This window comes from Poecilia mexicana, unplaced genomic scaffold, assembly GCF_051168715.1.
Source record: "Poecilia mexicana isolate PSO_F unplaced genomic scaffold, ASM5116871v1 scaffold_18, whole genome shotgun sequence".
In the NCBI taxonomy this organism is placed as follows: Eukaryota; Metazoa; Chordata; class Actinopteri; order Cyprinodontiformes; family Poeciliidae; genus Poecilia; species Poecilia mexicana.
In genome coordinates, this window is record NW_028263387.1 from 3,297,701 (window position 1) to 3,435,601 (window position 137,901).

At 38.0% G+C, this 137,901-nt stretch overlaps 17 protein-coding genes and 4 long non-coding RNA genes across 26 annotated transcripts; 10 read left to right on the plus strand and 11 right to left on the minus strand.

Annotated features, from left to right (window-relative positions):
- The first annotated feature begins 4,889 nt into the window (after nucleotides 1–4,889).
- Nucleotides 4,890–23,266, plus strand: mtm1 (myotubularin 1). Of its 3 annotated transcripts, XM_014986071.2 has the most exons (16): nucleotides 4,966–5,057; nucleotides 8,936–9,016; nucleotides 10,142–10,214; nucleotides 10,934–11,028; nucleotides 11,456–11,566; nucleotides 12,136–12,237; nucleotides 12,519–12,602; nucleotides 12,726–12,875; nucleotides 13,066–13,254; nucleotides 14,776–14,958; nucleotides 15,027–15,182; nucleotides 15,255–15,302; nucleotides 15,551–15,643; nucleotides 16,559–16,672; nucleotides 17,710–17,886; nucleotides 19,519–23,266. In XM_014986071.2, exons 2-16 carry the CDS (start codon nucleotides 8,960–8,962, stop codon nucleotides 19,711–19,713), a joined length of 1,827 nt encoding a protein of 608 aa, XP_014841557.2. In that variant the 5' UTR covers nucleotides 4,966–5,057; nucleotides 8,936–8,959; the 3' UTR covers nucleotides 19,714–23,266. The 3 variants fall into 3 exon arrangements, with proteins under 3 accessions (XP_014841556.2, XP_014841555.2, XP_014841557.2); XM_014986070.2 differs by lacking the exon at nucleotides 8,936–9,016 and having other exon boundaries at nucleotides 4,890–5,057; nucleotides 19,522–23,266; XM_014986069.2 differs by lacking the exon at nucleotides 8,936–9,016 and having other exon boundaries at nucleotides 4,891–5,057.
- A 1,922-nt stretch (nucleotides 23,267–25,188) lies between these two features.
- Nucleotides 25,189–36,138, plus strand: mtmr1a (myotubularin related protein 1a). The gene is made up of 18 exons (XM_014986068.2): nucleotides 25,189–25,289; nucleotides 26,127–26,232; nucleotides 27,667–27,690; nucleotides 28,354–28,441; nucleotides 28,596–28,690; nucleotides 28,787–28,894; nucleotides 29,432–29,530; nucleotides 30,188–30,271; nucleotides 31,813–31,962; nucleotides 32,700–32,888; nucleotides 33,705–33,890; nucleotides 34,029–34,187; nucleotides 34,796–34,843; nucleotides 34,965–35,057; nucleotides 35,169–35,282; nucleotides 35,445–35,488; nucleotides 35,567–35,699; nucleotides 35,876–36,138. The coding sequence occupies exons 1-18, from the start codon at nucleotides 25,204–25,206 to the stop codon at nucleotides 36,011–36,013; spliced, it is 1,944 nt and encodes a 647-aa protein (XP_014841554.2). The 5' UTR covers nucleotides 25,189–25,203; the 3' UTR covers nucleotides 36,014–36,138.
- A 284-nt stretch (nucleotides 36,139–36,422) lies between these two features.
- On the minus strand, nucleotides 36,423–46,429 carry cd99l2 (CD99 molecule-like 2). The gene is made up of 10 exons (XM_014986072.2): nucleotides 45,647–46,429; nucleotides 44,292–44,351; nucleotides 42,545–42,595; nucleotides 41,017–41,112; nucleotides 40,756–40,809; nucleotides 39,682–39,750; nucleotides 39,542–39,592; nucleotides 39,330–39,449; nucleotides 38,656–38,721; nucleotides 36,423–38,136 (listed from the first exon to the last, which is right to left on the minus strand). The coding sequence occupies exons 1-10, from the start codon at nucleotides 45,705–45,707 to the stop codon at nucleotides 38,075–38,077; spliced, it is 690 nt and encodes a 229-aa protein (XP_014841558.2). The 5' UTR covers nucleotides 45,708–46,429; the 3' UTR covers nucleotides 36,423–38,074.
- LOC148153865 (uncharacterized) lies at nucleotides 43,068–44,285 on the minus strand. Its single transcript, XR_015766046.1, has 2 exons — nucleotides 43,656–44,285; nucleotides 43,068–43,553 (listed from the first exon to the last, which is right to left on the minus strand). It is a non-coding gene; the product is annotated as an uncharacterized LOC148153865 (long non-coding RNA).
- A 1,581-nt stretch (nucleotides 46,430–48,010) lies between the features above and the next one.
- On the minus strand, nucleotides 48,011–49,762 carry LOC148153866 (uncharacterized). The gene is made up of 2 exons (XM_088015977.1): nucleotides 48,810–49,762; nucleotides 48,011–48,035 (listed from the first exon to the last, which is right to left on the minus strand). The coding sequence occupies exons 1-2, from the start codon at nucleotides 49,760–49,762 to the stop codon at nucleotides 48,011–48,013; spliced, it is 978 nt and encodes a 325-aa protein (XP_087872103.1).
- A 4,362-nt stretch (nucleotides 49,763–54,124) lies between these two features.
- Nucleotides 54,125–56,668, plus strand: LOC106917246 (secretory phospholipase A2 receptor-like). Its single transcript, XM_014986058.2, has 5 exons — nucleotides 54,125–54,416; nucleotides 54,497–54,877; nucleotides 54,969–55,325; nucleotides 55,557–55,645; nucleotides 55,774–56,668. Exons 1-5 carry the CDS (start codon nucleotides 54,383–54,385, stop codon nucleotides 55,885–55,887), a joined length of 975 nt encoding a protein of 324 aa, XP_014841544.2. The 5' UTR covers nucleotides 54,125–54,382; the 3' UTR covers nucleotides 55,888–56,668.
- A 4,359-nt stretch (nucleotides 56,669–61,027) lies between these two features.
- LOC106917245 (uncharacterized) lies at nucleotides 61,028–63,895 on the plus strand. The gene is made up of 3 exons (XM_014986057.2): nucleotides 61,028–61,700; nucleotides 61,784–62,149; nucleotides 63,383–63,895. The coding sequence occupies exons 1-3, from the start codon at nucleotides 61,670–61,672 to the stop codon at nucleotides 63,817–63,819; spliced, it is 834 nt and encodes a 277-aa protein (XP_014841543.2). The 5' UTR covers nucleotides 61,028–61,669; the 3' UTR covers nucleotides 63,820–63,895.
- Nucleotides 63,896–64,777: 882 nt separating this feature from the next.
- Nucleotides 64,778–67,041, minus strand: LOC106917244 (immunoglobulin kappa light chain-like). 3 transcript variants are annotated; one of them, XM_014986056.2, is made up of 5 exons: nucleotides 66,940–67,041; nucleotides 66,174–66,842; nucleotides 65,210–65,332; nucleotides 65,092–65,135; nucleotides 64,778–65,009 (listed from the first exon to the last, which is right to left on the minus strand). In XM_014986056.2, exons 1-5 carry the CDS (start codon nucleotides 66,992–66,994, stop codon nucleotides 64,896–64,898), a joined length of 1,005 nt encoding a protein of 334 aa, XP_014841542.2. In that variant the 5' UTR covers nucleotides 66,995–67,041; the 3' UTR covers nucleotides 64,778–64,895. The 3 variants fall into 3 exon arrangements, with proteins under 3 accessions (XP_014841542.2, XP_014841541.2, XP_014841540.2); XM_014986055.2 differs by having other exon boundaries at nucleotides 64,778–65,012; XM_014986054.2 differs by having other exon boundaries at nucleotides 64,778–65,135.
- A 917-nt stretch (nucleotides 67,042–67,958) lies between these two features.
- Nucleotides 67,959–70,488, minus strand: LOC148153867 (uncharacterized). The gene is made up of 2 exons (XR_015766158.1): nucleotides 69,205–70,488; nucleotides 67,959–68,342 (listed from the first exon to the last, which is right to left on the minus strand). It is a non-coding gene; the product is annotated as an uncharacterized LOC148153867 (long non-coding RNA).
- A 145-nt stretch (nucleotides 70,489–70,633) lies between these two features.
- Nucleotides 70,634–72,093, minus strand: LOC148153868 (uncharacterized). Its single transcript, XR_015766159.1, has 3 exons — nucleotides 71,985–72,093; nucleotides 71,734–71,884; nucleotides 70,634–70,748 (listed from the first exon to the last, which is right to left on the minus strand). It is a non-coding gene; the product is annotated as an uncharacterized LOC148153868 (long non-coding RNA).
- A 6,115-nt stretch (nucleotides 72,094–78,208) lies between these two features.
- Nucleotides 78,209–79,587, plus strand: LOC148153869 (uncharacterized). Its single transcript, XR_015766202.1, has 2 exons — nucleotides 78,209–78,341; nucleotides 79,204–79,587. It is a non-coding gene; the product is annotated as an uncharacterized LOC148153869 (long non-coding RNA).
- A 3,080-nt stretch (nucleotides 79,588–82,667) lies between these two features.
- Nucleotides 82,668–83,728, minus strand: LOC106917243 (uncharacterized; the record flags this gene model as incomplete). The annotated part of the gene is made up of 1 exon (XM_014986053.2): nucleotides 82,668–83,728. A coding segment is annotated over one exon (741 nt), but the record flags the coding sequence as incomplete, so codon positions are not given.
- Nucleotides 83,729–86,121: 2,393 nt separating this feature from the next.
- On the minus strand, nucleotides 86,122–88,873 carry LOC106920501 (uncharacterized). Its single transcript, XM_088015871.1, has 5 exons — nucleotides 88,705–88,873; nucleotides 87,889–88,596; nucleotides 87,701–87,811; nucleotides 87,591–87,616; nucleotides 86,122–87,083 (listed from the first exon to the last, which is right to left on the minus strand). Exons 1-5 carry the CDS (start codon nucleotides 88,754–88,756, stop codon nucleotides 86,955–86,957), a joined length of 1,026 nt encoding a protein of 341 aa, XP_087871997.1. The 5' UTR covers nucleotides 88,757–88,873; the 3' UTR covers nucleotides 86,122–86,954.
- Nucleotides 88,874–98,892: 10,019 nt separating this feature from the next.
- LOC106920502 (immunoglobulin kappa light chain-like) lies at nucleotides 98,893–101,565 on the plus strand. Its single transcript, XM_014991535.2, has 5 exons — nucleotides 98,893–99,062; nucleotides 99,170–99,868; nucleotides 100,923–101,039; nucleotides 101,115–101,158; nucleotides 101,266–101,565. The coding sequence occupies exons 1-5, from the start codon at nucleotides 99,008–99,010 to the stop codon at nucleotides 101,389–101,391; spliced, it is 1,041 nt and encodes a 346-aa protein (XP_014847021.2). The 5' UTR covers nucleotides 98,893–99,007; the 3' UTR covers nucleotides 101,392–101,565.
- A 6,166-nt stretch (nucleotides 101,566–107,731) lies between these two features.
- Nucleotides 107,732–111,980, plus strand: LOC106920512 (uncharacterized). Its single transcript, XM_014991547.2, has 6 exons — nucleotides 107,732–107,872; nucleotides 108,006–108,338; nucleotides 108,455–108,496; nucleotides 108,581–108,691; nucleotides 108,802–108,836; nucleotides 111,372–111,980. The coding sequence occupies exons 1-6, from the start codon at nucleotides 107,827–107,829 to the stop codon at nucleotides 111,492–111,494; spliced, it is 690 nt and encodes a 229-aa protein (XP_014847033.2). The 5' UTR covers nucleotides 107,732–107,826; the 3' UTR covers nucleotides 111,495–111,980.
- A 2,127-nt stretch (nucleotides 111,981–114,107) lies between these two features.
- LOC106920514 (uncharacterized) lies at nucleotides 114,108–116,985 on the plus strand. 2 transcript variants are annotated; one of them, XM_088015901.1, is made up of 5 exons: nucleotides 114,108–114,647; nucleotides 114,751–115,080; nucleotides 115,225–115,335; nucleotides 115,417–115,451; nucleotides 115,777–116,985. In XM_088015901.1, exons 1-5 carry the CDS (start codon nucleotides 114,605–114,607, stop codon nucleotides 115,897–115,899), a joined length of 642 nt encoding a protein of 213 aa, XP_087872027.1. In that variant the 5' UTR covers nucleotides 114,108–114,604; the 3' UTR covers nucleotides 115,900–116,985. The 2 variants fall into 2 exon arrangements, with proteins under 2 accessions (XP_087872027.1, XP_087872026.1); XM_088015900.1 differs by having other exon boundaries at nucleotides 114,110–114,647; nucleotides 115,222–115,335.
- A 133-nt stretch (nucleotides 116,986–117,118) lies between these two features.
- LOC148153870 (uncharacterized) lies at nucleotides 117,119–120,008 on the plus strand. The gene is made up of 5 exons (XM_088015902.1): nucleotides 117,119–117,349; nucleotides 117,452–117,775; nucleotides 117,913–118,026; nucleotides 118,119–118,153; nucleotides 118,668–120,008. The coding sequence occupies exons 1-5, from the start codon at nucleotides 117,307–117,309 to the stop codon at nucleotides 118,788–118,790; spliced, it is 639 nt and encodes a 212-aa protein (XP_087872028.1). The 5' UTR covers nucleotides 117,119–117,306; the 3' UTR covers nucleotides 118,791–120,008.
- A 3,419-nt stretch (nucleotides 120,009–123,427) lies between these two features.
- LOC106920510 (uncharacterized) lies at nucleotides 123,428–124,739 on the plus strand. The gene is made up of 5 exons (XM_014991546.2): nucleotides 123,428–123,576; nucleotides 123,730–124,074; nucleotides 124,171–124,272; nucleotides 124,366–124,400; nucleotides 124,473–124,739. Exons 1-5 carry the CDS (start codon nucleotides 123,534–123,536, stop codon nucleotides 124,596–124,598), a joined length of 651 nt encoding a protein of 216 aa, XP_014847032.2. The 5' UTR covers nucleotides 123,428–123,533; the 3' UTR covers nucleotides 124,599–124,739.
- Nucleotides 124,740–126,199: 1,460 nt separating this feature from the next.
- LOC106920503 (uncharacterized) lies at nucleotides 126,200–129,020 on the minus strand. The gene is made up of 5 exons (XM_014991536.2): nucleotides 128,916–129,020; nucleotides 128,440–128,799; nucleotides 128,240–128,344; nucleotides 128,118–128,152; nucleotides 126,200–128,037 (listed from the first exon to the last, which is right to left on the minus strand). The coding sequence occupies exons 1-5, from the start codon at nucleotides 128,950–128,952 to the stop codon at nucleotides 127,900–127,902; spliced, it is 675 nt and encodes a 224-aa protein (XP_014847022.2). The 5' UTR covers nucleotides 128,953–129,020; the 3' UTR covers nucleotides 126,200–127,899.
- A 707-nt stretch (nucleotides 129,021–129,727) lies between these two features.
- Nucleotides 129,728–133,111, minus strand: LOC106920504 (uncharacterized). The gene is made up of 5 exons (XM_014991537.2): nucleotides 133,031–133,111; nucleotides 132,555–132,914; nucleotides 132,349–132,459; nucleotides 132,227–132,261; nucleotides 129,728–132,138 (listed from the first exon to the last, which is right to left on the minus strand). Exons 1-5 carry the CDS (start codon nucleotides 133,065–133,067, stop codon nucleotides 132,016–132,018), a joined length of 666 nt encoding a protein of 221 aa, XP_014847023.2. The 5' UTR covers nucleotides 133,068–133,111; the 3' UTR covers nucleotides 129,728–132,015.
- Nucleotides 133,112–135,601: 2,490 nt separating this feature from the next.
- On the minus strand, nucleotides 135,602–137,732 carry LOC106920505 (uncharacterized). The gene is made up of 6 exons (XM_014991539.2): nucleotides 137,645–137,732; nucleotides 137,179–137,511; nucleotides 137,021–137,062; nucleotides 136,828–136,938; nucleotides 136,684–136,718; nucleotides 135,602–135,852 (listed from the first exon to the last, which is right to left on the minus strand). The coding sequence occupies exons 1-6, from the start codon at nucleotides 137,688–137,690 to the stop codon at nucleotides 135,730–135,732; spliced, it is 690 nt and encodes a 229-aa protein (XP_014847025.2). The 5' UTR covers nucleotides 137,691–137,732; the 3' UTR covers nucleotides 135,602–135,729.
- Nucleotides 137,733–137,901: the final 169 nt, after the last annotated feature.

Below are 137,901 nucleotides of genomic sequence, written 5' to 3' on the forward strand. Positions count from 1 at the left end.
TAAAACGATTCACATGTAATGTTAAGCGAACAAGAACAGATGAAGAAAAACCGTTTGGTGGCTGATGGTCTTCATGTTGAAACCATTTCTGTTATTTACTGCTGCTACAAGCTGCAGTTCCAGTAAAACTCCAGACCCCATTATGACTGAAGTACTGCACGAGGACATTCACACATGTGCAAAAACACATGTGTGAGAACCAAAATAAACAGAAGCAAGAGTTCTGATGGAAACTAAGAAGAGTGATCATATTTCTCCTATTTTAGCTTCACATCGCCGCCTCCTTAAGTGCAGAATAGAAGTTAGGATTCTCTTTCTCCCGAATGAAGCTCTAAATAATGACCTCCATCATACATGAGAGATCGGAATGTTCCATGTGTTCCTAATAGATCTCTTCATTCAGACTGCAGGTTAACTGCCGGTTTATAGAATTCGGAGACAGATTCCTTAGCTCCTCTCCAGTGGAACCAGATCCCAGTTCCAGTCCGTGAGGCAGACAGACACCCTGAATGCTTTTAAGGCTAAGCTTAAAACTTTCCTTTTTGATAAAGATTATAATTAGACTGGCTTAGTTTAACTATAACTATCACTAGTTATAGTTATACTGCCATAGACTTAGGGAGGACAAACTGACCCCACTTTCTTTGCTACTCTCCAACTTACATTTGCTGTTATTTAACCTGTTAACTTTTGGTTTTCTCCCAGCTTCGTTTCTCCAGAAGCTCCATCTGGTCTGGCATTTGGTTCTGCGATAACGCTGCTGTTGACTAATTGTTCTACTGCTATTAATTTTATACTTTCATGAATATAGATCATACTCCTACATCAGTTCATCTCTTTCTTTTTTGTGCATTCTGCTCTGTTTTCTCAAACTTCCAGATGGTCGTGGCAGATGGTTGATCATACTGAGCCAGGTTCTAGTTCTGCTGGAGGTTTCTTACTGTTAAAGGAGAGAATTCCCACTCCACTATCACTACATGCATGCTCAGCATGAGGCGTCGCTTAAAGTCAATAACTCAACACAAGTAATTTTCTCTGTTCTCATCCAGGAGGAGTGAACGCTGCAAGTCTATGACTCGATTCAGTATGCTGGGTTTCTTTAGATAGGAAGAGTGGAGATGCACAGAGCCATGTTGCTAGATGTCCACTGTGAAGTTTCCAGTCTGTGGTGGTTTGTGGTGCCACATCATCTGCTGGTTCTGGTCCGCCGTGTTTTCTGAAGAGCACAATTTTTCTGGAAATCCTACAGCATTTTATCCTTTGCTGATAAGTTGTGTGGAGATGCTGGTTTTATTTTCTAGCCCCTCTGTGCTCACGCTGCCAAAGGTACGAAAAGCTGCTTCAGTGACCAAGGTGTTCTTGTTGTTGACTGGCCAGCAAACTCCCCTGACCTGAACCCCATAGAAAATCAATAGGCTGCTGTCAAGAGGAAGATGAGAGACACCTGACCAAACATTGATGACCTGAAGGCAGGTATCAGAGCAACCTGGGCTTCCATTCCATCTATGCAGTGCCACAGGATGATCGCCTCAATAGAACAGTGTTTATATCTTTATTTTTTTTTTTTTCAATTTCAATTGGTATCCAGGTGTTTGTTGTTGCACACACCTTTCATGATCCATGAAAATCCCCACAGCTCTTGTGAAACCTCTCCTACTGTACATCATGATGTTTTAGCAGTGAGGTTTACAACAGCACACCAGAGTAAACGTATAGAACTATGATTTCACAGGTTCCTCCTGATTACGAAATTATGATCAACTATCTCTGGCCCCCATTTAGGGGGAGTCATACTAATATAAAAAGCCAGGCAGGAAGAGAGGCTGGAAACATTTTTAGAAAAGTGGGTGACTCACAGGGCAAAATATTGACATCCATCCATCCATCCATCCATCCATCCATCCATCCATCCATCCATCCATCCATCCATCCATCCATCCATCCATCCATCCATCCATCCATCCATCCATCCATCCATTCATCCATACATACCTTGTCGTACTCAAAGTGTGAACTAGAATATGAATTAGAAAGAAATACAAACAAAACAATAAACCAAAGGAAAGAGCCAAAAGGAAAATAACAAAAAAGTATAAACTAAATGTTGGTTCTCCATGTTTTATTCTATAAAATAGATTGATCTAATTGTTTGTCTAAGGTATGGGTGTCCAAAGTAGTGGTTTTAACACACCTGCATCAAATGATGGCTCATTAGAAGGCCTAAGGATAACATTGACTTGCTGAGGAGGTTGTTACCACCACCAGGGAGAGAACTAAAACATGCAGGTTGCCGGCCCTCAAGGACCGACTTTGGACACTCCTGGTCTAAGGTAATGAATAGTTCATCCAGATAAACTAATAGGAGTTTCTCTAGATTCTAAGTTTGTTCTAATTCCTGGTCTGGGTTGAGTGAAGCATCCTGTGGATCTTTTTGTTTTAACTAAAAGGTTTTAATAAGTTCGATTCCCGGCAAGGGGTCTTTCTGCATGGAGTTTGCATGTTCTCCTTGTGCATGTGTGGGTTCTCTCCAGGTACTCCGACTTCCTCCCACAGTCCAATAACATGACTTTCAGGTTAACTGGTGTCTCTAAATTCTCCCTAGGTGTGTGTGGATGGTTGTTTGTCCTGTCAGTCTCTGTGTTGCCCTGTGACAGACTGGCGACCTGTACAGAGTGACCCCGCCTCTCGCCTGAAACATTCGCTGGAGATAGGCACCAGCACCCCTCCTGACCCCACTGAGGGACAAGGGTCCCATCACTAGTGGAACAAGTCAGCGTCGGGCCGGGGGGCGGGGCCAATGACCGGGCCCCTAAAGAATGACCGGGCCCCAGACGTGTATCACCTGCGCTGCTGGAAACTGTTGAATGGGGGGGTGGGATTGGGCCGCGTTTGTCGTAAGATTTTTACCCAGGAAGCACATCGACTAAACCGTGAGTGTAACAGTCACTGGGACTGACTATATTCCATTGAGGGAAAGTAATTTTAATATTAAATACACCTTTCTCAACAGGCGAGGGTGCACTTTCTCCGTCTATAATCAGACATTAAAGTAACTTGAAACCATTCCTCCCTCCCTGACACCTCCAGACCCGAGCCCCCATGGGCAGCCGCCCCCCAGCCTTCCCTATAGGTCCGCGCTTGGGTCCCATCCATCCAAAAATTGATTTTGATTGATTGATTCCTGTTTTGGGTTGAGTGAAATAAACTAATTGTTCCTGTTGTGGGTTGCTAGGCAGAATAAGAATAGGCACACCAGGAGTTTTGCCTGTGTAATCTAATAGGAGTTCATCTGGATCTTTTTGTCCTAACTAGTAGTTTTGAAACCTGTTGTGGGTTGAGTGATGTATATAAACTAGTGAGAATATTTCTTTTTTTTTCTTTTCTTGAGTTACTGTTCGTATTATCCACAAAGTGGGGTGATCTAATCTGAGTTGGTTTAGTATATTTTAATGATTGTTTATGAGAATATGTTTGCATTTTGCAAAATCTCAATTTTTTTTAATTATTATTAAAGATAACATTGTAACAATGCTTACAATAAAGATATAAGTGTGACCCAATTTGTTGTATGTATTGAAATGATTTTCTACAATTCGAAAGTACAGAGTAAAATATGCAAATGTTAGCTGTCACTATTATGGCTGAAGATTAATGTTGATTCCAATACATAATATTTGCAGTCTATGATACTGATAAGTATAGATATCTATTTCTCAAAGATTTGTGATTCAATTTCAAAACAAAATATTGAGTAAATGTAAGAAAGGTATTTTGTGAGCTAGTTATTGGAGGTTTTCTGTTAAATAAATGCAGATAAAGTACCTTAATTTAAAACAAAAATATCTGTTAAATTAAAAAAAAAATTCAGTAAATGATCACTTATGTGATATTCAGAGATTTTATGAAGGTCATCTAGTTTATAGATATAATGACATTTATTAAGCCTCTGGAGAGTACATGAGGTAGTGTTCATATTAAGCGAACGTAATAATTATTTAACAGTGAATAAAAGTGAGAAAATACATTCTAAAAGCTGATGTTTCTTTACATATTTTGTAGAATTGCCTGTGGGTTTGCAAAAGGGTTCCTCGCTCTGACGCTAATCTTGTTTTGGGGTCATGACATGGAAATGCTTGGGGACCCCCTGTTTACATAAATAACAAAGAGTGAAACACGCACTCCCCCTGGTGGCTCCCTGTGAATAAAAGTTGGAATGCACAATACTACACAAATTAAATTGGATTATAATATGATTTGGTTGGATATTGGTATATATGAACTGGATGTGTTTTTTTCCTTGTAAAGTTCCTTGACATGTCACATTTTGTGAAATATCACGAATTAAATCTTATAGATTCCATAGAAAGCAGCTTGTGGGTCTGCTCCTTTTCCTGTCACTGCATTAACAGAATGAGAATTTATCTCCTAACAAGCAAAATAACATCGCAGGATAGAATTAAAGAAGATAGAACAGCTATGATTATGTCATCAGTAGCTTACAGTGAATAGGAATTACGCATTGGAGAAATAGAATAAAAACAATAATTGCAGTAATATAAAGGTTACGTTCTGAAATACATTAAGAGCACAATGTCATTATAACACTGAGATATCTATGGTGTTGAAAAAGTTTCTCTGTTTCTATCACACATACGGTGCCTTGCGGTGTCAAACTCCAGTCCTCAAGGGCCGGTGTCCTGCAGTTTTTAGATGTGCCACAGGTACAAAACGCTGGAATGAAATGGCTTAATTACCTCCTTCTTGTGGAGAGGCCTGCTGCTAATGACCTAATTATTCTATTCAGGTGTGGTGCAGCAGAGGCACATCTAAAAGTTGCAGGGCAGTGGCCCTCCAGGACTGGAGTTTGACACAAGGCGGGCGCGCGCCATCAGACACCGCTTGTGTGCGCCGGCAAGTGCGCCGGTGTTGTAATGGAGGAGACCCGAACTTAACCAATCTGAGCTATGACAGCTCGGCACGTGACGCAGAGTGAGTTGCTACTGTGGCTGGACGAGTACACATCGACATTTAGCAACAAAAACAATCGCACTTTTCAGGTACGTAAAGACGTTTGCTTGCCCCTGGGTCATGTCAGCCCAGATAAAGTTTTGCGAAGCGGGCTTTGATATGTGTTTCTCTGAACTGTGAGCTAAAAATTAGCTTCATTTGTAGAGCAACAAGCTGCCGTTTGGTCAGGGCCTTCACTATTTCCTGGTCCAGGTCCACAGCTGAGCGTGCAGCTGGGTGCTAACTTTAAAAGGGTTTTAAAAGGAGCTGTCTGGCCTTTTGCTTCTGTGCTCGCACCTCTGACGCGTTCACCGGCTCCACAACCTGTTCAGTAAATTCTGATGCAGCCGTTTGTATGCTGGTAGGAAACAGCTTTAATCTAGAGATTAAAGCTGTTACAATAGATTGTTGCAGCCTAGGTGCTCACATCCAACTTTTGAATATGCTCTGTATATTTTGGGGTGTTTGCTCTTCTTTGTGTAATCTTGCTGAATGTAGGAACTGCGAACCGACAAAGTGAGAAATGTTTGAGAAAATGAAGGTACTTATCGTAAGGTATCGTTTCACTGAATCACCTGTGGACTTTACCTACATTTTGATTGAAACCTGATCAAAAATAATTACTCGGCAGAGCAACTCAATTTATTTATTTTTAAAGAGATGATGCATTTCTGCTTTAATTTTCTTTTTAACATTAAATCTGAATACCAGTACTAGTGGAAAGGGCAGAAAAGGACATTTTCAATAAATTATTTGGAATTTTAAGATCGTTAAATCTTTTCAGGACAATGTGTACAATGAAAACGGTACCAACTCTGAGATTCACATGTATCTAAAATCAATGATGGTCTTGATTTTAAAAAGCAGACTATCATTGTAAAAGTTCAGTATTATCCACAAATTAGATGATAAAGGCATCAAAATCCCAAACACAGCGACTCAGAAAAAAACAACTTTATTTTGAATACTTAATAACTCAAAGAAATTATCGATGAGTCAAAAGTGCTGTGGGATATTGTCGAACCCCCCCCAACCCCCAAGTCTCTGTTGGCTCTAGCGACTGTTATTTGAAAGTGGTCAGACAGGAAAGTGAATAATGAGAGAGGGAAGACATGTGGCAAAGGTCATCGGGCCATGAAATGAACCTACAGTGGTCACATCGAGGACTAAGACCTCCTTATGTGGGTTGTGCTCTACCCCGTGCCACCACAGCACCCTGGTATTGTATTTTTTTTAACCTGTTCAACAATGAACCAAGCCTACAATATTCTGATTTAAAAAGAAAATTGGTAAAACTTTTTACGTCGGAAAGGAATGTGTTTGCCTCCGTCAATCTAACAAACTATATATTTTCTACGTTTGCTAGCAAACATAAGTATCCTGTTTCTAATTCTTTTTGGCTGGATTTCTCTTGTCGACAAGAGGAACCAGATTATAGTCAGTCTTCCTTGTATTTAGCATATAATTAATTAAAGGCATATTTGGGTGAACCAACATGGGCTTTGGAGTCAAAGTCAGTTGATGGATGTGGTCCTGTTTACCGGAAAATGAGCCCTCGAACAAAACACTAACGCACGTAATAAATGGCTGGAAAACTGAGGTAGGCTCCATCAAGTCAGATGTGTGTGTCACACTGAGGACACGTGCAGCGGAGATTTCTACCACAAGATTTCATCCTTAAATCAGAGTATCTAGGCCTCAATCTGGGATATAAAAACCGACTTGACCACCACTCTGACTGAACTAGGCCGCTGTGGACCACTTGTCTGCCGACTTAAACTGGATGAGAAATATAAATTTCTGGAGGGTCGCTCTGGGAGAAATATTGTTAGGTTTTCTGGCATTCTGGTCCGCATTTATTTCACGGATACTGGCTGAGGGACAGTTACTAATTTAAAATGTATGTGTATGCATACATGTGAGCATTGATTTATGACGATGTGTCAGACAGTTGAACAGTTGCTAGGTTAGCAGTAACGCTAAAGGGAAATATATTGGTGTCTTGTCAGTTTTGCCTCCTTTTGCTATTCACTGAGTACTTCCTGAAGTCTGTTTGCGCTGCAGCTCTGCAAAGTCCTTTCTCATCTTGTTGGCTGAAGTGGCCAAACATTTGTTTGTTAATGTAAAAATGTTCTATGAGAAACTTATTTGGGATTTCCCAGGGTGGGTCCCAGTCCCACCCTGTTGCTTTAAGTAATGAGAGCTATATAATGACATTTCTGCTTCTCTCTTGATGACTATCTGGAATAATGAAAACCTACAGAGTGGTAGCCTGGCCATTGCCTTCCTTACGTAGTCTGAGCTTTCTCCCATTCACTTGGATTACCTCTGGTGGGGTTTCTACTGATCCAATCAGCAAACAGGAGGAGACGTTGTGAACGGTGACGTTGATTTTCTGCTTTGTTTTAGAATTCTAGTCTGCCTGTAGTTTTAGCAATGGTGATGGAGGAGGAAGTGAAGGAATCCGTTCAGTCCATGTTTTTCATGCTTCCAAACAAAATTAACTTCAACAGTTGCCTCGTTCAGGTCGGTTCTTTGCAGTGGAGGATGGTTGTTTCTGGTAAGCATCATAGCGTCAAATGTCCGCCTTACGCATGTCGCAGACAAATGTTAGCGACTGGCTAAAATGTAAAACTTCAGCACAGTCCACACCTCCAGGAAGAAGTAGTTTCTCAACGACTCAGAGCCCACACCCTCTACATGAAGCGACGTGTTGAACAAAGGCCTGGTTCTTGCCAGCCTAGCAGAGTGGTAGAAAACTAACTTTTTTTATTAGCTCAAATGTCAGGTTTAAACTACCCAGTTCAACTCTGCAAAGTCCTTTTTCATCTTAAAACATTAACAGATATCACATTTTTGCAGAATATTTATTTGAAAGCTAAATGTTGTGTACAATTAAAATGTGGGTGGAGTTGCCTACGTTCCACCTTCCCAGAATGTAGGTGTAGGAATGTAGATTAACGTGCTTCCTGCTAAAACAAGACGATTGTTATGATTAGTCTGTTAAGGGATTTCTTGTCCAGTGATGGAAGACTGCTCTGATGTGGGATGCAGGCTGGCTCTTTGCTTGTGCTTTCATGATGGGTGGTCACAGCTTGACCAGCTTGGTCTCTTTTGCATATTGTAATAGATCTTCTGCAAAGTGAAGCTTATCTTCACTCAAAAGCAGGTCTTTGTAGCCGTTCAGATGGTTTCTGTCATTGAAATCATGTTTTAAAGGCAATCATTTGGGGAACATTCTGTTTTAAAGCCTCTAAACTACTAGTATGCTGTCAGGCTGCCGCTGTGGGCTTTCCATTTATTCATTTCTTGTGTAAAACTCTAACTTATCTAATGGTTTTGAAGTCTGCGCACTTCTATTTTTAATTACCCACTTCTTCTTTTGTTAAATGCAAAGTTCGTTGGTATTTTAACCCATTTGATCTGCATTGCCATCATTTTTTTAAATTCAGGAATTCTAGCATTTTTACCTGTAGGGGTTGGCGATTGACACACATCACAATTTTCATTGTAAAATCACAATTATGAGTGGATCACAATTCCTATACATACAACTGCCAAAAGATGTTTCTAAATTGGTTTGTCAAATGCAGAATTTTGCTAAATTGTCAAGCAAATTGCTGAGTCTTTTTTGTGGAGCTTTGAGTCAGAGCTATACAGTTATTGACATTTTTATAGTTACCACAGTAAATACCACAAAATATTTGGAGATCAGCTTTAACTTTGGTGTTGTGTCCAGTGTTTCTGCGTGGAAACGGAATATCCTCGTCAAAAAGCCTTCCGTTTGTTCTCGGTGTGAACAGCTCGGTTTGGCCTCCGCTAAAGTCTTCACTTTGATGGTGCAGAATAACCAGAATTACGACTATCGTATACATTATTCCACTTGATTTCTGCTCATGACGTCTAAGCCTGTGTTTTGATTTCTCAGACTGCGGAAGCCACTCACTGAACGATGGCCTCACCCGTCTCTGAGTACCACTCCAGCTCTCTGGACTCTCGCATCACTAGTGTAGGTCGAATTTGTTTGTTCCATTTGTATTTGGAATCAAAATGTTTTTGAATAGACTTTGGTCAGGTAATATTTGGCTTTGTAAAGCACATGCCTAAAAAGCAAGCAGGAACACTAAATAGTCAGTAGGAACACAACTGCCTGTAGTTGGTTTGGTGTTAAAATTACCCATGGTGCCTAGAGTTCAGGGACTGTGATCGTTGCTACCGTGACTAGCTGGGCAGCACGTTCTCTTGAGCTTGGGCAATTTGGAATCGGTATGCGAGAGTTCAGGGTGATAATTACTTTCGGGAAGAAGCTGTTTTTGAGTCTGTTTTTAGTTCGGCTGCACCTGTAGCGCCTCCCTAGGTGAAATGGAGAGAAGCCAGGATAGGAGCTGTCTTTGGTGATGGTTATGGTCCTAATAAGCCATAAACTTACTGGTATAAATGTCCATCAGACCAACGATCCTCTGATCCAGGGGTGTCAAACTCCAGTCCTCAAGGGCCGGTGTCCTGCAACTTTTAGATGAGCCTCTGCTGCACCACACCTGAATAGAATAATCAGGTCATTAAGGCTCTGGAGAACCAATCTACACAAGGAGGAGGTGATTAAACCATTTCATTCCAGAGTTTTGAACCTCTGGCACATCTAAAAACTGGAGGACAGCGGCCCTTGAGGACTGGAGTTTGACACCTGTGCTCTGATCTGTCGCTATGGCTCTGGAGCACAGCAGAGCAGCTGCCTACCACAGTGTGGTGCAGCCTGTCAGCAGGCTCTCCATGAATAGATAAGGTTGACGGCAGCTTGGAGTTTAGGTTGTACTTCTTGAGGAAGAAATCTTCCTAAATATCAGACCAGTTGAGGTCAGTTTTCTCTCCGGTGCAGCGGAGGGAAACTTTGGAATGAGCTTTTATACTTGGTAAAACGGACACAATATACTTCTATAAAACAGTGTAAACGTTATGTAAAAGTGTAGTCACATTTTTATTGTCCTATATTCTATTTAAATTCCCATTAATGCTTTGTAGATCTGTTTATGTAGTTTATTTAGCCTCTTTCTGCACTATTACTATTTTACCAATATCTTTAATCTGTATTTTAATTGTGCAGAATAAACTAAAGTAAAATGTTTCTTCCTTTTAGACTGGCAGAAATTCGCTAAAGATGGAGTTGTTGGCGGATGTCTCTCTACTTCCAGGAGAAGATCGAATTACAGGTAATGATAAAGCAACTGTCAGTGATTAATGCAAATAAAATGTCTTTGCTGCAGAAAATACACTCTAGAGCAAAAAGACAATTACCCATTGGATTTAACTAATCATACAGGCTTGAGCCTGGTATATTGACGAAACTGGTTATTTACTAGTAGAACAACCAGTCAATACTGAGTAATTCAGTTAATTTTGATATAGTGCCAATTCACTAGAGTCCCACTACAGAAATCCTCAGTGAGACTGACATTTATTATGAAGCTAAACTGATACAAATATCAAACGTCCATATTGTTAAATGCCTCTTATGTTGCAAGAGTGCATTGTATTTTTAAAATTTTTATTTTTATTTTTTTGAGTTTGGCAAAACATTTTGAGACACTGTAAGTTTTTAGTATTCCAACATCTTACACTCGACAAGTATACGTGAGAATAAAAATGATTTTTTTGAGTTCAGAATAGAAATGATCAAGATGTGAAACTGGAATGGGGTAAAATGACCTGGAAGTGTCGCATGTGGGTCCTTTTCATTATCAGTACAGTTCCTGTGGTTTATCACTTTTTACAATACTTTATTTTTACAAAATTAAGAACAAGCAACCATGGATTTTTTTGTTTTGTTTTTGCTACTAATTTGTTTCTTTTTTTGGTCTGTTTTTGTAACGGGCTCAAACATGACACAAAGTAAAAAATGTGACAGTAATTTGATATTGTCTGCTTTCAGATCAGGAGATCATTTACATGTGTCCATTCAATGGAGCTGTTAAAGGGAAAGTGTTGATCACCAACTACAGACTCTACTTCAAGAGCTCAGATACTGTAAGTTTTCTAAAGTGTTTGTATGTCGGTGCAGGCCGTCAACTGGTCAACACACAATTATTAACAGCAGGTTTGACATTCTTCAGCTTGACATGCTGCAGTTTAACATTAATAACCTCATAGCACAAATTTTAATATAAATACAAATAAAAAAACTTGTTGGTAAAGAAATATTTCTAATGGAAGTCTATAAATGTCCAGAATCTGTCAATAACAACTCGGAAAACTCCAGAACACAATTTGTACATTACATTTGTACCAGGAAAAAAAAAATCAATAATCGGTAATCATGTTCAATATTCGTCCTATATGCAGTGGATTTTTGATCAGGCGTGCATCTGAACTGTGGATTCTATCACCACCAAAAACCTCACCATTTCCATATTGTTAATCAATGAGAGCAGAGATAACTTCCTCTGTGCGGCAGGAAGTGCCGCTGGCCCTGGACGTTCCTCTGGGCGTCATAAGTCGAGTGGAGAAGATGGGTGGAGCGTCGAGCCGTGGAGAAAACTCGTATGGATTGGATATCACATGCAAGGTGTGTAACGTGCTTTCGCTGTTTTTATTTGAACATTCAAAAACTGAGGAGGAGTGCAGCTTGGAGCAGTAACATTTTCCCAAATTCCATTTCTGAGATTTTTTTTTTTTTTTAGCTCGGTGCTAATTACAACCCAAGCATGTGTTGGTGGTGAGTTAAGGATTTGTAGTGGGCCCGATTTGAGAAGTCTTTAATTCTGGGAAAGGTTAGCTAATTTTCCAGGGGACAAAAATGAGATGATGGGCAAGAAGTCCAGGTTCATGCAAGCTGAGTGAACAACCCGAGGCTGCTGTTACAGATGTAGCTTCTAATAGGCGTGTTCATGATGTCCTTGCCTGTTGCTGTGGCAACTGTAAGAGCCACTGCTGGACACCAGCGATGATGCGAGCTGTCGGGAAGGAGGTCGACTCTGTTGGTTCCCTGAGACAGTGGAAAATCTTATTAAAACATTAGTCTTTTAAACCACTCCAATTTATATACTGTGACCATTATTTAAAAATGTAAATATGAATACCCATCTGTAATGTTTTTTCCTGTGATGGTAAAGTGTCTGATCTTTGGCTCTTCAGGACATGAGGAATCTGAGGTTCGCTCTGAAGCAGGAAGGCCACAGCAGGAGAGGGATCTTTGAGATGATCTTCAGATACGCCTTCCCTCTTTCACATAGTTTGGTAAGTTCTACTGAGAATGAGCAGAAAAATGACAAATAAAACTCAATGAAGAATAAAGTACCAAGTGATGTATCTGTGTCCTCAAAAGCTGGTGTCCTGAAACTCCCCCCTCCCCCCAATGCAGCTCGCCTGAATCGAATCATTCATCAAGCTCAAACATCCTGCTAATTATGCAATTCAGATGCGACACGGAGACAAATCTAAAAGGACTAACTGGATCTCAGCTTTTGTGTTATGTAGATGTCAACTGAAAATGTATTTGCATGTCTCCTTTCTTGCAGCCTCTTTTTGCTTATGTGAATCAGGAAAAGTACACTGAGAACGGCTGGTTGGTCTATAAAGCTATGGAGGAGTTTAGGCGTCAGGTAAATATCTGGATCATTTGCTTCTTTTTCAGGCCAGAATTTGCATTTTTTATTTGTCAAATCTAAACTGCACTCAGTGCTGTACTGTGGTCAGTCTTTTCTAATTTATTGTTTTTCCTACAGGGCTTACCAAACAACAAATGGCGTATTACATTCATCAATAAGAGTTATGATCTGTGTGACACCTACCCGACTGTCCTCGCAGTCCCTTTTAAATCTAAAGAAGATGACCTGAGAAAAGTGGCCGCCTTCCGGTCAAGAGGACGCATACCGGTAAGAGCAAGCCTTTTAATCAGATAAACCAATGGGATTTCTTAACATCACAGAAGTCTGGTGTTTAAATACATTCTTAAGATGCATGCACATGAGTTGGGTTACATGAGTTGTGCCTGCATCTCGCCATGCAGAGTTACCACGGTATTTCTTTCACCTGAAATTGAACCATCTTTGATTTTTGGTCCAGGTTCTGTCTTGGATCCACCGGGAAAATCAGGCAGTGATTGTTCGCTGCAGTCAGCCCCTCGTTGGAATGTCTGGTAAAAGAAATAAAGACGACGAGCGATACCTGGACCTCATCAGAGAGGCAAACGACACCACCAAAAAACTCACCATTTACGACGCCCGGCCCAACGTCAACGCGGTCGCAAACAAGGTCAGAGGGAAAAAGAAATGCTTTTAAACAATGGCGACCAAACGGGTGTCATGTTTCAGCAATTCAAACTACTGTGGTGTAACTGTGTCCACCTTCTGACCGCATCAGTTAGGAACTAGAAAAGGGAAATAGACAGGAGGATAGATTAGTAAAAATGTGGAAGAGTGATTAAATGTATGCATCAGTGTTGGTGAGAGTGCAGTGGAACTTTTGACCAGCTTGTTTAGAAAAGTTCTGGAGAGAGAAGATGCCAGACGATTAGAGGAGTGTACTGGCACCAGTTCTCATGAAATGGGGATGTTCAGAGCAGTAGTAACAACAGAGCCACACAATGACATGTTGAGAAAGGGAGGCTGAGGCGAGCTCATGAAGAGATAAAATCAGTCCGCCACTGTCTGATTTCATGCACAGGAAGTTTTCACAAGCCATATTTTTGCTCTTAGAAGTCTTGTAGAGAAGCACAGATGTCAGAAAGAGCATCATTGTGTCTTTAAGGATCTAAAAGGAGTATTATGAGAGCGTACCAAAAGAGGAACTTTCACACTGCATGAGGAAGTCGAGAGTAGCAAAAAAGAGAGAGAATAGTGGAAGACATGCATAGAGAGAGACTGGTGGTCTGAGTAACTGACGGTTTCATGGTAAGGGTGTGGTTACAGCGAACAGAAAGGGTAGCTCAAAGTTAAGAGTTAATAAGAAAAAATCTACTGTGATATTTGGTTTGGATGCTCTGATGCTAAAATGAGTTGGAGCATTTTAAAATCAACTCCTTGGAGTTGATTTTTCCTTTGGACTCGGTGACTAAGATGACAGGATGAGAAATAAGGTTAGAGGAAAAGCTAAGGCTATTTTGTTGACTAAATGATGAACAAAACCACAATATTTCAGTTTTGCGGTGATGATTTTGTTTTTTGTATGAATATTGTCAGTAGAATGGCTGCATTAATGTTTTGCCCACACAGTTTGTAGAACATGAAGCAGGCATGTTTTGTTGACTGCAGGCCGTCGATACAAAACGATGAATTGATGGTGCGCTGGAAATATGAAGTACTCCTGCAGCTCTAAATTACCTTTGTTGTAGAGTATTTTTCATTTTTTTAATATATTTTTCAAATATTCCAAATATTTGACACAGTGTCTTGTCAATTGTATCTATTCCTTTTTTCCCACAGTTACTGTAGACGTTTCACTGTGCCAGTTTGCACCAGCTATTCAAACATGATAAAAATACACAAGATCATCACTGGCAATATGGTTCAGGTTTAATAAATGGCTTTGTGGGTGGTAAATCAATGCACATGCTCCTCCCAGTATTTTTTTTCTCTCTAATGATCAGCATGTTCTGCATATTTATGAAGATGTACACGATGAATAAATTGCACCTGTTAAGGAGTTTCTTTCCTTTAAATTTTGTTTAGGTCTGTCATAAATACTGTGAATGTTTAGTCCTGCCAATAAGAGTGTTACAGAAATGTTCTTGTCCACCATCGTAACTTTAGGTTCACATTGTGTTGGCAATTTCAGGCCACTGGAGGGGGCTATGAAGGGGACGAGTACCTAAACGCTGAGCTAGTCTTCCTGGACATCCATAATATTCACGTCATGAGGGAGTCCCTCAAAAAACTCAAAGATATCGTCTACCCAAACGTGGAGGAATCCCACTGGCTGTCCAGTCTAGAGTCTACACATTGGTTAGAACATATTAAGGTAAGCACAGAAGGATTCATTCTACTTTCAAAGGCTTCGTATGTGTACTGAAAGCTCTTTGTGTGTAGCTGGTGTTGTCAGGAGCCATCCAAGTGGCAGACAAGGTTTCCAGTGGGAATTCAGTTCTGGTTCATTGTAGTGACGGCTGGGACCGGACAGCGCAACTTACCTCACTGGCAATGCTGATGCTGGACAGCCACTATCGCACGCTAAGGGGCTTCCAGGTTGGTAACTTCACAGCAAATGGAGCCGGCTGGATTCGTCCCGATTTTAAACTGTCAAACTTTTCTTCGTAGGTCCTGATTGAAAAGGAATGGATCAGCTTTGGTCACAAATTTGCATCAGTAAGATTCTGATATGTTTTTTTTTTTTTTCAGAAAACTAAACAGTTGTGTAATTTTGTCGATTATAATTGCATCATACTTGCTATAAGATATGCCAATGATTTTACGCTGGTAAAAAGGTTAAATAAAAATAAAATGCAAATTTTGACATCTATAAAATGGCACTCTTTGGCTAGAAAACACATAATCCGACCCCCTTAAAAAAATAAGTTGTTTACTGTTAACCGTTTGTGTTTTCGTGTGTTTAGCGGATCGGCCACGGTGACAAAAACCACGCAGACCAGGACAGATCGCCAATATTTGTTCAGTTCATTGATTGTGTGTGGCAGATGACCAAACAGGTTAGTTAAGAACCAGTGATTGGTGAGATGCTCTTAAGACATTTATTTGCACCGTTTTTAATTAACTGTTTATATCTGATGAAACTGTTAAGTCTTCAAATATATTTTTCTGGAATAAGTTGTTTTGTAAGCTTGATTGAATTGCATACATTTAAATTATAGCAGAGGAAGTTATGGAGGGAGAATAGTTTTGTTTTTCTCGTACAGTTTTTCCATACGGGCTGCTGCTGTGCTCGGTGGCAAAATTAAAAAACACCCAATGAGAATATCGAATAAAACCAAGATGGTATGTAGCCTGACTACTGTAACAATAAATTGTCCTTCCACCGAAGCACGACCAATTTATAGTTAGTTTTTCTAAATTAACAGAATTTCTCAAACGTTCCTGAATATGAAAACCTGGAAAACTTAGAATCTTCTGGCATGTTTGTTTGGAGGCAATGAAATGGTTTCTTGCATAGTGATTAGTCGTGTTTAAACACAAAGCTAGAGTGTGGTTAACCTGATGAGATTGACTGATGGCACTAATAAAAATGTGTATACTTTTTACATATTTATTTTAACTTTGACCTGACAGTATAATATGAGACAAATTCAGTGAGCATACATTGAATTTAGCTTTTGATTTCTTCTGTAGGGCCTTCAGAAAGTTTTCTAAGCAGCTTATTTTTGTTCTTTAGAAAAATGTAAACTCAGGAATTGTTGCATTTTATTTCTGAAATCAGGTCAATTTAATGTAGAAAAATATTTAGCACAAACATGAACAGAGGTGAAATGTGGTTCATCTAAAAGTCTGTCAAGCTGTGGCTGTTTGGGTTAAGAAATGGCTCCCAAGGGTTAACGGAGAATTTGGGTGCAGAAGCATAAACACGATTGTTGGCGTCTTGGAAATGTAACCGGATTTTCTCCTCTCAGTTTCCCACAGCCTTTGAGTTCAATGAGCATCTCCTGCTCACAATCTTGGATCATCTGTACAGCTGTCGCTTTGGGACTTTCCTCTACAACTGTGAAAGTATACGAGACCAGCAGGTAAGTGACCATCAAGGGTTCCTCCTCTTATTTTATTTAATTTTTTTAACATGGCTGTTTAAGTCGGCAAACAACTAAACTTATTCGTTTTACTTTGATTAAAGGCGTCACATGTTGGTTCAAACCACTACAGCCATAATTAAACTTCTGAAAATCACTTTTGTTGGTGTGCTGTTGCAAAAGTTTTACACACACGCAGACACACACATCCTTGTACTTTAAATGTATACCTTTAGAAGTTTTCAGGTTTTGTTCCGTCTTCCTACAAACCTGAGCTTCTGTCTTCGTCAGTGAGTCATCTGTGAACCCTGAACTTTAGTGAAATTGAAACTTGCCCAAATTAATAATAGGAGAACATTAAATATGAGGTGTTGGATGAAGTCATGTATTTTGCGCAACTTTCACACTGAAAGGTGGCATAGGGCCGTTTTTTTCTTCCCGGAGGTGCAGAGTCAAATTTCAGTGTATTTAGGTGAGTTTTGTCATTTTGTAGTTTGCTGCTGTCCAGAGTTTGCGTTGCTGCTGCACATTTTGACAGCAGGTAAAAAGTTTGTGTATATTTAAGCAAACTTTCACAGTGTTTATTTTTTACATGTCAACTTGTGCTTAAAATATGGCACCGTATGTTTGAGGTTCCTAGTCTTAACCCACTTTTCCATTGTTATTTTTAAACACAATCCTTTGATAAGCTAGCAGTACACCTTGCACTTTGACCTCTTGTCAGGAAATAAACATGCAGTATTGAGAACGGTCTTTGGACCACAGGTTGAGACTGCTGTAAATCTGTCTAGTTCAGTAGAGCTGCAGGAAAAGGTTCTGATTTTTCACAAATGGCCTCCCTTTGTTGGTAAATACTGTGAAAGTGGTTCTCTATCTGTAGTATGTACAAGTACACCCATACAAAGATCAACAGTCATTTTTCTGCCACCGACTTGAAATGTTTGATTTGATTGCATTCACTTTCCTGTTAAGCGCCTTAAGACAACATGATGTGTATCAGTAACCTGATATTGAATCACTGTCTGTCTCTGACTCAGGAGCTGCGATCGAAGACGGTGTCTCTCTGGTCTCTGGTCAACAGCAAGATGGATATTTATTTGAACCCATTCTACACCCCAGAGTCTGGACAGGTTCTCTACCCCGTGGCAAGCATGCGCCACCTAGAGCTGTGGGTAACCTACTACATCCGTTGGAACCCACGTATACGACACCAGGTAGGATACCCAGTGTGTGTGTTTGAAGAATGTTTTGATGCTTTGTAGCATTTTATGATTCTGCAGTAAAATCGTAGACAAATTGTTCATAAATCAAAATCAACTTGGGCTGTTTTCATACTGTTTTCTACAGTAAAACAGCCCAAATTGATTTTGATTTCTAAACAACTTGTCTATGATTTTGAAGCCATGGTTGAGATGAATCCATCTCCTCTGAGCTTCAGTTTTTGGTAAAACCAGCAGAAGCTTGTTGGCTCTTTTAAGGACTTGTGTTGAAACATAGGACAGGTCAGAGTGTCGAGGTGTTTCATACATTAAAGCTGAAGTATGTAGTGTTTAAAAAAAAAAAAAAGTTTTTACATATTCATTGAAACTGTCACTATGTTGTGACAGTTTGGTACGAGACACATAATCCCTCCAAGTGCTGTGAGCGCTACCTAGAAATGACCAATCAGAGCCAGGAGGAGGGTCTTAGTGTTATCAATCTCATCCTAGCTAGCACAGCTTGTCATGAATGCTAAGGCTAGTTAGCATAGCCACCATTGACATCAGATTAACAGTTCTCATTGACAAATGTATTAAAGATTTTGAAATGAAATGAAATGAAATGAAATGAAATTTTATTCGAACATGATACAAATATAAAAATAAAATAGTGCACAGTAACAAGAAGTGCATAAGAAAGAAGAGAAAATACAGATTTTTTTGTTTCAGTTAACATATCATGCTCAAAATGGGGTAGGAAGAAGTGAGAACTTATAAACTCCTACCCCCTAAACACTTGAAACTTTAGAGTCCTACTGTCATTAAAAAAATCAAAATCAAAGTGGCAGTCAGAAGTAACAGTTACTAATATTTACCTATACATTTTCCCATTTTATGCTGGTTTGTCTTTCTAAACCCTTACACCAAGTTATCTGCAATACACACCTTATTGCTTTCTGTCACCCATATGTGTATCTATTGAAAATTACCTCTTTGTACTTTCTTTTGAATTGTGTTAAACTATTGCTTTGTTTTAAATCTTCATGTAACTTGTTCCATAACTTTACACCTTTAATTGAAATACAGAAGCTTTTTCTTGTTGTTCTAAAATTGCGGATCTTGAAGTTTGAGTGACCCCTTAAGTTATACCCCCCTTCTCTTTCAGAAAACGTGCTCTGTATGTGCTCAGGTAACAACTTTTTAGATACTTTGAACATAAACTGAGCCATTTTAAATTCTACAAGCTCGTCAAATTTGAGAATTCTGGATTTTATGAAGAGTGGGTTTGTATGCTCATAATAACCGACATTATGGATGATTCTAATGGCTCGTTTCTGTAGGACGGTTACCGGATGTAAAGAGCTCTTGTAATTAACTCCCCACACTTCACAGCAATATGATAGATATGGTAAAATCAGAGAGTTATATAGAATATGAAGTGATTTAGCATTCAATACATGTCTAGCTCTAGCCAATATGGATATACTTCTACTGAGTTTACTCTAGTTTAGATTAAACACCAACAATGTGAATAATGGGAAACTTCTAAAATAAATTCTGAAGGCTCAGTGTGTTAGAAGTTTGATAGACTTGTCTTTTTTGAAAATGATAACTTTCAGTAACACCTGTGTGTGTGTGCGCCTTCAGCAGCAGAGTCCAGTGGAGCAGCGCTACAAGGAGCTTTTGGCCCTCAGAGAAGAATACTTGAAGAAACTGGAGCAGCTTCAGTTATCCGATTCTTCCTCTCCCTACCAGCTGGCTAACAGCACCACGCCAAACACCACCTCGTCTACAGCCTCCACACCTTCACAGCAGTACACACACCTACAGACTCCGTTTTAAAGCTCATCCTTCACAGACGAGAGGCAGAACCTCTTTTGGATTGCACTGTTCATGTCCTCTTTTATCTGCGATCTTCTTTCTTTTTGGTCACACGCACACACTGCACAGGGAGGGGCTTGGTGTGGTTTTAAAAATGATCTTTCATTTGTACCTAATGGAAAAGTTGACGAGTTGAATTATGCAATAGCTCTCTAGTGTTTTACCTGAACATTTTAAATACACACAGTACACAGCAAAGCTTTGAAGAATTTCAATGCTTGAAGCTTAAGGGCTCAAGAGGACAGGATGCACACACAGCCACTGCAGGTCATGTTTGCTATAGTTTATTTAATATAAACCACCGTTTAACATTATTGAGTTCATCAGAAGTTTGAATAATATATTAACTGAGAGACTAAGGTGTTTTTTGTTTTTTATTATTTTGAAGAGGACAAGAGAATAGATGGTTTAGGAAAACGACTATTGGCACCTCAAGTGTTCTCAGGCCAGTTGCCAACAAAGAGAACTCAAACTCAGCCTGTCCAGAAAAATCACTTTCACTTCTCCACCTCAGGCGAACGCAGAATCAGAAATTACACTGACGTTAAGAGGCCCAATCACCTGGCAGCTGTTTGCTTCTACTGAAAGGGAACTGATTGATTGTGCTTTATCTTTAGGGATGTTTGAGCTTCCATTCGGTGAGTCAAACGTATCGCTGTGAGGTTTCCATGAACGGCTGCAGACACCTCGGCTGCAGACAGCTGCACAGGTGATGAGTTTTGTTTTAGTCTGAAAAGGACTCTGCCTGGCTCACTGTAGGGCTTGAGGTCGTGATTTCAGTCAAATATGCTTCGGAAAGTTTTTTTTTTTTTTTTTTTTTTAATTGAAACTGCAAAAGTTGTCTGTAGATTTCTGTAAAGTTAACTGAATATCTTTTCAATAAGGGTGTAATATTACCAAATGTGGATAAATTGTGCTGTAAAGACTTCAGGCGCTGCATCTATCCCTGCTCTGATCCTGCAGTGGAACGCATTAAAGCAGCTTAGTTTGCAAATTTTTCAGATGAAGACAATGAAAACTTGGCAAAATATTTATTATGAATTTAAATTCAGCTATTCCTCTGAGGTCGATGCACTCAGGAACTTTTTGCGATTCTTATACGATGTTGATCAGAGATGAGTAGTCATGGAGGAACTGTGTGCCTCTCTCCTCTCTGTAATAATGACAGCTCAGTGGAATGTACTGATATGTTGGATTAAAGGTAAAAACAGGTGTGGGGAAAATATGTATTTGCAGTTGATACCTACAACCAGTAAGCCACAAAAGTAACTATAAATGAGTACAAACCTGGAAGATGAGTTTCTGAAAAACGAATCATTTTGACCAACAGCAGTTTTAGTATAGTTGAATAAAAATAATAATAAAACTTTAGAATTGAAATGGAAAAAACAAAAACGAAGCGAAACCATACTTAGAATAATAAACACTACCCTACAACTTGTAAGCTAAGTTTAAGATTTTCTGCCATGAGTCCAGCTGCTGGTGCAGTCAATGTGTGTCCTTTGAAGAGTTGCTCCACTCATGTATCAGATCAAATTTAAAGCAGAAACTGGCAAAGAGTGTTTAAAATGACAATATTCAAAAAACTGTTGTGAATGTATTGCATACAGACAACATGGAGGGATTGAGTTTGAGGCTCTAGATGTCAAGTTTAAAGGCTGGATGGTGAAATGCAAATCTTATGTGGCAGTATAAAAACAGGTCAAGTGTTTTTAGTTAACTGTTTAGGTTGACTTCCTGGATAGCAATAGAACTGAGGCTGGCAGAGGGACTGGAGTGTGCATTAACTTTGGAAGAGGGGGAAAAAAAAAAGATATATGTTGAAACAATATTGCATTCAGATTTCTGTCTTGCATAGAAAAAAATTTGAGGGCAAGAAGTTGGATTATTGGACAGTCTCCAGTAAACTGGAGGTTCTATTAGAGCAAAATGAATCTCGTAGGGATGAAGTCAGAACTCTGGCTGTGGTGAAAAAAACTGTTCAGTTGACTTGATGTGTTTTTGTCAGCTACAGCATGTTGTTTACCTCAAGTTGAAACTCCCTTATACTTCTTTCACTTCCTGTGGTTTAAGTGTGACTGTCTAAAAATTCAAGGTATTTGAAATATTTAAAGTATTTCTGGATGTTTAAATTTATCAGACTTAAAATGAGTCCAGAAGGTTAAAATTTCTCTGATTTTAAAAACGGACCCCAGTGTTGGCATGTCAATCCGCTAATGCTAGTGCTAACAGTTTTTAAAATGTGCCTCAGATCAGGAGCCACATGGTGCCTTGTTCTTGCCACCGATTGAGACTGAAGGCATGCAGAGGAAAAGAAGCATTTAGTCATATGTTGGGAGTTGATATTGTGGGTACTAAACCGATGCTTTTTCCTTTAGGTTTATGAAAGTTTCTAAAAAATGTAATTTTCTAAAATTAGCTCTTGAGTGATATTTTAGACCATGTCATAAATTCAGTTATGTTCTTGACTCTTAAATTCAACGCTCTGATGGTCTTTAATTCTAAAATTTAGTGATGTCATTATGTCAGATTTATTTTGAGCCCTTCTGAGACCGCGCTTTTGCAAATAAGTAAAACGAAAAGTGCCTTGTTTTATTAGCGCTTCCTCTTTTTAATTTAAACCCAGCCACATTTCCTTTTCCTCTCAGAACCAGAAACCCTCTTCAGTCACCACGAGTGTTTACACCAACCATACAGCTGGTGTGTGTGGGATCTCTTATTTTGACTTCCTCAGTCGACTTTTCAATCCGCTTGTAGATTTGTTTGTCTACTTGTGCCTTTCAGTCTTGCACACACACGTTGAACTGACTGTCTGACTTCCATCGCCTGCTCAGAGTGCTATATTACCTTTGTCCATCTACATTCTACCTCTTCACCATACAAACAGCTGATTAACCAGAAAGGCTTTCTGCTGCCACCTTCTGGAGACATGGGGAAAAGCTCAGAGCAGCATTAGAGCTCCTGTATGTGGGTCAGTTTCAACTCAAATAATGAAATGAAACTCGTGAGCTCGATGGAAGCTACAGCAAACATTTATTTTGGCAGAATTGTTAGCTTTTTAGGAACAAACTATTTTCTCATTTATTTAATTTGCACTATAATGTCGTTAGCTCAATCAGAACCTGTTTTGTTGTCTAAAACCTATCTCTTTATTTACCTTTCTGTTGGATCTTTGAGTTCAGAGGGAAAACATTTTAACCAGTGTTGACTTAGAAGTTGTGGATATGAATTTTAACTTTGCTTTTTGGCTGAGGGGATCAGAAGGTGCTGATGTTCCTGATAAACGCTCTGCATGTTCGGCTCCTTGGCGAGTCTGACAGTATCCGTCTTCATCCACCTCAGAGTGACGGCTGTGGAGGTCGAACAACTGTAAACTGATGGGATTGTGGGGCATTGGGAAAATGGTTCCATTTGCTTTTGTTTCTAATTCTTTTTCAAGTTGTATTCAGTTTTTTTTCTGAATTATGTCTTCAGTGTAAATATTTTATTAAATTACAATTTTCTGAAATCTCAACTTTTCTCTGCATTGATTGGTGTCATTTGGACAGATTCAAGTTTTTCTGTTTCAGTTTGTCAGCTGCTGAATGTTTCACAGATTTGTAAACAAGATTTATCTAATTTCTGCTCATTTTACTTTTTTAAACACATGATGCAGTTCCAGTTATACTTTTCCCCATAAATTATTTTTATTTTTTAGTTAGTTTTCTCAATTCCAGTTTTTTATTTAGTTAGTCTTAACTGTGATAACTTTGGTTATTGGTAACGTTGAAATCCTCATTTTCATCACCAATATGTCCACCCTTTCCTACTTCCTGGTGGAAAGTTGTTACATATTTTCTTTGTTCATTTATGACATTATTGATTTTCCTACCAAAGAAATATTTAGTGTGATTTTCTCCCTGTTCAAACTATTTAAAAAAACTGATTAGTTCCCCTTGTTTGAATTTTTGTCTTGATACATTTTGTCCAATTATTATTGAATATCTTTTATATAGTTTTTCAGTTAATTTTGGGTTCATAGATCCTGCAGATAATGGAGATGTTTAGGTGTACAGAATATGACCGGACCAGAAAGAGAGACTGGCCGGTAATTGCACATCAATTTTATATTTAGTTCATTACCAGGGTATTCATCTTACCAAGAAGTTGGAAAGTAGAAAATTATACATTTTTTAAATTGTTTGGAAAAGATTTGATTTCCATTATAGTATGGTGGCAAAGACTGAGGGACAGCCATGAAAATGCTTATTGTGCTGGGTAGAGTAACAAGATAACTGAGGCCATCAGCTAAAAATGTCTTCAGAGAAACGAGTCCACTGCTCCTCCAGAGGTTACACTGACTGATGGAGGAAATAAAGGATTTCAATCACGAGTTAAGATTTTTTTACCTGAAACTCTAAATGTTGCTAAAAAATTTTAGCAAACTTTGAACTATGACATTATTTGAATGACATTAAAGATGAATTTAAGAAAAAAAAAGCTGAATCACACGAGGCCTTATTGTATGGAATCCCATTTCCGCCACTCTGTTTAAAAAATAATCTCAGTATATCAAAATGAGAATCTCAGAATGATAGCATCTCGTTATGAGATACTATTATGAGATACTATTAAATCTCATAATGATGGTAACGGAAATAAATCAATTTCCAAACAATTTCAAAAATGTATAATTTGATAGTATCTCATCAAGAGATACTATTATTTTGAGATACTATATCTTTGAGATACCATCTCGAAATAACGAGACACTATCTCGAAATACGAGATATGGTATCCCCAAATAACGAGCCACAGTATCTCGAAATAACGAGACAAATAATTTCTCATTATTTTGAGATACTTTCTCATAATGAGATTTTTTTTTTAACAGAGTGGCGGAAACGGGCTTCCATATTATTGTCATTAATACTGTACCAAAATAACACTGTGTGGATATTTACAGTAATATAAGAAATTTGGTAGAGTAAGACCTCCTGCAAGTGGAGGTTAGTATAAAATGTGTTTCAAAAACCTTTCAAAATGGAGTTTTAGCTGGTAAGGGAAAAAATTTCTATCAAACTAAATACAGCAAATCATTTCGTTATAGTGCACTGATCACATAGCAGGTTCTCTGTCCAGCTTCTGTTTATTTCTTTATTTTCTGATGCTTTGAATTCAGAAAATACACCGATGACATTTTCCATGAAACTTCCTGCAGCTGTGAAGAAGCTGAAGCTGAAGCTGACCTCAGTGGCCGCTCCTGGCCTGTCGTTTCCTGTTGCTGAATACAGAAAACATGAAGCAGATCAACGATGTGCTGCATAAAGGAGGCGGAGCTGCAGAGAGGAAGAGATGCTGCTGAGAGGAAACCGCAGAGCCGAAACCGAAGCAACACAGAGACCCGGAGTGGAACGGAACCGAGTCGAGCTGAAAGCGGCCCGAATCTCATCTGACTGAACTCTTCGGCAAATGGAGAAAAAAGATGGAGCCAGACCGATCCCTAGCGCCTGGAGTGTTCCGACCTCCAGTCCACCCAGCTCCGATACAGCGGACAGGTCAGCAGGTTTAGACCCAGCTTTACTGACTTACCCGGTTCAGTAAAGTTACATCAGTTTGGCAGCAGGATGTTTCCCTCGTTCGCAAATTTGTTGTTTTTGTTCCCGACTGAGTTAAAAAAACGATTAAAGTAGGTTATAATAAAAGTTATCGCATTTGTTAATAAACACAAGAGTATAATGGAGTTGTAGCAATAAAGGTATTTGGTTCGAATGTCTTCTATGGCTTTAAACAAGTGACAAAAAGGTATAAATAAAATAATTTTCAAATGAAATGAACATAATTTGAGGACACGACTGCAGCCTGCTCACTGCCTTCCTGTTTTATTCTGCTTGATTAAAATCTCGCTTCACAGACAGTCCGGGTTTTCTCCCGTTCACTTTGATTCCCTGTTTTATCAATGGCAGCCCAGACCCTCTGAAGCAGATGGTGTAGATTAAGGGCCTGGTTTCTACCAGGTTAGACTAATGGAGCTGTAGTTGTGATTTCCAGATGATTTAAACAAGATTGAGTAACATTATGACTGCTGCTGTTTATTTAACATCAGATTCAGTATCTTTGATGCTTGGTCTGTGACATAGAAACCCTTGTACTTGTTTTTGAATCCATATGTCTGTTTTTACATAGTTTTATAAATGAATGAAGCGTCGTTTATCGTCTATTCATAAACCCTCTTGGTATTCTCAGTTCTTTGGTCTACAGTTGCTTCTGAAATTGTTTTCAGAGTTGAACTGATGGTAGTTTAACTTTGAGAAGTTTACGGTTTGAATGGAAACCGAAATAGGAACAAACTAAGTCTGAGTTTTCCTGAGCTCCCTTTCCGGTCATTCCTTCAGTTCTGCAGGTTCCCATGTGGAGTGGTGTAAGCAGCTAATCGCAGCCACCTTATCCAATCAGGTCCCAAGAACAGCGCCACCAGATGTTTTGAACAGGGACACCAGGGTAACTATCGCACACCATCTAAAACTGACAAACTCCATGCTGATACTAAGAAAAAAAAAGACAACATGTCATCACATTTTGGATATCAGGGCATTATTGGAAAGTATTGAGCTATTTCTGAGAAAGATCAGAAAAAATCTGTACAGTTACAGTTTTTTCATTGCACCAGTTAGAGTATACCATTTAATACAGTCCTAAGTGCTCCGGTCCTTTGGCCCAAACAGGAACATTACTCAGTTCAAGTTCATTTTAAACTGTTACTGGATACAAAGTAATCTGATATAGTTCAGTGGTTCCCTTTGTTTATGTTTCTATGGGGAAAATTGAACTTAAGAGATCATTTGAAAGGCTGTGAAGAGGAGAGTTTTTTCTGATTGTAATTGATTTTTATTAGCTCAACATATTTTATACTTTGATGGTTTAAAACTAAATAAATGTCACTGCGCAAATGTAAATGTTAAATGGAAATGGAAGTGGTGTTTTGCCAGGTCCATTTTGAAAGAGAGGTTGTGGATCTCAACTTTTTTAGCTGGTAAAATAATAATAATAATAATAATAATAATAATAGTGTTTATTATTATTATTATCATTAAATGGAATGGAGCTCTGTTTAGATAGATCTGGGCGTCTCTGCTGCTCGGTGACTTTGGATGGATGAAAATAAAATAAACTGTCCCCCAAAATGCAGTTACTTGCCACCAGCACTGTCACTAAACATCCCATTCAAACATATTCATCAGTTCAAAAGGCTGCACAACCAAGTCACATGGAATAATAAGTTAGCCAGAACAAGGTTTGAAAATGTTCCAGCGACCAACAGAGTTGGGCGTCTGACACAACCTGCTGCTGAACCTCTGTGGGTCGGAGCGTCTGTAACAGTGAAGGTTGTGTGAAGTTTTGTAGCCAATTGGGGAATGAAAATTTATCAATTTTTATTGATCTTAACCAAACTCTATACCACAGCAATAGGTCCCTGATTTCTTCCCTAACCTAAACGTTGAACCTTCCCAGTAAAAGCTCTAAGAGAAACATCACAATGTGATGGGAGGAAGTTTGAATTGAATTTACAAAGTTCTGATTACAAGGCAGTCTACCCTCTGAGCCGCAGTCAGCCATGTTTATTCATATCTAAACACTGATTACTATTTGAAGCACAGCAAGTACAATAGTCTTTGTGATAAATTTGCCTTTTATAATAGCTGTCTGTCTGTCTGTCTGTCTGTCTGTCTGTCTGTCTGAATACAGTCATCACTTCCTGTCTCATGTTTTTCGACCTTTGTTCATGTTCATATTGTGTGTTTCTGCTGCCATTTTTTCAAGAAGCAACAACATTCAGAAAGCGAATCTGATTCGCTGCATTGTTGCTTGAGTTCATTTCCATCTGAATTCGAGCTTCTGGGTTAATGAATGTGTTCTGCTCTGTTTTACCTGCAGGTGTCCAGAAGGCTGAGTTCCTGGGTAATATTTATATTTGTCTCATATGTTTACAGTGCATCTCCTTCACCTGGTTTATCATATTTCATACATAGCGATGGGTTACAAAGAAATATTTTTTGGAAGTTGTCTGTTTTTTTCAACTGAATTAGGACTATTTTGCGACACTGAATCCAAAAATGACATGCATTTTTCTCAATCAGGTCAGGTTTTTATTCTAATTTGATTTAGAGAAATTCAATCTTCTGACTAAATCGATGACATTTTCCGTTCATTTCTGTTAATATTTGTCATCCAAAAAAGGTTTCAGGAGAAAAAAATTGTTTTCTAGCAGTGTATTAATTAAGTGTTACAAAATTGTATTTCTGTAAATTAAATAATAAACACTGATCAGGGTAACTACATGTGAATTGAACATTACGTCTTCATTGTGTAAAATTCTCCGTCTCTGTCCTGTCCTGATGGAATCTCTCCTCCTGCTCATCACTCATTGATCAGATTCTCCAGATGTGAGAACAAGTCCTGCATTTTGATGCTCATGTTGCTCCATAGTTCAGAAAGTTGACCTGATTGAGTAAAACCAATGTGATTTTAGGATTCAGTTCATCAACATGACCCTAAAACAGATGAAAAACCCCAGACTTTGGCTGTAGATCAGTGTGTAATCGTACTCTCTGCTCTCTTCAGAACCGTCCAGCTCTGGGATTCGGTGCGCTCGTCAAACTTTCACACAACCAAGTGCCTCTTTTACCAGGAGAAACTGTTCAGGTCACAGGTACTGTTCTCCTTTTTCATGTGTTTCACTTCCAGTCACAGTCTCACATCCAGTCTTTTTCATATTTGACCCTTAACCAGTTAACAGCCTTTTCTCTGTCTTCTCTCTCTTGTTGTTGTGTTTTGTGTGTGTTTGTGGATGTAATCATATTCAGTTAAAGATGTTATGTATATCTGTCCATTCAGTGGTCTTATCACTGGCACTCTGACCATCACTGACTACAAGCTCTACTTTACCAGTTCGATCAAGGTGCTCCTTCTCTTCCTTTTTATTTCCTGTGTTAAACATTCCAGGATTCTCCTCGGTGTCTCTGCAGCGAGCTAATGTCAGTCTGTTGTCTTTAAGGACTCTTCTTTTATTCTTGATGTTAACTTGGGAGCTATAAGCAGATTGGAGAGCATTAGTGTTCCTAACCAAGGAGATAACACCAAGGGAATCGAGTTGGTTTGTAAGGTAAAACCTTTTATTCTCCTCCAAATCACATCCACACAGGTTTTTTTTAGGATGCACAGTATCAGATCTTTGGTTGATATTTGATATGCTGATAAACTAAAACTCATACCGACACCAATATTTTTTTCCTATACCTACTTACTGAAACTCTATGGCTTTCTCTACTGTGGAATTAAAATATTGCATTATCTTTGTCAATTTATTCTGCCACCAAATGCAAATGCTAAAAATTAGGCTGAAAATGATGCAACACTTTCAACTTGCATTATGTTTAATGTCAAATTTATTCATGACATTTGCTCTCTAAGACAATGACAACACTCAAACAGTGCATCACTGTCACTGGTTAGTCACATAAAAACACCTTTTATATCGGTGAGATTTTTTTGACAGAATGTCCAATATTAAATTTTACAGCTAATATCGGCCAATGCCAATACCATGACAATAATATCGAGCATCCCTAGTTTTCTTTAAAGTTTTTTTTATTATTTAAATTTTTCAATTTGACCGTTTCCTTCTTCTCTTGTTTTCCAGGATATAAGGAGCGCCAGGTTTACCTACAAACCAGAAGAGAACCAGCCAGAGATTGAAGAGGTTTTGTCCAAACATGCTTTCCCTCTGTCCTGCAGTCTGGTTAGTCCGATTACAATGGTAACCTGGATGTTGCTAGGTAGCAAAGACCTGGCTGTTAGCTTACTGGTTATTAAAACTATTTAAAGATCAAATGGCCAAAAGTTAAGCATGCAGCAATTAGAAATTATCACAACACCTTTTACCTCTCAGAGAACGCTGAACGCCAACAGCTGCTCCCATCGAAATTATTCTAACACCATATATAAGAATATTAAAACATATTATTAATATGAAAACAAACACCTGATACAAGCAAAGCAGTATGCAGGAAGTCAGAGTGGTGTGCAATGATGGAGTGAGGATGCTGACATGAGCTGATGGATGTCAGTCATTTGTTTGTGTCTCCACATTTTATGTGATATTACGTAACCTTATGTACAGATTTATGTGGAGATTATAAGTCTAGGAATAACATCATCATTACTGCTGCATGAAGCTCCGGCAGATTTAAATCCAGAATGTGGAACCCCAGGCGTTTTTGTAAATTTGTAACTTATATTTGTAATTTCTTTATTTTATTTTATTTTTTTATATCTGAACCCATTTTTGTCTTTATCGATGGCGATGACGAAAACAGACATATTCTTGCCGTTGCTTCTTTTTTGAGTTTTGGAACTTCGTATCCAACAGACTGATTGTTGTCACTTTGTTCCTCAGCCGTTTTTCGCCTTCAAGTACAAGGAGCAGTTTCCTGTGGACGGATGGAAGGTCTACGATCCGACAGCAGAGTACAACCGACAGGTAACCACAACAAGCTGCCAGCTGCTTTTGTAGTAAAACGTCTCTGTTGGTGTGAATCACTTCTTTAGTTTGGTTTCCTTGGCAAATTATCAGTAAAACCGAAGACAAGTTTTTCACACGATCAAACAACAGAGATGTGACAGATGGAGGCTTTATGGGTTTATGTTGTAACTATGTTACAGTGAGAAAAGAACTTGGTGAGTCTTGAACTGGCAGAAACAACATAAACAAGCTGATTGGACATGTTTCTGTCAGTCTCAGTTATTTGGATTTAAAATGAGTAAACACAATGGTCCAAACTGTAATCTGTAACATTTGAGTTCCAAAAAATACTTAGTCAGAATTTGTGTTTACCTTGAGAAAATAGTCCTTACAGCAGCTTTTCCTCACTGCTCTACAGCAGCAGGATGTCAGGGGAAGTTCTCCAAATACAGTTAGGTCCTTCTGTATTTGGACTTTGACATTTATTTTATTTATATATTTATTTTTACTTGTTTACTGAAAGCTATTCAAGTTATATTCATGTAATGGACGTCATGTGGACATAAAGTCCAGACTTTCGGTTTTCATCCACAGGAACATTAGATGACAGGTATGGGTTCATCTCCTTAACGTGCCATCCTGTTTCACCCTGGAGGTGATTTCAGGTTTGTTGCTCGCATTTGGAATATTTCTCTGAGAAGAAAACATCCAGTCATCTCTCCCTGCAGATGAAACAAGCTACGAAAACAGAAAACAAAAAATCCAAGAAATCCCTACAATAGCTTGTACAGTTTGGTACATCCTGAGAAATAAAGAAAGAAAGTATCGGTGAAGTCGTCAATGCAAACAGACCTGGATGGCCGTGAAAGAGGCACTGGTCCTCACCCGGCTGTGAGCTGCTCCAGGGAAGACTGTAGATCAGGACCTGATGAAGCCAGTAGGACCACATCATCTACAGAAAGCAGACATGTGATCGTAAAGCCACCAAAATAGAATCCCCTGAACACCTTGGCTGTTCCTAGAAATTGTACATAGAAGTTATGAACAGAATCAGTGACAAAGGGCGGCCTTGGCAGAGTCCAACTCTCACCAGAAGTGAGCCAGACTTACTGTGCGGACGGAGCTGAGAGCCTGGCCACACAGGGACCCAACAGACCAGGTTCCCCAAACACAATCCTTCGCCTTTTTCCAAGTCAACAACGTTCATGTAGACGACTTGGGCAAACTCCCACACACCCTGCAGGATTTCACAATTATATTTTATCGTGTTGTGTGCACCCTGACATATTCAAAAATGAAGGTTCTTATTCATTTGATTTCCTGCTAATCAAATAGTAAAAACTGTTGAGAAATCTCCAGGCCAACAACCTCAACCACAAAGGTTCTGAGCTTTCACATTTCTTCTTGATCTGTTGGTGAACTCTGCTTGTCTTAAACTAATGAAAGTTTTGATTTAAACAAAGCTTGTGTTTTTGTTTTTCTTTTGTCCCATCACCTTTAAAGATGAAGATGATGCATCTTTCACTCTCTTATCTTTGTGTCTGAACATGCTGCACCAGGGTCTACCAAATGAGAGCTGGTGCATCAGTAAGCTGAACCTCCACTATGAGCTGTGTGACACCTACCCCTCCATCCTGGTTCTCCCCAATAACATGACAGAAGAAGACACAGAACGTGTGGCGTCATTCAGAGCCAAGCGCCGCCTACCGGTCAGTCGTTTTCACAGACACATGTCCATCTGCTCAGGAGTTGATGATGACCCAGCTAACAGCAGCTGAAGAAAAACAATGTTCCTGAAGAATTCGGCAGTTTCTGTTGAGTTTCCCTCCATTAGGACAGAGTCTTCCCAAAATCACATGGATTAAAGGTTAACCTACAAAATGCAAATCATCTTTCATATCCAACCAGAATCTTAAAAACAAAAGCTTACAGGGTTGAATCTAAACCTAAAATGAGAATACACACTTTATTGAAATAGAGCAATAATCATGACTGTTTGTGAAATGACTTTGACTATACTTTGTACCACATTTTTCATTATATTGCCAATAATCAATAAAAAGATTTTTTGGGGGAAAAAGAAAATAGCAACAGGCTAACTGTATGTTGTGCTCCTCCGGGGGCCGACTGGAGACAGAGCAGATACACAAAAACAAACAGATGAGCTGATGTAGAGCCTTTCAAAACACTGTATAGATCTATAGATCAATGAGCATAAGAATAAACACAAACGAAAAACAACACGTTACAAATAGCGAGGAATAGACAATAATGATGAATATGCAATCTTAGACAGATTGTGAGAGTCATAGAAAAGAGTAGCAAAACGAGGAAAAGTGGTCAGTTTGTCCTCTGGTAGCCTAAGCCTGTCACAGCCAGGGAGAAGCTCTGCTGATCTCTGCTCATGGTTCAGGTCACGTCTGAGACTTTCTGTCTGTTCCTGCAGGTCTTGTCCTGGATCCACCCAGAGTCTCAGGCCGCTGTGATGCGCTGCAGCCAGCCGCTAGTCGGCCCTCTGGACAGCCGCTGCAAGGAGGACGAGCGCTTCCTCCAGATCATCATGGATGCTAACGCGCAGTCCCACAAGCTCACCATCTTTGATTCCCGACAGACCAGTGAAGCCCTGTCCAGCAAGGTGCCACACACACACTAACACAGATGTGTTTTTTAAAATATTTTGCTTGATCTGCAGTCAGATAACAATATACATTGTATAAAAAGACAAAGCTATTTTTTCTCACCAGCTGCGTTTTTTTCTAAATGTGCACAAATCTTTGTCTATATTCTGCTAGTGTTAAAAAAAAAAAACCCCACAATTTCACAACTGCTGTGTTTCTATTTAATGAGAAATGACATTAAAAATCACATGTAAATAAGTTTGTTCATCCTTTAAGTTATTAAAAATTATGGGAGTGACGGATGTAAACAGTTAAATGATATATCCATAATTCAGCCATGGTGCTAAAGCTCATAGTCTGTCAGCCAATCAGAGGAGATGTTGGCGTTTTATTCAGGCATTGGAGCAACAAGCCCCGCCTACTTGCATGCTGCGTTTTAGGGAAACCACAAAACCACAAAGAAGACCACTTCCTGTCGTCTTCTTCGTGGTTTTGGCCATTAGTAACATCCTGCTGTTGATCACATGACTCATGTGATGCAAAAACAGTGCAGTTAAGTGAAATACATCAACTATATGGCAGATAAACAACCTGATCCCAGCACAAAAAAATGTAAATATATTTCCTCTTTTAAAGAAAGTAAACAATCCATAAAAAGTCTCAATTAATATTTTGTCATCGACTTGGTGTTGATGATCCTAAATGACCTAAAACAGAAACATTTCAGTTTGATTTAAAAATGACTGTCCTTATTTAGTCCATGTAAATATTTAATTTTAAATTTTTTCTGTCTCTTCTGATTTCCTCCATCTGTTCATCCAAACAACCTGAAGGCAAAAGACGGAGGATATGAAAATGAAAATTTCTATCCCAACATTGAGCTTATTTTCCTGGAAATTCCGAATATCCATGTGATCCGGGAGTCTCTCAGGAAGATGAGGGATGTGATTTATCCGACTATTGATGAGGCCCGCTGGCATTCTGCCATCGACCAGACTCACTGGCTGGACTATCTACGAGTAAGTCTCTTATAAATATTCACAAATATGATCGTGCTACAGTCTAAAAAACAACATAACCTTTTGTTTTATGCAATATGTTCCTGTATTGTATAAACAGGATATTGTAAATCCTGTATCTGTCCCTGTTGTTTGCAGCTGTTACTATCAGGAGCGGTGAAAATAGCCGACAAGGTGGAATCAGGGAAAACGTCGGTTGTGGTCCACTGCAGTGACGGCTGGGACAGAACGGCCCAGCTCACTTCCCTCTCAATGCTGATGCTGGACAGCTACTACCGGACGCTCCGAGGATTCCAGGTGACTCACTACAAGTCATTAATACGGTTTAAAGGGGCAGTGTCATGTAAAATGCTATTTCCTCATCAAAGACATATCTGGAGTGTTGCTTTGATTCTGTCATTCATGTTTGAGAAATTCTGTAATCTCAGTGGCAACCGTTCAGCTGTGCAAAATGCCTGGGTGGACCTAGCTCCGCCTTCGAGGCACAGTTCCTCCTCTGAGCTGCAGTTTTCAGGCCTCACAGAGCAGCCCCTCCCCCACTCAGCTCCTCAGACTAGCCAGCAGCAATTAGCAAAAACCTGGTGGAACTGCATGTCTGCTGAGCTCATTATAGGAGCCACTTCTCAGTGAAACATTGGTAAAAACATTGTTAATGGGTCAATAGAGGAGCCATGTTTTGATGACTTCCTGAAGGCGGAGTTTCAGAAAGAGGAGGAGTTCTTTAAAGAGACAGGCCCAATTTTGAGGTGTTAAGTTTCTTTTTATATCATATTTTATATGACTTGAGCATTTTTATAACTGAAGGTAACATTCAAAATGCACTGCACTTACAACAAAACTCAGTTAACAGTGTATTGCATGTTTAAGTCCATAATATTTAGTTTGATGTTTTTTTGTTTGTTCAGGTTCTGCTGGAAAAGGAGTGGATCAGCTTCGGACACAAGTTTGCTTCTGTGAGATTTGTTTAGCTTCATGAAACGTTTCTGCTGCGTATCTGTGTGCGTGTGTATGTGTGTGTGTGTGTGTGTGTGTGTGTGTGTGTGTGTGTACTCACTGTCTCACTGTTCCACACAGCGCATTGGACACGGTGATGAGAGCCGTACTAACACAGAGCGCTCACCTCTGTTTGTTCAGTTTATTGACTGTGTTTGGCAGATGACCCGACAGGTGAGAGCGCTTTATGTTCAGTTTCAGAGCTTGAGACTGTAAATATGAAAGGCGTATCCACCGGCATGTGACACTTCTTCTCACAATCATTCTCCTCTCAATTTTTATCAGTTTCCTTCTGCCTTTGAATTTAATGAGCTGTTCCTCATCACCATCCTGGATCATCTCTACAGCTGCCTCTTTGGCACCTTCCTCTGCAACAGTGAGCAGGAGAAGACAGCCAAAGTGTGTGCATGATGTCATACATGTCAACATATTGGGGTTTTTTTTATTATTATTGATTGTTTTCCTTTGTTTTAATCTGTAGATTTTATTCTTATTGACCAAGAATACAATTTCATTATGAGACTTTTTTTTTTTCTTAAATTGTTCTTATTTCTCATCCAGGAGGTTCAAACCAAGACAGTGTCCCTGTGGTCCTACATCAACAGGTGAAAATCCGTCCGTCTGACTGCAGGTAGCTAATAACCAAACGTTTGACCTGCTGTGACCCTGATGTCGTCCTCTAGCCAGCCCAGTGAATTCACCAACCCGTTCTACCTGGTCTATGAGGACTGCGTTCTGTTTCCGCTGCTTTCCTCCAGACACCTGGAGCTGTGGACCAGCTACTACGCCCGCTGGAACCCACGCATGAGGCCACAGGTAGCGAGGCTGTTTGCTTTATTTTAACAGAAAATATTCATACAGTGGCTTTAAAAATCATATTTTAAAAAATTCATGTGGCTTTAAGCATGTTAATTCCATACATTTTGTTATTTTTCGGATTCTGTCCCTTGTATTGGGGTAATTAAACTTTTTTGCTCTGTGATGTTTCCCAGGTGCCAGTGCATCAGACACTGAAGGACTTGCTGTTCCTCAGAGCGGAGCTGCAGAGGAGGGTGGAGGAGCTGAACACACACCCGACACCTGAACACCCGAGCCCTTACACAGGGACCTCGCTTCACTCTGCTGTTTGAGACACTCACATGTCCTATCCAAAGTTTTGACCCAGTAAATCAAATACTAGGGACAACAATGTTTTCAGTCGAAGAAAATCTTTTTTTTTTCCTCAAATAAAATGTGTAAAGTCAAATATCAGAAAGTCCTGAGTCTTTTGAGTAAAGCCAATTGGATCTAATATTTAGCATTAAAGGCTACCACAGTAAGTGTTGACATAAAAGTTAAAAGTCCAGCTCTATAATGATTGTATCAGTATTTACCACCACGTCACATAAAAAAAATCTGATGTGATCTAAAAATTGATGAACTGCTAGATTATTATGTATAGAACATGTTTCATCCGAACATTTTCCATATTTAAGCCACAAACGTTTGACATTTCAATATTTTCTTATATTCCCTTTAGAGATTACAGTGGAAGCTGAGTCTCTTTATTAATTCTTTATTTTACTAGTTCATGTTGGAGACAACTGGAGTACATATAATAATAATTCAAGTTAAGTCAGTTAACTGGCACATCTTAAGCAGAGTTCAATATTGTGAAAAAGTCATGGTAAAAAAAAGCACACGTCCTTTAAATTCTAGGGTTTTAGTACTGAGATATGCATTTTTTTAATTTAGAAAATTTGGTTTGGTTCCCCTAGGATTACCTTGAGTAATTGAAAACCTGGTAAAGTCCACATTATGTCAAAACCCTACAACCGACAAAGGATGTCTCTTTTGTTACAATGGCTAACAGTAAACACACAGAGAAAAACATGCAGCAGAGAGTACAAAGGAACAGTCTCAGTTAGATACAGCATTATAACAGCAGAAGTACAAAGCACACAATCAGATCTAACTACGGTTAAAATCTAACTCAAGCAGCAGCTTTTCACATTTCTGATCTGGACATAATGTTGACATTCAGAGAAGTGATACGTTTCAAATCATTTGATTTGCAGAAAGAAGCATTCATATCTAGAACAGGCACTGAAGAGGCATCACAAGTGAAGTGATTTTTTATTTTGAGTAACAATTAGTCAAAGCAGTAAGTGAAGGTCACTAAATGACATTTCCAGAATTAGAAATGAGTGGTGTGTGTGTTGACTTGAATCCAGGTGCGTGGAGTGAATAGAGGTCATCATGTGACCAGGAGTGACGGTCATATTATATCTTATAAAGAAAACATCTCATCCCATCTGGTCTGGGACTGTGGTAGTGCTGACAATTCCTAATATTCACATAACTGCAGTCAGAACAAAAATGTCTGAATCTCAAAGACAACAGTGTGTGAAGTAGTTTCAGATTTTAGTGTATAAGATAAAAGAGTAAACTCATATCTAAGCCTTTGTAAAACCTTTTCTTAATTCCTTCTGCACCACATTTTCAGATTAGAAGAGACGATTTTACAGCATGTCACAATATGTTCATATAATTGTAAATTGAGTTTAGGCCGGGATTCAAAACAAGGACCTTCTCTTGCTGCAAGGCAACATTGCTACCAACTACCCCTTGCAGCCAAGCCAGTAAATCCGTCACATTTTAGTAAAAACACTAGTCAGGTACACACTTCTAAACTTGCAAGAGAAATAAACAAAAGTAATTTAAATAAAGTAGTTTTGCAGTTTTAGCTACACGTGTCAGAATGTGAGATTAACAGGAAGAAATCATTCCCACCATCAAAAATTCTAAAACAAATGTTTCTGTACTCAGCGAGGCATGGTGCTGATCTGAGCTCTGAAGAAACTACAGAACCTGCTGGTCATTCACTGGTCAGCACTGAGACAAACTACAGACTCACTTTCTACAGACTACATTCCAAAATGTGCATTTTTTCTAATGCAAACCTCATTAAAACACTAAATGGAATTCACACACACATGTGAGATGCTGATTTGAATTTGAGTGGTTCTACTTCTAACAACATGAAATGCTCAGTAGTATAAACAGGAGTTTATAGCTTAGAAAAGCGCCGTTACAAAGCCTATAACATGGAACATGGTACAAACTTGGAATTTGCTATGTCTATATCTTAGTTCGCTACATGTGGATGAAAGGACAGCTGAAATGTGACTGACTCAGTGACTGACTGGCTCCTAAACTGCATTCTCATCACAAGGTGGTCCAGACTTTGGTTGTTCCAAAAGCGTCTGTTGTGCTGCAGAAAAAAAGTAAATCGAAAAAATGTTCTGTCATACACAAAACATAAATCCATAAAAGACAAAAAAAACAAAACACAGACAACAATAAAGTGGTTTTAAAGTGGAGCAATCCTTAGTAACCTCCACAAAGTTTGATGCCATCAACCCATAAATGCCAAATGTCTCCAGTTTGGTTGCAAGAACCCATCTGTAAACTTACATGTCTGTAACAAAGACATGTAACTCCAATATACCTAATTTACACTGAATGTGGTTCTGCTCCGCTGTGTACTTCACTTCGCTGTGCACCAGTCGTTACACACCCATTACAGACTCACTGACTGCAATGGGTGTGTATTTACTGCTGTGTACAGTTGGGAGTTAGTTTTTAAGAGTTCATTGTGAAGTGATTTTTTTCTTTAGCTATGTTGCTTGGACATTGCCAACAGACCCATCAGTGGATGCATACATTTGAGTGATTGTATGAGGGTAGAATGATAATAACACATGCATGTAAAATGAGGTAGATGAAGTACCTTGAGGTTCAGTTGCCACCACTCCCTCTGGGATTTCAGCCTTATTAATGTCAACATTCAGGCTCTCTGTAAAAACAGAGATTCTTAGAAACACATTTGTTGTCATAACTGCCTACAAATAAAAACCAACAGCTTGGTGTGAAAACTTTAGATAAAAGAGGAAAGGCCATGATAGCTTGGCAGTATTTCAGATACTTAAGAGAAAAAAACTCAATAATTATCAATATCTAATGATATGAAACGCTCATATCGTGATACGTTTTGCAGCCATATCACCCAGCCCTAGTTTGAATGCTATTTGAATCCAAGCAATCCATACAAAATGTTTACTTATTAATTAATTTGACTTCTTGGTAGAATTTATTTTTTAAATTGTTAAGCAATTAGTAACCTGATTTGTTTCAAATTTTTAATTAGTAAAAGCTGATTATTATAATTTCTTTTAGGAATTTACAGTTTCTACTTCATTGATTTTTTTTTTTACTTCTGAAAGACAGATGAACTCAAATTATATTCAGGTCAGTTACTTTTTTACACGGCTAAAGTATAAGCTCACCACTTTTTTAAGGCCTCTGGAGAAAATCACATTCTCCAAACAGAGGCTCAAGTTTGACCCAGTAACTTACGATTCCAATGTGCTCACAGCTTACGATGACTTTAGTAAGGAACCTTACGTTGTAAACTGAAGCACAATTTCTTCTTCTGGTAGCTTATGTAGCTGGTGATGGCCCCCACAAGCGCCATGCCAACGGCACTGACAATTCCTGCAATGGTGCCGACCTCTGCAGTGACCTCTGTGAAAACACCGCGCACACATGCAGAAAAAGGGATGAAGCTTTGCAAGCCATCCACTTTAGAACAAAAGGACCAGACAATAAAACCTCACCACTGTTTTCATCATGGGAACTCTGACTGGTGTCTTCTTTTTTATAACCTCCTGAGGAAACAGAGGTCAAACAGAATCCTATTTAAAAAAGCATAACTATTAACTTTAGACTGATTTTCAGTAAAGGAAAAAAATCTGACCTTTTCCTTTGTCGGGTTTGTAGGTGTTATCGTTGCTCACACCCTCCAGATCACTGTCAGAAAATCCCCCTGAGAAAAAAACAACAACACTGAAGGTAAAGACTCACTGCACTCTTTGGAGGCAATAAATCTGATGATTTACTGCATCAACTGTTCTGCTGTGACCTGTAGGGGATAGTGGCTGCCCCGTGGGTTCCAGCTCCTAACCCTGTTTCCAAACACCGTGAGCACAGAGGAGGCGTCCCTTAAAGGGACAGTATACCATAATTTGAGCTGGTTCCTACAGGAACGGGGCTCCTCTGCAGATTTTAGTGGATTTTTTTTTGTGAGTTTTGTAGTTTGTAATTGTCCACAGACAAAGTTTTCATGGCTGTCGCACATTTTCACAGCGGGTAAAAAGTTTGTGTAAATTTAGGCCACGTTCACTTTTATACATGCCGACTTGTGTGTAAAATATGGTGAACGTGTTTTCTCTACATGAGGCCCCTGAGTGTTTCTGTTGATGACAGGAGTCAGACTGGTGCTGAATATGTGATTTAACTGATTCAAGGATTATGCTAACACAAATATTTTGTGGGACTTACAGTTTGGGGGTTAAAACCCAAAACATGTTGACCTTCATAATTGCGCCACCTACTGATCAAATTTCCCCCAAAACTTAAGCCTAATCTTCACAATTTTGTATATGATCTAATAGTTTCCTGACAAAATCTGTTCAATTTCACAAAGGTCAAATGTGAGACATATTTGATGCTGCAAGAGTCGTCAAATGTACAAACATCGACATCTTAAATGCATGGTACTTAAATAATTAATTACTAACACTTACTGCATTTCAAGCTATTCTTCATGGTGTGGTGTATATACAGGAATATTGCAATAACTATAAATCTGCAAAATACTGTGCACTACTAGCTGACATCATGCAGACAGAACTGTAATAGAAATGAAAAATTGTTTAGTACATTACTGATTGACATGGTCTTTGTGTCTCTTCTCTTTTTGTGGATCTTTGTCAAATCACTTGGGTTTAAAAATCATTTATAATCATCAATAATTATTTATAAATTCTACCTCCTGGCTTCTGGTTTTGATCCAAGGCATCTGCCAGATCAAAATCTTGTCCAGCTGTAAAGATTAAAAGAACAATTATAAACACCATCTGGTTTTACATTATATCACCAACAGGAAACCAAGACTCAGAGTATTTTTCATCTACTGGAACACTTATATTTATATCTGAAAGCTCTTCATTTAATAATAATAATCATTTCTAAAAAGTTCTTTCTAGATCTAAAGTAGAAGCAACAAATTTGGTAGAGTTATCTAACTCACTTGACTTGGGTTTGGTCTTCTTTGATGCTGCGGTGCTTGTAGGGAGCTTTGGCTTGACCTTTACTGGGACTTTGATGGTTGTAGTTCTTACTGTAGCTAACAACAAAACAAAACAATGACACAGTAACTGGTAAATGACAGAGGATATTTGTCTTCAACTTCAGCACACTTTGACTTTGACTCCAGGTTTACCAATCCGCCTGCACTTTGTGTCCATTTTCAGGGACTTCAACATGTCAGTTTAGACTCTCAGTCATCATCCAGGGTACAACAGTCTTAAGTGCTTCAGTTGAAGGCAACTGGGCTATTTTTGTTTCTTCGAGACCTCACATCCAAAGCAGTCCTTCAGTTCTGAACAGGGTTAGGAGTAAGGGCTTTATATGTCTGGTCAGAACAATCAAACTAATGGGACCATTAACACCACTAATGGGACAATGAGCCACTAGATCCATTCAACTCAATATTTGCTTGACAATCCAAATATGCCATGTGAATTGCATTGATCATGTATCTGGAGTATGAGTTAGAAAGATGAAATCTCTGGCTGTCTTCTATTTTTAATACAGATTTTTCGTTTTTAACACAAGTTGGCTTTTTCAGACTTGCCTGTCAAAAATGTTCCACACATTTATGTAGCTGCTCTGTAGTTTCTCCAGTGTAGAAGTCTAAACATTCAGTGCTGCACTGGACTGTATGCACCATACGAATGAGCTTGTGTTTGGATATTTTATGGAATCAATCTCTGTCTGGGAGTATTGTTGAGTTTAAAAATACACCAGAAAATGTTCTTAGTTATTCTTTTCTTCTTTGGAGGACTGAATTATGTACAGTTGTGCTCATAAATTTACATACCCTAGTGGAATATGTTTTGGTCATTTGTTAGATAATTTGAATGTTAAATATTACCAAACAATAAACCAGTTAATTCTTTTTTTAGATGCATCTATAAGGAGAAATTAGGTCAGTTTTGTTACTCCGACCACTAACAATAAGTGAAAACAAAGTTTTTGTGTTATTTATACTCTTTAGAAAATGGCAAAAAAAAAAAAAAAAAAAATCTTCTAGGTTATATAAACTCATGAGCACAAATGTATGTTCCTGAAATCCCTGCTGCCTTAACGTAAGCCCAGGGAATCCTCAATTTGAATATGCTTGTCTAGCTTGTCTTTCTAATGACAAACACTTTTAGTGTGTGATGATCAAATTGCTTCATTTTTCACTCCAGTGTGATTGTTCCAAATACAACTTATTACATTATAAGCTTGTTACTTTGAACCATTTTCAGAACTGAAATAACCTTTTGAACGTGAAGAAACGGCACATCTTCAAAACACTGATTCATCTTCTACACACCTGGGTCACATTTTATTTTAAATAAAGTAAAAAATATTTCTGGGAAGACCATACTCCATCCCAAAGTCAATATTTGACTTCTCTACTTAACTTAAAAATATGGCTGGCATTGTTCAGTGAATTTAAATGGCACATTTAAGGGAGTCAAGCAAAAGTCGTGCAATACATTTCTTACCTTGTTCTATTCCTCGAGTTGGTGCTTCTGGCTTTGGTTTAACAGAGGCTGCTGTTAGAATGAGAGGACAGGCTTTATACGGACTGTGGCTGTGTGTGACATAGCAGTTTTTTTTGGGACAGATAATGAGAACAGCTGAGCAGATGTTTTGCCTGCACAGAGTAACATAAAGGCTATCTGTCTTGTATCAACAAAATTACAAAAGTCAAACAGATCACAATTGGAACTATATCCACCATTTATCCAGAAATTTCCGTTTGGGATCACAGTAAAGTATTTTTGAATTTGAATTGAATTGACAAGACACTATCAGGAGCAGTAAATGAAATATTGTATATTGATTGTGCTATAGTGCCCAAGCATACTTCTATGCAACCAAATCAAACTGACTGCATAAAACAAAAAAACATTTTTGATGTTTTTCTATAAAACATCTGCAGCAGGGGCTGGGTCCTCGGATTAGCAGATTAGCCCATGAGGAAAAATGATCCATGGAGTTGGAAGAAAAGACCAAACATAGCCCTTTCTTCACTTTCATTTCATCCATTTTTTATTTTATTTCATTCACTCCCTACTAAAAATGAATAGTTAATGTAACAACTAAAAGAAATCATGAAAAAGAAAGCATGAACTTATAATCGCCGCCCCCTAGATACATAAAAATAAAATTCACTATTCAACTCATACTATCACAAACATATTTTACATTTATACACAAAAAAATACACCCAAAAAATAAATACACAAAACAGCAGCATATTCAATGTCATATCATCATAGCAACTTTTAAATTTCTTTAAAAATACAGAAAGAGATTTAGATTGCTCTATCTCACTGTCAAGATTATTCCATAAAAAGATGCAAGTTTTTGAAGAGTCTGAAGTTGAGTGATCAGGGAAAATGAGCACACGTTTTCCCTCATGTGCCTCTGATAGCATCTCATTCCGTACTTGAAACAGGTTGACACAGGCAACCAACAGGCTCTGGGGTCCCCGTCTGTTGGCTTGACCTGCAGTGTACGATGGGTCCAGTTGAGGACTGGTTAGCATCAAGGCCAAGCAAATACTGAAGCACAGCGGATAAACTCTTCCAATCACTCCGATGCACTCACCTGCTGCTTATTATTTAGTCTGAAGTGATCTTCCAAGTCTTCACACTTCTTGGATAATGTGCCCAGTAAAACATCTAATGAGTTAACTGAGGCCTCCAGGGGAGCAAGCCTCCCGTCCTGATCATTAGGAGCATGCTCTAAATTATGGCACGATCTGGAACAAGGCAACTTGCACAGACGGGATGAAGGTCATAGGTCATGCTGGTCTGGCAGGTCAAGCAGAGGGGGATTGTGGACATTTTGCTCATTATTCATTCTTGTTGTTATAATCAGATGTTGTGGATTGCTGAAGAAAATTGGGAGCTGATTGTCCGGTTTGGACAGACTCAGATGGACATAATAGGTGCTGCCACCTGCTACATGGTGCTACACTTACACCTGATATGTAGGAGTAGCAGGTGTAGGTTCAGCCCACCTGCTATGTAGAACTGGCCCACATAGCAGATGGGCCAGTAGGTTTTCAGTTCTGCACTGCACACAAAGGGGATAACCCACTACTGGTAGCCTTAAAGGGCAAAGCCTACACAAAACAGAACTACTTTACTGTGAAAAGCAAACAAAGATAATGCCAACATAAAACAAGTCTTACTTTACTAATTCATAAAAATAAATAAACATGGTCAAGAGTCTACTTACATGGCTTAATGCTCCCATCATCCAAAGCATCATTCAGATCGAAGTCGAACTGAGACAGGACTTCAGTACAGAGGACATGAAAGAGAAAAACAGAAATTACACGTCCGCCTATGTTGTCCCAGATGACTCTTCACACTGAACAAGACTCTGCTCAGGGGAGGACATCCTTTATTCGAGGGGATGCTACAACTACAGGGAATAATGGTCTGATAAAGGGAATACCCTACAGCTCAATAAATGACAAAATTGAACCAATTACCAGGTTTTGTGAATATACATCACGATATTCACAACAAACAGCCACCAAATAGGACAAAATATTTCATGAAGTATTTAACAAACTATGACTCCTACCGCAACAACTATGTAAAATTAAATTAACTGTCCAATATAAAAAAAAAATTGAGTTTGGTGCTCTCTGGCATCTTGCTTTGAGCACTGAGTTTGTGAGGGGTTTTTTACTGACTTTTCCTCTATCAAACCTGTTGCTAACTATTTGCGTTTCCCATTTAGTGTAACTATCGATGTTGATGAGATTTTCTCCAAACTGACAACCTGGAGGAGCTAATGTTCACAAATTACACTGAAATAGAAATCCAGTCCAACATCTGGTATGAGGCGACACACTCTGGAGTGTCGTTGGAGGAAAAATATCCCAACTTCAGAAGATGTGCTGAGGGGGGCTAATTGGTTCCTCCTATTAGTTTGCATTCTCTCACATTTAGATCATTACACCAAATTTCAGATTGACCATAACTGATTGACACCTGCAAGCAGCTCCTGCTGGTGAGAAAACTAGCAATCCTAACAGTGTCAGAAGTATATCACTTTCATATGTCTGCTATACCTGATGTGTATTCGATTCACATATAAAATAAGTCAATACTTTAATTAAAAAAACTATATATATATATATAAATATATATATATGTAAGATATACAATTTTATATCTTTGTGTCATTTCTCAGCCGAAAAGGAAAAGATGCTCTTGGTCTGGAAAAGGTCACACACCCCTACTTTATCCTCCTCAGGATGCCTCACCACACGTCACTGCAAAGGGTCTGCATTGACTGCTAGTCTCCTCTGTCAGCAGCCTTCTCTTTATTTGCATAAACCGAAGGTTTAATACCAAATTATTATAACCAATTAATAATTCATACAACCATGCAGTCAGTAAGTGTCTGGTCTATGGAAAAATGAAAACAATCATATGGACGATAGCAAGCAGAACGTCTCATCCTCACGCGTTTCTGAGGCGCATAACTGTACCTCGTGCGATCAACCTCACCAACCTGCTACGGCACAAAGAGGGCCGACGCCGCAGCTGCATTCAGATGTAACTGAGGGTTCTTACCTCCAAGCGGCAGCAGGAGCGCCAGGACACACAGAGTCCACACAGAGCGAAAGGTCAGCATGACTTGTGGACTAATTTCAGCTACGATAACGGTATTTTCTTCGTTTTAAAATGAAGCCGAATAGGCAGAAACCTTTGAGTGCCGCACTCAGTGACACACCCACATCGGGCCACTTCCTACTACCTTTCAAAATAAAAACCGAAGAATAACTGGTAACAATGCAAAACATGCAAAATAGAGGAAAAAATGGCCGCCATAGTATGCTTTTGCAAACGCTTCTAAGGAAAGAGGGTGGTGAGAAGTTAAAAAGTTTTGCACTAGAAAGCATAAAAGGATAAATTCCTATGGAAGCCCGTTTCTGTCACTGTGGTAAAAAAAAAAAAAAAAAAAAAAAAAAAAATCCCATTGTATTGAGATACTCATTACTACTGTGGCCGACAGGTGCAAATGCGCAGCAACAGAGAAAACATGCAAACAAAAAAGTGATGCAAACAAAAAGCAAATGCAGCAAACAAAAAAGAGAAACAAACAAAAAAGCAAATAAAATGCAGCAAACAAAAAGAGATGCAAACAATAAAAGAGACGCAAACAAAAAAGTGATGCAAACAAAAAAGACTACAAGCACAAATGAAATGCAGCAAACAAAAGAAAAGATGCAAACAAAAAGTGCTGAAAACGGAAGTACTCCGACGTTTTCGGAGATGTCTGCTCCCGCTGCATTAACAGCCAGCTAGCTGAGATAAGATGCCTACACCACTCTTGTTGACATTTTGTTGACATTTTGAGGAAATGTTGCTGACCTCGGGAGATAGTGAGCAACATGGGGATAAAAAAGAGAACGCATGTCTCCCGACAAATCATTTTAAAAACTCCCGCTAGTACACCAATTTTGCATTAAAATATCATAATTTACAAAATCATGCAAATTCGGCATTTTTAATGGACTTTTAATGCAACTTTTAAAGCAACTTTGCATTAAAAGTGTCATTATTTACCAAATGACACTTCATGACAACTGTCATAAACATTCATAAAGACTTCTTTATGTTCATGACAGGTGTTATGTCATGTTTCTGACAGTGTCATGTCAGTCTTATGCACATCCCTTCAAATAAAGTGTTACCCTTAGAACTTATAAGTCTGAAACAGGAACAGGTCTCAATAAAAACAGTCAATGGGTGCGTTCACACTGCAGCCTGAAGTGACTCAATTCCGATTTTTTTGACGTAATGCGACCTGTATCCGATCTTTTCATGGCAGTGTGAACAGCACAGGTCGGATTCTTTTTCGAATCTGACCCATATCCGATACATATCCGATTCAAATGCGACCTAATGTTCAGGTCGCATTCATCCGAACTGAACGTCACTGATTCTCAACAAATCTCATTATTCTGCGTCCTGATACGCGCAAGTGGGAAGAAAAACAACAACCATGACGGATTATATGAGGATTAAGTCATTAATACGCTGCTCCGGCTGGATAACAACTTCAAATATGTAAGCTAAGCTCCACCGTTAGCCTCCATGTTTACTTCCGCAAACACTGAGCACTTCTTCTTTTTATGGCGGTTGGCAGAACACTTAGAACGCTGGCGCTATTGCGCCCTCTACTGCGCATGCGGGACACTTTCAAGTCGTTTGCCCGTTCACACTGCAGAACGCATACAGGTCACATTTACTGGCAGTGTGAACGGCCCCGGCAAACAAATCGAAATTGCCAAAAAATCGGAATTGAGTCACTTCAGGCTGCAGTGTGAACGTACCCTATGTCATTTGATGCATCAAAGAGTGATGTCATCACTGATGATGTAATTGTTACCATAGGAACTGAACATTCTAATGGTGCATTCACACCAAACACGTTTTGAGTGTCAGGGGAGTCCGGTTTATATTCAAAGTCTATGTGGAGCGTCCAAAGTTGCGCTAGACGCTCCAAACACGCCGCATCGGCCCTCGACGTGCCTCCACATAGAGTTTGAATGTAAACCAGACGTGCCTGATGCTCAAAATGTGTTTGGTGTGAACACACCATTATATATATATATATACAGTGTCATATTATGTCCATCATAATAGGACCAAGACCTGGTCCTAATATGATGGATTCATTGCTTTGGATCAGGGTAACATTTAGAGGTAAAGTGCGAATTAAGTTTTGTTTATTAGGAATAGACTAGTATTGGTTAGGGTTAGGGAAAATCGCAGCTACTAAAATGAAGGGAAATCAATGCAAAGTTCTAATATGGGTCGAAATAGATTTGACAAACCTGCGTAGTATTTTGTTTTCTAAATCATTCTATAAATAAACAATGATGATTTAATGTTAGGTTATATTTTTGCTAATTGCATAGCTGCAGTATGTTAGTAGTCTAATGTGTTGAATGTGCTGAGAGACATTCAACGCATCAGAAACCAATCAGAACCAAAAGTTTGTCTTTTGGTTCTGATTGGTTGTTTCTGGACAGTTTTAATAATGTTTATTTTGGGGGTTTTAACTCTGAAATTGATCTTGTGTTTTCTCCATTGACTTTGGAGTTAGGAATTTTATTTGTGCTAAAAATAAAATTACAACAAATAATTTTATTATTTGCGGTAAATAATAAAATTATTTACCACAAATAAATAAATTTAAGAAAATTAATTTCTTAAATTTATGTAAAGCAGGGGTGCTCAAAGACGGGCCTTGAGGACCAACTTTGGGCACCCCTGGAGTAAAGGATTGAATTTACATAATGCCCAGTGTTGGCAAAACCTGGATTTGGATAGTGACCTAGGTTAGTACCACCTGGGTGTGGGTCGGTGTAAAGGCCGAGCCGGGCTTAGATTGGTCTTCATGCCAATGCCAACATGAAGGCCCTCCATGCAACCAGTTGAGGTTGGTCGCATGGGCGTCTGTCTTTTGTCAGACCTCCGTGTTTGATAGATGGTCTGTCTTTCCTCGGACCTCCCTGGTTGATTGGAGGTCCGTCTTTCCTCGGACCTCCCTTGTTGATTGGAGGTCCATCTTTCCTCGGACCTCCCTGGCTGATTGGAGGTCCGTCTTTCCTCGGACCTCCCTTGTTGATTGGAGGTCCATCTTTCCTCGGACCTCCCTGGTTGATTGGAGGTCCGTCTTTCTTCGGACCTCCCTTGTTGATTGGAGGTCCATCTGTCTTCCGACCTCCCTGGTTGATTGGTGGTCCGTATTTCTTCGGACCTCCCTGGTTGAATGAAGGTCTGTCTTTCCTCAAACCTCCCTGGTTGAATGAAGGTCTGTCTTTCTTCGGACCTCCCTGGTTGATTAGAGGCCCATATTTCCTCTGACCTCCCTGGTTCATACATGGTCTGTCTTTCCTCGGACCTCCCAGGTTGATTGGAGGTCTGCTGTTGCTTGGGCTCCTCTGTTTTCAGGGGGGTCTCTGGTTGGGTGGAGACTCTAGGATGGATCTTTTCCAGAGCAAGTTTTAACTCCACCTTCAGGTCTGCAACCTGACCCTGGAGAGCTTTCACCGTTTCCTCCTGAGCCTTAAATTTGGAAGCTTGCTCAGAGTGATTTTTGAGCTGCTCCTCATATTTAAGTCTCACTCTGTATTCTTCAACCATTACTTCAATAAGACCTTTATTGCGGGAGGCGTATTTTGCTGCCTCCAGCTTGAAGTACTCCAGCTGTTGAAGAACGCTCTTGTCAACTGTGACTTTGGAAGAGCAAGAAACCTTTGGCACATCTTTAATCTTTTGCTGGTGACGTTCTTTTTCCAACATTGTTTGCAGTCTTTGAATCTCCTCCTGCTGGGATTTGACTTCAGCCTGACATGCAACCCTTCGGTCTCTTTCCTTATGGAGTTCAAAAATCTGATTCTGCAACTCTGTTTTAAGATCGTCTACCTGCTTTGTCAGATTTTTGACGTGTTGGTTTGTCTCTTCCACGTCTTCCACTGAGGGGGTAATCTCGAAGCCAGCGGATGGTGTTGTTTTCTGCTTGACTTCCAAAGATGTTAGACTCTCAAAGTCGCCGGAAGGACTTGATTCCCCCTGGATCTCTGATTGATCTTCCGGCTCAATGGGGCTGCCGCTGTCATCTTCAACAGGGAAAATGACAGCGTCATAGTCGACTTGGATGTTGCGGTCTACCATGTCGACCCATGAAAGCTTAGCTGGAATAGCTTCATGTTCAAAAGCAGTCTGCTGTTCCTTCATGACTGGTAAATTCTCGCTTATCTGGAATCGATATCTAACGTACTCTGAAGGGTGATCTGCCGCGATTGAACTGAGGAACAGGTCAGAGAAAACTCTGTCTGTGAGCTACATTCAAGAGAAAGATTCCCTTGTGATATCATAGAGTGATGACATCACTGCTGATGTCATTGATACCTTTGGAACTGAACATTCTATTGTAGCCTGATGTAAAAACATTTTGCTAGACAATGTCAAACATTGAGAAGTTTTAATTTTTATCAAACATTATGAAAAAAAAAAAATAATAAAAAAAAACTTGGAAATAAATAGGGCCAAGCTCGAGAATCAAATATAAACACAGTTTTTTTTAAAGTGATGGTTTGGCTTAATTTAATTTATAGTCATGTTGTTTATATTAACTCTTTCATGCATAGAGGTCACTACAGTGGACAGCAATCTAAAAGCCATTTTCTTGTGCTTCTTGTGGATTTTTATGTTATAAATGCACACAGACCACTGAAGTGGACATTAATGCATCATAAAATGCACTACTGACCATCAGCTGCAAATGCAAGAAATTATTTTTGTTAAATCTAATATGGCCGACAGACCAAAAAACACGCCAACCGACCCAGTCCCTTCTTCTACTATAGACAGATAAAAACATATATTGTGACATCAGATAATCCCTAAAGAACAATACTACTTATGTATTTTTTAAATAACAACTTTGTACTTGGAGAAAATTACAATTGATCACCTAAAAAAAAAAAGTTTTCTTTTTACAAATTTTAAATTCTTTTCCTACCTTTTTTTATGCCTTAAGAAAAAAAAGGGGGGGGGAATCCTGCCACAAAGGATCATAATTCATGCATGAAAGGGTTAATTTATTTTTTTTTAAAAATGTTTCTAAATTTCCAACATTTGCAAATAACTTTAGTTTTTGTTCATCTGATGAGCTAATTTCTGAATATTAAATCAGATGATCTGTTCAGTTACTTTAATAAACTTTTCACCAAATACTTTTCATTGTATTAATTGTAGATCAAAAGATCTTGCCACGTTAGCTTATTCCTTTGTGTTTCTCGAATGTTGTTGTTTGTGCTCATTTCATTTCTGAGCTTTTCTTGGTTTGTGATGTCCTCTTCAGTTTTTCTCTGCCTCCAGGTTCTGTTGCATCTACTCTCACCTGTTCCATTTACTTCATTATCCCCATGTGTTGCACCTGATCTGCCTCTCATACGAGGTCTTGATTCTTCACTTTTGGGCTCCGGATTCTTCGTTTTCATGCCCAGATGCACATCTATTTCCTTGCTCTGTTCCATATGCCGTTTTTCCCGTTGTGCTTATTAAATGTCATGCCTCTCATTAGCGACTGTCTAGGGATCTGCGCTCTGTCTCTTCACCAAGAAGGTTGACAGGTTGTCATGGTGCTTCTGTGTGCGAGCGGAGCGTTGCAGGATGGGAGCGGTAATGTGTGTCTTTAATGTTGTTGTTGGTTTTATTTATTTATTTTTGCACTAAGCGCAGCTGTAGGGGAAGCACAATGATGGGGAAACGCAGACTGATTTAACACCTGTTACAACACCGGAAAAAATGCCTCGGTACGCACCAAACTCTGGAAAGAAAAAGTCCCGGAACGGTGAGGGGTTATGTGTACCGGTGCATGCTGACCCACTTAAAGCAGTGTGTGTAGCAACTGAGAGTTACATTTGCTAACAATTTAGGAGTGTTTGATTTAAGTATCTCAAAATTAGATATATTATGATGACACAGGATGTCAAAAATGTTAACGCTTCACAATCTGAGAGAATTGCTGATTGTCCCGCAGACAGTCCTCTACAATCACCTGTAATGAGGTAAGCCGAAAAAGGTCACTGCTGGACAATCTCACTGAAATAATGGAAAATTGAGTGGATGGAAAACAAGTGGTAAAAAAAAGTTGTACAGGCCATCAGCCAGGATTAAGATGCAAACCCCAAATAAGACCTTGGGAAAGATTCACAAGGTGTGGGCTGATGTTCTTCAAGAGTCACTGCAGAGTTGCAACCAGGAAAAGGGCAACAAATGTTGCATTTGTTGTGTTGAGCTAATCCTGAAGCAGAGACATCAGGAACTGCAGCTTACTAAGGAGAACATCTCAGCTGAGCCACAAGCTTATCACATGCATGCCACGACAATTCATGCAGAAGAAGTTCAGAGTGTGTGTTCTGCACCGTACATAGACATGGGTCCACGGTGCTGATTTGAACAATATTTAAGCTTTTTTCCAACATTTCAAGACAACAATTTTCTTGCTGAGATATTAAAGAGGCTCGTCTAGACACGCTTGCAATAGTAGTGACTGTGTTGGAGCTGACTGCACTGTACTGAGTCAGCTCCCTGTTTTTCCACAAGGCCAAATCCCTCACAAATGCAATTTATTCCCCAAATGAACAAACACACCCGCACACACACACACACACACACACACACACACGCACACGCACACACACACACACACACACACACACACACACACACGCACACGCACACACACACACACACACACACACACACACACACACATATACACATATAGGTTTTTTTCATGTTTTCCAGCCGACAAGTTCTAGCTTAAGAGTGATTGGGTCCAAAATCCGATGCGAGATTCATCAGTGCTGTGCAGTGAATCTGTCTCTCCTTAAAGACATTTCTCCCTTCTTCCTCACATCGTGTCTTTAGGAAACCTTCGAAACAAAAACGGGAGATTTGGGAGGTATCTTACTTTTGACAGAGTGAAATAATTAAATAATAGCCATTACCACCTGTGTAAACTTTGCTGGTGAATGTTATAACATGTAATATTATGATTTTTATAATATATATTATATTGTTTCATTTCTATAGTAGGGTCTTGTATCAGATAATCTAAGTCAATGTTAGAGAATAAACTTTTTAAGATAATCTCGGTTAGCTTTCAGAGTGGGAGCTGAACACCAAGCACTATAGAACTATACCAGCTAGAATTAGCTGGTGTTTTGCCGGTGGACATAAATACAGTATAGTAAAAGTCTAATCGCAAAATATACACAATAATATGTCCATCTTACTTGCGAAACGTTGTCAAGCCCTCACGTTAATAGTCCGTCGATGTGATCAACAATACCCCGTAGTGCTCAGGCATCTTCTGCTGTTTTGGTCGAGCAAAGCAGGAGGGTCGTCCCTATTTTGTTTGCATCTATTGTTTGCTGCATTTAACGTGTTTGCGTCTCTTTTTATGTTTGCTGCATTTTATTTGCTTTTTGTTTGCGTCTCTTTTTTGTTTGCATGTTTTCTCTGTTGCTGCGCATTTGCACCTGTCGGCCACTGTACATTGCTCATTATGTCATATCTCATTGTAATACCTCAATATAACGAGATACAGTACCTCGTTTTTCATCTAAAATCCTTTAACTGTATACAGTACAAAAAGGTAAAGTAAAGCAGAACCTGTACTATTTCACTGGCAATCTCCTCAGCTCAAACCCACACCATGAGAGAAGGCCTCCCTCATGTCTCATTAAACACCAAATTGTATATATGATGAAATTAAAATATTATTTGCATAAAATTTTAACCATATGAGTTTCAAAATACCATTCATAATTTCAAAGTATATTCCATTTCTTCCACCTACTTCATACATTGTCAGGGTTAATCAGGTCATCTTTTCATACAGTATATAGTGATTTTTATTCCTCCTACTAATATTGGAGTTTAATTTATTAAAAGCCTTATTGATCTTGGTCGATGCAGAAAGAAAACAAGCTGTGAAGACAAATCTGGAGAGACTCTAATAGCCTAACAAAAATTTAGCTGTCTGTTCCTATTTAGAATCAACTTAAAGTTGTCATTTGTTCCAAGAATTCTTCCTTGTTATCACCACACAAGTATTTTAGTTGATGATCTTCAGGGAAAACAGCTCACATTTATTTAAGTTTAGTTGAAGTCCAGAGTTTAAAGAGCTAAAGGGATTTGATCTTGATTTTTCAAGAGAAGAATCGTATCATCCACCAAGTGACTCTTACTACTGGCTTGTTTATCACATCATTTCCAGCTATTCCACTGTTTTCCATTAGAATGAACAGCATCTCTTCAACCATTACAAATAACTATGGGGACTTCTACAACATTGACAGATTATTTTATGAATGTTTAATCTGTTACCTCTTTCCATGATTTAGGGCTACAAAGCTGTTTATGTCTGTATATAGTGTCTTAGTAAAATTTCTGAATGTTTACAAATCCTAAATGAGTATGTATATCTAACAAAATTGCAGCTCTAGAGTTTTGCATTGTGCTGTGGATAACGATGCATACAGGTGTGAGTTGTTTCTTTTATGTAGCTCATTTGGTTATGAAGCATAGATACGATGAACTCAAGTTGCAAATCTTGTCCGTAGTTTCAATTCAAACATTTTCTTGGAGCCTGCTGCTGCAACATGCTTTGCATACCAAAAGACAAATAGTCAAAAAGCACACAGAAGGGTTGTCATTTTCCCAGACTGCTCTGAGAAAGTCGGCGTTTTCTTCTGCAGTCCACAGCGTCGACTCACCATGGAGAGGATCTTGCTAATCTTATTTCTTTCAGGTCAGATATTTTCATGTACATTTCTAGTAAAGATAAACATTGACTATTTTCAAAATTTTAAAATGCCTACTTTTTTGCAGCCTGCCTCATCTTCTCTAGCAGCCTTTCCCGTCAGTACCACTTTGTTAATATATCTCTGACTTGGACTGAAGCTCAGGCCTACTGCAGACAAACGCTTACTGACATCGTCACCATCCAGGACTCTGAAGAATTGACCCGGCTCTTGGACACACTTTCATCTGCTAGGCACAGCTCTGACGCCTGGATTGGTCTCTACAGTGTAATCCACTGGAGGTGGTCTGATGGCTTCACAGGGGCCGGTGCTAACTACAGCAATTGGGAAATCATTTTTAATGAGCCAAATTTTAATGGAGCCAGTCAGTTCTGTGTGTCTGTTGGAAGTTCTGGATTGTGGTGGGATGATTACTGTTCAGAGGGTTACTCGTTTCTCTGTTACAATGGTAAGCAATGTGTAGCAGGATTTCTCAGAAGCATTATTCTAAAATAAGATGTCAACCACTTACTGACCCTCTTACTTGTTTGAAACGACAGGCACACAGCTGGATCCTGAATATGTTTATGTGAACAAAGGAATGAATTGGTCCGATGCCCAGATGTACTGCAGGGACAACTTTGTAGATCTGGCTACAGTAAGCAGTGATGAACAGAACCAGATGGTCGAGAAACTGGTGTCTTTTGGAGACTTCTCGTGGATTGGTCTCTTTAGATATTCAAACTTCTTCTGGTCTGATGGCAGCAGTGTCTCGTTCACCAACTGGGATAATGTCTACAATCCAATCGACTCAATGACTCTTATCTGTGCCATAACATCAGTAAACAATAAGGGAAAATGGAGGTTTTTGTCCTGTGAAACAAAATTACCTGTTGTCTGCTACCACGACCCCATAGGTAAGTTTTTCAATGATGAGATTTTTAGACTGATTTTCATTTTTATTTATGCTCTAAAATAATCACAAAAACTTCGTGGTAAAAGCTGATGTGCACTTCCACCTTCTAAACTTTATGTGTTGGGTAACAGGCATAAACAGGCTGAATTCATGGCACTTACTTAATTTGCACACCACAAACTGGTGAGTGACTACTAGTCACAACTTTAATCTCTTTTTCATTTCAAACTAGTAAAGAAGCGGAGCGTGAAGGTGAGACTGAAGACTGAGAACTCAGTGAATCTCAACGACGCTGTTCTGAAAGACAGCATCCTTAAAAAGGCAAGGCTGGGATTTTTAGGGTTCGATATTTGGTTGTGTTAATCATGCTTGGAATTCAAGGTTTTTTTTTTTTGTTTTTTTTTTTGGTAAACATGTTTTTTAAAATGTTTGCTATTTACATTTCCTAGCTCCAGGACAGGCTGGAGCAGAACGGAGGGAATGAGATCACCCTGAAGTGGAGAGAGGAGCCTGATGGTGAAGTCTTCAAGAAAGAAGGACAAGCAGTGGTGCCTTTTCTTTAAGATATAAACCCTAGATTTATTGTTTATTGTCAGATTTTAACACAGGAAAATGTTCACTAAATTAGTTGTAAAAAATATATTTAAACATGCCAACATCCACTTGTCTACACCATCCATTTGATCCGAGTCATATAAGAAAACACATTGGTAAAATACATTTTATACAGATACAGGGTAAACTAAGCAACGCCATGACAAACTAAAACAAATTTAAGATATAAGTGTATGTACAGATTAATTTAATAGTGTGAAAAGGTTGCAAATTTCTGATATACCGTAAATATATCCGATATGTACAATATGTGTTTTTTGGCTTGAACATTTTAGGAATTAATCATCTCCATTCTTTTATAAGCTTTAAAAGCTGTGATTACAAACGACGAGCCTAATTCTACTGTGGATCATCCATGATATGAAGACATAAAAGAGACTTATTTTCAGAACCACAGATAAATTAACCTGTATTGACTTAGACTGTTTACCTGCTTGTCAGAGACAAGAATGTTTAGATATAAATGTTAAGTGTGACAAGTTATTTCTGTTTTATTTGAAATAAGCACTAGTTCTGTGGGTGAAACGCAAAAAAGTGATGAACATAATCTGTAATAAATCCTGTTAGACCTTCATGAATAGATGTTAAGACATATTTTTTTCTGCAGGTGTTCTGTATCAGTTTGTTTAAAACAAATAGTTTTTTTCTTCTATTTTATTCTTATGTTTAGTGTGTGATTAGGTTGCTGATTTATTTCAATAAAGTAATCATTTGTACAATTAATTGTAATGCTTGTAAAACTTCTTTTAACTTTCTTACTTCCTGATTGTCAGATGTTCATGTGTTAAGTTTGGCCTAACAAAATAGATTTTACTTTTATAACCTCCAGCGATAATGTGTTTAAGATGTTAAAACTACAATATGTAACTTTTATTAAAAATTTATTTTTTTAACATATTTGTTAAAACTGTTACTATGTTGTGACAGAATGAGACAGATAATCTGAAACAAATGGAACTCTTCTGCCTGCTGTCATATGAAATAATACTCTGTTAATACTGTCAGAAACAACCAGTCACAGCCAGAAGAAGGGACTTTGAGCTGTCAATCACCTCTGTATATGAGCTGCTCACACCTTCCTCTATATCTCTCTGCTAAGCTGCCGCTGGTTCACCACTGTTAGTGTGGCCGCCTCCTCAGTATGCAGTTATGTTCTCCAGAGTCCTGCTAATGTGCCTACATACCTGCCCAACATTACTTATTGAGGTTATTTGCATCGTCATTCCATTTTGCTAATTTTTGTTTTTTAAATACAGAAATAAACCTGATGAGATGACGTTAGAACGGCTGGGACTAAAGCAGACTTCTGCACCCTCATAACTCTGATCTCAAAAACGTCTTTGCAATTATGATAATTCTGTTTTATGAGCCTTTAAAACAAAACCTAGCTTAATGTCTAAAATGTTATCTCCAGATAAAATATTTCAGTTCAGTGGTAAAAGATTTCTGCAACGGGGATTGATTGAAATAAGTAAATATGGGGGGGAAATTAAACAAATTTCTCACTCTCACATCACTGCTTGTTTCTCTTTAAGTTATGCTGTTCTGACCATAGATGGACAATACTAATAAATCTAAAGATAATCCAAAGGCTCAAGAGGGACATAGGTTTTAAAACCACAGAAATGTATGAAGATGTAACTTTAGCAGTTCCCAATTCGAGTGGAAGGAAAGCAGGTTTGGGCTGAACTCAAACACCTCATGTTTCAGAAAAATGTCCTTCTCATCGAAGTTGTGTGCAGTATCATTTCTTTAAAACCTGGCATTATCTTAGAAAAGAGAATTCAAAGACAAACCTGGATGATGACTTCATTACTAACATTTCCCTACACTCAGTCACCGTGAAACACTTTTTCCTAAAACAGTCATTAGAACTATGAGGGATAAGTGGGATTTACCTAGAAAGGTTTGAGTTTGTTCAGTGAGTCTAAAGACAAACGTCATGGATTGTTCCACTTTCTAGAAATGATGCATGGCGATGGGTTCATTTGCATTTAGGAATATTTTTGTTTAACTTGTACTGACTGTTGAGGATGTTGCAGTTTTTATTTATTTGCTGTGAGATATTCCAACTCATTTTGGATAAAATTTCAGAATGTTGCAAAATTTGGTGTTATATATTTCTCATAGGTTCTTTCATCTCCTTCATTGAGCAAATACTAAAAGGCATCCAGTCCTTTTTTATCACTACAGCACAATTCTATATTTAATGGAAACACAGCTGCTCATATTTGTTTTAATGGGACTTTTTCAAATATTTTGAGAGTTGTGCCATGAAATAGTATTGATATCGCTTAAGATTACAGCCTCCGTCTCTGACCTGTAGGACCTTAACATCTTAACATACCTTCCTCCCTAATTGCTCCTTCTCTCTGCAGACCTGAGCCTTCTTCTCTGAAACATCCCAGTTCTGATTATGTTGTCCCCAACAAAACCAAAATGTCTGGCCCTTGTCCCTCTGCCCCCTCCAACACCCTCCCACCCCAGTTACTCTGTTAGTAGAAAACATAAATGTCCAATTCATTTGTGAACATCATAAAGTGTTTTTCAGTTGCTACTGTCCCTGTTACTTTGCATAACATTCCTCCACTTCTATATTTTGTCCTAATTTCAGTGTGATAAAATAATACAATCAGGTGAGACTCTCATCATCACACACCCTTTAAAAATAAAGACTTGAAATTTACTCTGTGCCTGAAGTAAGTGACAAAAAATAGAGAACTTTCTCACAACTTGCTGGACTCAAATAACTTGTTTATATATATAAAAAAATCTCTGCATCATCATGAAGAGTGAGTGGTGTCTTATAATAAAGATATTTGCTTAGAAAACAGAGTTCTCCATGTAGGCAAACCTGGGTTCAACGCTCACATTTCCCTGCAGTCAGCCACCGTGCAGCACATTTTCCATAAAACAGTCATCAAGAAGGAAAAGGCAGAAAATGTTCGAAGCACACTGGAGGAATTTACCTGGATGACGTCATGCTTGTTCAGCTTCAGTGAGACTAAAAGAAACACAGCATGGAGCTTCCAACAATGAGCAATATTTAGCTTCAAAATAAATATTTGGAGACATTTAATGAGCCAAGCTATTACAAGCTAAGTGTTCAGTTTACAACCTAAATATACAGTTCGAAGTATATAGTTAGCAAGATATCTATATATTTAGTTAACACATTACATAGCATTCAACCTGTAGTCCACTTACCTGTGGGCTACAGGCAGGTGGACTACCAAAATAAAAGCTAGGACCTTTATAAACTCCTTAATACTTGTTTTAATACTCTGATACCATGTGTAGCATTGGCATTTTGTATATGTATGTGTGTATATGTACATATGTGTGTGTATTTTAATTTCAGCTTTTTAACAATTTATTGTACAACTGTTGGTGCTACTACATAAATTTCCCTCTTCAGGATAAATAAATTATTTCTGTATGTTAGCTAAATATTTATCTCTAAGTTAAATATTTATGTCTCATCAAACTAATTAAATGGTTTGAAATGGTGACATTTAGAAATACATGTATAACATGGTGAAAATATATATTTTCTCTGATGACAGGAATTATTGCTGTTCATTTTTGACTGGGCAACTTTTCAGACGGCATCTCGTATATATCTGGATTTGTGGTGTTTGCACAGTTTGGTCAGAGTTGGCAGTTGCTTTGGAAGTCGTCAACATATCGACGTATTTCCTCTAGGAAAAGGTCTAATTTTAAATTCTTTTGAGGCCTGTTTAAATTCCATACCAGAATCACCTTTTTTCCTTAAAACCTCACCCAACAATTTCAATCTCACCTTTGTTCTTTGTTTTAACTCTATGTTCAACAGTAAGACCAAATCAGACACCCAAGGTTTAATAAAGACAAACCTTCAAAACTCTTATGAAGCAATATTCTCATCATGTACAACTGTTATACATCTACGTTTTCCTTACTCCTCCCGTTTGATGTGTGACATCTGTAGCACATTTAGCTGTTTTGACTTTGTAAAATAGACTCAGAAGATTCTCTGACTGTGCTGTTATTTTAAAGAAGTGGAGCAGTTAGCCACCAGGGGGCAGTAGTCAACCTACATTTCACACAAATCACGCTGCTGGGCTTTACAGAAATCAAAACAATGTCAATCAACCCTGCTGTGGTTGACTGACTTTCTCTTTGTTCTTTAAGGTTTGTGAAGCTCAGCACTGACAACAGAAAAGCAACATCACAGACAATGTGCTTTACTTTGAGAAAACTTTGAAAACCATGGCTCTCCAGGCGCAGCTACATCATTAACAAAGGTTTCATATTTAATTATAGACATTATTGGACTTTTCAGAAATCCCTCCTCCTGAAGAAGCCTGTGGAGACAGAAGACAGTGAATTGCCTCGTGCTACTCAATAACACAAACTATAGTTTTACTCTCATACAACTAGAATGGTGTTTTCACATAGTCCGGTAGACTCTGTTTGATTGGGGACTAAAATTGCTATATTTGTAATATTTTAAGCTGGTGCACTGAGTCAAACAAACCAAACCCTTTGAGCAACTTATTCACCCTCTCGTTTGTGATGGCGCTGCACCAAGAACCACTGAAGGAAACAGCACAAAAACCTCTGAACAAGACATAACCTCCTTCTTCAGAAAATGTAAACCAAGAAGGACCGCGTTGTAGCGGTTGTAGGATTTCTCTTTTTCTTGTGAAAAGACCAAGAGCCCCCTGGCGATAGACTCAAACTCTATGTTTGGTTGTATTTACCCAGAATACCCTGCACTATAGTCCACTTCCTGCTTTTGGAGCAAACCAAATTCAGACTTCGCTTTTTTGATTTATGTCAGCGTTTGATTATGCATTCACATCTCCTCAAACAAATGGACTAGAGTTGGATTAAAGCGGACCAAGCAGGGCTGGGGTGAATGTGATACTGACGATGGCTGTGGTTGCTTACACACAGGACTTTACTAGTGGTCATAATACCGATCCTGCAGGTTGTCAATATAGCAGCAAGATATTCAAAGACATGTTGGTGGTGTTGGGCAGCACCTGCAGCTGTCTTTGACAACATCTCTGTAACAGCTGCTCTCGGTTTAACAGACGTGGTTCCAATAACTCTATCAGAAATGGTCTCACTGTTATCAGTGTCTAAAAGAGTACATGTAGTTGTTTTAGGTTGATTTAGATTTTATTGAACAGTTTTTTTTCAGCACATGAAAATTGGAGTATATTTTCTGACCTTTTGTGACACGGAAAGAGGAAGTAAAAATGTTTCTTAGCCACACATCATGACACAGTTCATGGTTTTTGTTACTGTCACTGTAAAATGAGGTTAATATGTCACAATTCTGTGGTCCTTAATAAGAGGCAATTAAGCTGACCTAAACAACAAAGAGCTAATGTTTTCAGAGCAGGATGGGTAACCTTGATGCTACCCGACTGCATCGTCTAAGTTCTGCAAAACAACTGCAAGATTAAAAATGAATCTTGTTGATGTCATGTGATATTAATATTAGCAATAATTTGTTTATTTTCAACTTAATGATTTCGGACGGGACTTTGTTGAAATATTTTTTCCTCTACATTTGCTCCAGCATGTTTGCGTTGGCTGATTTGTTTCCTGCTCAGGCCAACGTTTTGAAATGAAACGCAGTTTGACTTCTCTAAGCCAATCAAACGTAACCCCGTCTTTTATGCTGTTGTCTGCTGTTCTGCTCAAAATGATTTAGTCCCGAGGAGCTCTGACACAATGCGGCTGTGTGCCATTCTCTGTGGAGTCTGTAAGTATGAACCAAGTATTCATTGCTAAAAAAGGAACCTACAGGGAAATATCTGTAGCTTATCATCTGTCCTCTTGGCCCAGTTCATTTGACAGCTGTGATCCAATCAGGACCAGTCAAACAAGATGCCGGTGTGAGATCTGCTATTGCTGGGGAAAATGTTCAGCTCCGCTGCTTCTACAGCAGTCAGTCAGCGATGCACTTCTCCTGGTACCGCCAAAAATTAGGAAAACGACCGGAGCTCCTGTCTAACATTTACAAATACGACGAACCGTCCAAAGTCTTCCACTGGTTGGAGAAGAACCCCCGTTTCTCTGTGGAAAGAAGTGAAGGAATTAATCATTTACATATTTCTGACGTCCAGCTCTCAGATTCAGCAACTTACTACTGCGGAAGCTCCTACTCCAACTCAGTGGAGTTTGGAGAAGGGGTGTTTTTGAATGTTGAAGGTATGGGATTTCCTTTTTTTTCATATTACTTTAGTAATATCCTTGCTCTTAGTTAAAGAATGAAGCTGTACTGTTTTAAATCTAGTCAAAGATTTGCATCCATTTGTAATGGAAACACAACTAGAGTTTTGACCAAGTTCATTGAAGGACAGGAGTCTGAATGTTATGAGCTCCATTCTAACTTTGCTAAGGATGTTCAAGCATTACAGTCACCCCCTAGTGGCTGTAAATCAAAGTGCCAAGGCCTTTGACCGTCTGGTATTTTTACTAATACTATATGTACTCATGGTGTGATGTAGATTGGTTCTTAGCCAATGAGCTGCTTCCAAATGGTGCCTTGTTCAGTCTCAGAACGCAGGTCTTCCTCATTCCTTTCTGGTGCTTCTTGAGTGTTGAACTGCTAAATGAACGAAGGAGAGAATCATGAAAAGAAGTGTCAGGGTTTTTTTTTTTTTTTTTTTTGCTGTCCTCCTGTGAGAGGACTTTCTATTACTACCTGTTATATGTTGATGTTTGTTATTGACAGCCAGCCAGTCGACTTCTTCCCTTGTTGCACTGCACAGTGTGGCAGGCCGGCTGCAACTCGAATCCTTTCCACGCCATTCTGTCTCCCTTTTACACACACACACACACACACACACACACACACACACACACACACACACACACACACACACACAAACACACACACACACACACACACACACACACACGTACTCAGACATTCTTCTCCACTTTTGGACATTTGCTTAAAACTTTAAAGACGCCTATGGACTTCACACATCCAAGTGGCAGGAAGTGGACGTGGCGCGGGCAAGTTGCAACCATCCATATGAACTAATGTTTTGTTGCAAACAGCTGAGATCAATTCAGTTGTGAGACTTATTTTGTCAAATGAAATAGTTTCATTTTGAACTGAATTCTGATTTGTATAATTAGACGGAGGCATCCAGGTGAGATTTTAAAGTAACTACTCTCATTGTGATACTGTTGGTACCGAAGGGAAACATTCATGTCCAATATTTGTACTTTATATTTTGAAATTTTCTTTCAAAATACACAAGCCGGCAACTTTCAAAACCATAATCCTTTGTCTGAATCTGATTCATTTCATGAACGAGACTATATGCAGCCAAACCTTCTGGTTATTAAGTTATTTAATCTCCTTTAAGTTTCGGTAAAGTAACTTGAGTGTTACATAAGCAGTTAACTCTGAATGTGATTTGTTTACAGGAACAAGTCATGTGGAAATAGTCCAAGAGCCAAACTCTGAGACCCTCCAGCCTGGCAGCTCAGTGACCTTCAACTGTACAGTGGACACTGGGGCCTGTGAAGGAGGACACACTGTCCTCTGGTTCCGGCATGGAGCTCACCAAGCAGTTCTCCACACACACAAGAATCAGTGTGAAATAACCTCTGCCCAGCAGAGCTGTGTGTACCATTTACAGAAGAACAACCTGAGCTCATCTGACGCAGGAACTTATTACTGTGTTGTTACCTCCTGTGGGAAGATGCTGTTTGGTTCTGGGAGCGAGCTGCTCGTCAGGCGCCGTGATGAAGAACAGCTGTCCCAGATGGGAATCTTCTTCTGGCTCTCAGTGTTCAGAAGTGGGATTCTGTTGCTCTTTGTCATGATTTGCATTTGTATTTACATCAGAAAGAGCCATTAAGTCCAGTATTGCATGTTGGGTTATGTAGTTTTACATAGCAGCCACAAATGAAATCAAAATAAATCATTTCACCTGCTGTTGCAGTCTAGTTTTTGAAACTCTATTGCACTTTTCTGTTTACTTTTTAAATTTTAATACCTTTAAACACATTATTTTTTATTCTATCTTCAGCACCCAGAAGGAACTAAAGTAGTTAATGTAGCCAGTGATCACTTATCACCTGAGAAGTCAATGTTAATTTTCTTTTCTTACAGAAGCATTGCCAAAACAATGATTTAAAGTTTATTATTGTTAGTTATCAATAAAAGTTGCCTCCAAAATGTCTTTAACAGCAACTGGGGTTTGGGTTACTTCAGTCCTGTAACTTTTCATTCCTTTACATTTCATTTTACTGTAATTAATCAGAGTGATTTAATGTCTGGCTGTATAGGAAACACCCTGAAAAAAATTCAATAATTTTGTTGTAGGAATTCCAATTCAAAAGTAGTGATGTCATAGTTTCATCAGCCTCCCTACCTTCCTTCCTTATACGATTAGTCTCTCCTTCTGTTGTGTCCTGTTTTTCTTCCTTCATTCCTTTCTGCCTTGGCTCCCTCCTACCTTTTTTCCTGCTATCTTATGGAATTCTTGCTTCCTATTATTCTTTTCTTCTGTCCTTCTTTCTCATAATTTTTCTGACCTTCCAGCTTTCTGACCTACATCGGACATGTTGCAATTATTGTTTTCAATTTTTTTAGTTTTTCAAAATCATTAACACATTCAAATTTTCAGATGAATCACTTGTGTTAACATGTTAATGGCGACTGCTCTGGTTTCAATATGGGGTCGCATATGATCATAGATTACGAGCCGTTTGGGAGCCAAACGTCCCGTCGGTATTCAGCAGTCGGGTCGTAGCTGCTGCTGTCTCACCTCTCTTATTCCCTACATTCACGCTCTGAATCAAAGACAGCAGGTGTTAGCTTTGTACAAAACTTTATTACAAGTTTACATATCACCTTTAGACCCTGTGATAAAGTCAGATAAAGACAAACATGTTTTTCACAATCATCAACATCAGCACCACCTACAGAACTCTACTGCCTCACAGCAGAATACACACATTCACTGAAGATCTCCTTTGCTCCTTCTGACATGTTTTGTTTCATAGCGTTCACAGCAGCATATTGGGGGTTTTCTCCACCCTGGAGCTGCTGCAGACAAAATATAAAACAGAGAAAATACAGCACTGAAACAGAAGTAGACTATAACTCTCGAGAGGATGATTCTTACCTGAGCAGTTAGAGCGTTTCTTGTATAAAATGTGTCACTGACATCTGTAAAGGAGGATAAAATCACATTTACTCTCACTGTGCAGCTGCTACGCAGAGTTTTAAATGACAGCAGCTACCTGTTTGCTGACTGTGTCTTTTGCTCAGTCTTAACACTGAGAAGGCCAGTGTAGCTGCTAGCAGGGTGGTGAATGACAAAGCTCCACTCAGGAGATAAACCAAGACAATGGAGGCAGAGTCACCTGGGAGACGAGCAGCAGAAAACACAACAGATTTTGGTTTGTGTCTTTAGGATAACGTCTCCACATTCACAAAGAAATTACAATAACAGAAAACTTGGTAACACTTTATTTGAAGGGGGTGAATAAGACTATCATGACACTTTCATAAACATGACATAACACCTGTCATGAACATGAATAAGCCTTCATGAATATTTATGACTGTTGTCATAAAGCGTCATTCGGTAAATTATGACGCTTTTAATACAAAGTTGACATTATTCAAAATGTCTTTGTTATGACAACTTGACATTAACCAGGAAATCATTACTGTTTAAACTTTACCTTTAATAACATAAAGTTACCTGATTTTTAAAGTGCAATCTTTATCTTTACTTTTATAACAAATTTATATCAGTAATTATCTTTTGGTTAATGTCAAATTGTCATAACAAAGACATTTTGAATAATGTCAACTTTGTATTAAAAGTGTCGTAATTTACCGAATGACTCTTTATGACAACAGTCATAAATATTCATGAAGGCTTATTCATGATCTGATAGGCTAAATGTCCTATTAAACCATCAACCCACAACTTGAACCCATACAATGTTATAAGAGTAAAATACAAAAAAAAAAAAAAATAAATATATCCTCCATTACCAATGATCTTGGTACAATCTCTTGGTTGAACGATTTGAATTCAAATGAAAGTTCTAGAAACCCCTCAGTGAGTCAGGTGTAAATAACTCAATAACTGCTAACAATTTACAAGAAGAGCTACAGAATCTGGATGCTGTTGAATAAATGAAGGCCTGGAGTTATTGTTTCAGGACTCTTGAACTGAGGTGACTTTCCTACCTTCAGAGTGGACGATGGTCTCGTCTCCAAACAGTATGTGTCCACATGAAACAACAGCACAGAAATCAGCTCCATTTTGTGACTTATTCAGGTTCTCCATTGGCAAGTTGAAAGTACAGCTGTTTGTTGATGTCTTGCGTTTCCTCTCACACTGATTCTTATCGCCCGCCGGGCTGTAAATCAACCCAGGCTGAAATTCTCCAGAGTTCCTAAACCAGTGCTCTGCACCACAGCTCCCAGTTTGAACTGAGCAGTTCAGTGATCGGATGGGCTCCGTCTCAGACTGTTGGAGTGATGTTGGGAGGTTTAGTCCAGAACCTTTCACAATGAGTGTAGTCCCCTCACAAAACTTGAAGTCAGTCATGTCGCTCTTTATACAGTAATAAGTCGCTGAGTCTGACATCCTCAAATCGGATATGTTCAGCAAAATGTTCCGGTGGTTTTCACTATCTAAAGAGAAACGAGAGGTGTCAAATTCATCTTCAAAATGGCCTTTATTGCTATGCTTGTAGAAATTGTAGATGAGCCTTGGTTCCTTCCCCTGAGTTTGTTTGTACCAGTAAAACATCAGAGCTGCATCATCCCAACAGAGGCACTGCAAAGTTGCACTGCCTCCAACTTCAGCTGATTCCATAAGTAATGACAAATGTGTGGGAGCTGGTTTATGAGCTGCAGACAAAACCATATAGACGACAAGAAATCTGATGAAATTACAATGGAAGGAGCTGTGAACGGTGAGAATGAAAGAATCATAAAAAAAGCTTACCCGATATCACAACAAGTAGAGAAACTAAATACAAAGCAAAGGCTGGAGGAGTCATTGTGCTTAAAATGCAGTGATGAAAGAAATGAATCTCTGTAAGTTTTCCCCTTTTTAGGTCTGTGTCTGACTAGCCAATCAGAGTGCATGCCTCAGTCTGAGCTCATTTTCAGTGCCGCCTCCCTCCACAGTTGTGCTCTATGATTCTTAAACCTGGTACACTGAAAAAAATAACTCTTTGGATCAACATAAAAAAATCATGGAAAGATTTTCCACCTGATTACTTTGCTTTATTTCAGCACTATGTAATTCTGTTACTCCAATTTAAAGGAAATGTGTTGGCTCAACTTAATTTATTAAGGTTATTCCAATTTAAAGGAAATGTGTTGGTTCAACTTAATTTATTAAGGTTATTCCAATTTAAAGCAAATGTGTTGGTTCAACTTAATTTATTAAGGTTATTCCAATTTAAAGGAAATGTGTTGGTTCAACTTAATTTATTAAGGTTATTCCAATTTAAAGGAAATGTGTTGGTTCAACTTAATTTATTAAGGTTATTCCAATTTAAAGCAAATGTGTTGGTTCAACTTAATTTATTAAGGTTATTCCAATTTAAAGCAAATGTGTTGGTTCAACTTAATTTATTAAGGTTATTCCAATTTAAAGCAAATGTGTTGGTTCAACTTAATTTATTAAGGTTATTCCAATTTAAAGGAAATGTGTTGGTTCAACTTAATTTTTGTGGTTGATTCAACTTATTTACTTTAGTTGGACCCAATGTAATTTAATAGAGCCAGCCTAACTAATTTTACACTGATAACTTCACACTACTTAATTACGTTGATCCAACTCATGAAAATTAAGTTAGCTGAACAAACATGCTTCATGCTGAAAGAAAGCTATTTAATCGTGTGGAAAATCTTTCCATGATTGAATTATGTTAATTCAAAGACATTTTCTTAAGTGCTATTAAATTAAGTGTTTTAAGACCACACTGAAAGAAGAAAGAACACTCAACAATGAGAAAAAGTACAACATGAACTGTATTTTCAAAATTGTTATCCATTTTCTTTTTACACAGCACAAAAAACAGCTGAGTTGAAAGTTGAAATAAACAACAAAAGGTCAGTTTTGTTTTTCCAGAAAAAAACTGGGCTGTGTTTAGCATAGATCAAATTCTTAACAACATAAAAAGTGTCAGTAAATTCGCTCAACTTTGCGAACTGTAACAGTTAAAATTTAGTTTTCCATTGCGGTCTTTAGAAAAACATGTAAAGATGCATTGCTCAAGTTGTTCATCACTTCCACCCCGTCCAGGAGAATCCCAACATCCTCAATGGCATCGCCAGGCTCTGCACTCTCCGGTCGGATAACGAAGATTCCACAGACAGTCTCGGCCATTTGTGCACCTTGATGATGGGAACAAGGGTGGGGATTTGGGGAGGAGAGATTTCACATCTCATTAAATAAAAAAATAACTTTACACTTGTTTGGCTGACTCACCAACAGCTAAGGTCCATCAAAGACCTGTCTGTGTTAATTGTGAGTCCAGTGGTAAGATTTCCCATTTAGAAAAGGTACCATATTTTCTACATTTTCACAAAAATCGTCTTATAATGCGGTGCACCTTGTGGTGCGGAAAATACGGTATATTGTCTCATATGGAAAAACATGAAGAGAAGGGATGAATCCCAAATAGGCCCCATATTCCATGGCCTGTTCTCCTCAATTGAAATGACAGTCTGAGGATCCACCACACAGACTGTCATTCTAAACCAGTCCTACTTATGTGCAAACAAAGCCCTGACTCTGTACACAAACCAAACATCTTATACATGAAGAACCTGTCTTATTTCCTGGATGGAGGAAATGTCATGACTATGTGTGGTAGTTATTTCCAAATAGATCAGTACTAACATCTTAGGTAAAGTTAGTTCATATTTTTGTCTGCATATGAAACAATGCTGTTAGAAAAAAAGGCTAAATAAAACAGGCCAAAGATCTTTTTGTGGAGTTTAACTCACCTAAAAATCCTCATTTTAAACCCACTTAACAATAACTGTAATTATATCAATCTTACTAATGATTATCCTTTTCTGTGGGACAAATCTAAAAGCATCTCAAAAGTCAAATTAAAATTGAATGTACCCAAGTGAAAAAAAAAGTTTTAATGATCTTCTCTTACTTTAAATTTATTGGTAATTCACAGGAAGTCCAATTAACTCCAACTATTATCACCTCTTTTGTAGACACAAAGATAAATTAATATACCATGTACTCTTTCTCCAGCTTCTCTGGATCTTCATTCAGGTAACACAGACAGACCTTTTAGGATCCACCCTTGTCTGACTTCAGCCGTGTTTTCCTAAATATGCAGATCAGAAAACAATGAGAACAACCGCAAAAATCCAGCAGTATACTATAGGGTCACATACTTGAAAACTTAGCTACATTCAAAGGATGTCACAACGAAAGTGATCAGTGGCTTGCAGCCTATTTGAAAGATCTTTAAAATTGTTATTCTCCTTTCATTATGCCATGACTAAAATTAAGTTTAACATTTTATTTAAACTTCTAACTGAAGCTGTCACCTAAGAAATATTTATGTCTGAAACAAGGGTACAGTATAGGGGGATATACTGTGAAAAATCTATTTCCTCTGCCTTCTCCCAGTGCTAGAAACAACCAGTCAGTGGCAGGAGAGTTTTAGTGCTGTCAATCACAATCTCATGTTGCTGCTCATCCTTCTTCCCCCTTGCTCTGTACTATTCTGTAGCTAGCATAGGGCTGATAGCAGCTCATATCTACTAGACAGAGAGAGACAACACTCCTTACAGTTCCACATCCCCACGCAAATAAAGACAAATAAAACTGACTTACCAAATACAAGTTCAGCTGAACCCTTATAATCGCTCTAACACTTGATTCAGTCATTTTAGATCTGGCAAAACTTATCATTAGCCACTGCAATCTAAAACTTGATGGCCGATGACCCCCTTCACCAGTGCTTATGTAGGTGGATAACAGACAGGTGATGTTCTGAAAGAGATCAGATTTTCAAACATTAAAATATGTAATTCACCCTGAGCAGAGTTGTATCTGAACATTCAAACTTTTAGTACAAGTCTCTTGAATGCATCATGAATCAATCAATCAAATTTTATTTGTACAGCACATTTCAGCAGAAAGGCATTTCAAAGGGCTTTACATAATTAAAAACAGAAACACAGAGTCATGCAACATTTAATATACAGTGAAACAGATAAAAAGTAAAGTCAAAAACATTAAAAACATTGAAGACATTAAAACCGCACTAAGCCTAATTTAGCTAAGCAACTCTAAACAGGTGGGTTTTAAGTTGAGATTTAAAGGCACCCAGTGTTTCAGCTGTTCTGAAACTGAATATAACCACTGGGCACATGCAAGCATGTATGTGCAGAACAGTGGTGACTTGAACATGGTAGAAAGCAATAAAAATATAAAACATAAAAATCAAAACAAAAACCTCAACATTTCAAAATTAAACCGATAAACTTAAAAATTGTTTTTGAACTACAATTACTTATGGAAAAACAAGTACAATAACAAAATACATCTTTAGAGCAGAGGAATATCCTCCTGAGACCCAGCAATGCATTTTTGTCCTCTGTGGAGTACATAGGTTTTTTGTTCATAACTCTGAAACTATACATGCCACTGTGTTAAATCCTGTTGGTCCTTAGAGAGGACATCCTGGGCTTTCCAATGATATGACATGTGTGGGGGTGGGGCTTTTCTGGAATTTTCTTTCTGATTCTTCACAATGGCTGCCATCCCTGTGAGCACATTTTATCGAAAGAAGAAAGGTAAGTATATTATTTTCTAATTATGAGCTTTGTGAGTTTAATATTCAGATTGCTTCTAGTAAATGAACATCTAAGGAATAGTTAGGTGGATTTTCAGAGCAGTTTAATTATTTGTTGGGATAAAACATAACCTGTTTATGTGTGTCCTCCAAAGAGGACATCAGGATTTGCTTTTTATTTTTTTAACCTGTTTTAATAGAAATCAGCTCACTGACTGAGGCAGAGAAAATCCTAAACAGGATTATTGATGGAGACTCAGACATAGATTTGTCAGATGAGGAGGACCAAGAGGGACAGATTGACGGTGATTTTGAGGTCGGGAGTTCAGAGGATGAGGCATCAAGTGAGGAAGAGGAGAGTGAAGTTGAGGATGCACGGGCCCGTCGCCCACTTTGGACCAAAACTAACACGTAGGCTTCTGAGACAAGAGTAGATAAGCTTAGACAGATAAGAGTATTTTTTTGGATGAACTATCACTTTTAGAGGACATAATTATTTAATGTATTTGTCTGTCTCTTAAGATTCCTGCCTGTGCTGGAAGACTCCGGAGAGGTTGTCTGTACTGCCCCAAACCGTGTAGACTGGCCACCATCAAAATACTTTGAGCAGTACATTGACAACAAAGTTTTTGAGGACATGTCCTTTTGCACAAACCAGAGACAGATTCAGGTGTCAGGCTCAAGTCTGAATACAACACCTGAGGAGATTAAGACCTGGTTTGGAGTCTCAGTGTACATGGCATGCCTTGGTTACCCAAAAATCAAAATGTATTGGGCCAAAAAAACAAGAGTGCCAATAGTTGCTGAGTCGATGACAAGGGATCGCTTTTTCAAGATCAGATGTTCTTTGAAAATCACTAATGATCTTGATGTAACTGAAGAAGAGAGGAAGCTCAATATGCTTTGGAGAGTCAGTCCACTTTTGAAGAAGGTGCAACAAGGTTGCCTAAACCTACCCAGGCCAGGAAATGTTTCCATTGATGAACAAATGATTCCCTTTACTGGTCGATGTCCAGTCCGTCAATTCGTTCCTGGCAAGCCAAATCCAACCGGATTGAAGGTGTTTGTTCTCGCTACTCCAACTGGAATTGTATTGGATTTTGAAGTCTACCAAGGAAAAAACACCTTTGTCGGCAGAGACACAGGACTTGGAATAGGAGCAAATGCAGTTCTTCGGTTGACTGAGTCCATTCCCAGGGGAACTCACCTGTACTTTGACAGGTATAAACGTCAATTGTGGTGCTGTTGATGATGATTCTCTGTAAACAAATGACACTTATTTTTTATTTTTTGTGTTTGTGTCTGTCTGTCTAGGTATTTCACCTCAATAAAACTACTGGATAAATTGCTAGAAATGGGTCTGCCTGCAAGTGGAACATTGATGAAAAATAGACTCCCAAAGGATTGTAACATTACATCTGATAAAGAGTTGTTGAAACAAGGAAGAGGCTCCTCTGTAATGGTGACAAGGAAACATCCTGAGCTGGCTGTGACAAAATGGGTTGACAATAAACCTGTACTCATGGCATCAACAGTGCATGGAATAGAGCCCCAGGATACCCGGACCAGATGGTCACTGAAAGACAAAAGGCATGTTCAAGTGTCCAGACCTGCAGTGGTGGCAGAGTACAACACCAACATGGGTGGGGTTGATATGTGTGATAGAATGCTTAGTTTTTATAGAATGGCTAACCGCACAAGGAAGTGGACTGTACGCACAATCCTACACTTCTTCGATCTGGCTATCACCAACTCCTGATTACAGTATAAGGAAGACAGCCAAGCTTTGGCACGACCTATGAAGAAAACTCTCCAATACCATGACTTCAAACTGCTCTTAGGTGAGGAACTGATTGCCCAGGGGCAGTCAGGCCAACCTAATCCAATTGAATCTGATGCGTCGAATGATGAGGAGTACGTTCCATCACAGAAGAGAAGGAGGCCCCAGCCAGATAAGGAAGTGAGAAAGTATGGAGCTGTCCATTTGCCACAGATGATGGACAATCCTAATAGTTCCAGGTGCAGAGCAGAAGGGTGCACTGGAAAAACCTACATAAAGTGCATCAAATGCAACATGTACCTCTGCATCTCAAAGAAGAAGAACTGCTTTATGGACTACCACAAACCAAAACAGAACTAACACACCTGATTAAACTACACTAATCAGCTTGCTTTTGATAAGCTGAATGAGGTCCCTGGAAATCTGAACCACTGGCTTGAATGGTGTAGCCATTTGAAATTTACAGCACTAAAGATTGTCAGAGTTCAGAGGTAAATGTATGCCTCGAAATGTGTTCATATTTGCCACAAGAGAGTCCCGATGTCCTCTCCAAAGGACATACTCTAAAAAATAAATAAAAACATGTTTTGAAATTTTTTCAATTGTAGTGATGTTTTTTCACACCAAAGAGTCATGTAGTGTAAAAAAAATTGAAATTCAAAAACTTTTTTTTCTCTGGGTCTCAGGAGGATATATGTATTTAAAAAATAAGAAAGCTCAAGTCTGTTCATGGACTAATAGGAATAATGGACAATCCTCTGAGTGTTTCAGCCAGAAAAAAATACTAGAAATCCATAGTTAGCAGGTGGACATTTATGTGGACATTGCAAGCACATTTAAAGCTCTAACAGCAAAGGTTTCCGCAGGTTCCTCTGACTCAAATTTAATACTTTTTATTATTAATAAATGAAGAATCTGTATTACGATAGAAAGCCACAAAAGTGTGTGTGTATCCAATGTCCACTCTGCATTTACCTACATAATAACAGTACTGAAATAAAATAATAATAAAAAAACATTTAAATAGACTTATGTTTGGCCCCATTGTTTACAATCCACTAAACCTCAGACTTCAGAGTTTGTATGGCACCAGATGCTGAATTTACATCAGTCCAACTTTTTTCCAGGGAGCTTTAACAACCTCAGGAGGAGCAAAACTGTGACATTTATGGGGTCCGTTTTTTGTCTTGACAGCAGCTTTGTGATCCTTACACTGCTTCATGTGATGTTAGCATGATTTGAGTACATCAATTACATAGAAACGTGACCGAACATAGAAAAAAATGTTTTTTTTTAAGTCTGATGATTTTAATTTGCATCTTTTTATTTCGATTTTTATTTTGATTTAGACGGATGAAAATAGACTGAATCTTACCTTTTTCAAATTAAGCAGATCCAAATCAGGAATCTTCCCGCTTCTCTTGAAAGAACAGTTTGAAGTTTTCCCAGACACAAGATCTCGCGTGATCTTCCGTAATTTCGCTAGCATCTCGCGTGATCTTCCATAATTTCGCTAGCATCTCGCGTGATCTTTCGTAATCTCGCCAGTGTCTCGCGTGATCTCCGGGTCTCGCTAGACCCTCTTCGGCGGGAGATTAGTCTGACTAAATTGAATCACGTTGTCTCAACTCGAATACATTTTATTAACGCTAGGTTGTTGAATTTTATGTTTATTTGACGTGATTTTGTCATATTTGCATTTGAAACATAAAATAATTCTGTTAAACATGTTATTTTTTATAAATGCAATAACCACTTCAATTCAGTTGTGCTTTGACACAAGCATGGAGCAAGCAGGAAATGGTGCAAATGTTAGAAAAACGCTGATTAATTACCAGCTAACCATCACTTCATGTGATGTTAACACATGTTAGCCACTGACATGAGTACATCAATTACATAGTGTGAAGGTATCACTGTTAAATAAGTTGGTTTCAACTAAATTTGCATTCATCTTAATCAAGTAAAGTCAATTATTTAGTCCAAAACATTGCAAATTAGTTGGTCTGGTTCTATTAAATTACATTGGGTCCAACTAAAGTAAATAAGTTGAATCGGGATCTGCCGTGATCTCGCTCGTCGCCTCCAGCACAAGATCAGTCTGACTATAATGAATCGTGTTATCTCAACATGATTCAATTTCATAAACGTTAAGTTGATGAATTTCTTGTTTGTTCAACATGATTTTATCACGTTTTTGTTTAAAACATGAAATTATTGTGTTAAAAGTACATGATATTTTTTTATTAATCTAATAACCCCCTAAGTTCATTTTTTTGAGTGTATTGGGCGTAAAACCTGAGTCAGTAAAGTAGACAGAAGGATGTATGTTTTACATGTGATAATGTGGAGAGTATTTATTTACCCAGAGATGGTAAAATGCTTTTTCAAGAAAAACAGAAATTCAACTGTTTCCTGATGTGGAACATGATTGTACTTTGTAAAAATGAAATAGCTAAACCAACTTAATTAAATTGCTTCAATTGCTAACAAGTAATTCAATTAAGTTGATCTAAATTAATATATTAAGCTGGTTTAATTTGACAAATTTAAGTCAAATTACTTCAAATAAATAAATTAATTAATAAAGGATATTTTCTTCTAATGAAAATATATTTAGAAGATATTTTCTAAAGATTTGGGCTTTATTTTTAGAGTAATTAGACAGGTCATGACAGAGGGGGAAGACATGCAGTAAAGATCGTCAGGTCAGAAATTGAACCTGTGATGGCCGTATCCAGGACTAAGGCCTCCTGATGTGGGTTGTGTTCTACCCCTGCATCACCATAGCACCTGGTCAGTACAGGGTGCTACTACAGCACCCTGTACTGACCAGGTGCTTCATGGTGAAGCATGTACACTCAAAAAAATGAACTTAGGGGGTTATTAGATTAATAAAAAAATATCATGTACTTTTAACACAATAATTTCATGTTTTAAACAAAAACGTGATAAAATCATGTTGAACAAACAAGAAATTCATCAACTTAACGTTTATGAAATTGAATCATGTTGAGATAACACGATTCATTATAGTCAGACTGATCTTGTGCTGGAGGCGACGAGCGAGATCACGGCAGATCCCGATTCAACTTATTTACTTTAGTTGGACCCAATGTAATTTAATAGAACCAGACCAACTAATTTGCAATGTTTTGGACCAAATAATTGACTTTACTTGATTAAGATGAATGCAAATTTAGTTGAAACCAACTTATTTAACAGTGATACCTTCACACTATGTAATTGATGTACTCATGTCAGTGGCTAACATGTGTTAACATCACATGAAGTGATGGTTAGCTGGTAATTAATCAGCGTTTTTCTAACATTTGCACCATTTCCTGCTTGCTCTATGCTTGTGTCAAAGCACAACTGAATTGAAGTGGTTATTGCATTTATAAAAAATAACATGTTTAACAGAATTATTTTATGTTTGAAAGGCAAATATGACAAAATCACGTCAAATAAACATAAAATTCAACAACCTAGCGTTAATAAAATGTATTCGAGTTGAGACAACGTGATTCAATTTAGTCAGACTAATCTCCCGCCGAAGAGGGTCTAGCGAGACCCGGAGATCACGCGAGACACTGGCGAGATTACGAAAGATCACGCGAGATGCTAGCGAAATTATGGAAGATCACGCGAGATGCTAGCGAAATTACGGAAGATCACGCGAGATCTTGTGTCTGGGAAAACTTCAAACTGTTCTTTCAAGAGAAGCGGGAAGATTCCTGATTTGGATCTCCTTAATTTGAAAAAGGTAAGATTCAGTCTATTTTCATCCGTCTAAATCAAAATAAAAATCGATATAAAAAGATGCAAATTAAAATCATCAGACTTAAAAAAAAAACATTTTTTTCTATGTTCGGTCACGTTTCTATGTAATTGATGTACTCAAATCATGCTAACATCACATGAAGCAGTGTAAGGATCACAAAGCTGCTGTCAAGACAAAAAACGGACCCCATAAATGTCACAGTTTTGCTCCTCCTGAGGTTGTTAAAGCTCCCTGGAAAAAAGTTGGACTAATGTAAATTCAGCATCTGGTGCCATACAAACTCTGAAGTCTGAGGTTTAGTGGATTGTAAACAATGGGGCCAAACATAAGTCTATTTAAATGTTTTTTTATTATTATTTTATTTCAGTACTGTTATTATGTAGGTAAATGCAGAGTGGACATTGGATACACACAACTTTTGTGGCTTTCTATCGTAATACAGATTCTTCATTTATTAATAATAAAAAGTATTAAATTTGAGTCAGAGGAACCTGCAGAAACCTTTGCTGTTAGAGCTTTAAATGTGCTTGCAATGTCCACATAAATGTCCACCTGCTAACTATGGATTTCTAGTATTTTTTTCTGGCTGAAACACTCAGAGGATTGTCCATTATTCCTATTAGTCCATGAACAGACTTGAGCTTTCTTATTTTTTAAATACATATATTCCTCTGCTCTAAAGATGTATTTTGTTATTGTACTTGTTTTTCCATAAATAATTGTAGTTCAAAAACAATTTTTAAGTTTATCGGTTTAATTTTGAAATGTTGAGGTTTTTGTTTTGATTTTTATGTTTTATATTTTTATTGCTTTCTACCATGTTCAAGTCACCACTGTTCTGCACATACATGCTTGCATGTGCCCAGTGGTTATATTCAGTTTCAGAACAGCTGAAACACTGGGTGCCTTTAAATCTCAACTTAAAACCCACCTGTTTAGAGTTGCTTATAGCTAAATTAGGCTTAGTGCGGTTTTAATGTCTTCAATGTTTTTAATGTTTTTGGCTTTACTTTTTATCTGTTTCACTGTATATTGCATGACTCTGTGTTTCTGTTTTTAATTATGTAAAGCACTTTGAAATGCCTTTCTGCTGAAATGTGCTGTACAAATAAAATTTGATTGATTGATTCATGATGCATTCAAGAGACTTGTACTAAAAGTTTGAATGTTCAGATACAACTCTGCTCAGGGTGAATTACATATTTTAATGTTTGAAAATCTGATCTCTTTCAGAACATCACCTGTCTGTTATCCACCTACATAAGCACTGGTGAAGGGGGTCATCGGCCATCAAGTTTTAGATTGCAGTGGCTAATGATAAGTTTTGCCAGATCTAAAATGACTGAATCTAGTGTTAGAGCGATCATAAGGGTTCAGCTAAACTTGTATTTGGCAAGTCAGTTTTATTTGTCTTTATTTGCGTGGGGATGTGGAACTGTAAGGAGTGTTGTCTCTCTCTGTCTAGTAGATATGAGCTGCTATCAGTCCTATGCTAGCTACAGAATAGTACAGAGCAAGGGGGAAGAAGGATGAGCAGCAACATGAGATTGTGATTGACAGCACTAAAACTCTCCTGCCACTGACTGGTTGTTTCTAGCACTGGGAGAAGGCAGAGGAAATAGATTTTTCACAGTATATCCCCCTATACTGTATCCTTGTTTCAGACATAAATATTTCTTAGGTGACAGCTTCAGTTAGAAGTTTAAATAAAATGTTAAACTTAATTTTAGTCATGGCATAATGACAGGAGAATAACAATTTTAAAGATCTTTCAAATAGACTGCAAGCCACTGATCACTTTCGTTGTGACTTCCTTTGAATTTTGCTAAGTTTTCAAGTATGTGACCCTATAGTATACTGCTGGATTTTTGCGGTTGTTCTCATTGTTTTCTGATCTGCATATTTAGGAAAACACTGCTGAAGTCAGACGAGAGTGGATCCTAAAAGGTCTGTGTGCATACCTGGATGAAGATCCAGAGAAGCTGGAGAAAGAGTACATGGTATGTTAATTTATCTTTGTGTCTACAAAAGAGGTGATGATAGTTGGAGTTAATTGGACTTCCTGTGAATTACCAATAAATTTAAAGTAAGAGATGATCATTAAAACTCTTCTTTTTTTCACTTGGGTACATTCAATTTTAATTTGACTTTTGAGATGCTTTTAGATTTCTCCCACAGAAAAGGATAATCATTAGTAAGATTGATATAATTACAGTTATTGTTAAGTGGGTTTAAAATGAGGATTTTTAGGTGAGTTAAACTCCACAAAAAGATCTTTGGCCTGTTTTATTTAGCCTTTTTTCTAACAGCATTGTTTCATACGCAGACAAAAATATTAAGTAACTTTACCTAAGATGTTAGTACTGATCTATTTGGAAATAACTACCACACATAGTCATGACATTTCCTCCATCCAGGAAATAAGACAGGTTCTTCATGTATAAGATGTTTGGTTTGTGTACAGAGTCAGGGCTTTGTACTTGCACATAAGTAGGACTGGTTTGGAATGACAGTCTGTGTGGTGGATCCTCAGACTGTCATTTCAATTGAGGAGAACAGGCCATGGAATATGGGGCCTATTTGGGATTCATCCCTTCTCTTCATGTTTTTCCATATGAGACAATATACCGTATTTTACCACAAGGTGCACCGCATTATAAGACGATTTTTGTGAAAATGTAGAAAATATGGTACCTTTTCTAAATGGGAAATCTTATCACTGGACTCACAATTAACACAGACAGGTCTTTGATGGACCTTAGCTGTTGGTGAGTCAGCCAAATAAGTGTAAAGTTATTTTTTTATTTAATGAGATGTGAAATCTCTCCCACCCAATACCCCACCCTTGTTCCCATCATCAAGGTGCACAAATGGCCGAGACTGTCTGTGGAATCTTCGTTATCCGACCGGAGAGTGCAGAGCCTGGCGATGCCATTGAGGATGTTGGGATTCTCCTGGACGGGGTGGAAGTGATGAACAACTTGAGCAATCTATCTTTACATGTTTTTCTAAAGACCTCAATGGAAAACTAAATTTTAACTGTTACAGTTCGCAAAGTTGAGCGAATTTACTGACACTTTTTATGTTGTTAAGAATTTGATCTATGCTAAACACAGCCCAGTTTTTTTCTGGAATAACAAAACTGACCTTTTGTTGTTTATTTCAACTTTCAACTCAGCTGTTTTTTGTGCTGTGTAAAAAGAAAATGGATAACAATTTTGAAAATACAGTTCATGTTGTACTTTTTCTCATTGTTGAGTGTTCTTTCTTCTTTCAGTGTGGTCTTAAAACACTTCATTTAATAGCACTTAAGAAAATGTCTTTGATTTAACATAATTCGATCATAGAAAGATTTTCCACACGATTAAATAGCTTTCTTTCAGCATGAAGCATGTTTGTTCAGCTAACTTAATTTTCATGAGTTGGATCAACGTAATTAAGTAGTGTGAAGTTATCAGTGTAAAATTAGTTAGGCTGGCTCTATTAAATTACATTGGGTCCAACTAAAGTAAATAAGTTGAATCAACCACAAAAATTAAGTTGAACCAACACATTTGCTTTAAATTGGAATAACCTTAATAAATTAAGTTGAACCAACACATTTGCTTTAAATTGGAATAACCTTAATAAATTAAGTTGAACCAACACATTTGCTTTAAATTGGAATAACCTTAATAAATTAAGTTGAACCAACACATTTGCTTTAAATTGGAATAACCTTAATAAATTAAGTTGAGCCAACACATTTCCTTTAAATCGGAGTAACAAAATTACATAGTGCTGAAATAAAGCAAAGTAATCAGGTGGAAAATCTTTCCATGATTTTTTTATGTTAATCCAAAGAGTTATTTTTTTCAGTGTACCGAAGCTTGAGTCATGACGTCAGACGTAGGACTTGAACTTAATTGTTTCAAGTAAAGTGAAAGTAAAAAGTTCCTTTAATAATTTAAAGGAACTTTTTACTTTCACTTTGTGTAACTTTTAAGTTGATTCAACACAAAAATGTAAATTGTCATCATTAACCCAAACAAATTAAGAGAGATTAATGTAAAAAAGTCCAGAACTACAGCCAAAATACACTTTTTAGAGTGTACTTGGACTTATTACCAATAAAGCAGGTAGACTTTTATGACACACAGTCAAGGGCATTGTATTTATATTCAAGTAGCTATCACACACACACGCACACTCAGACATAAAGTTAAATTCAGATTTATTGAAACCCCTGACAGATTTAAATTTAAGGGAATCTTTTTTTATTACAGAAAGTAACATGAGTCTCAGCTTAGGGTGATGGCTGATAGGCCATCTTGTCTGAAGTATTATTTCATATGTTACAATAAGTTCACATCAGAACTTCCAAATAAAAAATGCAGTATTATTATTTTATGTACAATGTTCATATCTTATTTATTACATGCCTATTACCACTAATAGCATTCTTAAATGTTTCTGTTATTTACAGATATGTTTTAATATAATGTCTTTTGTTCAAACTCTGGCAATAACACAATCCTCTACCAGGTGGGGGCGTCTTACCTGCTGCTCAGGCTCTGAAGAAACAACTAAAGATATTTTATTCAGACAGGCTTATGATTAATGTTTTTATTATTATGTTTTTGTTTTAATTGTTTTGCCTTTATGAAGCACTTTGTGATCTATATGTCTGTGAAACGTTCTGGAGAAGAAACAATTAGATTTGTGATCTCAAAACATTTTGATTCTGTATTTGTGTCATTTGTGTCAGTTTTAGGAGTTTGAAAATCACTAAACTTAGGGACATGACAGACAAGGTGTTTCGGTGGAGATATAAAATGTAGTGAGTTTATGTAGCCTGAGTAAAATGACCTCTAATTGACCTTCCAAAACAAATTATACTTTTTTGTGCCATAAAACCCATTTTATCCTGATCGTTGTTCCTCATTAGCTTGTCAAAATAAAACGAGCCAATGCAGCAACAGCAGGTTGATGTAATGCTATCTGTGTTTGAAACACTGAAAAAAAAGTTTGGCTTTAATAAACTGCAAGCAGACACAAACAAAACACCTTTATTGTGGGAAAACACAGAAAGAATCATATACGAAAAGAAATATTGTTGAAGTCAAGAAAAATAATTCATTGACTCATTCATACGAAGTGAACAGAAGAATATAAACCACAAAAATAGAAAGCTACCTTAGTTTAAAAAAAGATCCTAAAGAAATAATTTTGATGTCTTATTTAAGCCTTGCGAAGTTTATCTTAATACAGAGGAGGACAGAAAAATCATTCCCCTCGAAAGAAAAGTTCAGCGATTCTGAACAGTAAAGACTCTTTGTTTGTCATGGTTTACAGTAGAGTAGACACAGACAGACTGGCTGCTCTTCCTCTGTTTCTGTGATCTGCTGGACGACTCAACATTTATAGATGCATAGTGGAGGCCGCCTGAGTCTCTGTGATTATCCTGGAAATACATGATAGTTATACGTGGACGGTTAAAAATATGGATGTTTGAACAAAATTCTAAATGAATAAAAAATAAAAATAAATTTAATTTCAGATTGTGATTCGTTGGTTGTTCTTACCTCGGTCATTGGGGTCTGGGCCACAGGCAGTCTGGACTCTAGTTTTGAAAACATAAAAAAATTTTCATTAAAATTATACTTGTAGCCATAAAGTGTATGATAAATGTTTCCCACTTTACCCGTGGCTCGGTGAAGTTGTCTTCTCTTTCTCCTGTTCACAAAGATAATCAGTAAAGCAACCAGGATGGTGGTGACACACCCAAACAGAGATCCCACAAAGAGGTACACCAACATGTTTTCTACTCCTGCAAAGAGCCAAGAAATAAAACCAATTATTTTGGGGTTTTAATTTAAATTAAACGTCCGACATTTTCCTTGTTCTATCCATTGGACTAAACAAACTGTTGCTCACTGAGATGCTTCTGGTCTCTGGAATCAGAAAGTCCATCAGTAACTTTGGGCTGTGAGGTGTTGGAGGGCTTTCCAACGTGAACGGCTCGTTTCAACCTCTGAATAAATTCACATTCACAACCATGTTCCCAACTCTCGTGAAAATTAAGCTAACTATTTTTGACATTAAAGGCATGACATATCTAAAAGTGAGACCACTTTTACTATTTAGCGGCTTGCTTTCAGAATGAACTTGTTAGGACAGCCAGGTGTGTTACCTCAGTGCGTTAGCTGATTTCAAATCTTTAAGACCTTCAAACCCTTTACCAGATTAATAAACCAATTTGGCTTATTAATCTGATGGACTCAGAGTCTGTTTTTATCAGGAAAAACACCAAACTAAATGTTAGAAGTTAAAACTCAGCTGGCCTCTCTAAATATACTGAATAAGGATTTTCCTCTGGTTGACTGATGTTTGTAATTTTAGCTATTTTAAAATGAAATTATAATGGGCAGTTTATTTATTTATTTACCCCAAATATGTTAGCAGAACACCCAGGCTGCCGTAGATTACCTTTTTTTTTCCACACACTTTTGTAGCTACTCATTGTTTGTATTAAATGACCTTTCTCTTTAAGAGAGACAACAAGCATGAGTAGATATTGATAAATGAAGGTTTCTCAATGAAGAACTGAAAACTAATAGAGATGTTATTACTGTATTTACCACCTGCAATTCATAAATCATCAGGATTATAACTGACCTGTGAAATCCAGCGTGGTTCCATTTCCAAAAGCGATGTGTCCGCAGGAGGCGACAGCGCAGTAGTAGGTCCCAGCATGAGACGCATCCAGATTCTCCACAGGCAGGTCATACACACAGGTGTGTGTCTGTCTGTAGGGATTTGTCTCACACTGCTCGTTCTTGGTTCCGTGTCCATAAACAAGTCCTGGTGGAGATCCATCAGAGTTTCTGAACCAGTAAACTCTGTGTTCTCCACCACAGCTCCCAGTTTGTACAGTGCAGTTCAGAGTCACAGAGGCTCCCGGCAGGACAGTGGCATGTTTCGGCTGATCGACCGAAGCCTGAATGTCAGAACCCGAATCTCTAACACTAACAGTATTTCCCTCTGCAAAAGTCAAAACCTTTGCATAGTTAACTGCACAGTAGTAAGTCGCTGAGTCTGAAACACGTAGATCCGAAACCGTCAGGTAGTAAGTGTGATTCTCTCCACCACCCAACTGGAAACGACCATTGTTCTGGAATTCATTATAAAAAGTCTTTTTTGTTCCATAGTTATAGAAGCTCGAAATGAGCTTTGGCTTCTGCCCCAGGCTTTGTTTGTACCAGCAGATCCATGCTGAATCCTCACCTTTGTAGAAACATTGAAAGGTCACTTTGTCACCGACAAGGGCTGATGTGAAGCTGCTCTCCTGGTGTACAGATGAATGTGATGTCAGGTGAGTCTCCTGAACTAAATAGAAAATCAGAGTGAAAAAAAATTAAAAGTCAACCAAATTTAAACTACACATCTCATGAAATAAAGTCGACAATTCATGCAATTAAGAATGCCCATATTAATTTAACCAAAAACTCACCCAAGCAAAGGACAAGGCATGTTGGAAAAAATGCATAGTGTGCAAATGCCATTATCTTCAGATTTTTGTGGTGAATGGAAAGTATCTTTTAAGCATTCTCCTCTCTTAAGGGTCTAGTCTGCCATTGATTGGTTAACATAAAGTGATGCAATGTGTCCTACTTTGGAAACATAATCACGTGCTCAAACCTACCTCTGGTGTCTATGTTTGTTCTTGAGAATATTAGTTCAGTTACAGTTGAATGAACTCTGCTGCTGTAAATTAATTTATACCTAAACCTTAGGTGAAATCATGACATCTGACTAAATAAGTAATGGATTTAAAGGGGAAGTATTATGTAAAATCATTTGCATCTTGCTTTATTATTATTCCCTTGTCAAACATGCCTGGAGTGTTGCTTTGATTCTTTCATGCATGTTTGCAAAATCCTTTGATCTCCGTGGCAACCATTCAGCTTGGCAAAATGCCTGATGTAACCGAGAACCGCCTTGGAGGATCAAGATCCTCCTAGCTGCAGTTTCCTTGACAGAGCAGCCCTCCTAAACCACTGCCCCACTCAGCTCCTTCAGACTAGCCAGCAGCAACTAGCAAACAGGACGTAAAACTGCATGTCTGTTGAGTTCATTATACAAGCTACTTCTCAGTGCAGTGCTGGTAAAAAACATTGCTAGAGGCTTAACAGAGGAGCAATGGTATGATGACCAGTGAAACTGGAAAAAAACACTAAAAAAAAGGTTACATTCTGAAATAATTTTTATATTAACACTTTATTTGAATTAAATTATCATAATTTACAAAATCATCCAAAGTTAGCACTTTTAATGGACTTTTAATGCAACTTTTAGAGCAACTTTGCTTTAAAAGTGTCATTATTTACCGAATGACACTTTATGACAACAGTCATAAACATTCATAAAGACTTCTTCATGTTCATGGCAGATATTATATCATGTTTATGACAGTGTCACGTCAGTCTTATGCACACCCCTTCAAATAAAGTGTTACCGTTTATGGTTTAGTTCAGGTATACATTTAGATGGTATGGAAGACCTTTATGAAAAAAGCCAGTAATACAGGCAACCTTGCACACAAGGGATGTTCAGTAGTCGATTGTGATGATTACAATTAATTTTTTTTTTAATTAGCTTTATTGTTCAATGTGAAGCTTTATGCTATGCTATAATCTATTATTCAAGGTGCACTTAAACATGTTATTGAGGAGAAAAATAATTACACTGTCAAACTGAGGGTGGAACTGGTTGGTGGTTGCTTAGCTACACAGTCACACAGATCCAAACATCCCGCCCAGGCGCAGCTGCAAGCTGTTTCTTCTGACACTGGGCATTCACACACATCAGGGTAAGCTGCTGTACCTGACGCATGCTTTCAGTTGGGCTGTTTGTGTCCACATAAATGTGTTTTACCTGACTTTGACTTCTGGCTCCAGCTTGTGGATGGCATCTTCAATTTGACTGAAGAAATTTTGTCTTAGTTGGTAGTTTCATAAATCATAAACTGTTAATCATATTTATTAAGCCAAACATTAATGTCAAATGTAATTCCCAACACTTGGCCTTCTATCACCTGAAGAACATTTCCAGGATCAGAGGACTAAAGTCTCAGCTTGCGTTCATCTTTAGTCACATTGATTACTGCAACTGTGTCTTCACAGGTCTGCCTACAAAGTGAATCAGACAGTTTCAACTGATCCAGAACCACTTAGGTCTTCTGGTACTGGTCTGCTCTGCGTCCCAAGGACCAGAACCAAACATGGAGAAGCAGCATTCAGCTTCTATACACCTCTTATCCAGAACAAACATCCAGAAAACTGCAAAACTGTTTAAACACTGAGCTCCTTTAGTATTAAAACCTCTTTGTTAACTCACCTTTGATCTATATTAAGTGAAAAAAATTTCATTTTAATCTGCATTCCAACTTTTTATTGCTTTCCTTTTTGTGCCACTGCTATGTAATATTTTGTTTGCTGTTTTATGTTTTCATCATGTGAAACACTTTGAAGTTTTGCTTTGTTGAAATGCACCATATAAATAAATCTGCCTTGCCAAACTAAGAAGCTGCAACAGTTAACGATCTACTGATAAGCTCAAAGGAACCTGTCTAATCAAACAGATACGTTCTCCCATTACAAAGGAATGTTACTTTGTTAGATATTACACAGCAAACTTCAGAAGTAAATTATGCATCTGCGATTAATACTGTAAGTTATAGTGAAACACTTGATATATTATATGTATTGCATATAATGATTATACAGTGTAGCCTGTGTCTCTTACTTTGACATTTCATTTATTTGCTAAGTAGAACACATTATAACAGCAATAGTTGCATTTATTTACCTCGGAGAGAGAAAAGCAGCAGTAAAAACCTCCAGCTGTACATGCGCCAAGAAACACAAGAATTAAAAAAAAAAAAATCTTTATTATATAAAATCTTCTACATCATGACCAAAACATAACATATAAATTATGTGGTTTTTATCAAAATCAAAATTTTGTAGGTTGAAACTTCAGTGTACAAATCACACACCTTAGGTTCCACAAAGTTATTTACTAAAAAAAAAGATTAAGTTAAAAACAGAAAACAAAGGTACATCCCAAAAGAGAGACACAGTGGTAACATTACCTGATTACAGCATGCAGATGCTTTGTCTGCACTAATTTCACCCACCACTGAGTGTGGCTATGTCTATTTAATTCAGCTAATAATAACGTAAGCATTTGTGGGCACTCACAGACTTTGTAAAGAGCATTGAACATTCATCTTAAAACCATGAAATAAGAAAACCGCATATAGACCCTGTATGAACACGGAACCTTGAATCAAACATCAAACTCTGTGCTCAAACGCAACAAGCGTACCTTCAAGGTGTGAGTTTGATTTTCCAAAAGATGTCTCGTCTTCTTCACTTTCTGACCCATGAAAGTTTTTTTTTTTTTTTTTTTCAAATATGACAACGTAAAGGACAAGATGGGAAACAATGTGACACCAGCTGCTCTAATGACATTCATACGAAAATCTTGTCTGAGCATCAACAAAGTGTATTGAACCTGCTACTCAAATGTAACCAAAGAGGCAATAAAGATTTTCAGGAAGAAATAATTCATTTGTCCTGACTGATCTTGGAGTAAATACACTCAGTCGCTGTGCTGCTTCTTTGTCTTCTAGATCTATTAGAGTGATCGACATTTATTGATGCATAGTGGATTCTGTCTGTGTCTTGGTTGGTATCCTGGAAATGACAGTAAAAGCAGAAGAAAATTAATTGTAAAACATTAAATACATTTTTTTTTTTTAAACACAGCTCAGCCCAAAACCATTTATACGCCTGGCAGATTTAGTTTTACAGTTATTATTATATTTAATTCACATTTTTCTATTGACTGGAGGAAATATTTACATTTTGTACTGGCCTGAGATTAGTGTAAATTCAAGGAGGCCTTTCACTCTCAAAGACTTAGACGTCAAATACCAAGAGAAACTCACAACTGTAGTCAAGAATTAAGGTATTGATTGATTTATTGCCAGTAAAGTTGAAAATAGCAGATAAATATTTTTCTTCAATATTGACACAATTGTCCAATTTTTTACATATAATTTTCAATTCCTATCAGAAACACACTTCCTCGTTGAATGAAAGTAAATTTAAATCCAAATCTGCCAAATGTATGAATAATTTTTTAGATTAACTGTATAATAGGTGTAATTTTAAGCTGTAACTTATTGAGAAAAATCTCACCTCAGTGGCAGTAGTAGGTTTAGGTTCTGGTTATGAAACACAGAAAATTATTCATTGAAAATATATTGTCACTGAACAAGAAAGGAATGAGACACTATTTATTATATTACCTGAACTATGGCAGTACTTTTTATTTAGTTTGCATCCCAAGGCAATCAACAAAACAACAAGGAGAGTCGTCAAAGATCCAGCCAAGAAATATACCAGGTGCATTTTCTCACCTATCAGAATAACAGAATAACTTTGTTTTTGTCTACATTCAAGATTTAACTTTGAAACACAAAATACTTGTACTTACATGAGAGGCTCAGCTTCGTCCCATTTCCAAACACAACATGTCCACATGAAGCAACAGCGCAGTAGTAGGTTGCAGTATGAGACGCATTCAGGTTCTTCATCGACAGGCTGTGCACACATATTTGACTTTTTGTGCTGGAATTGCTCATACACTGATCCTTCCTGCTTCCATAGGTGTAAATGAGTCCTGGTTGAGATTCCTCTGAGTTCCTGAACCAGTAAACGTTGTGTTCTCCATCACAACTATCAATTTGTACCAAACAGTTCAGAGTCACAGAGGCTCCTGGCTGGATGGTTTCAGATTCCAACTGATGGACCGAAGCTTGGATGTTAAAACCTGGACCTTTAACACTGACTGTGGTTCCCTTTCCAAAATACAGAACTTGTTTATAGCTAAGTGCACAGTAGTATGTAGCTGAGTCTGACATTGTTAGATCTATTATTGTCAAATAATGCAAATGTTCTTCTTTCTCTATGACGTAATGTGAGCTATTCTTGAATTCCTCATAAAAGGTGACTTCTGTACCGTACACAAACATGCTGGACATGAGCTTTGGCTTCTGTCCAAGAGTCTGCATGTACCAGCAGATCCACGCCGGCTCATTACCTTCATAGGTGCATCGCATTTTCACTTTTTCTCCAACACGAGCCAACAGAAAACCAGTCTCTTGATTCAGTGATGACGACATTGTCAGATGTGTTTCCTGAACTGAAAAAAGTGAAAATTCAAAAAGGAATCAAGTTGTTTAACATAAGCCTGTTTCAGAAAGCAAAACCTAATAAGAAAAGTATTTGAGGAATTAGAAACAAATCTTACCCATTTCTCCTAAAAGAAAACATATCAGGAAGACCAGCTGTGCAGATGCCATTGTGTATGGATTTTAATGTTGAGTGAAAAGAAACTACATGCCTTCTCAACTCTTAAGAGACAAGACTGCAGTTCATTGGCTAGTACCAAGTGACACATTTCCAACTAAGGAAACGTCACATGTCAGTGTTGTGGTACTCGAGATCGGTCTTGGTCTCGAGTCCGGTCTTAAGACCGTTTTCTGATGGTCTCGGTCTCGTCTCGGACTCGACCGCATTTGGTCTCGGTCTTGTCTCGGTCTCGGGCGCTGGTGACTCGGCATTTTATTTCAAGACCAGTCGAGACCGCAACTGTGAAAATATCACTAAACGTACAGCATACTGTCCAGTTTATTTGTTAACATCTTTGTTTTCAGCTGATGCAAACGCACCGATTAAAATCCAAGCAACTACATGTTTCTGTTACTCCCCCCTTCTGCTCCCCTCCCCACCTTTCACTCGCGCGCGGCGCTACTCCCTCCTCCCTCCTCCCCCTCCCCACCTTTCACTCGCACGCGGCGCTCCAGGACATGCGCAGTGGTTTTCTCTCAGCGGCAGAAAATGTTTGTCTAATCGTCAGTAATATAATAGCGCTGCATAAATAGTAAGAAATCCGATGGCCACAGCTAACTCAGCAGCGCTTCGCTTTCACAGACGATGGGGACAACGTCTAACTATTTTCGTCACTTAGAAAAGTAGCTCAAAGAAGGTAAGCTCCGTTAACGTGATGTTAGCAAAGCTAGCTGCAGAGACACATAAGCATTGTAATGAAAAAAAGTCACTCACTGTCTGAGTTATTGTGCGGAGATGTTGACTGTCTTGTCGCATATATAGGACAACGCTATGTCCAAAAGTCTGCAATATAGTGATGTGACATTCAGAAACAGTCGATTCTTCTCCACGGCTCTTTACTTATAGATAGGACTGGAGTGTCACTCACTGAGAGCCGTTGTTCTATCAGATTACCATACACTGTCAGAATAGCATACATGCAGTGAGTACCATGCCTGCGCATGCGCATTAAGAAGTCCGACCGTCAGAGGAGTTGTCAGTTCACCACATGCAACAAGTTATGACGAAAATAAGTCATTAAATTGTTTTCAATGATAACTATATAGATATACATGTGTTGTCATGGTTTCAAAGTGTATTTAAAGCAGGTCTGGCTGCAGCTGAAGTAAGCTACAACACACGCCCGTGTAAAACTCACTTAACCGCTAAATCAGGACGCCATACAACTGTTAATAACAAAGTGTATGACGATCTACGTCATGATTCTATGTTGCTAGCATACATGCAGTGAGTACCATGCCAACGCATGCGCCTTAAGAAGTTCGACCGTCAGTGGAGTTGTCAGTTGCTGACAACTCCACTGTCAGCAACAAGTTATGACGAAAATAAGTCATTAAATTGTTTATAATATGACATAATATGATAACTAGATAGATATACATGCGTTGTCATGGTTTCAAAGTGTATTTAAAGCAGGTCTGGCTGCAGCTGGATGCCATACAACTGTTAATAACTGTTAATAATGATCTACGTCATGATTCTATGTTGCTGATTAAATAAAATCATATGGTAATGACAGCGTATGCATGTCTGAGCTAAACGTACAACTATCTGACAACGTATGCTGATCCGACAGAACACCGTGAGTTTGTGCTAAGCATATGACGATCTGACCTGACAGAACACCCGTTCTTTGTTCTTGTAATGCTCTGTGTGCACTGCATCATTATTTTATTTAATTATGTACGTTGATATTTAAATTAACAAATAACTAAAACACAAGAAAGAAAGGGCATGCACTCTTTGATTGTTTTTGTTCAAAGTGGCAGCTGTAATGTCTGCCATGGTGTCAGACTACCTGGCTTCATGTACTGGGATAGAGAGTGAAAACAGACACGATGAGCGCCTTCTGTTTGGTTACTTCTTGCTTGTTGCTCCTTGGTCAGTGTTGGTAGTTGAGCGTTATTTACCGTCAGGGCATTGCCTCAATTGCTATGTTTAATGGTGCAGAGAGTGGTGGTTTCTTACATGAGCAATATGGGCAAATGCCCAGGGTGTTATGTTTTTAGGGATGGCACGAGACCATCACACATTTTAGCACAGAAATGGAATATTTAATATTGGTAAAATGTATTAAGTATTTAATATCTAGGTGTTTTTTATGGGAATATGGATCTTTCAGATTATTTTGAGAAGCAATTTCGATCATATTTTACATTTTATTGTATCATGTAGCGTGGACCGCTGGTCTTGGTCTTGACTCGGTCTCGACTTTCATCGGTCTTGGTCTTGACTTGGTCTCGGACCCTAAAAGTCTTGGTCTTGTCTCGGTCTCGATACACTCTGGTCTTGGTCTTGTCTTGGTCTCGGGTTAGGTGGTCTTGAACACAACACTGTCACATGTTCATAGCTACCAGTCGTGTTAGCCTAAATGCATGTATATATAAAATACAACAAAAAATTGAGGTTATTTGTTCTTTCCCCTTTGTTATTTACTGTTGAACATGACATTTATCTTGCTTATTTAATCCTTCATAACAGTCAAAGTATAGCAATATGCATTGGCCAGTAACCTAATGGAAAACATATGGAACACACTCTATAGCACAGATTCAGCACCGAAACAAAGACTATTACCACCCATCAGCGGCTACTTTCTGATCATAGCCTATACCATTCTGAAGCTAGCTACTGATCTCATTAGTGATAGGTCGTTACCAGTAAATGAGCAACTGGCCAAGGTAACTAAGCCAATCAAACAGTAGCTACTCACCTGTGTTAGCTTTGGAGAGGCTGGTGACTAGCATGCCCTAGTTGGTCACCCACTGGATTGCCTTCTTCCTCTGCTAGCCATTAGCATGAATAGCCGACTGTTATTCTTGAATAGGCTGGCAACTGCATGTAGCCTGGTCATCCTTGACTCATACTTTATTCTTTAAAGAAAATTTTACTAATAAAAATATTTGGCATACAATATTTGTATCATATATTAGATGCATTGACGTGTTCTTTTGACAGTTTACTGTAATCCAACATCACACCAACATGGATTCCGATTCAGCAAATGGCTTAAGGGTGATTCCACCTTTTTTTTATTGATATAAATATTTTGCAATCACCAACAAAAAAAATTACTGTAAAGTATACATTATATGTTACAACTATTCTAATTACATTCTTACACAAATAAAAATCAAGCTCAAACTTAGCAGAGGATATTGAAAACATTTGGGGTAATAAATTTAAATACAAAAATTTTCAAGGAGGTCAACTGAAATACATTTTTAGACTTCACAAAAAAATTTGCACTTGCAGAACAAAATTAGCTCATTCTTCCAGTGTATGAAGAATGTGGGCTGGTTTTAAAGAATATCACATACATAAACAATATTTAATACTAATCAGAAAATATTATTTATGCCATAGTCAATATTATGTATTAAAAAGTAGTTAATGTCCTAAATTGCCTCCTGTAGTTTACCATTTACATGCTCTCCATAGTGAGTAAGCATGGTGTCTCTTTCCACTGCTATGTAATGATATTCGCCATGACTCCACTTCCTTAGCAACGCAACCAGCAGTCACATCCTGTGGGTCAGCCGGTAGAACACAGGGACCAGGTGCTGATGCTGTAGTCCTCACTGTGGTCCACCTGGGTTTAATTCTTAGTCTTGGGCCATTTTCTGCTTGTCTTCTCCTTCTCTCTCCTCCCTGTTTCCTTTTACTATTCAAAAATGTTATTATAATAAACCCATTTTTATTTAAGCCAACTAAATCTGATGTTACATCATTCTACTTCCCCTTAGCTCCTAGCAGATCTCAACCTTAAACACTTACACTTACATAAGCTCAGGATGAGCTGAAGACAGAACAGAAACTGACTGGACGTTGATCATGGCCTCAGAGTTGATCTGTTTAGCAGAACTTCAGACTTTAAGGACCTCAATTCTCCCATTTTCCTGACAATCTCCTGGTTTATGCTAATGTTATACATGAGACTGAGTCTAGAGCTACTCAACTCTCACTGTTCCGTTTTACTCTATACACCTCAGATTTCCGGTAGAAGGTAGACCTGTCATCTGCAGAAATACTGAGATGACTGCAGTTGTTGGTTGCATCAAAGAGACAGCGTGCAGAAAACTGGTGCACGCCAGTTTTCTGCCCGCCGGCGTGCACCTGTGTGGCATGATGTGTGGCCACACAGCATGCCACACATCATGCTGTGTGGCATGATATGTTCACTGTGATCTGTGAACAAAGGAGATTAACCTTTTCATGAAAGTGTTTTGTAACTATTTTCATCACTGGAAAGAATGTCTCTGTTGTAAAAATCATCCTGTATGACTGTAGACCCAACGTTGAGACAAAGCGGCTGTCCAGCTTTAGGAAACTTTGAAGATCAAAGACTACTAGCTCTTTTTTTATGACTCTTTTAAAAATATATGATCTATATTGGTGACAGATGCTTGTTGCATGAATGTGTGCCAATAATCTTTCTTTGAAAACATTTTAAAGTTTATTGGGACCAGGGATGGATAATATGGCTGAAAAACTTATCGAGATATAAAATATATTCATGTTAGTCGATATAAGCTATTGTCAATATTGATAATTATTGATTACTTTTTTGTTCTAAATATCTGACGTACAGCCAAACTGGTGGCATGACCTTTACATTTTTTATATCCACAGTTTTAACTCCATATTATTGTTTTTTTATTATTATTTTTATCTTGAAACAGTTATGAGGAACAGTGGTTAAACCTGAAACTGCTCAACAGGTTGTCGCTAGGTAACCAGGGAGTTACCTAGCAGCTCTTTGGTTGCTAGCTAGGTGGGTGGGTTGGTTGATGCCGCCCACCTGGCTTAGATGGCCATGAGAGGTTGGCTGAAGAAAGCCTTTCCTCTGCCTACATCTCCCAGAATTCTATGCAGTTCTGGCTCAGAGTTCAGTGAAATTACTGAAAATCCTGTCAGACATATTATTTAATCATGTTGATACTTTGTCACTCTGGACAACTGATTTATTTTCCAGCTCTATTTGGGACTTGTTCATTTCCCTCTGTGGCACCTACACTCACACCGCCTCATTTCTCATCTTCACAAAGCCGATTCTGACATTTGCTCTGGTCAATTTTGCTATTCAGTTTGTTCACACGGCATGTCCTGTAAAACCAGATTTGACCATATCTAGCCGTGACGAGGGGCTTCAGGGTGGACGTTCTGTGCTGACCTGAAACTTATGCTTCCCCCAGTGGAAACTTCAGCTGTGCAGATCACACCACCACCTTCACCACATGAGTAGAGGGTAAACAAGAGACCACATGAGAATGAGAGATGCACTCGGCACCAGTGGTGATATTTTTAGACTTTGGGGGATTTTTATGGTGATTGTTTTCTGTTTTCAAGTTGCATGTGCAGAGATGCAGAAGCTTGTGAAATATTAATTTCTTATTTAATGGAAACGGTGCAATTGCGAAGTTGTGTTTCTTCGACATTAGCAGAAAACAGACAAAGATTTTCACACATTTGTAATGAAAAACTCAGCTAATATGTTGGGTTAAGTATAAATAGTGATAAGAAGTCGGAGGGTAGAGGTGTTATTGTAAAGCAGCAGGAGAAAAACAAGCTGCATCAGAGCTCTGACCACAGAGACATCCTGTCAGGACGGAGGAGAGGTGGAGCCGACAAACCACCGGGGCTGAGGTCGATGTGAGCGGCCCGGACCGGCGAACTCAGCGACAACACTCTGCTCTCTGTATTAGTCAGCTGGCTGCAGAACTAAAAATACATCAAGTCTCACGTTGAAGTCAGCATCTGAGCATCAAGGCTTGCACCTGCAAATAATAAGATCTACTTTATGATCTGGTTCCAAAAGCAAAGGTCATAGCTCAAAGCCAACGTCTTTAGACACACATAGCAGAGAGGGCTTTACAGAGAATAGAGAACAGAAGCAAACCTTTTATGTCCAACCGCAGCATGTGGGCCTTTCAAGCAAACAAACGTTTACTTTGCAACACCTCTTAGATCTGAGTTGTTTTATTTGAAATACAGATCTCTTCAAACTCAATACCATATATGACCACATCCAAGTGCTGCAGGAACCAATTATTGACATTTGATTGCTTAGATCAGTTATTTGTATGGAGGGTAGACAGGAAGCTGGTCCCTGCTGGCAAACAGATGAACTGAGTACAGCTACTGTTTATTTTAGCACCAAATTAAAAAAAAAACAACTTATGAGATTAAAAATGCAGCATGTTTTATCAGGCTCATGTGGTGAACACCGAGTTTGTCACTACAGTTTGCAGAGTGAGGCAACCTTAACGGCAAACAGTAGTTAGTGTTATGGACCTTTAAAAATAATCATTTTTTTTGCCATCTCACTATAAGTGTTAAATATAGTGACACTGATGTTTCTGTTTTGAAACATTCTGTCTTAGAACTTGGACATAACCACACTAACACCATGGGAGAAAATGGCAGCTTTTCTCCCAACCACAGCTCAGTGTGTTTATTCAGATTAAATCATCAGTGCTTTGATCCTGGTCAGCAGGGGGCACTAGACTCCTCACACTTTTATTGCAGTGAATTTTTCTTTTTCTTTTTTTCTTTTTTTTTGTGAAACCTGAATGTTTGTCTCAGTTCTTAGATGGTTTTATGCTGTGGCTCCAAAAACAAGTAGGTTATGATAATAGATATGTGTGAGTGTGACTTTGCTAACTGACTGCTAGTTAAATTTAGCATCTAGATGTTGCATATCTATCTAGTATGGTGTACTACTGATCACACTCATGAAATAAACTTCTCCAGTCATCTAAACATATCAACCAAAAGGTTTGAACATTTAGTCTGTAGCTGTCTTACTGTTTACCCGGTCTTCCTCCACCTGTGTGGTGGAGGTGGTGTGGTCTGTCTGCACAGTACAAGTTTCCATTGGTGGAAACATCAGTGCTGGCTGAGCTCAAACACAGGAAACCTGACCAGAGGCCCAAAGCCACAACAACTCGTCTCTGACCAAACCTTGATCATGTCGGATCCGATGTGAACACAACGACAGTCAGAGACAAGCAGGAACCAAGACAGTGAATTGGAGGAATATGTAAGAGAGCTGAAACTTCAGGTTGGTTTTGAGTATGCAGATTTTTATTGTGTCACACAGAGAGGTGCTGGGTTCAATTCAGTTAAGTTCAGTTTTTTATATCATCCTTACTCAATAACTGGCATTGTTGAGTAATTTATTTATATCCAAATGTATACAATCAAACTAATGTATGCAATAATAAGACATTTAATTATAAACAACATTCCAGATTGATCCTACAGTAATTAAGTTCAAATGTCCAAAAATAAAAAAGTATATTTTAAGCATTAAGACCTATGTTTGGTTTATTCGGCCTTACAATGAACTAACCTCATCGTCAGGTGATCAACAAGACATTACTTGTTACATTTTCACATTAAAAATGTATAAATGGAGCCATGCAGCTTCTCCAGCAAAAAGAGATAATAAATGTAAGAGTGGAAGAGACACTCTGGCCTTAATCAACTAAAAACAAAACCAACCAACATCACCACAGATAAAACATTCATGTGTCTGAAGCAAATACATGTTCTGAGTGAAGCGATGGAGCTGCTGGTCTTCAGGCTGTTTACTGCTAACATAACCTGAAAACCACAAACTCAACAGATGCTACTTTGTGGTTGAGAGACCAACGGTGAACCAGCGGCACTCTTCTGTCGTGAACCTCTGTGAGGTCAGCAAACAGGAAGCCTCCGCCTTGATTCCATTTACTTCACGTCACCCGTCACTACGAGCCCCAAAGACCAGCGTACGTTAAATAGTGTTAACAACGAGTCAGCAAGAATGTTCATTTCTGATTTCATGATGAGTTGGAAAACTCAAACTTTTCAGCCAGCACAATTGTTTACAATTGTGAAGAGGAAGGAAGATGGTTTTCAAATCTTTATACCCACAAATCAAAGTCTTCACTCCCACACAGCAATACATGTGGTTTAGATCTAAGCAGATCTAAAGCTTCTGAAACAAAACTTTGGAGTTTTCATTTTGATTTGACCTTTTTATCCACCTTTTAAGTATTTCATGCTTCCATCCATTCATCCATTTTCTCACACTCTTGTCCCATTGGTCAGAAGGGGTGCTGGTGCCTATGTCCAGCTGTAATATATTTGTTGAAGCTGTCTCTGTGTCATGACAACATGTTATGAGAAAGATCATCTGTGGGAGAAATGCCTTCTCCCAGTGCTAACTAGAAACAACCAATCAGAGCCAGGAGGTGGGTCTTAATGCTGTCAATCACAATATTGTATGGCACTGGTCATCTCACCTTTCCTCCTGCAGTTTCTCCCCATCAGCAGATCCTGTTGTGAATGATAATGCACTAGCACTATGCTAACTATAGCATAGCCACCGATGACAGCAGATAAGCAGTTTTCCTGTAATGGTAAGTTGTTTCTCCTTCATCCTTCCCCCATTTAGCCCATTTAGCAGCAAGTATATGTGCTTGATTGTCAGTGCTACACAGCTCCAGGTGAACAAAGGACCTCCTGTCTGTCTATAGCCTTTAGGGCGTGCATTAGGGAAGACGTCCTTTTCCTGGCGGAGACAGGAACTCCACCTCTGAAGAAAGATGACCCACTGATGTGGTTGACCAGTCACTGCTTTAACTGGCATCTGTCTCCTGGCTAAAGATAAGCTTAAGCTTTTTTGAAATTTTGCAGAAAGAACTGAAATACTTAATTGCCCAAATATAGATGCTGTCTCTGATCCTGTTGACAAATCAAAGCTGCTGCTTAATGAATTTACACGTTGATTTCATAAGTAATTCACGGTGATTTTCTCATGATCTGAGAAACATACAGAACCTCCTTATTCTACAGAAAGGTTAGAAAATCCCTTCATGTGGCTGAATAAATTATAAAAGTGCAAAACAAATACATGGAACCAATTGATAAAATTATACAATAAGTGTAATAATAATAGTAAAAATATATGTTTTTAGTCTTAATCAATGCAGTTTAAAATATTCTACAGTACAAACAACCATTATGGAGTGTAAACTGATGTATACCAGCTTTACATATTTTTTTCTTCCCTTAAAAAAAGGAAAATTAATTATCAGAAGAATGCATGTTTCTGAGTTCTTTATTGACGTGTTTTTTTTTTTCAGGAAGCATAACTTGTTTAATTTGTGTTTTTGTGATGGTTAAGTGATAACTTATTAGTTTATTCCTTTGGTTATTGCTTCTTGCTTAGTCTTATGTTTTGATGGTTTCTTATCTTCAACCCAGAACTGAAGTCAAGACATGGAGTCTTATAAGCACTTCTCTGTTTTATGATATTTTGATCTACATGTTCTGCAACAATGGAGTCAGACTATTTCATATTGAACAAGAACTCAACCCACCAATCCTTATGACAGATTTTATTTTTTTAATTAATTAATTAATTAATTTATTTATTTATTTATTTATTTATTTATTTATTTATTTATGTATTTTGCAGTAGCAGACTTGATTTGTGCACATGATTGGAATCCATTTTCAAAAAAGTGATGTTGATTTGCAGTTCATGGGTAAAATAATAAAAATTGCAGATTCCTTCTTTCCGTTTTACCAAGAAACATTTTTATAACAGTCAGAGCAGCACATACTTTCTTGAATGCTCTCCCTGATGAAACTGGTACCTAAACGAAGTTCTTTGGGAATCTGTCTAGTTATAGCAGATGGCTGGAAATGAATGAGAACCATCCCTTCTGATTTCTTTGAGTTAGACTGATGTTAAGTTAATGTTGCTTTTACTTTTCTACACCCTCAGCAGCTCTGTAATACATTATTTTACATGCATACATTTGTTGAAAATCTGTTCTGAAATAAATTGTAATTTCTACATAAAATATTTGAAGGCGGGAACTGTTAGCTTTGAAAAAAAATTCTGATGATTATATATATATTTTTTTTACTCAGCTCTGATGTTGGATGATGCATATTCACTAAAACTGGATTACTTTAAACTCCCTGGGATTTTCTTTCCCAGAACCCAAAATTTGCTGACTTCAATCCACCTGTACCAATTTGACAGAAGGTCTTGCTTTCTGAGAATGACCAACAACTGTCAGTGAATAAGTGATCACGTTTCCTGAACATGACATGCTGTCACTCCTATTGCGCCACACAAGTACAGTCTTGACTATAAAGTGAAGGAAGGATTGAAGTTCTTTTCATTCAGCAGTTTGACCAAGATGACACCTGCACACTTCGTCTTCTGGCTGACATGCCTGCTTCTGGTGAACATGGGTGAGTTTGTGCTTTTGCATCTTAAGTGTAATTCCTTTGAAGTTTGTGACTTTGGTTTCATGTGTTAATTATGGGTGTGATTCATTCGGCCTTTTTTCTTTCCTCAGCTCAGACAAAAAACATCTCCCTGTCTGTCCGTCAGAAACGTAGCGTTTTGTCAGCTGAAGCTGGAGAGACTTTGACTTTGGAATGTTTCTATGAAACGGATGAGGCCGTCAAGTTCAGCTGGTATAAGCTAACCTTGGGACAACAACCACGACTCATTTCCACCCTGTTCAAATATGGACAGGAAACTTTTTACAATGAATTTAAAAACAATCCACGGTTCAGCCTGGGCTCTGGAAAAGGTAAAAACCACCTGATTATCACCGAGCTGCAGCCTTCAGACACGGCCACTTACTACTGCTGCAGTGGTTACATGTACAGTTTTGAATTTGGAAATGGCACTACGGTGTTCGTGAAGGGTTCAGACTCGAACATGCAGACTTTGGTCCATCAGGTAGAATCTGAGGCCGTCCAGCCAGGAGGTCATGTGACTCTAACCTGTACAGTAGAAACTGGGAGCTGTGATGGAGAACACAGTGTTTACTGGTTCAGGAACAACAGAGAATCAGTTCCAGGACTCCTTTACAGCCGCAGAGGCAGGAACGACCAGTGTGGAGAAAAAACTCAGGAGCAAACCCGTTCATGTCTGTACCGCCTGCTGCTGCAGAACCTGACTGGGTCTCAGGCCGGAACCTACTACTGCGCTGTGGCTTCCTGTGGACACATAGTGTTTGGAAATGGGACCAAACTGGGCTTTAAAGGTAAGCACAATGCTTTGGAAAAATATGATGCGTAGTTTTCCAGAATCTGAAATATGATGTATTCAGCCTCAAAGAGTAAATACTTGCTTCAGTAATTTAGGGCAAACACTTCTCCAGCTTCCCCGTCCTTACATAACTAAAGCCTCATAGCATGACACTGTGACCACCATGTTTCAGTTTGGTGTTTAAGGTGATTTTTTTCCCACCACAACATTTCACATGTGGCCCAAAAAGTTTAATTTTCATCATGCCTAATCAGAACACACACACATTAGCTGAAAAACCTCAAACTGGACTTCTAATGTCTGTCTTTCAGTGATGTCACTCTGCTCCCACTCTTCCATAAAGTCCACACACCTGTCTGCTGTGTTCCTTGGTCTTCATGTTTGATCACTATTGCTCTCTAATAATAAATGAACAAATGTGTTTACTCATTCTTCAGATTTTTACTTGAAATAAATTTTGTGAATAATCAATGGTATTAAAATAGAAAATTGGGCAAGTTTAGGTGAAACAGCACCATCAAAAAAAAAAAAAAAAAAAATATATATATATATATATATATATATATATATATATATATATATATATATATATATATATATATATATATATATATATATATAAGTTTAACAATAATAAACTATACAAGATAAATACTGTGCAGTTGTTAGAAATAGAAATTTTGTGCTCTGATCAAAAGGATGTGCATGGATGACTTTTTTTTCATAGTGTGCGTAATGTTCATGTGTACTGAACATAAAAAAGACAGTTTATAAAACTGTATATCAGTGCAATGCAGAAAAACATGTGAAATGGCAGCAGAAATGGAAGCATTGACGGTGCTAACAGCAGCTGAAAGGAAGTTTCCACGGTAACGCTCTTTGGCGTACCCAGGATGCAGCACTCTGTCACTGAAGGAGCTCTCCAGTTCAGTAACAGCAGAGTCCTAGTGTCCTAGTCCAAGGCGTGTTAGAAACTAAGCTTTTACAAGTCAATGTGAAGATTCTTTTTTCTTACAAAAAGTATAAAATACTTTCTGACATTTTTACAGATGAGGTGATTTCTATGCATCTTCTTACTGGAGCTTTGGCCTTCATTTCCTTCTTGAGTTTTTTACAAGCTCTCTTGTTGTTCAGGATTTATAAGAGAAAGAACTCCAACACCTCAGGTACCACAGCTTCTTGTTTCTAATGTCTGCTGACTGAAAATGGCATCGGGAAACTGAATTTGTGTTCTTTTTCAGAACCCCTTTCCAGATTCTCCCATGGTGACACAGGAACTGCAGAGGTTTCTATTGTCTCCATTACTGGTTTTATTTTATTTCATAAAATTTATCTGGACACTTTTTATTTTACCTATTAAATCTTCATATTTCAATGTGTTTGTGCTAATAGAGGGAAGACCAAGATGAAGAAGACCTCCAGTACGCAGGTTTGAGGCTCCAGAAGGTTTACACATCAACAAGACAAAACCAGAGAAATGAAATCACTGACTGTGTGTACTCTGCTGTGAAGAAGTAAAACTTAGTTTAGATTTGTATGATCATGACATTAAAAATGTTATAACCCATCAATTGTTATTAATGTTGCCACTGGCAACCTCTTGCAAAAAAGGTATTAAGATGACATAAAGCTGTGAAGTAGAGAAAGGTGATGTTTAATGTAATAAAATATATTTGGGTTGGTCTTCTTAGACATCAGACTACCATTTATGACCACTGCTTGAACTTTTCACATTTTATCAACCTACAACCTCAAGTGTAAATGTATGTTTTGGGATTTCATCTTATCCGTTCACCTCAAACGTGTCGACTGATTTATAAATAATTTCAAATGTTCAGAACAACTAGTGATTAAGCACATTGCTGTTATTAAATTTTCTTATAACTTACAAGCCACAGAAATGACAATACTGAAAATCACAGAAGATTTTCTTTAGTCATCTGAACTGTTAAACAGCCTAAAGAGCCTTTCAAAAAAAATCCACTTAATCTTGATCTACTTCATTACTCTTCAGTCCACAACAAACAGAAAGTTTTCTCAATATTCAGGGATAAACAAAACAATTAAGCTGAGCTCAGAAGTACAAAAAATTTTTTCCACTTAAATTCCAATTTTATTATTTCAATTGCATAATTTACTAAGAAAACACATTTTTAACTTTAAGTATTTAATCACATTATCAGATGAAAATTTGTCCCATATAAGATGAATACATTTCTGAAATGTTTTTCTATTTCAGTCATCTGGCAGTTAATTTTCTGGTTTATTGGGTTACATACAGCGATGAAAGAAGAATTAATCTCCTTGGATGTTTTATTATCATCAACAATAACAAACTTGGCTTTTTTGATAAATTAATTTACAAAATAAACTTTGATGTCAATGTGAAAACGGATTATAAAATAATAACAAAAATATTTAACCTAAAAGAAGTGACTACATAAATATTCATCCGATTTATGATCACTGACCTAATTTGACAGAGGTCCAGTCAACTGGTCCTAGTAGTCTCACAATGAGTGGCATGGAAATCACCTGAGGTCCATTCACTGGTTAACCAGTAGTCCTGGCAACCATTACAGCATAAAAACATAGAAAATCAGAGGGGGGTTTTCTCACCTACACCAGCAACACTTTTATTCACATGTATTTATAGTCACACTTGTAGTTTTTCAGTATTTTTTCAGTGTACTCCGGTAGCCCAGCAACGAGATTTCATTGTCAAATTCACTGTCATATCTTTGTGCAATGACAAGAAAGAAAGTCTAAGTTTAAGTCTAGGAGAAAATGTGATGGAAAAGTATCAGTCAGGAGATGGATATGAAATGATCTCTAAGGCCCTGAACATCCTCTGGGTTCCAGTTAAATCCATCATCAAGAAATAGAAGGAATATGGCCCACCTGTAAATCTGCCTAAATCAGGTCGTCCTCACAACCGAGTGACTGTGCAAGAAGGAGACTAGTGAGAGAGGACACAGAGTTACCATGACAACACTGAAGGAGGGAATGGGCATGACTCAAATCAACAGTTTGCCAAACAGAACCAGGAAGACTTCATGGTGAAGAGGAAGAAAGTTCTTTGGTCCGATGAAACCAAGATGGAGCTTTTTGGTCTCATCAGACAAGACTCTACCAACACTGCCCATCACCACAAACACACCATCCCCACTGTGAAGCATGGTGGTAGCAGCATCATGCTGTGGGGATGCTTCTCAGCAGCTGCCCTGGAAGGATTGCAAAGGTCAAAGGTAAAATGACGATTTGTTTCTATCTTCAGGAGAACTACTTTAGACAACATTTATTTTCCAGCAAGTTGAAGACAACAAGGTGGACATTCTGGAGTGGTCCACTAAAAGCCCAGACCTCTAACCGATCCTGGTGCAGCAGTCTCCCACAATAAGCATTCTCATTGCATGAGATTGCTTAAAAGGCAACAACAATGTAAGCTACACTGTTGCTGCATGCTTGTCTAGGAGTGAATGAATGAATGACTTGATGCAATCTAACCAGTTTCCTTAAACTTATTAACCAGACTTAGAATAAACTAAACCTGACTTGGACTAACCTTACCATGGAATCTGCGTGTTGGATTGTATTTATTTCCAAACCCACATCTGTGATTCCACTAGTCTGTGGAGTGGGGCTGTGTACTGAAAGAATGCTGCTGAGTCTTCAAATACTTTCAGTTAAAAACCATAAACAGACTGAGAGTGTCAGAGATCATCTAGAGATCGCTGCATTGCCTTGATACTTCAACAGTCACCATGCTGCAACATGTGTTACCTCTAGGGGGCACTGCAATACTGTCTGCACCAGTTTGGCAACTTCTGGCCTGAATGGCTCAAGTAACATTATGTAGACATGTCAAATAAATGTAACTAATGTATATTATAACATAACAATAATATAAAAACATATCCCTTGTAGTGCATAACACAGTCTGTACTGAAAAAAAAACTGTTCTCCTCATTGAAGCTGTACAATGTCAAAATATATTTTTACAAGCATCTCTTACATTATGACATCACAGATTTGACTGTGTCTGACATTGAAGTAGACAGGCTAAATGGATGGAGTTATTGACCTGACCGACAACCAGTTAGAAAATAGATCTCATAAAGTTTGGCATCCCTTCTTTGGAGAAATCTTCTACTATTATCCCAAAGAAGCCCACCTTTATTTAGATTAATACATTAATTTTTCTTTCATACATATATGTGGCTAATTGATGTTATTTTCATAGCATTATATTAAATGGCATTATTCATTTGTTGTATCTTTTTTTCTGCTGTGCAAATTTGATTTATTTTACCTAAGCTTCGTTTTGCTGGGTGTGTCTCCTGTTTGTGGACTAAAATCTGTTAAAATTTGGGTCTTGTACTGTTTCTATCAATGTATTGCTAATAATCAATAAAAAGACATTTGAAAGGACTGAGAAACTTGTGTGAGAGAGACCCAGAGCTCAGGAAGAGTTATTGTTTTGGGTTCTGGGTTGGGTTTAGGACTAAGGCTGAAAAAATGATTGAAAAATGAATGGAAGTCAATGCGAGGTTCTTGTGAAGATAGAAAGACATACATGCATGAGTATGTATGTGTAAATGTAGGGGTAGGTTGGTGGTTGGCAGAGTGTGTGTAGAGTATGCATGTGTGTATCTGTTACCTGTAAGTGCAGACTAGTAAAAGTGAAAACACTCAGCATCAGAGGGTGGGAACTTCAGCCTCGACTCTTGAAGGCGACAGCAGGCGAATGGGCCGGTCGCCTCCAGCAGCCAAACGCCTGACACAGACACAGACGCAGGTTGCTAGGAAGCCACCGTGGCGGGTTGAGCCTCGAGCCCCCACACAAACAACACCCCACCAAGGTGTCTCTTTCTCATGCAAACGAGTCAAATGGTCCTCTGGTGGAGGAGTGAGATGTGTGAGCAGGAAGCTGAAGTTGACACCACAGACCACACACATCAGAGAACACTAACACCACTTCATCTGATCTGACTTTACCCATCACAGCTTTACAGCCGTAGTTCACTGGAGTTTGATCTGTTTTTTTTTTTTGTTTGTTTGTTTTTGTGCTTTTGTTAATGTCTTATTTGTTATATAGTTCGTTCTTAGATATTTATTTACTCGTTTTGATTGCAGATATTCAGTGGATTTTTTTCTTGTGCTTCTGGTTGAGTAATAATATTTTGGAAGAGTAGATTAGTTTCCAGACCCTTTTTTGTCATCACAGCTGTAAGCCTTTTAGGTTTTGTCTCTACCACCTTCTCTGGTCTCAGGTGTTTGCCACTATTGTAATTTAGTTGGCACTACATTTTGAAGCGGAAGGTTACACTCTGTTATAAAAGCAACACAGGCGGATCCTCGTTGTCTCTGTGTGTTCCGGACAGCAGGGTCGCGTAGCTACCAGTTAAACAATGATTCCTGTTTCCTATGTACTTGATAAGTAAGTTGGTACTTATATAAAGATGTCTACACAAACTGCAGTAGGTGATGAAGAGTCCAGACGTTCCTGTGAAAATAATAGGAGTCCTGCTGCAGAAGAGGCAACAGATATTTATGCTAATTTTTCTGGACAAAATAATCCAGCTGAGTCATACTGGATGTTATGAACGTGTAGCTTTCTTACATATTCTAGATAACAGAACTTAGCTCTGATCATTCTGTTGTAGCTCTGGCTGTGTGTTTTGTCCTGCCAGAAGATGAATCTCAACACCAGTAGCACTGACTGTGTCTCATTTTTCTTTTCCTCAAAACAATATTCTTCTTTGTGGCTTTGCATTTTTGCAGGTTGCTGTGGTGTCCACCTGTGCACTCTCCTCCCTCTTCATGTGCCAGTGGTACAGGTTAATGACCAATAGCACTACATGCTCTTCTGACTGCTGCCTGAGCACTGACAGTGATTGTCAGCCCAGACACAGCACTGACCACCAGTTTTTATGATGACCCGAGTGTCATGGCGGAGGGCACACACATTACTGGATACAGCTCTGACCTTCTGCATAATGGCCCATTGTGCATCTGTCTGATGTCTTTGTTACTGCAGCAGCTCCTGACCACTATCATCACAGTCTGGGTGCCTTTAGGGTCTCCCAAAATGCATTTCTTCTGGCAATGCTAGAGGCTGAGTTATAGCTGCGGTTTTAGAGGATCTTGTTGTGCATGTACTTGCAAGGCAAGTCGTGTGGCTTTTATACTTGGTCTAGTTCTTGGTGCAGTATTCTTTGAAAATGACGCATCTGCTCTACAGGAACACCTTCCAAATCGTCCAGTTTGAGTGAGAGGTGGCGTGCCCACTGTGCACTGGGCTACGGAGCGGAGGTGCATGACCAGGTGCCGCAAGGCTAATGTACACGGTTGGAGACATTGTGATCCGTGCAAGCATCCTCACGCCAGTTTAATGCATCAACTATGAACTTAGCTTAAAAGCCAATGATTTTGGAAAGTGATCTTGCAGAGAACATTCATCTGTACTGCCATTTATATAATCGCTGTGTGTGAGCTCCTTTTTGGAGAATACCACACCAACATCTGTGTCAAGCATAAAAAACATACGTTTTGCTCTCAAAAAAAAAAAGTGAAATAAAGTGAACCTATGAAAGCATGACTATAACTCATCCCTCTGAAGTCTCTGCTGAGGTTCTCCTAGGCGTTTATTTTGATCCTCCACCAGAACCTCCAGCTTCACGACTTTAAACCTGATTTTTATTTTACGGCTGCTTTGTTCTACTAAACTGTCTATAATTATAACCAGCAGCTCATTTATGTAGAGCAGTATGCACCACTTTTACGCAAGCAATTTAGCACTCCACATTTGAAATCTTTTACTGCACCAAGAACTGTAGTGTTATGCATGTAACCCAAAAAGTTACATTTTGGTCTCTTCTAACCAGACCTTGGTCTTTCACATGTTTGCTGTATTTCCTACATGGCTTGTGGACATTATTTCAAACAGGTCATTATACATCTAACAGTTATCCTGCTGACAGATTATTCAATCAGAGTGATTAGTCTCTGCAACTTCTCCAGAATTACAGTGGGCCTCCTGGCTGCTTCACTGATCGATGCTCACCTTTCCTGGCTTGTCGGTTTCGTCTGCAAGAGACAGTTTAGTCTCTTGCAGTCGGTTTAGTCTGCAAACCAACTGCAGACAGCCGGTCCGTAGCTCTCTGAGCTGTCTACGTAGCTCTGAGAATGAACAGCCCTCTGTGAGACATTCAAAGTTGGTAATATTATTCTATAACTTAACCCTTTAAACAACTTTACCTTTTAACTTTACATGTTACAGGTGCTTCCCTTCTGCCTCACACCTGACTTGAATGGATGGGTGATTAATGACCTTCTGCAGCACTTAATGCAATGCAGAAGAGGTCATGCAGTCATTTGAATCAGCTGTTCTGGAAGAGAGACACATCTAACATATGCAGCTCAGTGGTCCATGAGGACTGGAATTGAGAAACATTGATGTAGATAAACTTCAGTGTTTGCAGCAAGATGCTGCATATCTTCATTGAGTCTGTTGTGGGGACTGTAATCTCTTCTGCCATCACCTGCTGGGGCAGCAGCATCAGAGCCAGGGATTTAAAAAACCTGAACTGGGTGATAAAGAAGGCTGGTTCTGTTCCAGAGACTGATGTGGAACCTCTGGAGATGATGGTGGTGAAGGATTGTTCAAAGAAGTCACTGTAACTATGTTTATCCTCTTCACAAGACTACTTTAGAACGACAGAGTGCCACACTAGGTTCAGAATAAAGTAGTTGATAATAACCAAACTGATTAGTTTACTGACGGTATTTAAATAATTAAACTTTTTCAAGTTGAATTGCATATTTCTAAAGCTAAAGTTTGGTCAAGAAAAACAAAAGCCTTTTGACGTGAAGTGAACTGTTCACCACTCCCCTTTCTAATAAATCCCCCTACATAAGAAGCGGCCAAACTGAGACATTGTTGTACGCAGAATGGGGAACTTCATGCAGATAACAGCCATACTGCTCTGCAGCCAAAGTAAGTAAAATATTAAATCATGTTCATCGTGGACTCCATTTTAACTGTGTGTTCTTTAACTTTAACATGTGAATCAGGATTCCATTCTTACTGATTTATTTTGTCGTCTTACAGTTGAATCTGCTTGTTTCAGGTTGGATCTGTGAGTCTCTAACTGTGGAGGTTCATCCTGGTGAGGACATCACTCTGTTCTGCTCCAACCTTTCTTCATCTCCAACCCAGACAGACTGGTTCAGAGTGATTAATGGAACCAAACCCAGCTGCATCTCCTCCATGTACGGTTCTGAAGGTGAACCTTCGTACTGCCATGGATTCCAGAGTGAAAAATTTAACATGAGCTCCAACGTGACGACTGTCTTTCTTCACATCAAACAAGTGGACCTGATGGACTCTGGATTGTATTTCTGTGGATTTTATATAAAGAAACATGCAGTTGTTGGCAGTGCAACAGAGTTAATCATTAAAGGTAAGTCTGACTCTGTGTACCTTAACAATCTGAGAATGTCGCTGTTGAAATACCAAGTTATTGCAAAATTTAAAAAAAAGAAATAACTGACCAAAAAATATCATCCGTACTTTCAGCTCATGAAGACTCCAAAGATGAGGAGGATTCTGATAATAAAAGTAGGTTATTTGTCTTAGAGAAGAGTTCCCTGGATTTTACTGCAGTAAAAAAAAAATCCCACTTTAATATGTAAATATTTACAGAAGCTGCTGACCAACTGATGGACCTGATGCCTGGGATTTTAGGTGCTCTGACTGCTCTTCTCTCTGTAACAGTCGTTGTTCTGGCTGTTAAAAACAGGAGACTGGAGAGAGGTACAGTTTGATTATATCACTGTACAACTTATTTTAAAATAATTTAGAACAGAATAATAAATATGAAATCAGTAATTAACTAACCAAACTTTTCCATTTGTCTTTTTTAGCTTCAAGCTTAAAGCTGCAAAAAGAAAGAAACAAGGTAAACTGAGTAATTTAAACTGTATGAACCACAGTTACTATAGTCAACTAAAATGAACAAAATCGCGAAAACTGACATGAACAAAAAAGATAACTGATGGTGGAAAACTAACTGGAGCAGTATCGTGTTTATAAAAATAACTACAACATACTGAAACTAGAGATATATTATCCTTTGTTTTTGTGATTGTGACTTTCTGGCTGCTTGCTTCATGATCACAGTCATTGACTTGACTGTTGAAACCTATCAGATGGATTCAGCTACACCTAGATTAGTGCTTCCCTACTAATTTTTGACACAAGTGCTAAAAAGCACTTATCACTCTGAGTTCATCCAGTATTTATGAGTAGATAACTGAGTACAGATAGGATTTTTCTTTTTATGTGGATGCATATTGAACTGGCCGTGACAAAGCCAATAACAAGTCTCTGCTGGAGGTGTTTGAGTTATGTACCGATTCAGAAAGAGTGTATTCTGATGTCAAACACAAGGATATAAGAAAATATGAAGAAGACACGAGGATATGAAGAATGTTGACACTCTGCAAACAATCAGGCCTCAAGACATTGGGGAAGAAATATCCCCAAATCAGATCAGCTACCAAGTATGTTGATCTACATTACTTTGTAATAACCACACACCCCAGAAGTGACTCTCAACAACTGTAACTAGTTAGACATATATATTTAGAAGCTTTCAGCCTTTGTTCAATATCCCAATAAGGCTTTGAGCTTCTGTGTTAGCCTCTGAACTCTGACCTTTAGTGGACTTAAACCATGTCTAAATATTTGGCATTTCCCAATAGGAGCTGGTTATATGTTTTCATAAAATATGAACCCTTTCTTGCACTGTATTTATTCGCTGATTAAGTAAATACAATCACTCAGGGCAAAGAGCCGTTCAAAAGAATGGGGTTGTAATTGAAGGTTACATGACTATTCATACATTACTATGACCCGACTTTGGATAAGCAGAAGATTTTAATAAGTTAAACATGTTAGATTATGTTTTCTTTCAGCTTGAAGAAACTCTGATGTAAATAATTATGTTATGTAGCACCTTAAACCACTCTATGAGAAAGAAACTAAAATGGTGGGTGCTTGGGTTCGACATCAATGAGGTACACCATTATGTAGGCAATACTACTGACCTGGTTTGTAACAAATATGACCCAGAGAAATGGAAATTCAGGCAAAATTACTCAGCTTCACTTTATTAACTAAGGTGACAGGGAACCCTCACTGTTAATCACCAGTTGAACTGTAAGCTGTGAACACTTTTAAGATTTAGGGAAAACAAAACAAAAAAAACAAAAAACAACATATACTTTTCACATAAGGCAGCACATAAGGCAGGCCAACTAAACAATTAATGTTCACAAGCAATGTCCAAGTTAGTATATCGTCCTGAACAGTCAGTTCTACTCACGACCTTCAAATGGTGGTGGGAAAATGGGAAAAACCCGGAGAAAACCCAACGTTGCAGGCCTGTGACCAACGAGGCGTAGATGTTGAAATCCCAGAGGGAGGACGAAGGAAAGAAACAATTTGAGAGCGGTGCAATTCGGGGAAAACATAGGAAACGCTGAGATGCCTCCCTCCTCTCAACTCCGCAGGGGCTCAACGGCTGCCGCAGGATCGTGGCGCTAAAGCGTTAGCCCACTTAGCTTAGCCCGAAGTCCGTCGCGACCACTTGCTCCGGTCCCCTCTTGGCTCGTCCCTCCAGCGTCAACTGAACTCCTTCAACTTCTCCCGACTTCCGTGCCCTTTCGTCCTGTTGTCCCTTTGTCTCTCCTTTTCGTCTGTCTTTTTTCCTTTCTTATTTATTCCTCTTTTTTTTCTCTCCTCGTCCGCCTCCGTTCTCCACCCTTACCACTCTCCCCCTTGCTCCCGCCCTCTCCTCCTCTCCACCAATCCCCAGTCCCGCACCGGACAAACTGTCCCCACTACCAATGAAAATGGTGAGATCAGAAAATGCGCAGTGCAGCTTACGTCACACTGCTTCTTTCAGTTACAATATTTACACAATAGCTCACTAACAAACAATAGTTTTAATCATCAAATAAGGTAATTACTCAATAGTGACCTTTTAATATACTTGTATCTTATTTTGAACTATGTAAAATTAACCTTAACAAATAGTAACTACCATAACCTCAGTTTATCACTGGGCTACAGTTATTTTAGGTGTTATCCACTAGATGCAGTTAGTCAGCGTGGGGCGCACCACAGCAGTGCAGCCCAGGTCAGGCAGGCCTACATGTGCCTGATGGGATGCTATGTATCATAATAGAAAGTTTTTAAATTACTTTTAATTATTAACTGAGCTTACTGTATTTGAGGATCAATTGGAATGTATGTGTGATTGAATTAAATTTTTTTTTTCTTTTGTAAAGTGTCTCAAAATGACATTTGTTGTGAAATGGCGCCATATAAATAAACTGAATAAAACTGAGCTGAGTGTGACACGGTAAACAAAATGGCTGCCACGAGTTCAGATGTTTCTCTTCCATAATACTGATTCCTCTGTTTCCAGACTCTGGGCTCTTCTGACCTTCACTCTGCTCTGCTGAGGTTCTTTCCAAAGACTGAACAAATCATGAAGGCGACAAAACACATCGCAGTGGAGACTCATGTTCAGTATACCAACAGCACATAAATATCATCTTGTATATTTGGCTGAAAATGTTTGTGGTGAAAAAGTGAATTCAATGCAGTTTATTTGTATCTGAATTAGAGACAAAACTCTTAAATGTCTATTAGCTAGTATTTAAAAAATCTAGTTAAACTGTATCCAGTTACTTTATACATCCCTACGTCAATGAATGATTTTTATTTTTGTTATGCACAAGAAATTATTTCATGTTGTATAAAAAGGGCTCACTTGAGACACATGCAATGAGGAAACTGAGACTGAAAGTCATATGGGCTCCTGGAGGTCTGGGGGATGGGCAGGGGAGATAAACATCAGCTCATTTCACAGGAAGAGGCAGCCCACTGTGGTCAAGTGCAACTGAAATCAGCAGGTCTGCAAGATAATGAAATCAAAAGCAGACTAAACTCACCGAGTCATTCTAGATTAAATATCAGCCTTTGTGTTTATGAAGTTATTGTTAATGTAATAAAAGAAAATTAGCAATCATCACCCTGTATAACAATCATTCTTTGCCATTCAACATATTTGTAAACAACAGTGAATCTGGTAACCCCACCCACATGTTACTTTCCACTGAGGTGAGATTTTACCACATAGAAACTGGCCTGCAGCTCTGCAGAAAACAAAACAAAACAAAACACGTGCAACAAAAACTTCTCACACTAAAGCACGACTCCTGTCCTTTAAACTGACCCTCTGCAGAAACTACAAACTGTACAGGAGTTAGAATAGAATAGAATAGAATAGAATAGAATAGAATAGAATAGAAATGTCCTGTATTGTACTGTATCTCACAGTGGGAAAATCCAGGTATGCATGTAGAAAGTTAAAGGCAAATGAAACATGTATATGGATCTAAGATAAAAAATAATAATGAAAAATAAGGGTAAATATACAACATGGGAAAACTAACACTCATTAGTATTATAATAGCATACTCAGGTCAAAAGAAAACACCAGGATGTACAAATAACTGCAGGGATATAAATATCTGCTGATTTTGTTGGGAGCATTGAAGGTTCTAAAATCTAACAGCTGCTGAGAGGAAGGATCTATGGTGACGCTTTGTTGTACACATAAGATGCAGCAATCACTGTCACTAACAGAGATTTTCACTTCTGTAATAACTTCATGCATGATGTGAGGGACACTGGTATTATTTCAGCCAGAGTTCTTCTATCTCCCACCACCTTCAGCTCATCTAACCCAGTGGTCTCAAACTGTATTTCTGGAGGACCAGCAACTTTTTGATGGATCCTTTGTCCTACACACCTGAATTAAGTGGTAAAATGGCCTCACTAGCATGCAGTCCAGCTCTACAGAGCTCTGCTAATGAGTTCGTATTGGAGCCAGGTGTTGCTGAAGCAGAGAGACATCTTAAGTTGCAAGACCCCAGGCCTTGAGGGCAGGAGTTTGAGACCACTGATGTAACCACTTCCTCTCAGCTGGTTTGGTTTTACTGGTTTGTTCAGCCAGCTGCCTCTCCATTCTGATCGCCTCTTTCTGGATTGGACTTTGTTGCATTGGGGGACCCATCAGTAACAAACATAAAGGAAACTGATTTTTCCCTCAGGCTTTTCCCACCTGTAGTGACGTCATCCATAAGATGGGAATCCTTGGAGTTCTCCCCAGTTGGCCCTCACTCTCAAAGGGACCCTGTCCCCTCAGGAACGGAGCACAATTAAAGCCGTCATGGAGGTCAGTGACTACATGACCATGACCATTTATCACTGATCTATCAGTAAATGACCAAACCATTATTTTTTCTTATCTTTATTCCTGAGTGTCCTCACCAGCAGGTCATAACATCAGAAACGTGCAGTTTGCTAATAAAAGCTGTAATAATAATAATAATAATAATAATAATATTTCTTGGAGTATTTGTACTACACTGTACTTTTTACTTAAAATAGTTAAAATATTTTAAGTAAAAATAAGGCATAAAATTTTCCAGATCCCCACAGTGAGTAACTTAAAGACAGTTCTCACATTCATCTACTGTCTGACCTCACATAGGAAAGATAAGCTTTCCTATTTAATAACTTTAATGTTTAAGATGTCTTTGGGGTTACAGCTTTAAAGTTTTTCACAATGGTCTCTAATTTTATTACAAAAACTCTCTGATATGTGATTGTATTTATTGAGTGTACTAGAGCTGCTCAGGTCCTGCAGCATAAAAACGTTCCCAAATTCTGACACTTTCCAGTCTTTCAGTTTTGTCTGCATTCTCTCTGGAAAAATGAACTAAGTTTGGCTGCCAGCTTTTTCTCAGAGACAAAAGGATTTCCTTCTTGCACATCTCCAATAGAAGTTCAACTTAGGCCGTCTCTTTCTGATTGACATGTCTTTTCATATCAACGATACCAAGCACTGGGTCATGTGATGACATTTTAGCGTTTTTGGATACTTGATACTATTTTGAGGTCTGTTTTCAGGGTGAACCTACTTGAATGTCCCAACATGGCCATAGTGGCAGTTGCTTTGCATATCCCAGAATATTTTTCATTTGACTGATTTCATGTTTTTTAAGGTTTAGTGACCTTTGTTTGAAAGTGTTTAGTCAAGAAGGTGGGTAATAAGAGAGGGTGAAGACATGCTGCAAGAATCATCAGGTCTGGACTCCAACCTGTGACAAACCTGCAGGCCTCCATTTAATATAGGTTGTGTTTTACCCCTGCACCACCACAGCGCCGCCCTCCATGTTTAGTTTTTTTTATTCTTTTGACCAATTGAAATTCTCAAACCACCTCAAAAAGAGCCTCAGCTTTCAGACTGAGTTTGAACATAATGTGCTTCACTGAACTGAATTACTGAAAAAATTAGCTTTCGAATAATATTCTAATTTGTGATAAATCAACAATGTAACCCGTGTTTCATCAACTCAAATACTTTTAAATACCTCACCACTTATTTTTATTTTATCGAATCACATGATATTGTTTTAACTAATTGCCGTCATGTTGGTATCTAATCATTTAAAACTTTTCCATCGTCAGTGTCAACAACCAGCTAACTATGAAAACACTCCTCCCTCCTCCATACAGTAAGATCACAGTAACTGGAGCACAGTTCAGATTCAATCATTGAGCTGATGTAGTTGAACTTTTCACACGATGATGAACTTCAGCTTGTTTGGAGCTTTGCTCTGCATGTACAGTAAGTACGCCTAAATAATGTATTTTTTATATAATTTTGCTGTTCATGTGCTAATATCATCACTTATAAATATTATTTCGTTTTTCTTGAATGCACATTACAGGTTGGAGCTTGACATCGGTTTGTCAGTTTCACTCAGTTGTTGTTCAGCCTGGAGGAGAAGTCACACTGCGGTGCTCAAATCTGAGCCGTGTTCCTGTGTTTCTCCACTGGTTCAAACTGGCTGATGGACCAAATGCCACCGTCATCGTGTCTACGAGCAGTGCTGAATGGAACAAAACTCAACTGGGCCGATTTACAATGACATCTAACATCACAGACCTTTTCTTAGACATCAGATCAGTGGTTTTCTCTGATACTGGACTGTATTTCTGTGGATCTCGCACAGATGGAAACCCAGTAATTGTCACTGCAACATATTTAAAAGTTGAAGGTACGATTTTAAAACCTATAAACCAAATAAGAAAAATAACTCTACAGAATAATTAGAAATCAGTTTTATACTTTCCAATAGGTAAGTCAATATTGCAGCATCTATTGTAGTTTCTAAACTTATATTTGTTTGTCTCCTCAGTAGATGTGAGTGATGAAGGTATAAATGTACCAACTGCGATCATGAGTTCTGTGACCCTTTTCTTTGTGTTACTGATCTACTGTCTGATGGCAAAAAATGGGATTTTTCAGACAGGTATTATTTTGTCACGCAAGCAAAATTAAGAAATGTACAAATTCTGGATAACCAACCAGATGAACTGTTTCTGTTATTTAGATCAAGTTTACACTCAGAGTCAACCACGAAATGAGGTATGTCAAAACTGAACTCAGATCTGTTTTCGGTAATTATTATGTATCATAACTTTGGTGTGCAGCAGTGTAAATAATAATCATCTTGCTGTTAGAAGTTTCTCAGTTTATTCAGCTTTCCCTGCTGCATGTTGTTGGAGAAGAAACTTAAACCTAAATTACTTATTAATTTAAGCACAGTTGTGTGAATGTTGAATGTGGCTGGGAGAATTAGACTTGTAATGTAAAAGTTATTTGAGTGGTCGGTGTGACAAGAACAGCACTATTTAAGTTTAGACCATTTACCTCCCCATGATTTGATTGGTTAAAATGTCTCTATCCACAGAATCTGAGCTCTGATGACCTGAATTATGTTGCTCCAACTTTTCACCCCAAAGCTGGAAGCAACAGAAGACCTGCAGCAGAGAGAGAGCTGGAGACAACTGCACTGTATGGAGCCACGAGATAAATTCATGTCAGACTTTAGGCTGTTTTTGTTTGAGTTTTGTTTTATTCAAACATTAGCATTTCAAGTTCTGTTTGCAGAAGATTCAATAAATCTGATAAATGTGACAGTATTGCATAGAGAAAGCCAGATGGGTGGACTTGATTCATGTAAACCTGAACTGGTGTGATTGTTTGTCATTTAGCCTGATTGTTTTATATTATCATTAGTTCTCATATTTCATAGATTCTTTGTTGCTGCTTTGCCAATGTTGTGGTGTGATTATCACTCTGTTTCTGTTTTTTATATATTTTTTCTGACAATGCTGCAAGAAATATTTTCCAATAATAAAGTGATTCTGACACTGACACCTTTAAAGCAAATGACCTAATTCAGCAGAGGTCCAACCAATTGGTTCTATCAGTCTCACAATGAGTGGAATGGAGATCATATGATTGCAGTGAGTGTCTGAAGTGATTGGTCATAAAAGTCCATCACTGGTTCATCAGCATTCCTGGCTGCCATTACAGCACAAAGACTAAAGAAAACTCCAAGCAGCTCAGAGAAATGTTCATTGAAAGAATAAGTCAAGGGATGGATACAAAAAAATTCTTAGACACTGAGCATCCCCTGGAGTTCAGTTAAATCCATCATCAAAAAATGGGAGGAATATGAGCCATGTGTAAATCTGCCTAGATATAAGTTACAAAAACTTTAATAAGTATTTCCTGTTGTTTTAGCTCTCTGTTTATATTAGTTGAATATTATAAACTGCTAGATCAAAATATGTTATTATTACTGTGTAATATTTCCACATAACTGTACAAGAAGCTAGTTTCATTTGTTGCTGAATTACAAAATACATTTCTTGATGATATTCTAATTTACTGATATAAATGTGTAGAACAGAAAGGAATATGACTATGTTCACTTGTCAGGTAATAAATCACTCTAGAATAACAACCTTTAAACATACTTTTAATTAAGTCGACATTTCTGTACCAAAAATATGTTTATTTATCTGATGTAATATTCTAATTTTAAAGCCATGTCTTTATTAGCTGTAAGCAGAAAATCATCATAACAGATATAAAATCTTGAAAACATCAATCTGTGTGGAATTCATCTGTGTAATGTGTTTCACTTTATGACCCAAGTTAACAGAAAAGAAATGTAACATTGTAATTTATTGAATATGACTAACTCACTTTAAAAATACATTACTGCTTATTTTTCTATGTTGTCAACCAGACGATATTGTTTTAACTGATTGTCATGTTGGTATCTAATCCTTTGAAACTTTTCCATCGTCAGTGTCAACAACATGTTAACTATGAAAACACTCCTCCCTCCTCCATACAGTAAGATCACAGTAACTGGAGCACAGTTCAGATTCAATCATTGAGCTGATGTAGTCGAACTTTTCACACGATGATGAACTTCAGCTTGTTTGGAGCTTTGCTCTGCATGTTCAGTAAGTACGCCTAAATAATGTATTTTTTATATAATTTTGCTGTCTGTTTGTGTGTTAATCAATTACAAATATTATTTTGCTTTTCTTGAATGCACATTACAGGTTGGAGCTCGACATCGGTTTGTCAGTTTCACTCAGTTGTTGTTCAGCCTGGAGGAGAAGTCACACTGCGGTGCTCAAATCTGAGCCGTGTTCCTGTGTTTCTCCACTGGTTCAAACTGGCTGATGGACCAAACGCCACCATCATCGTGTCTATGAGCAGTTTAAACAAAACTCAACTGGGCCGATTTACAATGACATCCAACATCACAGACCTTTTCTTAGACATCAGATCAGTGGTTTTCTCTGATACTGGACTGTATTTCTGTGGATCTCGCACAGATGGAAACCCAGTAATTTTCACTGCAACATATTTAAAAGTTGAAGGTAAGATTTTTAAGTATTGTCTGTAATATGAAAAATAAATAAAAGATGTAAAAATGAATTTCATATTTTAGAACACAAAAGTTTAATATAACAGCATCTATTTCAGTTTCCAAACTTATACATGTTTGTCTCCTCAGTAAATGTGTATGATGAAGTAACAAATGTACCAACTGCGACCCTGAGCGCTGTAACAATTTTTCTTGTAATACTCATCATCTGTCTGGCTGCAAAAATTTGGATTTTGCAAAGAGGTATTGATATGTGATTTATATGAAACGTGTAAAAATTTACAAATGAATCTGTAAATGTTTAAATAACTAGATAAACTGTTTCTGTGATTTAGCACAAGTTTATACTCAGACTCAACCACAGAATGAGGTATGTGAACTAAAACTCTGTTATTGGTGATTATTATAGATTATAACCTATAAGTTTGGTTCAGTGGGAATAATAATCATCTTACAGTGAGAAGGTTGTTTGCCCACCTCATGCTGTTGCCCCCCGTAGGGGCAAAAAACTTCACCCTAAGTTAACAACTGATTTAAAAATGGGTGTGTGAATGTCAAGTGTGTGAATGTCGAGTGTGTGAATATCGAGTGTGTGAATGTCGAGTGTGTGAATATCGAGTGTGTGAATGTCAAGTGTGTGAATGTCGAGTGTGTGAATGCCGAGTGTGTGAATATCTAGTGTGTGAATATCTAGTGTGTGAATATCTAGTGTGTGAATATCTAGTGTGTGAATATCTAGTGTGTGAATGCCGAGTGTGGCTGGGAGACAAAAAACTTGTAATGTAAAAGTTATTTGAGTGGTTGGCATGACAAAATCAGCACTATTTAAGTTTAGACCATTTATCTTCCCATGATTTGATTGGTTAAATTGTCTCCATCCACAGAATCTGAGCTCTGATGACCTGAATTATGCTGCTCCAACTTTTCACCCCAAAGCTGAAAGCAACAGAAGACCTGCAGCAGAGAGAGAGCTGGAGACAACTGCACTGTATGGAGCCACGAGATAAATTCATGTCAGAGTGGAATCTATGCTTCAGTATCTGTGCAGGCCTGATGCTGTTTTTTTTTCTTTTTGAAAAATTAGAGTTTCACATTTTGCTTGTGGCAGCTTTAATAGAACTGATTAAAAACTAATAAAGGAAGAGGAGTGGACCTGAGAGAGACATGAGTCAAAAAAGATCACTCAAAACTCGGGACTTGACTTGAACTTGAATTTTTAGTTTCAAAACACTTGACATTTCACTGTAAACATAAAAAGTGTCATAAAGTAACTGTAACCTGCTGCACACCTCTGACATTTAGCCCGGATTTCCTCCTTGTGTTGCTCCAACATGAAAATTTCGTCTCTTATGTTGTTTTCAATTAAAGAGGAGTGTTCAAAATAGCAGCTATGGGATGCCAGTGCTGCCAAAACATAACTGCCTACTGGGAAAAACTCTAGGATAAAGAGCACAAAGTAATGTATTACCTTGAGTAATACTGAGAGAAAAATAAATAAATAAATAAATAAATAAATAAATAAATAAATAAATGCGATTTCTCCATCATGTCCCACAAAAATGTGTTCTTTGTTGCCATTTTAAAACATATTTTTATTAAAACATAAGCAATGCACACCTTCTAGCAATGTAATTTCATTGCCCTTAATGAGTGTGTTGTGATGAAAAACACAGCGATTTTATTGCTGTGCAGGGTTTGGTGGAGGTGTGTTTGTCGGGTTGGGAAACATGATTTAAATTTCCTTCATTTTCAAGAGGAAAAATTATTCCCACTTGTAAAATCTCAAGATTCAAAGTACATGTTTACATATAATAAATCTGCATTCAGAGGCTTCACTTAAAACAGTATGTTCCTGATACAGTTCTTGAATTAGTTAAGAGCTACATTTATTAATATCACAGTACCATCACATAATATAACACAAAGTCCTTTTGAGAACCACATGAAGAACTGTCAGACATGGTGATTAAGAAGCAATACATTTTAATGTGTAAAATGTGAACTTAATATGGATAGAGAGGCTACAGCACGACTTCTTCAATTCAACGTCTACAAAGTTCAATACACTAACCTCCTGACTACCAGGAAAAAAAAAATTGTCCAATCACCATTTTTTTTAAATCCCACATTCTTCGTAAGGTAATAAAAGGTTTTATGCACTTACTTTGTCTCGTCCCATAGAATGTGTTATTACTGATGAACACAAATTTTATGTATTAGAAAAAGATATGAAAAAAAGTCCCACCCCTTCATATGTAGTATCATTGAAAAGCCCTAAATGTCCTCTCCAGATACCAAAATGAATTAATTCAGTAGAATGCAGGGAGTGGGAGATATTCAAGTTTAGAAATGTCCTCTACAGAGGACAAAAATGAACTACTGGTAGTCAGGAGGCTAAGTTGAAGTTACTATAGTGACTAATGCATAGATGATTTAAACTGAATTTTACTTTGCTGACTCAGTAAGTCATGATGGAAAGTCATTTTGAATACATGGTCAAAGTGTTGCAGGCATTTACTTTTATGAAAACTGAAAAATATACAAAATTGGATTTTGAATTTAATGTTTTGTCCTGCAGTCTATCAAGCCTGAATGGTTAAAGTCACATGATAACATTTCCAGTGTTTCCAAACTGAATGATTTTCTCTGAATATTAAATGCAGATGACCGATCTATGAGTCAGATCTGAGATGAGGTGAGTCCATCAAAACTCTCAGACAGCAGAAGTAATTCACTCAGATCTTTCTATTTTGTATAAATGATTCTATTTGTGATATAATCTGAAATTGCTCATGTAATCTTGTAAAATAAATTTTGTACAGATGTTACTGGTTAACATGTAGATCAGCTTTATATTGTAAAGAAATCTTCTTAATTATTGTCTCTCATGAGGGATCAATCACATTATATTCTTAATTTCCTATCTGTGTCATCTATTTTTTAATATTTGTTGTTAAATGCAACATAAGTGCTGATTTTCTGAATATTCTTGAAGTTCAGATCTCCTTGTTCTGGAAAACAAAAATATATTTCTAATATATTTTAATTAGTTTTTTCAGAGATTCTACAGAATGCTGTTATTACTCTGTGACAAAAGTGACTTTTTGTCAAATTACCTGTTTAAGACTCACAAATTAAAGTTAAGAACTTGGCCTGGGACTTGCAGATGTTTCTGTTTGGGACTCGACTCTTGATAAAAACACTTACAGCTCACTTGCACTGCCTCTGGTTTCTGTTTGCACCTGAGTCCAACCATAAACGGCACCATGATCATTATGATCATTGGTGTCATGGTTTTGAGGCAGAAGTTGTTGTTCTGTTATTTAGGTCAAGTTCTGTTTCAGAGCTGTGATGAGTTCTGAAACCTGTTAGACTGAAACTCTAACAGGTCATTACTGTTTAGATAATCACACACTTGATTAGCAGCTATTCTCTTCTAAAGAAGAAAGGAAGATTTGACACAGACCTGTCATTTATTAAACCATCTTGTAAAAGAGAAAGTTTCCAAAGTAAAGGTTTAATTAAAACTAGCTTAAAAGCTTGTGGGACATGCCCATGTATTATCATGGTGTCAGTAACTTAAAATTGGGGCAGTGATCAAAGGGAATGTTTCTTTAAATAATTTGATTGAAACAGGATCCAACATTCAAGTCGAAGAGAGGATGAAGTTATCATGTTCATGAGGATGCCAATAATTTTAATTCTAATAGATTCTATTTTCTTCATGAAGAATCCCATAAAGTCATTACTGCTGAGATCTGGGGGAATTAATGACTCAACAGTTATGACTCAGTGTAAGTTTGGACTTGAATTTATCATATCTAACACATTTCTCCTCAACTAAAGGTAAATTACTACATCATTAATCGTATGAAAAACACAATTAATGATTACAAACTATTAATGATGAAAAAAGTATTTTCTATCTTTTTATACCTCAGTGAACTGTCTATCCAGGTTAAGTTCTCTCTAGATGTGTAGCTCCATGTTCTCTCTGATCTCCTGTTCCTCATTAAAGTACATAACTCTAAATGAAACCAGGGAACCAACCTCCTATAATAATTAACATTATTAAAAGGTCTACTTTGACTAATGCCACACAAACATATAACAGATTATTTGAAAGTTGTTACAGTATTGTCTGATAAAGATCTACTATAGTAAAATTTTCTCAGTACTCAATCAAAATCAACTCAGAAATTATTAAAAAATAGTCAAACAGCCTAAGGTTATGGAGAAGTGCTGTTATTTCTTCATATCTCAGCACAAGATCTAAAACCAGTGGTCCTCAAATCCAGGCCTTGAGGGACCTGCAACTTTTAGACATGTCCCTGGTTCAACACGCCTCAGTCAAATGGCTGAATCACCTCCTCAGCATGCAGTCGGGTTCTCCAGAGTCCAGATAGTGAACTCATTATCTGAGCCTGGTGTGTTGAAGCAGAAACACTTCAAAAACATGCAGGACATACAGGACATGCAGGACATGCAGGACATGCACTTCTCTCTTGGCAGTGGACAATTATTGTTTGCAATGCAGGTAATTTACAGTAAGCTTTAAAGCATCAAACTGGTGAACTACATACATCACAAGCAAACATTAGCGATGGGTAAAATTTAAAACCTCAACAGGAAGCAAACCCAGAGCCCAGAACTTCTGTATGAAGCAAATAGTGAAGAACAATGAGGAGGTTTTCACCAGGCTACTTCATAACTAACCCAACGTTTTCTCTAACCCTAACCATTACAAGTTCATGTCCGACCCTAAACCTGACATAAACCCAATTCACACGTTAGTCCTAAATCTGACCTCTAAGCCAAAAACAACAACACTTCTTACTGGGCCCAACCTTTGGACCCCATAAGGAGCAGTCTGTCCTCACAGTGTAGTATTTGTTGTAAAAATCCTCCTTACATTGCAGTGTGTTCTGAAACACAAGGCCACCCACATGCACCCACACACACACACCTACACACACCCACACACACACACACACACACACACACAGACACACATTATGTTTCTCTACTTTCACCAAGACTTTGCATTGGTTTCCATTCATTTTTACATCCTAAACCCAAACCTAAACTCAGTTCACACCTTCATCCTAGACTTAACTCATAAACCTCATAAACAGGTCTTCATCTCACAGATCCCACAATTTAGCATACATTATTACAGAGGCCCTTACAATAGATCAAATAAAAAGCCACACACACAATTATATGCTAAGAGTTGGCAGATTAAATTCACTAAAAAGGACTGATTCCCTGATGTCTATGTAATGTACCGGATGGGGGATGTAAGGAGGTTAAGGAGATTTATAATAGGGATTAAAATGGGTGACTGTATAAGTCATATAGAAATGTGTACCATGTTCTAGTAAGATACATATGCCATCATACAAGATTTGATATTATTTATGTATCGTATTTGAACTCTGTGGAAGCTTGAGAAGACTTGAGTTGAGTTAATTTATGACAAATATTTGAAAAGTATTTTAACAAACTTTCATCTTAAACATAAGCATTTGATTTATTAATGTTATACTGTGATGGACTTTTCTAAAAAATTGTCTGCATGACATGAATAATTCTCAAACAAGAAGCAGTATCAGCTGAACCCGTTCTAATCAAATCATTGAGAGCTTCAGTGTGAGGAACCGGAACAGCTCACCACTTACAGTGAACACAGCAACTGGAGCACAGTTCACTTACAAACATCACACTGGTGGATTCTTACTGTTCACTCAATGGGGAAATTCAGCCTGATACTGGCAGTATTCTGCACTCTCTGTGAGTAAACCCACATTTCATTTTTTTTCAGAAACAAATTTCTGGGTTGATGTTGGTCAGTTGATCCAGTAGAACTGGAACCTGCTTTAACTTCGCTCAGGTCAGCTTGTTTAGTCTTTTTTTATTAACTTGGTGGATGTTCTGTTGTCTCAGGTTGGGTCTCATCGTCAGTTTTTGACTTTCACACTGTGGTGGTTCAGCCCAGAGAAGAAGTCACACTGTGGTGCTCGAACTTTTCTGCTCTCCCCGTTCACATATTCTGGTACAAACTTGTTGACGGATCCAACGCCAGCTGCATCGCATCGATGTTCAGTTCTGAAGTTAACGCTTCGCTGCGAGAAGGATATGAAAATGGTAAATTTAACATGACATCCAACAGAACAAATATCTTCCTGAGCATCAAGCAGGTGGATGCATCAGACTCTGGGCTTTATATCTGTGGAAATGGTAAAGATTTAGAGTGGAACATATTCAGTTCAACATATTTACAAGTTGAAGGTAAGATTCACGAATCTTTTTAGACATTTCGTTTTAAAATTGAGACACATTTGAATTTTGAATCTGTCTTATGACATATTGACACGTCCTCTCCAGTGGATGTGTTTGTTGAACCATTCTGGATCCTGTGTGCTGCATCTATCTTCCTTTTAATAATCATCATCTGTCTGGTTGAAAAGATTAGGAGAATTCAAAAAGGTATTGAATATTCTTTATTAATGAAAATGCAGAAATGTACAAATACAGAATCCTTAAACTCTTAACCACCTTCAATGGTTTTCTGTTATTCAGCTCGAGTCGACAGTCAGAATCCACAACAGATCAAGGTAATTTCATTTTAGCTGTAATACCTCAGTATTATGAATGATTTGTTAAAGTCAGTGTGTTTGTGTTGACAGAATCCAGAATCTGATAACCTGAACTACGCAGCTCTGACTTTTAAAACCCCCAAAACTAAAAGAACCAGAACAGCAGAGGCAGAAAAAGATCTGGAGACGACCGTAGTGTACGCTGCCACCAGATAGACTCACCAAGTGGAGCGAATTTACTGTTTTATTACGTTCATCTGTTTGTTTGTGGGACTTTGTGTTTTTTTTAAAGAGGGAATATGAAGTTGTAAATCTGTCCAACCATTGTTTTAATAAAGAGTCTCAATTTGTACATATTACAACTCTCACTATCAGTCTTTTTTTAAGTGTTCACCGATAAATAAAACTTACAAGGACATCAGATGAACAATGTGTGACTGACTGCAGTCTGTAGTGTCAGTGAGCATAAAGGTAGCGACAGCCACACTGCAGCAGATAAACACAGTATGATAAATTATTAGACAAGTTACATTTTCAAAATTTCCTTTTTCCTTTTGGCTGTCTTTTTTATGGAGTTTCACTTTTTTGATCTGTTAATCAACATTTTGTGTCTGTTTCGCTATAAAACTCCTGTTTAAAAAGTGTCAGTAGGGTTTAGATAAGATCAGAAAGGAGACCATGTCATTAGAATTTTATCTTTAAGGTCCTGACTGGCCAATCACACTGCTGTCTGCTCTGATGCATTCAGTGGATAATTGTTCTGCATAAAATGATGAATCTCTTGAGGATACAGATTTGATCTTGTACCAAAATGTCTTCTAAAAACTAACAGCAGGTTTGGGAGGTGATTCTGATTCCAGCTTTAACCCAAAGAGGTCAAACTATCTCATGTTTTATAACAGCATGCTGGTCAGTCTCCTCTCATCACGACATAAATCCTTTCACTTGATCCTTTCACTCATTTTATGACCCAGTCTCTTTTTTTTTCTTTTTCTTTTTTTTTGCTCAACACATTTCACTATTTTGATCACTTAAGGTTCGAAATAATTAACACCCCTGGTTGATTTATGGTCAAAGTTATCTTTCAGTTTTATCGATGTTTCATGTCACTGTAAGTAACATCCTAAAGATTAGGGTAATGGCATGGAGGCCTTCAACCTCAAAGACTCATCATGTCATTAAAAAATTATTAACTGATCAAAAAACACGCAGCGAACTGTTCACTGAGCCTCGTCTTTCTCCTGAGCAGCAGAATTTAATTGTTTTCAACAACTGAGAAGGGTACAAAACATTTTCAACAGGCCATTTTGTGACAAAATGTAAATCACAATAGAAAACTAAAATGTGATGGAAATGTTGTGGGGTTGCTTAGCAGAAGGAGCTGATTCACCTCAGGCCCGGTGTTCTGAGTTGTGTCAGACCCACACTGACACTTTCAGCTGTGAGAACGTTGCAAAGTAATGCTTTTAACCACAGGAAGAGTGCACTTCATCTCCATGCAACAAAACCACAGCTTCACCAGATTTCTAGTTCAAGGATCCTCTGATTTAATGTAGAATATGCAAATACACCTTCATTTACTTCTAAATCACTTTGTGTTTTGAAAGTAAGTTCTGAGTAATGTCTTTCTTTTTTGACATCTGATGAATCTTTCAGTTTTTGATTGCACAGAAAGTTATCTAACTACTTCTCTGTAACTAACTAACGAGGCTACAGAAAGGTAGCTAAGGTAGTTAGCTGCAGGGATGTGCTGTTCAGGTTCAGCTGCAGCTAATAACTGTTCATAAAGGCTTCATAGTGTTGCTTATAGTATACCAAATATCAAACAAACTTAATGAAAAGTTTGTTTGAAATTTGATTTTATTATTTCTACTAATTTCTAATATTTCCAATTGCTGGTATTTTTCCAGATTAGGAAGTTGTGAAGTTCTTGCGGCCCAAAGATCATTTCCATAATCGCTGACTTCAGTCTCTGTGCTTATCTAACTAAACTTTATCATCAGCTCATCAAGGGTTTTTCAGTTAAGGACAATAGTAGTTTACACAACTCAGAAGAATCTCATAAACTCAAAAGTTTATTGAAAAGTAATGAAACTCATATAAATAGGCAGTAAAAGTTTAGTGGAAACTGCAACAAAGATGCACCTGTTTATTCAAACCATGACATTTATTATCCATTCATTTTGGTTCCAATGTGTTTTTTTTCTAATTGATTCTTTATAAAATAAGAAAGATTATGAGACCAGATGAACCACAAACAGTTCTAAGTGATCTCTCTCTGGCAGTAATGAGTTATTTTCTTCATATAACCACATTTGTAAAGTAGACTCTGACTAAGTTATGAAAAATATTTAGAAATGTTGGTTGTCATTTTGTCTTTAGGTCTGGGAAAAAATGAGACCTTTACATTCCAAATATGTTTCTATTAGAAAAAGTCGGGGACAAAATGACTAAATACAGCAGAAGTAGTCGTTGTTTTCAATTATAGATCTTTTTCTTAGCGTTATGATCCAAGCTTGCAAGCAAATGGAATTATGTTACATACTTGATACATATTGTCTTCATAAAAAATAAGAAACTTTGTGCTTTTATTTATGAATTTAATCATTTATTATTTTTCAAGGGTGGAATGTTCCACTAACAAACAATTTCAATGGATTCAAAAAAATAAGAACTGGGTACAGAATTTTATTTTATTTTATTCATGTCAATAAAGAGCATTTGTTTTTAATTTTGAATATTGCCAAAGTTGCAATATCAGGAATATCAAAATTAGAATTCATTTTATTGGAATTGTTCTATATGATTCATGAATTTCCCTTTCTGACATAACTGACAAGTAATATGAAATGCATTAAAATTTTTAAGATGTACTACTAGACTCAGAGCAAAAAATCTATATTTAGTCAACAAAATAAGTATGTTACAATCTTGGTAGCCATAAAACCTGTATTATGTATCTATCATATAGTCAAGTGTGATAATAAAGACTTTTTTGTGAGAGTCCATAGAAAACTTAACCTTGTACATTTTAGCATTATAGGTGGAGGAATTTGTTCCTTTAGTTATTACACAAATAAAATACATAGTTTTGTAATTCTGTGACAGAGTTGAGAAGCAGAACAGATGAAATATGTATTTGCTCTTTCTTCTGCTGCAGCGGAAAATAACTGTAGTTGGAAGTTGGACCTTTTGCCAACTGAATATATCTGTATCTCTCAACGTTAGAGGTATGTAGGTTAAAGTCGACCTTTGAACCACATTCTTGAGTTTTACAGCTTCTAAAAACAATTTCAGGTTGAGTTAATCTGATGTTTTAACTTAGAAAACATGATTTCTGTCTTTGAGCCACTGCAGCAGACCCAGTATAAGTCTGGACTGTTATGTTCTCACTGGCCCTTCTGATTTCAAACATCAGTTTTGTTGTTTGCACTTTGAAAATGGGTTTCATGTAAGAATAAAAATATTCAAGCACATAAAGAAACTGAAGCAATATTTTCTGTCTGAGCTGTTGCCATTATTCTTGATGAGTTTCTCGTGTTGCAGCGTACAGAACATTCGTCTCCAGCTCGTTCTCATCTGACAACCTTGTGTAGTTTTTTGATTTGGGATGTGATTTCAGCGCTGCATAGCTGAGACAGTCAGGGTCCAGATTCTGTAAAAGATTTGCCTGTTCAAATAACTTTTAAAATAATTGCAACATACAGAGACTTACATCCATCACAATGTGATTACCTCAGAGGGCTGTGGATTCTTTCTCTCTGTTTGACCTGAATGACAGAAACAGTTCCTCTGGTCAGCTACTGGTTTAAAACTTTAGTTATTATAAAATAATGCTGAAATGAAACCATAGTAACCTGATTGTATTGTACTGACAGCCAAAGCAACAATGACGACTGTCAGGAAGACGGCAACACAGCCAAGGATCATACAAGGCAGATTGAGTAATCTGTCTGAAACGTCTGAGGAAAACACGAACGGATAACATATTAGCAACATTCAACTAAAAACAGAACAAAACTGATAATAAATGCAGCATTTATAACATCCATCTTACCTTCCACCTGTAAATGTGTTGCAGTGAACACTCCAGGGACTGCTGCTGCTCCTACTGCTGCTCCATAGGGTCCACAGAAATACAGTCCAGAATCTGAGATATTCACTTCTCTGATTGTCAGAAAGAGGTTTGTGATGTTTGATGTCATATTATATTTACTGAAGTGGAAACCATCAAATAGAGAAACATTAGACTTAGCACTGAGCATGGATGAGATGCGGCTGGCGTTGGGACTGCTGTTCATCTTAAACCAAGATAAGTGAGAGAAAAGTTTACTAAAGTTGCTGCACATCAGTGTGACGTCTTCAGCAGGCCGAACAGAAACTGTGTGAAACTGACAAACTGACACAGAAATCCAACCTGAAACAGATCGGCAGGGTTTTCTTTAATGTTTCAAACTAAGTTTATAAAAGATGACAGAAACGATGATACTTAGAAACAAACTGATGTAAACAAGTAGAGCCTGATGTACTTACTGAAGGTGCAGAGTGAAGCCAAGATGAAGTTCGTCATTGTGAGCGCAGTAAGACTCCACCAGTTAAATGTTAGTGGCTGAACTGTGCTCCAGTTTATAGCGGTCTCTATGAAGGAGGTGGAGTGTTAGTTTGGTTATTTGGCTGTTCACATTAACTCTGAGAACGAGTTTAGAAAATTAAAACTAATAAATATTAGGTGTATTCAGAGGATATTAATAATATTTCAAATTAGAAGTTAAGTAGTTTTTTAAAGAACTTCATATAGAGTAAAAAAATAAAAATCATGCCAATCATTCTTTGCCATTTATATACACTTTGACAATAAAAAAATCCTTTTTTTTAGCTTGATATATTCTATCCATGTTGATCATTGTTTTACTTGAGAGGACAATAGTGATGTCAGATATTAAATGCTATTTTTATTTTAGTTGATTAAGGGAATCAGATGAGTTTTTGTATAATGTGTGTAAATCTTACCTGACAAATGATGATTACTAAAATAATTGATGGAAACACCGGCACATCGGTGGAGACAGATTAAACGTTCCCCTGCATCAGTTTTGATGATCTCAACAATCTTTCAAGTCTGAAAGTACGAAACCGTCAGTTTAACCACTTTGATGTGAAAAGTTCAGACTGTCAGATGTAACTAGATATGTAGAGTTTAACACATGTAAATGTTCTTTGTTTCTAAAGTCCAATCGCTACGTCCAGGATCATCAGTGGACCTTTAGTAGGACCTGACAGACTCCCTGCTGAACCTTCTGTAGTTGATTTACAGAGCAGACAGGTTGGCAGGTGATGCTGTCAGCCTGGGATTACGCTTCATTCTCTGTCCTCTTCTCCTTATACACAGATGACTGGACCTCAGTGGACAGTGATGAGTCCACATACAGACCAGATGTCCATTGGCCTGAGATGGTCCTCACAGCCTGTTTGGTAGAACAAACAGGCCTGTGGCTGAACGTCCTGCAGCAGCTCAGGACAAACCACCTCCCACAGGAAGTATTGATCGTTATGCTGCCATTATTCAGTCTGTCCTGTGTTCACACATCTTTATGTGGCTTTGCTCAGACACAGAACAGGACAAGTTCAAACTGCAATGAATAATATGATCATCATCAGATCTGACTCTCCCTCCATCCAGTACTTGTACTATGAGGATGTGGGTTTCTGTGTGTGTTCATTGGATAATTTAGTCCCTGTTGTCTTATCCAGCCCGTCTCTTGTTCTGAATATTCCCTTGTGTATTTAACCTCATCTGTGTCCTCTGCTCCCTGCTGGATCCTTGTCTTTGTCAAGTCATTGGTTCCCTTCCTGAGTCTGTGTTCATGTCTCGTCTCTAACCTGTTTCCTGGTTTTGAGAACTTTGAGGACTAAAATAAACTCTTTTCTCCACTTCACTCTGGGTCTCACCGCGTTCATCCTCACCATCAACCAACCACTTCCTGACATGTACAGATCTAGGATCAGGAAAAGGGCGGCTAACTTTTGTACAGATCCCACACATCCTGGATAAAAAACAGTTTAGACTTTTATCTTCAAATTGTGTGACAGAGCATTTTTTTTTTCTAAAACCAGCCATCACAGAGATAGTTTCTTCTCCAGACTGTCTGAATGAGGAACAAATACAGTCTGAGTAATCAGCTACTCCATCGTGAAACAACATAAGCATATTTGTATTACCACAACCTCTTTCCTTCCTTTTTTCTTTCTTTGTTTCTTCCTTCTTTCGTTTCTTTCCCTTTTTCTTTATTTATTTTCTTCTTCCTTTTTTCTCTCTTACTTTTTACTTCCATTTTCATTTCTTTCTTTTTCTCCCTTTAAAAAAAACATAATTCAAATTCAAAAGCATTTTATTGATCCCAAAGGGGGAAATTAAATAAAAAACAAATAAAAATTGGTTATACAGTCATAAACATGTACATATTATTTTCATTTATGTTTTATTTTGTTTCCTCTGTGGTTTATATATTTGTATCTAATGTCTGTACATCATGACAGCATGAAATAATAGTTGATATCCTTGATTGTCCACACAATTTTGGTTAAAAAGCTGAATCTAATTGTAATGTTGACATTTGTTTTACATTTTAAGTTGAACATGCAGAGACAGGGTGTGGTGAGGTTAAACACAACCCACATATGGAGGCCTTAGTCCTTGACATGGCCGTCGCTGGTTTGATTCCCGGTCTGGTGACCTTTGCCACATGTCTTCCCCCCTCTCTCAATACCCACTTTCCTGTCTGACCACTTTCAAATAAAGGCCACTGGAGCCAACAAAATTTTCAAAATAAAAAAAAAGAACATGTAGAGACAAAACACACAGAAACAAGTTTTTCTCCTTCTGATTGGTTTTTGAAGCAACACATTTTAATAACAAGTGTACAGCCAGTGGTGAGGCGCAGCTCTCTAGTGGTACTGCAGAGGTTTTGTGTGAAGTTGGTTGAGAACAGAGGACAGATCACATGGCTGGAGCAGCTGCTCTCACTTTCATCATGAACATCACAGTAAAGGATGAAAATGGCTCTTATTCTAAACAGGAAAAATAGATTTAACAAACTAAGCTACATTACAGTCTTGGTAGCTGTGCAGTAGCATCTACACATCTTGCTGTTCACAACAGTAACATGTGATAAAGACTTTTTTCATGAAACGTTATGCTGAACATAAGAATAGCTGAAAGCTGCCACTGTGGTTGATACTGAGAACCTTTTGCCAACTGAGTGTCTGTATCTCTCAATGTCAGAGTTAATAATAGGTATGTAGGTTAAAGTCGATTTTTAAACCACATTCTTGACTTTTACAGCTTCTGAAAGCAGTATTAGGCTGATTTAATCTGAAGTGTGTAAGATGCAGTGAGACCACAGTATGGTAGACGTTCTTGGTAAAAATGATTTCTGTTTTTGAGCCACTGCAGCAGAACCAGTATGAGTCTGAACTGTTATGTTCTCACTGGTCCTTCTGATTTCAGACACCAGTTTGTTTGTTAGCTCAGTTTGCTTTGAAAATGGGTTTCATGTAAGGACAAAATATTCAAGCACATATAGAAACGGAAGCATGTCTCTCACTTTGAGCTGCTGACATTATGCTACTGTCTTTATCTTGTAGCAGCGTAAAGAACATTGTCTTTCAGCTCTTTCTTGTCAGCTGCTCTTCGTTTGCTCTTGGCTTTGGGACGGATATGCAGCGCTGCATAGTCGAGACCAACAGGATCCAGATTCTGTAACAGAGTTATTTTCCTTTAGAAAGTTGCTTAGCTTTCTAAAAGATTTACAGCAAACAAACTAAGTCCATCACAATGTGATTACCTCAGAGGGCTGTGGATTCTTTCTCTCTGTTTGACCTGAATGACAGAAACAGTTCCTCTGGTCAGGTGTTTGTTTAAAACTTCAGTTATTATAAATTACTGCTAAAATGAAACCATAGTAACCTGTTTGTATTGTCCTGATTTTGACAGCCAAAGCAACAATGACGACTGTCAGGAAGACGGCAACACAGCCAAGGATCATACAAGGCAGATTGAGTAATCTGTCTGAAACGTCTGAGGAAAACACGAACGGATAACATATTAGCAACATTCAACTAAAAACAGAACAAAACTGATAATAAATGCAGCATTTATAACATCCATCTTACCTTCCACCTGTAAATGTGTTGCAGTGAACACTCCAGGGACTGCTGCTGCTCCTACTGCTGCTCCATAGGGTCCACAGAAATACAGTCCAGAATCTGAGATATTCACTTCTCTGATTGTCAGAAAGAGGTTTGTGATGTTTGATGTCATATTATATTTACTGAAGTGGAAACCATCAAATAGAGAAACATTAGACTCAGCACTGAGCATGGATGAGATGCGGCTGGCGTTGGGACTGCTGTTCATCTTAAACCAAGATAAGTGAGAGAAAAGTTTACTAAAGTTGCTGCACATCAGTGTGACGTCTTCAGCAGGCCGAACAGAAACTGTGTGAAACTGACAAACTGACACAGAAATCCAACCTGAAACAGATCGGCAGGGTTTTCTTTAATGTTTCAAACTAAGTTTATAAAAGATGACAGAAACGATGATACTTAGAAACAAACTGATGTAAACAAGTAGAGCCTGATGTACTTACTGAAGGTGCAGAGTGAAGCCAAGATGAAGTTCGTCATTGTGAGCGCAGTAAGACTCCACCAGTTAAATGTTAGTGGCTGAACTGTGCTCCAGTTTATAGCGGTCTCTATGAAGGAGGTGGAGTGTTAGTTTGGTTATTTGGCTGTTCACATTAACTCTGAGAACGAGTTTAGAAAATTAAAACTAATATTTCATGTTATCAGAGGGCATAATTTTTTATTTTAATTTGAAGATTTGCAAACATTTAAATAACTTATACTGTAAAAAAGAAAAATAATACCCTTTACCAAAATTACAAATTTACATTTACCGGTCTAATGTTTTTTGGTGTCTATTAATAAAACTGTAGCTTAAAATGTTTTGTCCATGTTGATCAATGTTTTACTTGAGAAGGCATAATGACAATAATTTAAGTTATTAAATACTATTTTTTTAACAGCTAAATAATATTTTATTGATTTGGTGATCAAATGTGACATTATTACTGAAAGTGTTTAAGGTTTACCTGTCAAATCAAGGTTCTTTAAAAAACATTGTTATGGTCGCATTCATGCCATAGTGGAAACAATTTAAACTTTCACCTGCATAAGTTTTGACGTTCTCAATGATCTTTCAAGTCTGAAAATATGAAGCCTTCAGTTTAACCACTTTGATGTGAACGGTTCAGACTGTTAGATGTAACTAAGTTGTCTGACATTTAGAGGTTTGAAGTTAATCTGCCACTGTCAAGTCAGGTTTGAAGAAGCTTCTCACTTGTTCCTGTTCTTACTGAAGTGTCTTAATTTAATCATTCATAATAGTTTCTAGTTGTGAAGTTCCACTGTAACTCCAGAAACATTACTTTTTAAATTGCTTAAAATTAAAACCAATTAAAAAATAGTATTTTAGGAATGCTGTGATGGCTCAGGGGCAAAGCATTACCCACATATTGAGGCCTTAGTCCTTGTGGCGGCCGCAGGTTCGATTCCTGGCCTGGTGACATCGGCTGCATGTTTCTCCCTCTCTAATTACTCTGTTTCCTGTTGAACTACTTTCAAATAAAGGCCTCTAGAGTCAACAAAACCTTTAAAAAAATGCTTTTAATATTGTTATCCACTCAGCCAATAATTTAGATGTGTACAATATATTGTAAATGTGTGTAAATGTGCACTACCTTCATACACAAGTGATGTTACAGTTGCTATATTATAGGCATTTATCTGGGTGGGTATAGAGTGCAAAGTTCCTCGAACTAGACTGAAAAATGAATTTGTTGTCTGATTTAAGACAATAGGGAGCAAAGATATGGGAGTCCATGTCCTGGTTGTGCAGATTACAGTAGTTAATGGGTACAGAGTGGGTGACCAGCTAAACAGCTTGTTTTTCCAAAATCTGATGGATTTGGAAGGAAGATCATGAAAACGTTTTGTTGAAATCTAAGCGTTTGAAGTTAGAACCTTTTTCTAGAAAAAACAATAAAAATCGTATTGTTGGAGAATTGAAGGGACAGTTCTGGTTCTTGTATTTTCTTCAAGACCTCTTCAACAGCAAATGAACATACAGAAAAATAATCAGTGACATTAACCTGGTCAAGAATCTTCACTTTCATCAAGAACTGATTTTAGGTTGGGGTTGATATACTGGTTACTGGTGATGGTTTGGTTTTAGGGTTAGGATTAGACTATAGAAATTAATGAAAAATGAGTGGAAGTCAATGCAAAGTCATGAAGATAGAAAGACATGTTATGCATATTGAGGGGTGAATGTGGGGCAAGTTGAATGCGTGTGCATGTGTGTGTGCATGTGCATGTGTGTGTGTGTGTGTCTACTTATTATTCTACAGATGAAGGACCACTTCTGCAGCATTTACCAACAGAGAGAGGTCCTTTGTGGACACCGAGGACCTTTTCCATATCCTCACTGTTTTTGCAGCTCTGCTTCACTCTGCTAGTTTGATTTTATGGTAAAGTGTAAATTAAGTTTCGGTTAAGGTTAGGAATAGAAATGTAACTGTTTGAGGAAAATGACTGGGACTAGGTATAAATTAAATCACTAAAATGAATGGAGGTCAATACAACATTCACAAAGATCACCTTGTGGGGACAATCACTTTTGATGGGATAAAAATAATTTACCTCATGTTACAAAATGCTTTTTTGTTTTGAAGTCAAAACATTAAAGAAAACTATGACAGTGGGATGGTAGGAGTGATTTAACATTGTCTGGGACACTCTTTAAAGAATCAGTGTCATGTCTGTCAGTCTGTCTGTGGTGTGCATGTGTGTGGGTGTGTGTGCGTGTGTGTGAGGTCTCTGGATGCCTCCTCTTTCTTTCAGTTGCTCTCAGACCACACTCTGCTGTCTCTTCCTGCCAATGTATCTCACTCCTCACACAGCAGGCCAATCAACTGTCTTATTGAGGAAGTCCAACAATCTGACTCCTCCTTCAGTTCAACACCATTCTGTGCTGTGTGACAAAAAGCAGACAAACCAAGAAAATCTAACTTTGATGGTTAACAGAAATAAAGAAAGCCACGCTGAGACGGAGATAAACTGAACACCTTAACAGAGTTCTTGATGAAATAAAATACACATTATAATTCTACTTTTTATTTTTACTGTGCACTCATGTAACATACGGATGCATTGAACCAAAATATCAGTAAATTAATGTGATAGAATCTGTTTTATTGTCCGCTGCAGTTCCTGTTGCTTCCTGAGTCTATCGGGTGGCAGCGTACACAACATGTGGCTCCGGTTCCCTCTGAGGTCCAGATCTGTGACTTTTTTTGGCCTTTGCTTGGAAACTGAGAGCTGCATAGTTCAAATCATCTGGATCCACATTCTGAAACCCAAAAAGAAAAAAATGACCACATGAGAGTCAAACGGGGATTGATGTGAATTAGGTATCATAAAGTTTATGATGACTTGATTATTGAAACATCAAGTTTCTACGATAAAACTTGATGTATAAAAGTAAAGTAAATAGTTGAATAACCTTAGTGCATTAAAATTTCAGACAATATTGAAATAAGACAATATTCAACTGTTTGAACATAAATTCATGTTGTTGTTTTTCTTTTTATTAAAGGAAACACGACAAATTGGGCGAAGCTTCTTCTTCAGTCATTCTTTTGTGAACCGTTAATCTTTTAGTCTGAGTTTTGAGATTTTGTTTTTGTTGTTTTAACTGAGTCACAATTATTATTCAGACTACGGACAAATCTTTCTGCCATCCTCCAGTCCAGTGAAAGTTGCTAATAGTTGAATTAATCTGTTTTACACATTTATTCACAATTAACCAAGAAACATCTGAACACTAACTGCATTAACGGCAAATGTCCAAAAGCAACTAATGCAACAACTCTCAGTCTGCTACGCTCTAATGAAAAAACTTAATTTACCTTTTTATGTGTTTTCAAAGCTATTTTTAAAGATAAAAATAGCTTTGTTTTGGAGAAAGCAGTTTGATTTGTTATAATTAGTGTCGTGCAGCAGTACTAGGTTAGATTTCAGCAATAGAAGCAGCAAATCGCACCTAAAATGAAAGTTATATTGTTGAGCTTAAAATAAATGGACAACTGTGGAACTAAAGAGCTAAAGAGGAAGAGAAATCATCTGATCAACTGCAATATTTAAAATATTCATGCAGTTTCAGTTAAATTACTCAGTTTACCTTGTTTCTTTCTTTTTGCAGCTTTAAGCTTGAAGCTAAAAAGACAAATGGAAAAGTTTGGTTAGTTAATTACTGATTTGATATTTATTATTCTGTTCTAAATTATTTTAAAATAAGTTGTACAGTGATATAGTCAAACTGTACCTCTCTCCAGTCTCCTGTTTTTAACAGCCAGAACAACGACTGTTACAGAGAGAAGAGCAGTCAGAGCACCTAAAATCCCAGGCATCAGGTCCATCAGTTGGTCAGCAGCTTCTGTAAATATTTACATATTAAAGTGGGATTTTTTTTTTACTGCAGTAAAATCCAGGGAACTCTTCTAAGACAAATAACTTACTTTTATTATCAGAATCCTCCTCATTTTTGGAGTCTTCATGAGCTGAAAGTACGGATGATGTTTTTTGGTCAGTTATTTCTTTTTTTTAAATTTTGCAATAACTTTTAATCACAACGGCGACGATCTTAGAATATTAAGGTACACAGAGTCAGACTTACCTTTAATGATTAACTCTGTTGCACTGCCAACAACTGTATGTTTCTTTATATAAAATCCACAGAAATACAATCCAGAGTCCATCAGGTCCACTTGTTTGATGTGAAGAAAGACAGTCGTCACGTTGGAGCTCATGTTAAAGTTTTCACTTTGGAATCCATGGCAGTACGAAGGTTCACCTTCAGGACCGTACATGGAGGAGATGCAGCTGGGCTTGGTTCCATTAATCACTCTGAACCAGTCTGTCTGGGTTGGAGATGAAGAAAGGTTGGAGCAGAACAGAGTGATGTCCTCACCAGGATGAACCTCCACAGTTAGAGACTCACAGATCCAACCTGAAACAAGCAGATTCAACTATAAGACGACAAAATAAATCAGTAAGAATGGAATCCTGATTCACATGTTAAAGTTAAAGAACACACAGTTAAAATGGAGTCCACGATGAACATGATTTAATATTTTACTTACTTTGGCTGCAGAGCAGTATGGCTGTTATCTGCATGAAGTTCCCCATTCTGCGTACAACAATGTCTCAGTTTGGCCGCTTCTTATGTAGGGGGATTTATTAGAAAGGGGAGTGGTGAACAGTTCACTTCACATCAAAAGGCTTTTGTTTTTCTTGACCAAACTTTAGCTTTTGAAATTTGCAATTTCAACTTCAATTTAAATAAATAAAAGTATTTAAATACCATTGGTAAGCTAATTAGCCATTTTAATTATTGTCA

Bases quoted from the DNA above. Each gene is read 5' to 3' on its own strand.
- LOC148153870 (XM_088015902.1), top strand. From the start codon at position 117,307: ATGATGAACTTCAGCTTGTTTGGAGCTTTGCTCTGCATGTTCA. The intron at 117,776-117,912 runs GTAAGATTTTTA...TTGTCTCCTCAG, and splicing joins AACATATTTAAAAGTTGAAG to TAAATGTGTATGATGAAGTA. The intron at 118,154-118,667 runs GTATGTGAACTA...CTCCATCCACAG, and splicing joins AGACTCAACCACAGAATGAG to AATCTGAGCTCTGATGACCT.
- LOC106920503 (XM_014991536.2), bottom strand. From the start codon at position 128,952: ATGACGAACTTCATCTTGGCTTCACTCTGCACCTTCA. The intron at 128,345-128,439 runs GTAAGATGGATG...TGTTTTCCTCAG, and splicing joins AACACATTTACAGGTGGAAG to ACGTTTCAGACAGATTACTC. The intron at 128,153-128,239 runs GTTACTATGGTT...TCTGTCATTCAG, and splicing joins TGTCAGTACAATACAATCAG to GTCAAACAGAGAGAAAGAAT.
- mtmr1a (XM_014986068.2), top strand. From the start codon at position 25,204: ATGGAGAAAAAAGATGGAGCCAGACCGATCCCTAGCGCCTGGAGTGTT. The intron at 29,531-30,187 runs GTTAGTCCGATT...TTTGTTCCTCAG, and splicing joins TCCCTCTGTCCTGCAGTCTG to CCGTTTTTCGCCTTCAAGTA. The intron at 34,188-34,795 runs GTGACTCACTAC...TTGTTTGTTCAG, and splicing joins GGACGCTCCGAGGATTCCAG to GTTCTGCTGGAAAAGGAGTG.
- LOC106917244 (XM_014986054.2), bottom strand. From the start codon at position 66,994: ATGACTCCTCCAGCCTTTGCTTTGTATTTAGTTTCTCTACTTGTTGTG. The intron at 65,333-66,173 runs GTAGGAAAGTCA...CTCGTCTCCCAG, and splicing joins GACCATCGTCCACTCTGAAG to GTGACTCTGCCTCCATTGTC. The intron at 65,136-65,209 runs GTAGCTGCTGTC...CCTCCTTTACAG, and splicing joins AAGACACAGTCAGCAAACAG to ATGTCAGTGACACATTTTAT.
- LOC106917245 (XM_014986057.2), top strand. From the start codon at position 61,670: ATGCGGCTGTGTGCCATTCTCTGTGGAGTCT. The intron at 61,701-61,783 runs GTAAGTATGAAC...CTCTTGGCCCAG, and splicing joins TGCCATTCTCTGTGGAGTCT to TTCATTTGACAGCTGTGATC. The intron at 62,150-63,382 runs GTATGGGATTTC...ATTTGTTTACAG, and splicing joins GGTGTTTTTGAATGTTGAAG to GAACAAGTCATGTGGAAATA.
- LOC106917246 (XM_014986058.2), top strand. From the start codon at position 54,383: ATGGAGAGGATCTTGCTAATCTTATTTCTTTCAG. The intron at 54,878-54,968 runs GTAAGCAATGTG...TTGAAACGACAG, and splicing joins CTCGTTTCTCTGTTACAATG to GCACACAGCTGGATCCTGAA. The intron at 55,326-55,556 runs GTAAGTTTTTCA...ATTTCAAACTAG, and splicing joins CTGCTACCACGACCCCATAG to TAAAGAAGCGGAGCGTGAAG.
- cd99l2 (XM_014986072.2), bottom strand. From the start codon at position 45,707: ATGCTGACCTTTCGCTCTGTGTGGACTCTGTGTGTCCTGGCGCTCCTG. The intron at 44,352-45,646 runs GTAAGAACCCTC...TCTGTACTGAAG, and splicing joins GCTCCTGCTGCCGCTTGGAG to TCCTGTCTCAGTTCGACTTC. The intron at 39,593-39,681 runs GTCAGATTTTTT...CTGTTTCCTCAG, and splicing joins CAAACCCGACAAAGGAAAAG to GAGGTTATAAAAAAGAAGAC.
- LOC148153866 (XM_088015977.1), bottom strand. From the start codon at position 49,762: ATGGTAGACCGCAACATCCAAGTCGACTATGACGCTGTCATTTTCCCT. The intron at 48,036-48,809 runs GTCGGAAGACAG...AATGTCTCTCAG, and splicing joins ACCACCAATCAACCAGGGAG to CACATTCAACACATTAGACT.
- LOC106920514 (XM_088015900.1), top strand. From the start codon at position 114,605: ATGATGAACTTCAGCTTGTTTGGAGCTTTGCTCTGCATGTACA. The intron at 115,081-115,221 runs GTACGATTTTAA...TTGTCTCCTCAG, and splicing joins AACATATTTAAAAGTTGAAG to TAGATGTGAGTGATGAAGGT. The intron at 115,452-115,776 runs GTATGTCAAAAC...CTCTATCCACAG, and splicing joins AGAGTCAACCACGAAATGAG to AATCTGAGCTCTGATGACCT.
- LOC106920504 (XM_014991537.2), bottom strand. From the start codon at position 133,067: ATGACGAACTTCATCTTGGCTTCACTCTGCACCTTCA. The intron at 132,460-132,554 runs GTAAGATGGATG...TGTTTTCCTCAG, and splicing joins AACACATTTACAGGTGGAAG to ACGTTTCAGACAGATTACTC. The intron at 132,139-132,226 runs GTAATCACATTG...ACTCTGTTACAG, and splicing joins AGAATCCACAGCCCTCTGAG to AATCTGGATCCTGTTGGTCT.
- LOC106920510 (XM_014991546.2), top strand. From the start codon at position 123,534: ATGGGGAAATTCAGCCTGATACTGGCAGTATTCTGCACTCTCT. The intron at 123,577-123,729 runs GTGAGTAAACCC...CTGTTGTCTCAG, and splicing joins GGCAGTATTCTGCACTCTCT to GTTGGGTCTCATCGTCAGTT. The intron at 124,273-124,365 runs GTATTGAATATT...TCTGTTATTCAG, and splicing joins GATTAGGAGAATTCAAAAAG to CTCGAGTCGACAGTCAGAAT.
- LOC106920505 (XM_014991539.2), bottom strand. From the start codon at position 137,690: ATGGGGAACTTCATGCAGATAACAGCCATACTGCTCTGCAGCCAAA. The intron at 137,512-137,644 runs GTAAGTAAAATA...TGCTTGTTTCAG, and splicing joins CATACTGCTCTGCAGCCAAA to GTTGGATCTGTGAGTCTCTA. The intron at 136,939-137,020 runs GTAAGTTATTTG...AAATATTTACAG, and splicing joins GGAGGATTCTGATAATAAAA to AAGCTGCTGACCAACTGATG.
- LOC106920502 (XM_014991535.2), top strand. From the start codon at position 99,008: ATGACACCTGCACACTTCGTCTTCTGGCTGACATGCCTGCTTCTGGTG. The intron at 99,063-99,169 runs GTGAGTTTGTGC...TTCTTTCCTCAG, and splicing joins CCTGCTTCTGGTGAACATGG to CTCAGACAAAAAACATCTCC. The intron at 101,159-101,265 runs GTTTCTATTGTC...TTGTGCTAATAG, and splicing joins GTGACACAGGAACTGCAGAG to AGGGAAGACCAAGATGAAGA.
- LOC106920501 (XM_088015871.1), bottom strand. From the start codon at position 88,756: ATGGCATCTGCACAGCTGGTCTTCCTGATATGTTTTCTTTTAGGAGAA. The intron at 88,597-88,704 runs GTAAGATTTGTT...CACTTTTTTCAG, and splicing joins TTTTCTTTTAGGAGAAATGG to TTCAGGAAACACATCTGACA. The intron at 87,084-87,590 runs GTGAGATTTTTC...TGTCATTTCCAG, and splicing joins AACCTACTACTGCCACTGAG to GATACCAACCAAGACACAGA.
- LOC106920512 (XM_014991547.2), top strand. From the start codon at position 107,827: ATGGGGAACTTCATGCAGATAACAGCCATACTGCTCTGCAGCCAAA. The intron at 108,497-108,580 runs GTAGGTTATTTG...AAATATTTACAG, and splicing joins GGAGGATTCTGATAATAAAA to AAGCTGCTGACCAACTGATG. The intron at 108,692-108,801 runs GTACAGTTTGAT...TGTCTTTTTTAG, and splicing joins AAACAGGAGACTGGAGAGAG to CTTCAAGCTTAAAGCTGCAA.
- mtm1 (XM_014986069.2), top strand. From the start codon at position 4,965: ATGACAGCTCGGCACGTGACGCAGAGTGAGTTGCTACTGTGGCTGGAC. The intron at 11,029-11,455 runs GTAAGTTTTCTA...TCTGTGCGGCAG, and splicing joins ACTTCAAGAGCTCAGATACT to GAAGTGCCGCTGGCCCTGGA. The intron at 15,303-15,550 runs GTAAGATTCTGA...TCGTGTGTTTAG, and splicing joins TTGGTCACAAATTTGCATCA to CGGATCGGCCACGGTGACAA.